The following is a 144,179-nucleotide window of genomic DNA, read 5'->3' as shown; positions in this document are numbered from 1 at the left end:
GTATTTTATTAGTAAATAGCCCTTACATTTTAGTACCAATCTGGGTCCCATTATGGCATTCTTTTACCTTTATTTCCACAGTAGTATTTCTACAAAGATATCAGCATTAAGGAACATTTCATTAGCATAAAGCTACATAGATTTTTCAGATTTGGGATAATGTGTGGGCTGATTGAGTTTAGTGGCTTTTTAACAGTTTGGCTCTGTGATATGTCTTCTATCTAATGGAAACAAAATGACTGTTATGCTCCAGCTCAAAATGCTGGAGGCTGATAACCTTTCCTGGTTGTAATATCATTTAGGGATTCATTAGATACCTCTCAAGACACCCACCAGTTTTTAAGAAGCAGAATGTTAAGACTGTGGAATCAAACTTGCAATTGATTTGAAGAAAGGAAAGTGTTGGCAACTCCCTTGCTACTGCAGACGTCATTGCTAGTCTTCCCTGCATTTCTTTGTAGAGGTTTAAAAAACATAGAAAAAATACCTTCAAATTAAACAGGAGGATTACACTGGGTGTAAAACCAGGTTGGTAACACAGTTTTCAGTAAATTTCTGGCCAGACTGAAAATAATTACGTTATGCCACTGGTTTCCATCGGGAAAACAGAATGAGCACAAATTGAGTAAGATTTTATAGAGAAAATAAATTAATAAAGCTCTTAGGACTCTGTGTACTTTGCATGTACAAAACCAATCTGGATTTTTTTTCTTGGTTGTGTTTATTCATATGTTCATACATTATTTAGTGCTGGGACTAACAAGAATTGATGAATCTTGTCATGCTTTTCAGAGCCTGAATTATGGGAAGTGACACGACTGAGAGTTATACTTGTTTTATGTGGCCTACAGGCTTTATGAAGAATGCCATAATATATTTTACTCACATCTCTGTAATATGACCGTAAACAAACACTAGTTATGAATGTGGTCACTGTGAGGAGAATTTGTATGGAGGCTGTGCATGACGTATTATTGATTGCTGCTAGAGCTAAAAGTGAGTAGCAAGCATGGTAAATAAATCAGGAATCCATTACACCGGTGCATTACTGCCAGAAATGCTTGCTTGAATTTTTTTTTTTTTTAATCATATGATTATTGCCATCAAGATATTCCTCTTATTGCTTATACAGTGTTTTCCACTCTTTCACCCTTGGGAGCAGCTGCAGAATCCCCAGGGCAGAATTTCACCTTCTGACCAGGAACAAGGCAAAGAACAGAGGTCCACGACTAAGCAAATTTTCTAGGTCTGGGGAAGTGGTGATACCAGAAGGAGAAACAGGAATGAATTTCTTCCATCCTTCCAGAGTCTTCCTTTTGCCCTGCTCATTAAAACAGGCAAAACCAAGGCATAAAAAAAGAGGCATTTCTCCCGCTGTCCACATTGCTCTGTCCTTCAAAGAGCTCCTTAGGTCCTGAGTCTGACCTCCTTTCTACTTTTATGCTCTATTTTCTTACAAGTTTTCTCTCAGTCCCGTATTTGTTCTTGTGCTGTAGGATACAAAGTAATAAAAAGGTTTAAGTTGGGAGCTTAAGACTTGCTTTCTCAATTTTTTAGGAGTTATTGCTTTTCTATGTGTAATTCAAAACTCTTGTTCCCAGGTGGTCTTGAAAAGTCTGTGAAGATTGTTTTCCTTCCTTGATGCAGCACTATTTTTTTCTAACCTGTCTCAAACCATGAGGTATAGCCCTTGACTCAGCTCTAGTGAATTTTATTTAGCACCCAGAGCAACTGTCAGCAGCGGTCAACAAAGCTGCTTTGGCATTTCCTATTGGGATCTTCATCCTGTCTCCGGCCTCATACACTTACTAGTTTATACCTACCCTCACACCCTAACCTTCCTCTTTTTCAGCTTTTCACTAAAGATTTTCCTCAGCTTTTTGCTTTTCCACGTACTTCTCTTCCTTCAGGGTCTCTCTGTTTCATGCTACTCCTTCACCCAAAGGACTTGGTGGATTTCTCATCTGATCCTTCAGCCCTTTTTGCTCAGTGAATCAGCCGCCATACTCTTTACGTCTGTTATGTACCAGCTGTCACTCAAATGCTTTTGTGAATAACTCAGTGTTTCCTGCCCAAACGCAGTGGTACAGCCTCAGTTCCTCCTGCTCAACCATTCTGCCCACTGCAAACTCTTCTGGACTCTGCTGAGGAAACCCAAACCCTTCGGCTCTTCTCACTGACAAACCTCAATGGCTTACCCAAACTCTGCTTTTGGAGGCAAAGCACAGCTTCCCACCAAAATCTTCTCAACAATCTGAAAATATTTCTATTTGTGAACATGGCGATAAAGCCTTTGCTCAAGAGCAGGTACACTTGCGTGTTCTCTTCTTTGCAGATTAGACCAGAGGGTGCAGAGTAAAAGCAGAATTGAGTGAACAAGGCAATTGTCTGCCTCATGTCATCTCCAATATTTTGGGGATCATCCTGCATAGGCAGGAGAAGTAACGAAGCCCAGGAGCACTGTTAAAAATGGAGGAAGCAATAAGGGCTAAAGGGATTTTAAACATGTAGCTGAAGAACTGGATGAAATTAATTCTACTGAATCTTATTAAACTACCTCTGGAATAATCATCCACTAATCTGCTTCTAATCAGAGCTGGCCTGTATCAGGATGTGCTTGAACACTCTGAACAACCAGAGCACGTCATGAGCATTCCACCATAGTGGAGCCCAACCGACTGCAACTATGAACATAACGAGCTGTTATTAGAGCCCTAAGAAATGTATGAAACGCAATCATCAGGGCACTTGTCTCATTCACACCAGCTGCGGTCAGTCCGCTGTGTAAGTGGCGTCACCTGAGAGCGGCTGTGTGCTGCGGCATGCTCAGGGGCAGGGCTGCGCTAATTGGGGTCCTGTCAGGTGGCTAATTATGGCTCAGACACTCAGCTGAAGGCGGTAACATCAGGATAAGTCACACCGAGCCGCGGTGAGGGCACGGCGACTTGGTTCTTGGTTCTCTTATTCCCTGTAAAACCTCTTTTCCGCAGGTTTCAGGTTCTGTGCTGATATTTGAAACCTTGATTCTTTGGAAAGTAACCCTTAATCCCTCGAGAAAGCAGAGAAAGCAGTCTCTGCCTTGCTTTTTTAATATATATTTTTATTTAATTTTTTTTCTTTATTGGCCGCGATTTGCGGGCCGTCAGACCGTAGAGGCGAGGCAGTGCCGCTGTGCCGGGGGCTGTGGCGCTCCCTCAGGGACGGGCTCAGCCCATCCTTTTTCTCTACCCCAGGCAGGGCAGCGCTGGCCGGGCCGGGCTAACGGCAGTCCTTAATTGCAGTAATTAATGTCAGGTGAGGGGCAAGCGGGGTTTATATGAGGCAGGAGGGGCCCGGCCTCTCCCCTCAGTCCTACAGCCGGCTCCAGCCACCGCGGCTTCTGTGGGAGCTGCTGCGCTTAAATCCCGAGGGAAAGGTATGGTTCGTGTTCTAGCTCCCGATAAAAAAAGTTTGGTTTGTGTTCCTTGTGTGGGTTTGGGTGTTTTGTCTGTTCGTTGGTTTGTTTTTCTTAGTTTAAGTTCATCACGAGGGCGGCTCGAAGTCCAGCGGTTCTCGCTTTCAGGTGAACCCAGTCCTGTGGAAGGAGTAGGGCCAAAAAGTGATTTACCAATATGGCCATCAACTTTTTATTAAGCATATGGAAAAACTAATAAGTTTTACTCATAATTTTAAGTCTGCCTTGTTTGTTTTCTTTGCCCAGTGCTGTTCATCGCTCCTCACATCTTCGTGGAGGAGCTGCTGGGAGAGCCACAGCCGATGGGAGAAGCCCGTGATGGGAGAAGCCCGTGGAAGCCGCAGGAGCTGCCCGTGCCGTTCTCAGGTCAGGTTTGCAGGGAAATAAGGCTCTCTGAAACACTGCAAATGCCGGGTGCGACTTACGCTGCCCCTTTTCACCGTAACAGACTTTGCTGCTTGTGCTCAGTGGCTCAGCTGATGAGGATAGTAACTAATCAAATTCTTGAATAATTTGGAGTTGTAGCATCTGCTGCATCCTGATAGGAGAGCGAGCAGAACTCTGTGTGGTTGGGAATAAGCTATTAATGAAGTGATTACAGAAAGAATGTTTTTGTTCTGCTTTTTGCCTCATGAAAGCTGTTAGCTTCTCTGAGGCAGGAGGAGGAGGAGAGAGATGTTTTCATTAGTAGCTGCCAGCATCCCGAAGTGCTCCTTGCGTATTGCAAAGCAGAACAGTATGAATTGCAGCAGAGATAAGGGATGGTAGAAGCCACACAAGTCTGCTCTGTGCTTCTCTAGATACCATCATAGTGTGTTATGAATAAATTAGGGTAGCGGCATCTGTTTGCCATCTAAGTAAACTGCTAAGTAAACTCCTTGAAGGTAAGAAAAAGGTTTCTGTTTTGAGTATAAGAACGCCTTTTTGTCTAGGTGTCGATATAATGAAGAAAAAAGAGAAAAATAAGCAATAACCCACATGAATATTTGAACAGTTTAACAGCTTTAAGAGGCCTTTGGGGGTCGTTTCTAGTAAATAAAGTAACTTTTGTGTTCATGAACACAGTGCTACAGCAGTCTGGCCTCAGGCTGGGTTAATGGGAAAGGATAAAGTGAATGAAAATTTCACTTATACCATCAGATGCAATATAAGGGGCAGTTTTATTCCCTACATACTCCTAAAAGACTAGATGTGAATGCTGAGTGTCTTTAGCAGAACTGTGCATTGTATGCAGTTAGTCAATAGAATAGAGTGAAGCATTTATAATTTTCCAAGAGTAGAATTAAAACCATTGGTAGAATATTGATAAGACAAGGTGTTTAAGGCTCAAAATTTTCCTTCCTATGCAGTTTCCAAGGCAGTGCATGAAATTCCCATTCCCTCCAGTCTGCCTATGAAAGTCACTGCTGTTTAAACTGTCTCTTGTTCTTTGTGGTGACTGAAGAACAAATGATTAGATAATGGCAGATTATTTTAGCAGAGTTCTCATGAATCGTGCTGGACAGAGTTGTGAGCCTCGTGGTTGTTCCTTTGTCTTTACCTGTTTTCCCCCTCAATAAAAATACACACAAATTGTTAAACATGGGCTTAAACACTTTTGACCAACCCTGAGGCCTGATTATATGGACTAATCTTTACTTTTGCTCTCCCTTGATGGGGTTTTATTCAGTTAGGATGCCAGTGCTTTGCAGAATTAGATACCAAAGTTGGCCAGACTAACTAAAACACGGATTTATAGAGTACAAAGAAAAACAAGTATGTTTTTTTTGCCGCTATTAGCTAGCTACATTTTTTGTCTTACTTAGAGTTAGTGTTCTTTTTGTGACAGCCTTTTGAGGGCTTTTCAGAGAAAGGGCACATGAGCATTGGAAAGAGTTATTTGTTCACCAGCAGTACGAGCAGTAACATTATTCAACATTATGTTACAGTCAAAGAGTAGAATTTTCTATGCATTTTAGGACATTGCTATGATAATTAATACGATTAATTCAATTTTAGCCTTTCTTTGACTTTTGTGCTGTCCTGCCTTGCCATTAGCAAGTGTAATTTGGGCCAGGAAGTTGTTTCAGAAGAGAGTTCAAACTTCAGCCTGAGATTAACACATTGGATAGGAGTAAAATCTGTCTGGGTTGTAACTTAGTGAATAAATTCCATTTTTTAATTTGGTAAAATTGTTCTGTAGTGAACAGTGCCTATTTTGTTCTGTAAGGACTTAGTGGAGTGGTTTAAGAGGATTCATTGTCAAGCAGCCTCTCCTAGAAATGTGGCATGTTGTTCTTGCAGTTTGGTGTTCCCCCACCTGAGTAATGGGAATTCAACTCCCATGCCATGAATAACATCGTGAGCCAGCGTGAACTTGGCAAAAAAATGGCACAACATTTATATCTCTTAGTTAATAAAGGGTTTTTTTTTTAATAAATTTTTTTGTACCAGCTGAGAGAGATTCCTTGATTGAGCAGCTGACGTCTATAAACAGCCTGTGTGTAGGTAGGGTAGCAGGAGGGCTGGTGGGAGGAGTAGGACTTATTATTTTCAGGTTTTATTGCTGATCATAGTCATGGAGTGACTCTGGAGAATGGGGGTGTGCAGAAAAGGTAGATGATATTTCTGAAAGCACTAAGGGGGGAAAAAGTCTCGAAAAACCACTGAGGTAGTTATTATGCAAGAGGTAACAAGAAGGTGAGAAAGGCAGGTTTGCTGGTCATTTTCCGCTGCAATTGCATTTAAAACAGAGGGGTTTGTTTTTTCAAGAATTTAATAGTGGTAGATGAGGGCTTGCAAATTGAGAATTAGGTGTTAACTAAAGGTAAATGGAGAATTTAGATGTGCTGTGAAATAAGGAAACTGAAAGTGATGCTGCTGGAGCCTAGCCAGAGCAGCAACTCGCTGTCAGGGAAAGGGGAGAGAATCCCTATTCTTTCATCAACTGGCTACGTGATCCTCTCCCTTTTGTCTGAACAAGGCTGTTGATTATCTTTACTTAGTGAGTTGAGTGAGAAGGACAGCAGGGTGGTTGCTGGAAACAGGAAAAATCACGGTGTAGGAGGCTGGGACATGTAGGAGGACGTCTACCTGTTGGAGGCAGAGAGTTTTTTTAGACTGTGATAAACATTTGAGCTGTGAAATGCAGCATCCCCCTAGGAAATATGTATTGCATTGTTAGGACGAGGAAAAGGCAGGTTTTTCCCCAAGGGATGGCAAACCAGGCAAAGTAAGGCGGGCAAGGGAAGTGACAGCCCCACAGTATGAGAGGGAGACAGAAAGAGTAAGAGCTTCCTTCCATTCCTGCTACGAGCAAGCAGGCTCAGAGGACGCTGAAAAAGAAAGTAGTGGATGAAATATCTTGTCTGAGCTGTCTGCAGCAAATATTTGACAAATGACATCACTAGTTCTTTTAGAACATGAAAACCAGCAAGGGTTTTAGATGAAGCTTCAGTGCTGATGGCTCAAATCTGGTTGCAGTTACTATCTTGTTTCCCCTCAGCTTCTCAGATTAACAGCTACGTGTATGCCAGATGTTTTGTTTTTCCACCCTGACCGTATCTGGAAATACAAGATGTAGTCCCCTGTCAGAGACAAGGTACACAGAATGGGCCAAATGAGGAGTTTGGGCATTTCGCTGTCTTTTAGGGTGGATTTGGAACGTGGCTGCCAGCTTATTGCTGAACTGATAGAAGACATTAGTGAGCCAGGTTTCCAGCCTGGCGTGGGATGGTTTGGGTGGGAAGAGAGAGATCACCCAGTGGCCACTCCCCTGCCAAGAGCATCTTTTACCCCATGTGGGTAGGTGTGGCCACACCACCCACCAGGTCATGGTGATTAGTTTACTAAACCTTCAAGTGGAGCAGCCTTGGAGTATGCCTGTTGTAAAATGAACCTGTCAAGTTGGGTTGCAACTCTGAGTCAGTAGCGTTTTAATTTACTTTTTTATGGAATAGTTTTGTCTTAGATTTTCTGATTCTAGAGGCAGCATTGAGCTGCACTCTCAATACACATACACCATTACAAATGCCTGCCTATGGAATGATTGAGCTGTGTCATAGCATTCAGTAGCGCTGTACTTGTACTACTTAAGTTCTGAAGTCCTTTCCCTAACAGCTTGAATCAATCAAAGTGTTGCCAAATAATGCTCCCTTATCTAATCTAATGACTTGTTCATGTTAGCTTAAATACTCCCTGTGTAATCAAACCACCTAATAGAGATTTAATTAAGTATCATTTTAAGCATTAACCACAACGTCTGATTTAGGCTGTCTACCTTTTGCTGGGGGAGATCAAAAGTATTCTTATTCCAAGGAATTCCACTTTCTTGCAGCTTCGTTAAGCAACTTAAATCAGTTTTAGACTCACTTCTATGTTTATAGAAGTTTTCCAAATATCAGAAAACAGGTGCCAAACATTGCTTCTCTTGTTTCTCTAAAGAATTAATTTTCTCTGCTACTACTAATTTGTAATCCAGTTTTTCCTACTTAAATATGTGACCCAAGGTCAGGAAGACATTAGAAAGCAAAACTGAAGACTGCCAGTGCCCTCTAATTCAAAAAGAACTCTGAGGAGAGGTGGATACAAATATAGGTCAGAATTTTCCAAAGGAAATAACTGAGTTGCTCATCCTTTGCAGGCTCATGACATTTTTTCAGTGAGATGGCCTAGACAAAATTGACATTTATTTATATTTTCATTTCAAAACTAGACCTGCAGATAATATCCTTGTATGTCTAGAGCAAGAGTCTGCCTCAGCTGTGAAGCAGCAGCATGGTCCCTGTGGATTTCGCATCCTATTTTCAACCTGTGTGTGCTGCACTGCTTCACTGTAACTTAGTTGTCTTATGCTGCATTTAAAACTCCAAATTAGCTACAAGGAAGCTGGGATGCCTGGAAGATGGTGGAGGGGAAAAAGAAAACATGGATTACATCTTAGTCAAAAGAACATGCTGAGTGAAAGGATGATGTGCATCCTGTGGTGATGTGCTCCTCTACTTCCCATGCAAGCTATTTTTGTTTGTTTGTTTTCTGAAAGTAGCTTAAATTTGCAACTAAATGAATGTGTAAATAAATATCAAAATTTATGCTGCTTTTAGAAATTTTTTCTATTATTTTAGGAACTTAATGTATCAGTCTTATTTTTTTTTCCTCTTGCTGAGAGAAGAATTGAGGGGATACAACCGAGCTTTCTGTGATTTGTGGGTGTTATAATGAACTGAGCTAAAACACTTCTGGGTCTTGCAGTTTATGTTGCAAAATGAGAGGCAGTTTGGTGTTCTGCATGTTTTGACTTGTAACATGGACAGAGATATGTATTCAGGGACTAAATTTCTTAATTTTCATGTTTTATGTGATGTGCATGAACCTTTATTCAAAAACTTTGTAAGCATTTAATGATTTACACAAATTTTTAATGGCACAATTTTTTTTTACTGTGCACTATTTCTATTTTAAAAATTATAGGAATACTAAATTTGTTTCTTTCATTATTGTAACTTCTTTCCTCAAGTGTTGTCTTTTACAAGGCTGAATAGAATTTAGAAATTGTGGAGTGTTAGCTTTACAGGAAATGGCTCAAGCTATGGCTTTTACCATAAACTATGTTAGTAACTGTTAGCACTTCAATTTCTCTATAAAATTATTACGTCTGTTTTAAAACCAGGAAGTATGGATTCATCTGGTGCTGATCATCATGTTGCCACATGTTAATTATGTCTGACAATTTTTTTTTTCTTTTCTGTTATATGTTTATGGAGAGGCCGGTTAGTTCTGCTTCATTTCAAACTGGGCTGATGCCCAGACAACTATTAGTAGCTTCATTGTCATTATTTATACTGAACAGCAAAATTGATGATTATCAGGGTGAACCGTGCAACCTGAAAGGGAAATTCTTGGTGAAACATTTTAATGTTTCTTTTCCTTTATAGTTGTGCCGTGTTCACGACAGCTCCATTTACACAGGCCCTGTTGTTTTCATTGGGTATTTCCAACAATTAAAACATAACCTTGTATTTTACAACTCCAGCCTTGGCTGTAAGGCGTCATGACCACGTGAGGGAAATCTGTTCTGATAAATACCTGAGGAAAGCACTTACGATGCACTCGAATTGTCGTTCAGCTGTGTTTCCCTGAGGTAAATCTACACAACCAGAAGCAAAACCCTTTTTAGAGGGGAGCTCTGCTACGGTTACTTTGTGATGGTGGCTTTTTTTAAAGAACAGTTGTATTTCAGCACCACCTATAGGTATTTAAAGGAAATGTGTTTAGATCCATGACAGGATTCACAAATGGATTCTGTGTTTATTGAAAGTGAGACCATTTGTGACAATTGCATAGCTGCTGTTACACACATTTTTCATCTTTAACCTTGGTTCAAAAATGTAGTAACACGGTATGTAAGATGTATATGATGTATGGTATAACACTAAATTTGTTTTATTGAAGAAATATTTAGTATGAAGGGACATGATCAGAGAGCATGAGGGGAAGCTTCATGAGATGCAGTTTCTACAAATAGTGTAAGTTTTGCAGGGTTTTGCCTTCTACTCGAAGTAAAGGACTGGGAGAAAAATAAAAGTTTTTTAGAAGTGCCAAATTTTCTCTGGATTCATAGGTGGGTTTTCCATACTTTAGGAAGTATTTTTACTGATTAAAAGCACAGAATCTGTCTTCATCCTTAAACTTAACTCAGCCATGGCTGAGATTTATAAGTCCCTGGTGCATTTTTTGATCCAGTGTCTCCTTAATGGAATAATTAATGGTTTTGAACTGGGAAAGAGCAACAAAATTACTGGCCTTTTGAAAGAGCGAGGATCTAAGAACTCAGGTTGCTTGGTTTTCCCAGAGAAAATATTTCAGAAGTCACAAATGCATGAGATCTCTGAATGCAAAATGTCCTATTATGCCAGTGCCCACTGAATTTCATTCTAGTACTCTGTACAGTACCATAAATTTATATATAGCTTAAACAAGGGGCTTTTGTTAGGTTGTATGGGGGGCTTTTTTGTGAGTGGTGGGTGTTTTGTTTTATTGGGAGTGTTTTGGTTTTTTTAATTGTAAGCCAGAACGTTTCAGGTAACCCATATAAAATATATGAAACCTTAAAATATGTTGCGAAGCCTAAGGTAAAAACTGTTCAACAGGAAAAAATGTTGTATTGTCCTGGAAGGGAGAATATCTGATTGGAGAGAAAAGTGACAACATTTTACCCTTCGCTTCAGTGAGTCTTCAGAAATTATTCTGTGCTTCAGTTTTAATCTTTCTACAAAAATTCAGTTACTGTGTATGCTATCCAGGCTCTCTCTTAAGAGTTGTTGATCCTTGCACTGGATTTACTTGAGAGGAAGAAATGTGTTAAGGGCTCTTCTGAGACTGCCTGGCTTTCCCTGCCCAGGAATACTAGTGGATTTATGTTCATCCAGTAATCACTGCTGCAGTGCCAGAGTTTAAACACACCCTGAATATAGAGATAGAATGGATGGCAAATATGGCTCAGTAATGCCTCCTGCACAGCATCTGGAAATCCTGTACTCAGCCCATGGAGACAGGCACTTCCCTGTCTCTCCTGGTATTTACATTTACATGGACAGGAGGCTGAAAAGGGTGTTTTCCTTATTTTTTTGTCAACCGTGTGAGGAAATAAGTGAAGAGCAAGTAGTTCTGCCTAAATGGAGAGTATTTGTTGCATGAGCTGTAATTTTCTCTTTTTTTTTGACAGAGGTGTTACTTGCTGTGTCTGTACATTTTTCTGCATAACTGGCTAATAACAGTGCAGGTGCAATTCCGTTTATAGAGTGAAGGCCTGTGCCTTTGGATTTATTGACAAATGCAGCAGGGCTGGCCTTTGAGTTTACTTTGGGCTTTCCAGCTTGTGTTCCTGAAGGTGGAATTGTTGTTAACCAAATTTTTTACTAATCTGTGTAATGAAAATAGACTGAGCCATTTCCTTGTCATCCCCAGCCTCTTCTATAATTTCATTTTTGGTTTGATCACCCACAAACAATTGAGAAATTTCTTTTTATTTTTAACCCACTCTGGACAGATGTTAGCAGTAGCACAGGTCACCTTAAGGTCAATAGGCCAATATTAAGAAAAACAAGGAAAAAAACCCACCCAAATCCCCCCAAATTAAACTTGACTCTTAAAACAATGAGTTCCATCAAAGGAAATGAAGCCTTTTAGTTTTTCTTTTTGGTTTCTTAACTGAAAAAGCTAAAGGTGAAATTATGTTCACCTCATGGAAATTACTTTTTACACAGAAAAAGTCATGAGCCTGCCGACCTCTGGTAATATATTTCTGTTGTCACTCAAAGATCCAGTGCAACAAGCTGTGTGATTTAAATGACTAAGGGATTTAAACAAAGACCTCAAGGCAGTAAGTGAGGTAATTCAGGTGGGAGAAACACTGTTTATCCTAAACCAATCAGTCAGAAAAAGAAGTTTTGTATGAAGGTGTATGGGAATAAAGGAGGATCAACAGAATTGTGGGTGATCAATCTGGGCACGTATTGTATGTCATATGCTGCTCTGTAAGCTGGATATTATCCCATTCAAGGACACTATTCAGCACACAAACAAAAAAGCAGCTGTTGGATCACTAATACATTTTCATTTCGGGCTTTGGTAGTAGGGCAAAATTGGATTTTATTGAAATCAAAACCAACTTCATGGGAAAAGCACTGCAGGTTATTGTTTTTTCAGTGCCAGCTATTACAAACAGGAGTCAATTTTCACAGGGAAATAGATGCAGCAGAGCTCATACCCAGCTCTTCAAGGAAATGAACCTTCTTGATAGTCTGCTTTTCATGCAGCAAGTTTCTCTGTCCAAGATTTAAGCAGAAATCATATCTGGCTTTTGTATTGGCAGCTATAAATACCTTAATGAAACTTGACAAAGTCTACTTCCTTTGCTACTTTTATTTGTGCTGTTTATTGGTTTGAAATAATTTGTTTTCCTGTGGAGCAGATTTCAGTCTGAACAAAACTGCTTCCAAAATTGAGAGGAGACTTGAGTAGGTGTGAAGCAGCAGCATTTCTCTTACCAGCAGGTGAAACTATTCATAACTCTACAAAAAAAGCCAAGCCAGACTGCAGTGACTTCTTTCTGGGCCATGTAGTTCCAAGCTCTGTGGAAAAAAACCCAAGTTTGTCAAGTCAAGCATTTCCTTCATCTCTCTTATTTTTTTATGGGTGATGGGGATAGCCTTGCTTTAAAAGTCTGTCAGATATTTATAGAAAAGTAGCTTTGCAGGAGTGAAGAGAAAAAATAGAGTGGGTTTGTGTTCTGTGAATGAACTCCACAAAGAGAGAAGGCTGCAAAGGAATTTAAAAGATAGGAAGGGTTATTAGGTCTCCTTTATGCTGAGTGTGTGCATTGGTTTCTTCTGTCCAATGTCTAAGTGTTTTAATCCTTCTTTGCCTGCATCAAGTAAAGAAAAATCTAAAATTAAGTAAATTGTCAGATTCTGTTAGTGCAAGGGCTGGTAGAAGACAGACAGGTTTGTCTTGGAAGAACTTCCAATTACTTTCCAGCTACATTAGTGAATGTTCTTAAGTGAGCAACAGGCTGTCTTCGTGCATTTTTTTTCTACTGTAGTCATTGTTGATTTTTAATAATGTCTATTGCTCCCACCTAAGAAAGTCAATAGATCACCTCTTCATTTATAAATTGCAATGCTATGTTATAATTGATTTATTTTTTTACATTGTATGCTTTGGAGATGCTTAGTATGTAATTGAGGTTAAAAAAATCTGTGTAAATTTTTGGGTATGTTTTCTTGGTAAAAAAAAAATTCTGTGAAGTCTATAAAGTGTTCCCTCAACCCCTCCAAGAATGAACATGTGATAAATATATTAATATTTGAATTAAGGTTTAAAATAGTGTTAGTCAATCCCAAGTAATTTTTCAAGGTTGATTTGTGTGAAAATAAGGTAGAAGGAAACAGCAGTTGTGGCAAAACACTGCTGGGGTCTCCTAGAAGATGTTATCAAGAAAACAGAATGAACACACACAATTATTTTATATTGCAATGATGAAAGAATGTCAGGAAATTAAGTTACAAGGTTTGCTTTGTACTTTCATTAGAGGCATGCATTGCCTTAAATACAGTGCCCAGTTTATTTACTGTCAGAGAGGGTGCAAGGGGAAAATCAATGGGATTAAAGAAGAAATATTTCCTTGAAAAAAGATCAGAAAGATAAGTTCATTCAGTTTAGACAGAGGATACAAAGAGCAGAGCAAATGCATATTGAATGAGTGTGATTTAGAGTAAGTCACTAGAGGATTTTCCTTTGCTGTTTCATGTCAGAGAAAGCTGCAAATACACCCTCAGAGATCAAAAGATGACAAATTTTATTTCCAAGTAAAACAAGGTTATAGAAGTTACTAAGGTCATTAAGAGGAAACACTTTTTTTTTTTTTTTCCACCCACCCCAAAAAGGCAGAGAAGTGCACAGACCACAGTGCACTCTGTATGTGGTTCAGGCATTACCTACAGGTGTCACACTGCCGGCAGAGGTGCTGCTGACAGGGCAGCAATTCTGCTTCTCCTCATCTATATGTGTATCAGAAAAGGAAGGTCTCCAGCACAGCTGCCTTCAAACTGAGCAGAAGCAGTAGCTGGGTCAGTTTTAGAAATGTTCTAAGCGTTGTGTTGTCCAGCAGGAGCAACTCAGATCACGGGAGTTGCAGAGATGGAGTTAAGAGTAAGGACACAAAAACTTGCCAGGCAAATGTGGAATGCTGTGGCAGGAGCTGCCACCTTGAGCTGCAGTGAAGGAAATCGGTGCTGTGAGCCAGTCTCCAGCTGCAGGGGGCTGCCTCATGTTTTTTTGTCCCCATTCCATCGTCACACTAACTCTGCTCTGTTCCTGACAACAATTGTCTCTCCATGTCAGACACCTGCCCAAAGGGCACAGGAGTCGGCTGCACTGCATTTTCTGTGGCAATTCCCATTCTTTTCCATCTTAGAATGATTTTTTTTTCCCTTTTCTCACTTTAGCCTTAGGCCATGGCAGACAATTGATAATTTCCATTTTTATCTCTATAGTCATACCTGGATTTCTACATTTTCGAGTTCTAGCAGTAGATTCAGGCAGAGAGGGAGGCAAAAAGACACCTGATTTTCAGTAGCTTTGTTGTAATTCTCAGTGACTTCTAAAGCCTGCTCATCATCTAATGCTAGAAATCTAAATACTAAAAAAAGCCCCAAATACAGGAAATGTCTCACGTTGTTTTAGTAATATCACAAAATGCTGAAGAATGAGGAAGCCTCAGGTACTTGATACACTTTCTCCTGTTACAGCTTTATGTAAAATAACTATGGCCCATGCTAGAGGCCAGTGATTGTTGCTGGAGACAAATCATCCTTTGAGATAAGGAACTACCTAACTGGAGAAAGCATTTGGAACTTTGGATAAGTTATTATTTTCTGGAGCTGAAGTACAAGTCCATAAGGAGGTTTGAAAGAAGGAAAGAATCTTCTGTGTTGTATAAGCAATAACAGCTTGCAGACTTTTATCTAATTACTGAGATGAGTTTTGTATTTAATGAATTTTCATTTTTTAAACAGTTTCAGAATTTTATTCTGCCGTGACAGGTGAGAGTCTAGACTTCTCATGTTGCAGCCAATGTTATTTTTATAAGTCACCAAATAAAAAGGGCAAAATAAAAGGACACTAGCAAGAGGAGTACTTGTCTGAGACCATTTTCTCTTTTAAGTAATTAACCCTAAATGATACTGGTACTTCTGGCATATGTCTTCAGGCTCTGGCTTTCTGCATAGATTTGATTGTAGCTTTCCATTGGTATATTCCCAGGGAAAATCAAGTTTTATTGGATTGACATTTTGTGACTGAAAGCTGTTTCATGGTAAATCATCACTATTTGTACAGCCTACCCACATTTAAAGGCTGTCTTACTTCCCAAATCCATAGACAGCACTTTAGGTGGTTGTTAATCTGTATATAGGCATGATTTAATAGCCTTGCAGAGAGAGAAGCTTGAGAAAGATCCTATTTTTTATAAAGAAAAGAATTGATAAGATTACAGTGCAGAGCAGCTGTACGAAGCATTCATCTTGATGCATAAAGAAGGCACAAGTTCCTCTTTCATATTTCTTCTTCTAAATTCTTTTAAAGGCTTTATTTCTTTTTGCAGTAAGCCCTTTAACTGTACTTGCATTAAGACATACTGAAGCAGCTGAAATCAAAGTAGGAATGTTTATTGGATACGACATCTTATTCTATAGGAGTTTTATAACTTCAGATTTGTACTGGCAAATCTATTGTCACTATGGAATTTTAATCTTTATAGATTTCCGTTTTTGTGTTTCTATGAGATCTGCACCACAGTGAAAGTTGCAAAAGACATGAATACATTTTTGTCTTCCTTTTGCTGAAGTGCTTAATAACTCGTTATACCTCATTCCAGTCCAGGTGAAATATCTGACAATAAGTTGGTCTGTTCAAATGTGTAGGCTATCAGCTGCATTTTGCCAGCTAACCATGAGGGGAAATACACTCCATCACTGCGTGGCCATTCAGGGGACATTATTTGGGACAGTATTAAATTGAATTAGTCCAAAATCCCTAGTTCAAGCTGTACTGCTGGTTGAGCAGCTGGCCTTTGAGGTACTTCGACTTCAGCACATAGTTATGTTATTCAGGCCTAGTTATTTTATTTTGTAGTTAGCACACTTGTCTGGCTCTGTGATGTATATTTGGTAGATTGACCTGAAACACTATTAGGCTTTAGACAGTGGCTCTCACATTACATCTGGCAAAGTTAATTAGCAACTGGACATTGTCTGGGGAGAAAATAAGTGAATAAAATTTTAATTCTAAATCAAAATTTTGTTGTCTTTGTGCTCCTCCAGTAGCTTGGGAAGAAACTGCTGATGGCTGAATTCATAACAAGGCAGCCCTTTTTGGGGATCAAGAGCAGCCGATTCTTTTTAGGAATAAGATACATGGGGTGAGGATAATCAGGTATCAGGTGTACTTGTGAAAGTGCATTGAGTTATCTTTGTTATCTCAGGTCTTTAAACCAAAGATTTTGCTCAGCAGTGGAATTCTAAGAAAAAGACATCTCCTTTAGTACACAGCCTTCAGTGCTCTTCTGATGTCCCACTTGCAGTTGCTTCCTGGGCTTAGGACTGTCCTTCCTTCCAGGCTGGAAGTGAGGGGGGAGGCAGAAAGTGTGTTCTCAGGGTACTGAGCATGTCTGCTGGACCTTCTCATCTCAAGGGTTAGAATTATTACTTTTGCTTTCAAAATTTATTTTTCCTTTCTGTGCTTAGGTCATTTTGTGCCATTGCCAGATCATGAGACCTATTTGAACAAAGTGGGATCTTCCTGCTAACTTGCCTGAGCAAAAATGAAAAAAGTAACTCAAATGCCTGTTAAAGAAATAACATCCAAAGGTTTTTAGTTGAAAATAAAAGCTCACATTTTTCTCTGGAGTTTAAGTCCAAGTTCCAGTGACAGTGTAGGTAAACACTGAAGTTAGCAGCATTTACATTTTAGTGTGAAAATGACATTGCACACACATAAACTGGAACTTCAAAGGTTAAAACTTTGCATACAGGAACTTTTCAGCTGAACTCCTTAAAATAAAAAGCACAAAAAGCAAATTATCCAAATAGTTCATTGCATCAGTGTGAGTTGGAAGATATTTTCTTGGTTTCTGACCAGGCTTGGCATTTCCTGAAGAACTACCTTAATTCCAGTGCCAAATATTCCAGGTTAATTTACAGGCTTGTTTTTTCTCTCTAAGACATAAATTCTTTATTTGTTTAGACTTTGAGAGCTTTAATTTTTAGTGATTCTGGCACTCTAATGGAAAACTACTGGCTCAACAGTCAGAATTATCATGGTCAAATGCAAAACCCTCCCTCTGTTCTCAAAAAATCCTGGCTATGGTTGCCCAAGAGTTTTCTTGTCCTGTTGGCTTACAGTTGACTTTTCAGCTAGAGTTAAATAATGGTGCTACACTGTTGTCTTCTCTTAGGGAATGTTGGTGTTACTTGCTGAGGAGCTTCAGCCAAACCAATTAAATGCACTGCATGATCCAGTCTGAAATTAAATCTATAGCAGGGATTGGCTTGCCGCTGCCACCAGTTCAAGTATGTGCCATTTTTAAATGTGTTATGCATTTTATTAGAATCTGTGGGGATATTTAACTAAACAGACTTTTAAATTCTGCCTCTAATGGTTGCAAAAGAGGAGAACAGAAGGGTTTGCTCTTCCTAGTCAAGCACTATAGTCAGTACAAAGGGAAATTGTCAACGCCATAGAAGGAATCGTCCTTTTTATGACAGTGACCAAGACTGGTGCCAGATGATAAGAGGAAACATCACTGGCAGAACTTTGTGTTTTGTAGTAAGTGATATTTAGTTATAATAGCTGTTCCTGCAGCTGACTATAACAGACATACTATTTGATTCTGCAGATATCTTTACAATTGTACAGATACTGTTCTTGTTTTGTGCTTTATATTTGCCTTTGGACAAAAGAAATTCTGCTGTAAATATTGCTACATGATCTTTTGGATTGGGAAGGTATTGAGGAGACAATGGAGAAAGGAAGAAACCTAAAAAATGTGAAAAAATCTAAAAGAGGAGTTAGCAGCTCTTGCTTGATGTGTCTTTATTTATTTTTAATAGATGAATACAGTGACAGTGGGAAGCTAAGTGATCTCTCCAGCACTGAGAACAGATTAAAAAGATGTCATTCTCTGAAAGAGTGATACTTTTGCAACCCAGACCAGAAGTGCTCCTTTTCCTCAGACTCTGTTAGTGCCTAGTTAAGAGCAGATGTTGCTGTGGGTGGTGTAGGAAGGGTCCCAGTGAGGAACCTGTGCAGGACCAGACCTAGGTTATAAACCTTGGGCTGCAGTCCAAGACTGAGGACGAGGAAATGTTGGAGTCTTGGGCAGGAAGTATTCTGTTCTGCCCCTGGGTTAATGCCTTGGCATGAGTAAGGCTTGAAAAATGATATTCCTGTTGTGGAGCTCCTCATGGCTTTGGTGCTTCAGGAGCCATAAAGTGTCTAAGATCCCACACTCCCTGTTGGTGAGCTTGAACACTATTTCTGCAGAGTTTGTCAGTGTCTGCCCTTTCCTCAAACCATGGCAAGTAATGGTGTTTCTCTTTGACTCTTTGAGGGTGACTGGGGCTTGTTATCTTTAATGAAATGCCTAACAAATAACACATACACAACCTTAAGGTCAGAGCGAAGTAAGTTGGTTTTCAGCCAACAAAGCTGCTACACCACTGATTAGAGGGGTTTCTCTCATTTGTGGTGACAAGCAAGAACCAGAGAGACTTTGCTTTATAAACGTAATATCTACTGAACTTCCCAGGTTTTTTTATTTAACATTATGTAAAAGGTGCAGCAGCAAGGAGCTAAAGACATTACCTTTTCGTGTGGCTATGGGTAAAGAATGTGGTTCTTGACAGCCAGCCAGCAATGTGAGCACATTGTTCAAAACATGCTTTGTAAGAAAAGTCACTTGAGGAAAGTGGCCCTGCTCCTCTGCTCTGTGTTTCTGGAATAGGATGTATGTTTTATTGCCTTGGGGAGCTTGTGGAAATGAATAACATACTGGTCCAGTGATAAAGAAAATTTCCTGCAGCTCTGCTGCAGTTCTCCAGAACTGTATCACTGTGAGCCGCCTTCTTCCTTGGCTTCAGAGCTCTGGGGCTCAAAGTGGCTTCACTCCTTGGCCATCAAATGACTGTTTCTAATCGAGGATGCTGAAAGCAGTGCAAGGGCTCACCCTCTGCCCAGTAACAGACTTGAGCTGCCTTGCTTTAGGCTTAGCTCTATGTACACCACATTCTGTCTATGAATAAAATTGCTAAATAATGACTGCAATTTGCATATTTTGCACTGAGAGCCTGTAGTCCAGTTCTTACTTTCCAGTCCTGTTCTTGTGGAATAGGTTGTTCTGTACTTTCACAGCAGCAGATACTGCTGAATGGTTAACTCAGTAATTCCCCAGAGGCTGTAATTTCTCCTTACCTTCTTATCAGTGGTTATTTTCTTATTTCCTCTCTCTGATTTGTCTAATAAAACTTTATATTGTATTAACAGACGGGATAACTTGTTCTATAGCGTGTTAAATAACTGTATCTTGCAGAAGTTAATCTTAATTAGGTCTGGTATTCAAAAATCCTAAATGGATGTGTAGTTTCTGAAAGCCCCTGCATTATCCCTGGAAGCATGGAGTGCTTAAACAGCTCGTTTTGAAAATAAGAAGCATCAAGAAATGAAAATGGATTCTAATTAAATTATGTACTTAATTCGCTGCTTCTTAAAATAGACTGCTGCAGACCTGGGATTTTTTTCAGTTACAGCGTTTCTTTTTTGCTAAGTTTCTCTGCAGAGATGTGTCTTTTCTAGAAGTTTACTCTCTGTATAACCTGATTTCCCTCCAGACAAAAGGATTTTATGGCTGTAACTGAGACTTAGAAACCTGAACAAATAAACAAAAGAAAAGCTAGTGAAAAATTACAATGACTGGGCAGGAAGAGGCTGAGCATTTAGCAACTAGGAAAACTTACTCCTTGAACTCTTATGTTTCAGTAGTGAGTTGGAAGTAGCATGAATTGAAGCCATCATTGACCTTCTTTTGTAGCAAATAGGTTGAAATCTTTTAGCTCCTCCTTATTCCAAGAAAATAAGTTATGCCATACATATCCACATACATTTTGGGGTGGGTTTTCTGCCTTTAAACCAGCAGCCATGGATGAGCAGAGCACCTCGTACAAAATAGAAAAGATTTTTTCATTCAGGTATTTGTTTCTCAATCTCCTTTAGATCCAAAGCCATGGGTAGGAACAGTTAGAAAAAAGGTCACTCTACCAAGGTTTTCCTCTCTTTAATTGGAACAATAAAACTTTTGTCAGCTACCAGATGTACGGACAAATTGAGAGGTGACCTGTGGATTGATCCTGCAAGACAAAAAGGGGTTGTATCTCCATTAGCTGCACCATTCATTTAGGGTTTTCTTTCTGTTGTCTTGGATTTAAGTCACCATTTTGGAAAAGGAATTTGACTAAAAACATTCTGGTAAAATCTCTCTTTTATTCTGTACAGTAGGATTCACTCCTTTTAGACTAATAAATTATTTTCTTATTTTGAAATTATTTTATTGATTGAACAGGCCTAGTGGATGTTCCATATGTGGGGGTTTGGGGTGTTGGTGTGGGCTTTAAAGAGCCATGAATTATAACTTGGTGTAGTTTTGTAATCAGTCATGGCACGCTACATGTTTTCTTGTGACAGATTCCAAAGACAAAGTCTTCATAATCAGCAGCATTTGTTCGGATAGGAAACTGCTGTGTAGAAAGCATTAACTGCATTGCAATGACTTTAATAGCAAATAATAATAAAAACAATGTAGAAACAAATTTAGGACTGAGAGAGAATTTTTTATATCACCTTCTGGTGATGTTGACCAGAGGAGTAACCACTGTATTTCTAAAGAGGTACAGAAGTTCCCCTAGGAAGCTTTTTAAAGCAGTCAATCTATTTTTGAGCGCTCCGGAACTCCAAGCAGAGCAAATTTGTGAGTTCTTTACTACTGAGGCCTGCTAAGATATCCCATTTTCAGGTTCTGGGTTTTGTTTTCAAGGCCTAAAAGCTTATACCAACAGCAGTAAGTAAAGTATAGGTTTCTTATCAGGTTGTGTTATTTGTGTCATTCCACAAAAGAAACTAAACAAAAAAACCCTCTGTTGTAAATCTTGGCTAAAGCTTCTGCGTACTTCAGGCTTTGAAATTAATAGGACCCTCTTGTCTCCAGAGAAGCTGAACCTCACAGGTTTCTGTATGGTCCAGCTTAGTGAAACACCTCTGTGATTTAATTAATGTGTAATTCCAAGAAGGTATAGAATAAGCAAATGAAAAAATAGAAATTAATGAGCACATGCTACAAAACTGTAATGCGTCACATTGTGTCCATGCAATGACACGGCTGAACCCTTGGGAATGCTTCCTCCCCCTCCAGTGGTTAAACTGCTCTTCTGAGCAGTGAACTTCCAAAATCTGCCAGAGCCAAACACTTGCAGATGTGCCAGAGGATGTTGGAGTATCTCCAACTCTGAGGTGGTGATTATTCAGCTTTCCACTTTAAACTAAGTCTGCTTATTTTGGAGGAAAAGAGATGTTCTCACAAGTAGCCACTGTAGTACCAGAGAATTGGTGTGGTTCTTTACTATACAAAAATATACTCAGTGCAGGATTGACTTTTTTCCCCACAGTAATTGCCTGGTACCACAACAGGGAATATTTGCTGTATCACCTATAAGTGGGAAAGCAGTTGGCAGTTGGTGTTTTGGGGTTTTTATTTCTTGAGAGATGTTTTTGTGGGTTTGGTTGGTTTGTTTGTTCAAATGCTCATGTTTTAAAAAATCCAAGCATGTGAACAAAAAAAAAAAAAAACAACAACAAAACTTTAACTATCCTACAGTGTGTAAACAAATCACCAATCCTATTTTCACCCAGTAGCATATTGTACTGTTTAACCTCATTGCAGTGGGGCTGATAAAGCTCCACTGGGCAGGCTGTCTGCTTTCAAGGCTGTTTTGAAATAAAAAGTAAAATGATTCCTTGCAGACACATTGCAGGCATTGGCATAAAGCATGAAGGTCCATCAGTGAGCTGAGGGGAGAGCTCCAGGCTCAGTGAGCTCTGCACAGCCCTGCTGGTTATTGCAGAGCTGGAGGTACCTGCGTGGATTTCACAGCCAGGAGTAGTTGGCAGCAACAAAAGAAGAAATATCATCTTCATTCTTTAATAGTAGTAAAAACTACACTTAAGTCACAAATGATCCTGAAAGTAGCCAGTAATCAAGTTGAATATTGTTAAATTTAATCCTTGTCACAAAAGAGCATTAAGAAATCACCAAGAAACTTTTCTCATGTTTGGTGTTTTAAGCAGCTGAGCCTTGATATGCCTTACAGCCAAGCCAGGTTATGACACTAGCTCACTTAATTGATTAATCAGCACTCCTTAATTTCATGAGCAGAAAGAACTGGTAGATCATTATTCCCACAGATATTTGGGTTAAAATATTTTCTGCTGTCTCTCATGAGAAAAGCATTGATAGTAGAGAATATTTTGGTCAGAACAATGAGTATTCTCTTTAAAAACCCTTCTCTTTAAAAAAGGACCTTCTTTCAGTGATATGAATCATCTATGTTTAGCAAAAAGCAGTACAGTTTCAGAAAAAATGCTCTTTACTGAGGGAAGACTTATTTTAGCATGATTTTTTTCTTCCAGAAATACTCATAAAACCTCCACAGGGATTCATCTTCAAATAAGTGTCTCTTGTTCTGAGCAATTAAAAATTCTTTCTCTTCTTTTCTTTTCCTTCTGCCTTCCAGCTGGCCTGTCCACCTGTTTACAATTTGTATCCAAACAGCAAAGTTCAGAAACCCGTAAGATCTTTCTATTTTACGTGGAACAAAACAGCGATGATGCCTGTGTTCTTCACTTATTTCTAAAATGTTGACATAATATGGAAAAAAGCAAACTAAACCATACAACCCAACCAAAACAGCCCAAGTTTATATCCTGATCAATAGCACTAATTTAACCAGTGGTCATTGTGTAAGGAAGAAAATTGTTCAGTCCAAGATGCCTATGTTGAGAATGGTTAATTATAATAGTATATCATCTTGTGACTCAATTTTTTTTTTCTTATGAGCAACTGATAACTCCGAAAAACACTCAACTTGGGTTTCTTGTTATGTTTGAGCCCATCTTCTGTGCTCTGCACTATAGCAATAGAAATGTAGAAACATCCTGAAATATAAAAATCATTTTGACTGTATGCATATCACTTCATATTCTGTGGAACAAGCCCTGAAAATCTTCATTATCTTCATTTTCTTGTATTTTGGTGTATGAACAGTTCCAGTCTAGACTGTGTCTGTAATCTGTTCAAACCTCTCTTGCTTACAAAGCTTCCATACTTCTATTTTTGTCAGTTCAGTAGTAAGGAAACAAAAATAAGAGAGAAGTTTGCCATTTGTCACACTTGTGAAATGATTTACCCTCGAACTTGGCATCCTCTGTCCTGACCAAGTAGGAAATACTCTGCAGGCTATTACAGCTCACTGTAAAATAAATCTGGAAGGAACAACTGAATGAACAGACCCTTCTTAAAGGAAGCTGGTAATCACAATCTGTCTTTCTGCATTTATAGCTCTCTTTTAGTTTCCATTCCTGGCTGGAATCTCTGCCACTGTACTCTGGAACTGCAGGGTGGGAGGGGAAGGATGGACCTATCTATTGTAGCTGTCCCTCAAAATGTTTAAAATTGGGAATATTTAAATCAATCTAAACATGCTTTCTTTTTCATCTAGCATCAAAGTAAGGTGCTGCTTCTCTTTATAATTTTTGTGGTGGTGGTGTTATTATTATTACAAAGCATTTAAAGGAAAAATTAATTTGGTCAAATTATACGTGAAGATCTTGACAGGATGAAAAGCCCCCATGAACAGGTACGTTGTATCTGTATAGCAGCTATTTCTCCAAGAAGCAACAAATTTTAAATTAGAATTGGAGGAATGAAATTTCTTGGGGGGAATATTTAAACCTCTTTAATTGAATATGGTCCAACATAGCACTCTGATCATAAAAAAATCTGTCTTCAGCTTGTGTTTAGCTATTGAGAAGAAACTGCTTCTGTGTTTGATTTACTGCAAGTAGCTTGTATTAAAAGCTTCTTTGAAGCTAAAGTGCCAACAACTAACTTTTTTTTGTGAGGGTTGTTCTGTCAAAGAAATTTATATGTGTCTACTAGAAGAGTTATCTGTGCATTAGAGTGGGGTGTGTGTATTATAGTGTTTTAGCTCTGGGCAAATTTTGTTACCCTGTGGTGTAAGTAAGCAAAAAATATCACCCCAGCTATCTCCCAGGCTGGAAAGAAATCAAGTAAGCTGACAGGCTTCTGCCAGAGTCTAGTGGAGATTTATGTAGTGGTAGAGAGATTGCAGAGGATCAAACAAAAAATAGAGTAATTCTTAATCTTCTGTTACCAATAGCACACAGCCTTTATGAAAAATCCTCCTTCACTGCCTGTTTTCTTATTAAAATGGGCTAATTCAGGAGAAGAGATGCGAATCTTGCAGTGAGAGATTCTTGCCAGTTAAAATTTTGCGACTCAGCAAACTAGGATTTTACTATAATTGTTTGGCTTTTCCCACAAGAGCCACACAGTTTTCCATATGTTGTACATACAACTTTGTTAGTATTCTGAACAGGCCTGTTTAACTCTGCTTTACTGGAGATGTACTTAGCACCCAGGAAACACCTTTAATACTGGGGCTCTTTCTAATGAGTGAAGCAGGATCACTGGATTGTCTCAGTCCTCCACAGACTTCTCCACAGATTCCTTTCTGACTTGTCCTCTGGCAGCACTCCTAGTAAATCTTGCAGGTGAGCCATCATTAACTCATTTCTGTTAAAGAACTGCTGTGGATACAGTTTAAATTGCTTCATTCATCCACCTCCTGAGCAGACCAACGTGTCTGAACTTGCTGCATGAGACAAGAATGTCTCTGCAGCAACCTGTTGTGTTGTTATCCTTTTAAAAGCACTGCCTCATTTCAGAGTTATCACTTATGTGTCTAGAGTGAGGCACACACTTGAGAGACTTGGGCTGGTCAGCATTCCAGATGTTTACTCTTGGCTTTGAAATGTTCAAGCCAGGATGGAAAACTCTTGTTGAAGGCATTATGTTCCATTTTCTGCCTCCTGGGAGAGGAGATCTTGCCAAGGGTCTGTTTTGGTTTGTTGTTGTTTTGTGTGTTTGCCATGAAACAGTTGCACAGAAGAGATGTTTTGAATCCAGCATCTCCCTTGCAGTAATTTTGCATCTGAAGAAAGGAGCAAATGATTTTACCACTGACTTGGTGGTTTTCTGTCATCTGAGGGGGCTCTTGCCTAATGAGTTGAAAAGGGCTTTCCCACCTGGAGCAATCTGGTGGGACCTGTGACGCACAACTTTTACCATGTCATGAGTTTCAGTATTACAGTGTACAGAGAATTCCATGTTTGGCATAGTCTTCTCTTGATTGTTTAGGTTTGAAACAGGCTGGTGCTGGATTTTAAACAAGAGGGTTTTTTTCATTCAGTTCTAATCCAGTACTTCTCTCTGTATTGAAGTGCAGTCTGGTGTTTAGACTTCTTCCACATGTCTAATCTCATTATTTATTACTTACTTTCTACTCCCAGAAAAGTGATATTAAATACTAAAAGAATAAAAATCTTTTTCTCACTGCTAGGCAACATAAGCTTTGCTGAAGATGGATTAGTGCTCTGTCATCTGTGAAACACAAATTGTTTCCAGTTTCTTGGAGGGCAGCAGGAACTTGGTGAAGGGCAGACAATTGTTCTGGGGGCTGTAAGGACTGTGTAAATAAAACTGTCCCCTGTGCACTGCAGGAGCTGTCACAGGAACAGCTGGCTGGGTTCAGCTGGCTAATGACTTCTTCTGAACACACTTGAAATGTTTGTTTTGCTTAGAGATTCTGTCTTAGATACCGGATGGCAACTGATAAGAGCCAAAGTTTAGGCGGTGTTTCCCCAAACGACTTTTGCTGTCTCTGCCATTCCTAGAGAAGCCTTTTCCTCTCCAAATGTCCTCCTGGAAGACTGCAAGTCAGTGAGGTGGGGAGGAAGCAGCTAGCCCCAGGGAGTGCAGGTCTTTATCCCAGTAGTCCTTGGTAACGCTTTATTTTGGTTTCTGGCAGATTGGAAAACAGGTTTCCTGCTTCCTGTGGCTGGGGCAGATATGAGGAGCCAGGAGGTGATGGAGCAGAAATGACAAGTGGGGCAGGGATGCTGGGAGGCCCTCCTGGCACCAGGGTACCCACAGTGGGGCTGGGGGGAGCAGAAGGCAGCAGGTCTGACCCTGTGGGTCCAGCTCTGTCTGCCAGGAAATGGCTCTCACTGCCTGCTCAGGCTCCCCAGAACTGGCAGCACATGGTGGTGTCCTCAGTTGCCACCTTCTTCACTTATTCATGCCCTTGAAATCCTTTCCTGAAAGCGTAGTGGGACTCCTGCTGCTGCTCCGTATGGCACGGCTTGTGCATCTCCTGTACCTGATTTATTCACCAGCCACACACACCACAGAGCAAGGCTCAGCCTGGGAGAAACTGGCACCTTGAAAAACCCAAAATGACACAGAGTGTGGCCTGAGTGCAGTCTGGAGGAGCAACTGTAACTAGTGCCTCCCAGTCGCATTCTCTGAAAAGCAAGTAGATTTCATTTCTAGTCATCCTATGACAAGATAAAGAAAATACAGGCGTGCTCACAGCTGAGAAATTAGTAGAAAGTCCAATGAATGGGAAGTTCTTTTTGTTTTGTGGTTTTCTATCTAAAAAAAAAAAGGAAAAACCACACTCCATTTAATTTCAAATTGTTTCATTTAACCAAGAGTTAGAAACAGCTAAATAATACTGTCAGAGTGTACTACTAATTGACGATTTTGGTGCTGCTAGAATACATTTCAAGGGGGAGTGGAAAAACCCACATAACAAAGTCGCTGACAATGTAAGCTACTTATATGCATGGTTAAATTAGTCAGTTTTCAGCATTCTGAACATGTAGAGTTGCGTTTCTTGCACTACTTAGCCTTGTCTCAGTTTCGTAAAAGCAAGAGGGGTAAGTATGTTAGCTATTGCAAGAGTCAATCCTTTAAATTTACAGCTTACATGAACCTACCAGAAATTACTTTGGAATGATTAAGGAAATACTGTATCAATTTCATATGTGCATATATATTCATAAATAAGTCTATTATTCTGGTATCCTGTGTATATATGTAATGACAGAAATACATACACTGTGCATACATAAAAAGATGTTCAGAAATGAATCTCTTATAATAAGAGTAGTGGAAAACAAAAAAAGGGCACAGTTTTAAATTAAAAAGGAAAGAGTTTTAAATGTTTAATGAAATATTTTCCCCTGAAAGCAGAAATTATCCTCAGGCCTGAATACTTCTAAATATTTAACTTATGCTAAAACTCACACTGACTGCAGCCTGAGCAGGAATGCAAACCAATAATAATAATAATGAAGGGATAAAATACAAGTGTAGTTGCTGACTGTTTCCACATAAAACACCAAAGCTCTCAGCGCTGCAACAGTGACATCCAGTGACTAAGACAGCCAGTCCTGGGCTCGGGCTGCCTTTGGAATGAGCACTAAAGGACATGGATGGAAAGGGATGTCTGTTTGCTAATACAAACAACACTGGACTCATTAAGAGATAATTAGAAATGCCACGGAAGAATGAACATCGTGACAAATAGGTAAACAAGAAAAACTGCGTATTGAGTTAACCCATATCTGTTTCACAAGCCGGCATTTGCTGACCCAAGTAAGGAATATATTATTTTAAACCAAGTGCTTTGTCCAGTGAGGCAGTTTGTTCAATGAGTCTACACACACCCTCCCTTTTTTATTATTTAACAAAAGAGAACTCAGAAGGTAATACTTCTGCTCTATTTTGCTGCTGATATGATCTACCTCAGGTCTAAATGCAGTGGGATGATGGAAAGTTCTTTCAGTATTTCAAATTATTGAAATAAAAAAAACTAAAATAAGAAATGTGCCTTATGTAGGGAAGGAGACAAAATGCTTATTTGTCCTTTTACATAAGACATCCCTTTTTCTGTTTTGGTTGAAGGTATTGTGCATTTTTAAATGAAATTCACACTTCATAAAGCTGCTGGCTCTAAAAATGGCATTTGATTCTGACCTGACCCCCTACTTCCTTAGCTTTCCGATTTTTTTATTGGATATAGTCTTGAAATCTCCAATTATTCCAAATGTCACATGCTATGTCCTGTACTTTGATTCCTGTAATTGTACCATAGAAGTAGCTTATCTCTGGGCTTTTAAAAAAGGTAGCAATGGTAACTAATTTTCTAGGATTTCAACTTCAAAGCGTGCTCCAAGCTGTCTGTGTTTTACTCTTATGAAATTGATGAGTTAAAAAAAAAAAAAAAGGACATGAGTTATGTAAGGTCATAAGCAAAAAGAAATGCACAGAAAAATTAATTAAAAGAATTAAAAGGGAAACAACTGCCCAGATGGAAACAAGAAATGTGAAAGTTTGTCACATCTGTCATTTGGTAAGAGGCAGTAGTTTGATTATGATACAGGAAAAGAACAGAAAAGAAAAATTAAATCTTTAAGGTTGCATTGCTTCTCCCTGCTCATTCTAAACAATATTGAGATTGTTAAATAGGTTGGCTATTTAACCCCTGCTTCATCTGGTACCAACACGGGGAAGGTTATTTCTGGTGGCATGCTAATACTGGCGTTCTATAGGACAGAAGATGACAAAGTGTTCTGCCTAGTAAAAGGAAAGCCTTTTTGTTTTGGGGGTTTTTTTAAGTCCTGGACTTGACGGAGGGAAAATTTTAAAAGCTCAATTTCTCTCAGGAAAAAGAACAACAGCATCAGCTGACTGCAGAACCTCTGTCCTTCTGCTGGGCGAAGCAGAAGTTAAATTTAAGAGAATTGATTGATCACCATCAGATGATTTGGCTTGGAAATCAGAAAAGCAGATGCTGTATGTATCCCTTGCTGCTGCTCAAACAGGCTGAGTGAGTAGTTCAGCTTGGAAAGGTTTTCAACGAGCAAGAAATGGACCTGATAATCGCTTTCTTCTCATTCATCTCTCAATTCCTTTCCTCTTCTCACCCCTGAAGATATACATTAGGATGGTCCAGTTACCCAACTTACCCTCGATACCCCTGTTAAAGGTTTGACTTTCAAAGCACAAAGCCCCAAGACAAAACCCCAGCAAAAATAAATTTAGGTGTTAAGTGTTGAAAATTCTACCTTTTAAAGATGCTCTTGCACTTCTATTAGTAATATCATATCTTTATGTGTTCCTTAGTCATTACCGCTTTGGAGCGAGGACAGAAACAAAGCCTGAATTTTTGGAGTTGTCTCATTGTATTATCTCAGTCTTCTGCTTTCAGAAAAAATAGTCGGCTTCTATGTTGATTTCGGTTTCAGTCTTTAAAAAACGCTTGAGATAGCCGTGGGTTTTAAATAAGATCAGAAAGTTACAGGAAAGAAACAATAAGAGGAGACAGAGGAGCGCATGAGAGAGACAGTTTTTAAATGACGGCTTCTGGATTCTGAGCTTGTTCAAGCGCCAGTGGAAGTTACGATTCAGTTATTAAGTTATGTTAAGTTTGTTAAGTTTTAAGTTTTGTTAAGTTATGATTCAGTTTGTTCAAGGCAGAAGGCAGACAAGCTCTCAGCTCTGAGGAAGTTTGTAGAGCGAAGGAGTGGGAAAATCAGGTGGCATCGCTAGAGGGCAACAAGACATCACAGACCGCGGGTTGTTAAAGACCGAGCAATGTCACGCCCTTACTGAGAGGCACGTGTGAGGAACAGTTTATGTAAGCCATTGTGCTTTCTCAACTCCGTGACATAGTGAATCCTGCTTCAGATAGAGTGTAAAATACTAATTTTATTTTATATGCACAAAGAAAACTTATAATTTTGTGTCGCTTTATCTGTGTTCTGGTACAGTAAAACAATTACAAGACTGGATATTTGTGCATCATTTTAATTTCTGAGCAGCATATACTTAGGGCTGTGGTGAAGTACAACGTATACTCCAAAAAATCCATGCACTATAAACAAATAAAAATGTACAGGTTAGGAAAATTTGAAGTTGTAGTTCACTGTCTTTCCCTCCATCACTTTCCGTCGTCATGAGCATCAACCCAAACTGCTAACAGACATTGCAGCGGACAGTGGCCCTGCCCCAGTCCTCTGAAGCTCTTAGGATAGTTTTTAGCTCTTGCCTTCCATTTCCTGATGTCCTGCTGGCACTAGCAATGCTGCAGCGTAAAACCAGGGTGCCACGCCGTGGTAGAAATGTGGGCTGTGTAGCTGGGTGACAGGGTGGAGTACCTGGCCTGAGGCCACTGCTGTGTCTCAAGAAAGAGTCCGGTGTTTTTAACCCGTGTGTTTGTAAGCATTTTGCAGATGCAATGACATTTACCTTTAGCATCGTTATCCTTGCCTGCCTTCTTCAGGCCAGTAGTAAAGACAACTCCAGGCTTGGGGGTTTCCTGGGACTGCACATTGTCTCCTGTGATGGCTCTTGGAAAAGGTGCGACTGTCACCAGCAGCAGCTTCATGTTGAGAGCTCCCAGCTGCTAACGGGGAGTAAAGGGATGTTTTTCTGTGGTCCGAGGGTGGCTGGCAGTGTGCCTTTTCAAGCAGTGTCTGTTTGTTCATCAGGCTTGTAATGATACTGACCTCTTACGTGGACCTTTCTCTTTTTTTATTAATTCCCCGATCTCCCAGTTTGTTGGGAATAATTCTGTGCACTGTCAGACTAAATTTAAATCATCTCCGCTTTGGAGGACTCTTCAGAGCTAAGTACTGAGTATTGCAAGTATGTACAAATAATTTTTTTTTCATGACATCTCTGTTTTAGTGTACTTTAGTTGTACTATTGTATGTATCTGCTAATTGATACCTCCTCAGGTAGGGACATTCTCCACTGCAGACAGACGAGTTATCAGATAAGCAGGCTTCAGGGAAGGACAGAGATCAGTGGGATAGTCTAGGCAGGTCACAGCTGAATGGAACTCTCTGATCACACTAAAGGTTCAAATCAGTTTTGTTTTCATCTTCAAAGGCTGATTCTAGTTTCAACTGAAGCCTTTTATGTTGTAGTTATAATGCAAACTAAATTAGGAGGACAACTAAATTAATTCCTGGCAACTAAATTAGGAGGACTGCATGTGAGAGCTGGAGAGGCATCAACAGATTAGAAAGCAAAACTGCTTATCTGAAAATGAAATAGTTTTCTTGGAGTTTTTGTTTCGAGTAGGTGTTCCTTGGGCACATGGTTACGTTTTTACTCTCATCCTGTTTTATTATTTACCAAAGATTTCTTAGTTTAATTTTAATCAAAATAAGGGGTTTATTCGCTTATATGTTCTTTAAAGTACTTATCTTTTTATGTTTTTTTTCCCCTTATTTGACAATAAGATGTCAAATGTGTTTTAAACTGTAGCTTTTCCCTTTTATTTTTCCATGTCTATGTGGACTATCTCTTAGAATTCCTTTGAGTTACTTGAGTAAGATCTTGTGAGGAAAAGACTGATGTTAACATTTTTTTGTTAAAAAAATCTCATTAAAAACTAACAAAAAAATCTACTTAAAGTTACGGCCAGGCCCAGTTTCTAGATTTGAAATAAATTTACCTGGACTTGTAATTTCGGATCATTCAGCATCCAGCATAACTAAAACCAAAGCCACTTCGTTGTTAATTGTTTGTAGAGTGGAGCAGATTTTAAACTATCCATACAGATTCTTGTTCATCCATATAGGTGCATTATCAAAGTGGAGAAGGATGTGCATTTTTGGACTCTGAGTTTTGTTTCTACTGTGAATGTACAGACATTACTTGAAGTCATGGTATAATTCTAGTGCATCTGGCTTGGATTGTCGTTCTTGTGACCCTCAAATAAGTTTATGGGTATCACTGATAAATACCAATTCTCATCACAGTGTTTTCCATTTGCTGTGGTGTGACACAGAAGACAGACGGACAATTTCCTTTTCACTGACCCCTGCAGCTGGCTTGTCTGTGGCTTTATCTGAGCTGGTAATTAGTAACCGCACCACAGAACCTCGTTCCCAGCATTTGAACTGTCCCTTTACTTTGGGAGTGCTTCTAGTCCATTCCAGGATGGTTAATCCATTTCATTATTGACTCAGTTGATAGTAAGTAGACTCAGCTGACTACTGACTTTGTAAAAATGTCTGAAATACTTTTCAGAACAGTCAGGAACAACAGCCAGGAGGTCTCAGGAGCTGCCAGAGCCCTTCTGTTTGTGTCAAAGATCGTTAATCCATTAACTGACCAGGATAGATTGCCAGTCTGTTTCAGGATGGTGAGAAACAGCTGAATGTAACCTTCAATGGAAGTGATTTAACTACCTGTTTGTCTTTGCCTAGAAATAATTACCATGAGTTACAGCTACTGAGTGTGGAAGTTATTGTACTTTCGCTGTTATTTCTGTTTAATTCCTTACCTGGGAAATTCCCATCCTGTGTGTCCAAGACTGAGATTCTGGACATGCACGAGTTACAAGGTCTCGGAGGGTCCCCATCCCTACCATCAGCTACGGTACTCTTAATGACCCGGGACTCGAGTTTTAGCACGTTCTGGTGTGATGTTGAAATGGACGGGATGTTGTGGCTGCAGGCAGAATTGCCCCGGTGAGCAGCTCCACCCTGCCGGGTGAGCATCGTGGACTCGTTTAAAAAGACGAAGCACAGCAGTCCATCACACCGCCCTTCCTAAATTGGCAAGGATCAGGGCATCGTCACGAACCTGCCAGGTACAATGAAGAGATTATCCTCCGCTCTCTCACTCTTTAGAGGAGCGTTTCATTTCAGCTCGAGCAGTTCTGAGCACAGCCGCTCCAAGCTGGGGGCAGATGAGACCTTTCCACAGGAAGCGTTCCCGGCGCTGCCGCGGGTCTGGAGGCAGCCGAGCGCTGCGCTGAGCGCCGGGCGGAGGGAGGGAGGGAGTGACCCTGGGGCAGGAGCCGCTCCAGCCAGATCAGGTTGCAGCTCTGCCTTTGTAGCTTTACACCACACCCCTTCAACGTGAAACAGTAGGGGAGAATCGTATCCAGCTCTGATTCAGGAATTCCCTCTCTCTTCAAGAGCTGTTGCTAGGAGTTTGGTGAGTACTTTGCAACAGGGTTTCGGTTTTAACTGAGTGATTCTTTTTCTCCTTTAGCTGCCGAAAGCGGTATGGACTGGTGGCTTCTCTTTAGATGCAGTAGTCAGATGTTTAGATTCAAAGTCCAGCGAAGTGTTGCAAAAGACTTCTTTTTCCTCTGCAACTTTGAAACAGAAGGACAAAGAATATACTTGTATGATTAATACGACTAATATTTGGTTGCCATAATCTCAGTCTGAGGTACTTTAAGCTCCAAGACAGTTCTTGGAAAGGAAGCTGTCCTCAAGCTGAATAAGTTAATTCTGATCAATAGCTCGAGTTTGAAGAAAAGCTCGTGCTTTTTGAAGCTTTTTTTTTTCTCCAGTAGATCCAAGAGAGCCTTGGTTTAAGCAGAGTGGTCTGCCAGGCTGTCTCAAATCAGTCTGAGGCAACTAACATCTAAAACAGTTAATATTTTGAGAAGTACAGGAAGATTTTAGGAGAACCAAATTAGGCTGATAAGGCATAAGCCAATTTCATTCACAGTATATTTGAAATTTACAAGAAACTCTTAATGAGAGTAGTGACTGAGGAATCCAGTAACACACACACACTGCCCCCCAAAAACCAGAATATTTTTGGTGACTTTTGTATTATTTTACTCAGAATAATTGATGTAAACTTCAGTTTTGGTAACTGCAAAACAAAGCAGTGGTACTAGCCTGTATTTTAAAATATTTCTAGAATTGGCTAATATGTTAAAAAAATTGCCATTTAAATGAGGAAAAGGCCCATAACAATGGGAAATTAGGAGTAGGGAGAAAAATAGTAATTTGGATGGGGGCAGAGTGTGTGGATGGTCAGTCTGACTCAGTGCTCCAGGAATTAGCCATGAAAGTTTCATGGGAAACATGCAAAGATATAACCCTTCCTTCCTGAGTGTCTTATGGACAGAGGCAGAGACAGGAAGTGCAGCTGTCAGCGCAGATAGGGGCAGCAAGGGCGTGCTGGAGGAATTGCTAAGGCACCTACTTGGGCAAAGCTGCCAGCCTTTGCCCTTTGGAACCTTCTGCCCATTATTTAATTTCACTACCACACATTTATTACTGTCTCTGAAGGCACCAAGTATCTGTTTCCACAGCAGTTCTCTCTGAATTATTGTTTGAGCTGAATTTGAGAATTATAATCAAGTTTGCTTCATGTGTAGCGTACACAGAGCAATGCTGAGGAGGTAAAGGTGATGAAAGCACATCCTGCTCTGGACTTCTCTCCCATCAAACAATGCCCCATGAGAAATGGTTAATTAAAAAGCAACCATGTGGCAAATTGCTTGATGAATCCATTTATTTGAAAACTTTATGACTTTTATGCCAGAGAGTCACCAAGTGCCCTTTAAATTGCCTTTGAGTAATCTGTGTGTTTGTCCTCACATTTTGCATTGCATTGTTTGTAATTTTGAGTTTTAAAGCATTGCAGCTCTTTGGTGTAGCTATGTGACGTTTAAGGTGCATTTAGCTTTTAAGTGCAGTGCCCACGTTTACCAGTATTGCTCATGAAATCTTAACAGTTAGTCATCCAGTAATATTCTAGATGCAGAATTAGAGTTTTATGTTTCTGACTCAGGACAGATGGAAATTTAATGGCATTGAGTTTATCTGTCTCTAATCTCACTGGAGAGTAACTTTGAAAGCCCAACGGTAAAAATCTGACTCTTTGGTGTCTATTTTAGATCTGAAGGGAAGCGAGGGACAGCATTCAAAAAGGAAGCAGATTTTCTGGGAAGAGGAAATTTTAAGAAATTGGAGGAAAAGAGATCTTGGAAACAAAGCAAGGGTGTAAAAGAAGGAGCATCCTAACAGACTCCCAGAACATGTCCCAACCCACAGGTAGAGAAGAATTACTCAGCTCCAGTTCTCCCTGCAGGGACTGTTTGTTTCCCACGTAACCCTTCCAAGTGCATAAACAGAAGCTGACACTGGTACCCAGGTGTTCTCCAGCGCAGGGGCTCTGGTATCCTTTATGCTATTCTGATTCTGTGCATCTTGGATTACTTTTAGGGCACAGAACACACTTTTCCTACTGGTACAACTGTGAGATTAAGATTGTTTCTGGAAAAAAGAAATAATATCTCTTGTGGACAAAAAAAGACCATTACACAGTTTCTCACATTCTGGAAAGTTGCTTTAATATCTACGTTTACTTTATAAAGGTGATTCTGGCAGAAATTTTAGCTTGTATTGTAAAAATAAGCTAGTATCTGCTTTAAGTGCTTTTTTACTGTCATGATTTTGTTGGTGTGCATTGAGTTCATTCTGAGAATGTCTGCCAGAAGGGCTCAGAGCATGTTTATAGGAAGAAGAAAAGAAATTTAAAAATATTAAAAAGAATATCAGTAAAACTTAGTAGCATCGAGGTGTACATGACTGTCATGTCTCAAATTTGGAGCAAAGTGTTTAAAATCTGTCAAATTCCTGTAGTTCCTGGTGTTGCTGGTTCGGGCTGCACTCTGAAGTCATATTTTCTCTGTAGAGAGTCAGGAAAGTCTGATGGAGTCTTCCTATTTGAAGTTGCTTTTCACAGAGCAACCAGGGAAAATGGCCTTAAACAAAAGGGACAAATCCCCCGCTTCTGTATGCTTCTCTTATGAAACCATTTTAACTTTACAATGAGGACAGAGCACCCCTGGGGACAGAATGAAGCAAAACCATATGGAGAATTGTATAATTCCTTTCCCCTCATAGTTACTTCACAGCAAAACAGACTTGTTTTAATCCTTTTCATTTTCTCTCACAACTCTTTGTTCGGTTTCTTAATTACTTCCTGCGCTGTTAATACAGCTGTTTATTTCCCATCTTTAGCATTGCTGCCGTCTTTCCTGATGAGTGCCTCATAACTGAGTGGAGCTCAGAAGTTAGCCAGGTAATTAGATTTACAGTTTAGTGAGAAATTAAAAGGCTTTTGACGTCCGGGGGTATAAACTGGACCACAAGAAAGTTGAAATTTCTTTCAGAAAATTTAACTTTCCTTCAGAAAATAAAGCATTCCAAGAGAGTAAATTTTAACGTAACCATGTTGAAAAGAGGAGTTTGAGCAAGTAAGCTAGAAATACAAATTTTATGTAAAGGAAATACTCAGTTGGTACTGTTTTTATGAACTTCAAGAAAGGTGTCTCAAACTGTGTTGGCATTTACACTGTGTCCACAGGAGCTGGCACAGCCCTCACAAGGAGAAACATGATCTCTGTTGTGGTGGGAAATGAAGAGAATACAACTCTTCTTTTCTATGGCACTGTTATTTTGTGCTGGTTTGGAGTGGCTGTAGGGTGATAAGCTGAGGCAGTCTGAACCCTGGGTGATTCTCACCAAAGGCAGTTCCAGCATTTCTAACCTGTGTGACAATCACACATCCACTGCAGGGAAAGTGTCTGTGGGGTCTCCAGCTGGGAGGATAGACCAGGTGAGCTCAGCTTGCCTGACAGAGCAAGGAAAATTTGTATTTTGGGCCTCTGTGTGTGTGTGTATGTAAAAATGTGATTGATGGAATGAAGAGGTTACAAGAGATGAATGCGTGTGATCCAAACCAGTCACAAGAGGCTTCATAGTGTCAGGTTGTGCTAAGTTAACTGACATCTAAATACACTTCTGTTTATTGATAAGCACAGTTGAGACTTGAACACATGAACTGCAGTTTTCCAGTCCAAACTGCTAGGAAAAAAACCCAGGTTGGACACTTTATAGTGCTTAGATGTAACTAATATTGCTGCTTGTTTGTCTTGCTAGTGGATTTTGTGCTCTGGAGTGGTTTATGTTGGGATACTGAGAGCATTCCCTGTTTGAAAGTAAGATCAGATGGCAAATATTTTTGCTACCCATAGATAGTTTTTGTCCAAGCAGTACAGGACTGAGTGCAGTGAGTTTGTTTCGTTTATTGAGATTTATGGAATTATGTAAACCAGTTATTTGCTTTGATCCACATGTAAAAATAGTTTGATAGGAGCCAAAGATTTCCCTGTTGCAAGCTATATCAAAATGAAAATTAGCAAGTTATGTGATTTGCTGTAGACAAAGCCAGTGCTCCTGTGAGAAGTGCAGTTATTTTATTAACTCGTACTTAATGTCAGAAGTTATAATTGACTTTGACTCAGGTTGCATCAGGTGTTCTCCACTGCTTGGTCAAGGAGTTAGGAAAATTTTTTGCAGGCTTCTTTAGCCAAGGCTTAATCACTATAGCTCTGCCTACCTGATTACATCCAGTTCTCAGCTCTTGGGTCCTGGATGGCATAGATGGGACACCTGACTGAGCCAGGCAAGGAGGAGAACTCAGTGGAGGAGGAATTTAGAGTCTGGAGCTGTGTCACAAGAGAAGTTGAGTGGAAACAGCATGGCAGAAGTACCCTGTGCCTGATGTGACTGGACCAGCAGAAGGGCAAGAATAGGTCCTGGACCTAAGGTGGGAAAATGGAAAACAGCTTTAAGACAAGAGTGAAAGAAGTTGACATGGAAAATGAAAAGGCAAAAGATCTAGAAATATATATTAAAAAAAGGGACTTCTTGTGCTGAGTTTATTAATTATTTTTCATTTTCATTTCAAAATACAATGAGGTTTTTCTTTTCAATTCTTTCATCAGGTGTGCTTGAAAAGCAGCAGTTACAACCTTCATAAAAGCAGAAAGGAGGTGAGAGTTTAAATCTGAAACAATGACATCTGGTTATACAGATTTTCAGCATAAAAGCTAATAAAAATGTTCGTTTTTCCAAATTTTCTCAGTAGTTCCCAGTTTTCACTTTACAGTTTTCACTAGGTGATTTCGGAGACTGGAATATTGCAGCAGCAAAGCATTTATGGTAAATGGTGGAAGGTAGGTAACCAACCAAAATTCTCTTTCATGCCAAGAAGTTGTTGGAGGAAGCAGAAGGAGCCCCTGATCTCAGGACTGGAACAGACTGTGAGAGCTGCTACAGCAGGGCACAGAAAAAGGGAGGTAATTTGGGGTGGGGAGTGGAATTTCCATAGCTTTTGCTTTCGGTCAGTGATGTTTGCATGCTCATGATTCACAGTGCACTGCCTGAAATTATTAAATTGCTGTGAAAGCGTGAGGCTCTGGTGGAAGTCAGTTTAATTGACAGCTCATCACAGACTTGGGTACCACCATCAGAACAGAGGTGATAGAATTACTGCTCACTTCATTCTTCATATTTTCAGCTGAGGGAATGAGAAAACAGCTCCAAACCAGCACATGTAACAATCATTTTTAAGGGAACACTGACTCTGCCAGCTGGGAGACAATGCTGTAGATAAGAATAATGAAGCCCTTGCCACATATATACTAGTAGGTAGTGCAAGATATCAGAGGGCAAAGATAATGCCTCTGAACTGTAGTGAACTGAAAAAAGTCTACTTTTATATCAGAAGTGTTAAAATCCTGTCTAGTTAGACCTTTTAATCCTTAATTTTATGCTGTGCTGAATTGGACCTCTGGCCATTCACATCCTACCTCCTGCTATTAATTCCTCTACATAATTATATTCTCTGCCTTTTGTGTGTGTGTGTCTATTTCCTGGGCTGTCCGTGTGAATGAGTCACTTTTACTGTCATTGCAATGTCACTTTAGGCCTTTTCCTAAGGATATCTTTTTTTGGCTACTATGGGAAATGCTAGTTTTATTTTTCTTTTTCCAGTTAGCTTGTTAGAGATAAATCCCACACTGAAAAAAAAAGTTTGTGACTAAACATTGAGGGGAAGTTGGTGTTGAAGAGACTGCTAGGTAAAAAAAAAAAAGGTGTGTGTATGTATATATATATATACACACACATGAAAGTCCTGTCTCCAAAGGCTGCAAACTGCATGGACAAGACACTGAGTTTTATACTTTTCTGGCTTTGGCAAAAAAAAAATCTTGATCTTCCTTTAATTTTTGTTTTGGTTCTCAGGATAAAAAGGGTTTGGTTATAAGGCCAGCTAGTAAGGATCTGTTACTGGGAGCTTCCTTGATTGTTTGTGGTCTGCCTTGGCTACCTGTATTTCAGCCTGAGGAAAGCTAATGGCACTAAATGAAAGCATGTAATTAAATCAGTAAATAAATCAGTGCCAATCATTACCCATAGACCTTTGATCTCCTTTGTCAAGTAAAATTTGTGTTGTCTGTTGTAAAATATCTCATTAAAAGGTGGGGAGTTTGGGAGCAGTAGAATGCCAGTTGCTAAGGAATTGTCTGTATGAAATATACATTAATGACACAGTGACGTGGAGTATTAATGCTGGACTGATGCCTGGCTGTCCTAATCTAGAATCCTTTTGGAGGAAAAGGCTTTGTTTGCTCTCAGAAATTTTCAGAATGTGGCTGAAACAATCAGACAGTTAAACATGACTTATTTAAAACTGAAGCATTTCCTGTTTTTGTCATGACAGACAGCTTTTCACCAATCTGAGGATTTGACAGTTTACTGAGCCCAAATATCATAAAGTATTTTAAATTTTGCACTCCATATAAATACAACAACAACAAAAAAATCAGAATGCTTAAAAACATTTATACCAGTATCTTAAGAGACAGAATTTAAAGTTTTGTTATTGGGCAGCTGAACATCCAGTCAGAACACCTGAACTTTTTCTAGAAGGTTTGGGTTTTAATTGAAAATCCAGTACCAAGTACGCTTTGATCTGGGATTTTATTCTTCCTTTAGGAATAACAAGAAATAATTAAACCATGGAAGGATTTAAGCATTTTCTTACCAAAACCTTCACCCCACTCATCCCACCTCCAGCCAAACCAACCTCCTGGGAGGGTTAGGAGGAAGATAAAGGAGGTGGTGTTTGGTCAGGAGACTTTGCAGCAAGGCAGTTGTGCTGCTGCACAGCCTGCAGTGCTCCTGTTGGGAACTGCCCCAAGCTTTGAGATGCCCAGCTTCTGATACACTTTTGACCCTTCCTTTGAAGGGAAATGTAGGAATTGAGTGGAAGAATAGAAGTGCTGTACCCTGGTAAGGTTTGTTCTCTGTACAAATGCAGTAATTTGTCCTCATAATCACACGTGATGATTCTCATGATACACAAAATTCTATTCCCAAATAATTAAAAAAAAAAAATAGAAACTTTTTAAGGATTTCCATTTCTGCCGGATTGCATCTCTTCTGCTTGGGGAAAAGCTTTTGAGAATACGGCAGACCCAACTAAAAAACGATTATGAAATTTTGCAATCTGAATCTATACTCTGTAGATTCCTGGAAGCAGGAACCAAAGCCTCAATTTAAGTGATAGAAAACCAAATTCAAATAGAATTTTGCTGAACTAGTGAGAGTTTTGATGAAGTTTGGGAAAACTTTTTGATGAGAGTTTGGGAAAAAACTCAAACATGGAAAATGAGAGCTCGGGGACAGGCATGGAATTAATCCGTGGGTTACTTGAGGTTGTGGATAATTAGCTAGTTCCTTTATGAAGAGCCCCAGTTGTGCCAATGATTGCTTCAAAGGAAAACAATGTGCTAGAAATTTGTTCTTTCCCATGTAATTTCAAAAACTGTAACTGTATTCTGTAATTTCTTTATTCCAGTGATCTCACTGGATGGACCCGGGCAGTTTGAAAGTTACTACTCTCTATCTAAGTATCAAATATGGTATTTCTGCTCTAAGTACACCTGGATGATGTCAAACCATCACCAGCTTTGTTTATATTGTAATGCTAAGTGTCTGTGCAGTTCTTTGAATTTTTTACTTAATACTTCTCCCCATGCCATTTTTGTTAGTTGTGGATTTATTTTAATTTTAGTTGATGTCAAACTAACATCATAAATCAGATGTCTCTCAAATCACGAGTCTTAGACAACTTCAGGTTACTTTTTAGTAAGTTACCTTCTGTTTAAAAGCATGACTGGACTTTATCAGGGATGAATCAAAAGATTTGTTGTAACTCTTTTTTTATCCTTTGGATGAAAATGCATAATTCCTCTAAGGTCAGGCAGTCCAAAACTTCATATATAAAGAATTGTAAAACTGGAGTTCCAGTTAGAATTATGATAAAAGATATTATCTCTGTTTCTTTGAAAAATACCAGAAAATGAGTAACTTTAGCTCTTGTTCATTTTTTCCATTTACAGAATATTTCAGAACTTGTGCATTAGTTTCTAATCCAAAAGATGTTTTTCCATTTCTGCTAAAAACCAATAATTTCTGAATTTGTTCACAGAATTTAAAGAATGGTCTTCGAGCAAAGATTTTAGAGTTGTTATTAAAAGCACTAAATGAGATCTCTATTTGTTTGCAAAACATTTTGTCAAACTGTATGTGGATAAAGCCTTTTATTTGTTCTGTAGAAGTTAAGCTTAATAATTGAATTTTAAAGGAATCAAAGACATGGAATTTTTTTATTTCTTTTGGCAGGAAGGCATTATGATGTAGAATTTACCACGGTCATGTTTTCTGGCTAAAACAGAAATTCCTTTAAACCCCAAATTTTTGATCCATAATTTAAAAAAGAAATAAGGAAGTCTCAGTGTTTTTCACTACATTATATACTGAAGCCTTCTAAAGGGTATTGTCAAATTTAAAAAATCACCTAAGTAGTTAGTGCTGCTCATGATTTAACCAGGAGTTATTTTCAGGAATTCATTTCCTTTCTGTTATATGCTGCAAGCTGGGAAAACACACTGAGTATGCAAGAGGGGAAAATGGGTAAGTTTTCTAGAGAGAAATGAGAATTGTGGCTCTGATTTGGTGAAGACATACTGTGTTCACGGGCGTGTAAACACAAAACCAAAGACCAAAGACATGTAAACCAAAGACCAAAGAGTGCCTGAAGGCTAGGAACTTCCTAGCCCGTAGATTTTGAGATTTTATTTACTTAATGTTAACTAACATAGCAAAACCATTTAGTATTGTACTTTAAGAGAAGTGGGTAGGGAACTAGGCATTATGAATAGGGAATTGATCTGTTGGTAACAAAGAAGGTTTTGAGTCTATCTAATTAAAACCCAGAGATCCTTCAGGAACTTTTAGTTAGTTGGAAAATATGTATTGCTAAAAAAGTTAAAGCAGAAGTTTTCTGGAGTTAATTTCGTGCGTGCGTAACTTCGTCTTTGGCAACCTGAACATGCCAGCTGCCATGGAATGAAAGTGTTTTTCTTCTGTCAATGATTGCACTAATTCAGAATGAAAAATAATAGCTCTGTTCTTAAGTGAGGTTCTCAGCATTAAAGAGACGTACAAGATAAAAAATCCCACTTACAGCGCTGACACCCATGTTGGAAGAGTTCACTGATTCCTCTGAAATGCAACTGACTCAAGAGTCTGGGAATTTGGTAGCTAGGAATTGATTAAATATTCGTTAAAAATGTTGTGGCAATGAATCTGGGTTCCGCAGGTGGAGTAAACTTACTTGGAATGATTTGACTTGGCAAGCAACACTACATTGTGTAATTAACACCAGGACGTTAAAAGTACTGAGCATTACATTTTGTGCCATGATGCGTCCTGGGTGGTGATTTCAATCGGGGCTTAAAATGAAAGCAGTAACAGTGCCTCTCACCTGTCCTGGAGGTGGGATTGGAGACTTGTAATCTGCTGAGCCCAGCTGCAATCCTTGTCCTGTTTATCGTTGTGCTTACAACATGATTATACTGAAAGAGCTCACATTATCTCCAAAGCTCCCAGTCTGTGTGTCTCCTTCAGGGCTGTGCACTGCCCCTCTATGTTCAAGGAACCTGACTGAATTTGTCAATTGTCATTTTTATGTTATACAGGGAAGATGAAAGGAAGAAAGAAGGGACACTCCTTGCCTTCACCCTTTATCTTGCTGTTCTTCTGTATCGCCGGGCACACAACTGCTGAGCTGGATGACAGCAATGAGGAGCATGTTGTGGGTAAGAGATGCTAGAAAACGCTAAAACTCAACCGGCAAAAACCAAACGCTCAAACAGCAAAGCCCACTATGTTAAAATGTGCTGCAGATGTAATTCTGAACATGAGAACTTTTGTGGGAAAATTTTCAAATTGGGACTAAGCTAAAAATGGTCTCTAACTCGGAGAGAGGTGCTTAGAATTATCCGTTAAGCTTTAGCAAAATTGGCTTCTACTGGGGCTTCTATTTCCCAAGCTTTTTGGTACATCTAATCTTCATCAAACACTGGGTTAGATATCAGGATGATTCCTTTAAATCTCTGCTTTTGGAGCATGAAAGAGTTCAACGTTCAGGCAAGGACACATAGAACTGGTTCATTCAGGCTTTATTTTCTCACACAGAAAAAGCAGAAATACGATGAATAGCATTGTACATCGATGTTGCTCTGTTCCATGCACAGATCTCTGGAGTCACAGTTAATTTGCAAAGTTTGATTTAAAGATTGATGCAGTTACTGTCCTGGTAGTTTTTCTGGGCCTTAACGAAGGTCTTTGTATTGCCCCAAGTGATTTGATATCACTGGATAAATAAAGGAATTGGACTCAATCCTTGTTAATCCCTTCCAGCTCAGGATATTCTACAGTTCTTTGACTGAAACCCCACCTGCTGAAAATTTTTGTTAGAAAAACAGTGTGACTGTTAGAACTGGGGATGTTCTCAGATTTTCACCACGGTAAGATTGTGGTTTACCTCACCAAAATTAAGAGGGATCAGAATTCTAGACTGGATATCCTTGTGAAGGTATTCCAGTTTCTTCCCAAACTATTCTGAGAAAAATGAGGGAAAAATAAACTGCTGGGCCACACTACAGTATTCCTTTTTCCTTTGAGAAAATGACTTGAAACTGTGATCACTTCCGTAAGCTGCAGAGGACTATGAAGGGGATGCTTTTGTTTGACACATCTGATGTTGAAGTGAAAGTGCAGCTAAGAGGGAACCTTTTGTTACGTTTTGTTCTATTTCCATCCAGATTATTTCTCTCTTTTTGACTTTTGCAGCAGTGTGCTTTGAGACAGAAACAGTAATTGTGCACAGTGATGGATATATAAGATCGGACCAGGTCACAATTAGTCGCTACAATTTAAGATATGTGTTGTTCCAGGTTAAGTGTATGCTTGGAATGGCTAAATGTAGTAAAGACTGGTTCAAGCAGAATAATTTGTTTCTTTCTAAGAAGTACAAAAATGCCCTTTTTGTTTGAGGACAAAGTCACGTTTATTTTTGCCCCCCCCAATTCTTAGGGCTGTACAAATTCTTAGTCAAGCTTTCAGGTCATGAAGGCGAAATCAGCTTGCACGCTTTGTCATCATAACAAAAAATATGATGGCTTAATATTTTTCCTCTGTTTACTTTGTTTATAAAAGAAAATAGGTAAATAATCTCAAGGAAATTAAATAGTCATTTTTTTTTTCACTGGTTATTTTGCAACTGGTTACTTAAGATTATGTGACCACTAACTGATTTAGAGTGAGAAACAGTTCTGAACTTCTGGGCTTTAGTTCTCAAGTAAAAACCCATCATATGTGAGACTTAGATATTAAACTAAGAGCCTGTTTTTGTGACTACTGAAGACTCAGTTGCAGTGTTTATAATTAAAAAGCTTTTGCTATACTCTGTTTTCAAAAATATTTAGATTGTTATTAATTAAAATTGTATTTGTGGTTTCTCAAGATTTAACTTCTGGACTCAGAGACTTTAAGTGTTGAAATTTTGTGGGCTGCAACGTCATTGATAACATTTCTTTTTGAACTTAGATGATTATAAAGCAATGGCGTATTTTACCCCTGCATTCCATAAATTTCAGGTGCCAAAGGATAAATTTAGTTGAGTGCATCCGTTATTTTTAATGTCATACTCTTGGATCACATTGAGTACAAGTGCTTTGTGAATTTAAGGGATGGGGTTTTTTGTCTATTTTAATTACAGTAATAATCAAGATTGCAGGGTCAAGTCCAATAGAATGAAAAAGGATTTTTAATTTGTTCTCTTCCAGGGAAATCTGTCATTTTCCCTTCAACAGATAAGTGTAATAATAAAAATGGAAGGTATAAAAATATCCAGGTTATGTATATTGTTCATTAATCGCTTATGTGGTAGGCAGCACTTTAGTTGATGTTCCAAAGCCTGAAGAAAATTACTTACAAATTGAATGTGCTTTTTATTCGTATGTGAAAGCTTGCCAAGAATAAATGTGCCTGCCTAAAGAAAGTGTAGGAAACACAGGCTAGGAGGAGCACTGAACAGTGTGTGGGTGGGGAGCTGTCAAATTGACAAAGATGGAGAGGAAAAAACAGCTATTCATTAGTGACAAGGTGCTTAGTATTGATACTACTTATCAAAGGGAGACATTGCCAAGGAAGGCTGGGAAGATGACAGCATATCTTCATAATTAGGGGTAACCACGGAAATTCATATAAAGTTGAGAACACATAACGTAAGCAAACTAAAACAAATTATTTTTTCCTAAAAATTCAGAAATATTTGTGATCTTTATTCTCCCAATTTATGTCATTCTGTTCTGAGAGGCAACTCCTCCATAATGCTTACCTTTCTTATTTACTGTGCTGCAGGTGTAGCATAGAAATCAGTTCATTTTCTAATTAAAAGGAGGTCTTTTTATCGAGCAGCCCTGCAGATTACCCACAAGAGCCTGAAAGCCAAATTAGAGCCTTTTGTTATGCCAAATCCAGAGGAAAGGTATTGTTTTCACTTGTACTAATGTGAGAGGATTAGAGACATTATTCACCACTTCTGCTTTTGTAATATTACCCTGCTTTCTAGTGAAGTGGTAACAGTGCCTTGCCTGGGTCACCTACAGCCCATGTGCTCAGGGCTGCAGCTTAGCAGAGCTGTCTGGGTGAAATGCCTGCACTGAAACGAGGAGTGGTGTTCATGAGATAAACACAGAATCACACAGGATCATGAGGGTGGAAGAGACCTCGAGGATCATCGAGTCCAACCCAGCCCTAACACCTCAACTAAACCATGGCATAAGTGCCACATCCAGTCTTTCCTTGAACACATCCAGAGATGGTGACTCCACCACCTCCCCAAGTAGACCATTCCAGTCCTTTATCACCCTTTCTGTAAAAAACTTTTTCCTAATATTAAGCCTGTATTTCCCCTTGGTGAAGCTTATGACACTTGCCTTGAGTTACAAAAGCTGCCCTGAGAGTGACAACAAAGGTGAGAATGGCTGTGCTGTGTAGGGACAGTCTCGGCACCTATCTTGTTTGTTTGACAGTTGCAAAAAGCAGGAAGGCTGAAGGACTGGAGTGACAAAAATACCTGCAGTGAGCTCATGCTCACTGTGAGCCATTTCATGGGTAGTACTCTGCTCGGTGGAGTGCAGTGACTGTTAGAGCAGAGCAGTGGGTGTTTAGTGCTCATGGAGCTGATGTAAGGAAATTACTACATTAAAAAGTTGGGGTAAGGAGATTTTGCTGGTTTTTTGCGGTTTTTTAAGTTTTAGTGTGGGAAGTAATAACTTCTGTGTGACAGTGAACATCAGCTACAATCATTAGTTAATGTGTTTATAACAAAATCGTCTTGTCTAGGCTAGACCTACAATTATACAGGAATTCTTAATGTATTTGGACCAGATGTCTAAACAGGATGAGTAATAAATATCCAGCTGAGCCAGATCTAAAATTAAACTAAGCTTTTTTAAATGACAAATGGAATGGACTACTCTTAAGAAGAATTAATGTAATCATACATACATAATGGAAGATTAATGTTGAAGCACCTGCATAACAGGGTTCTATTTGCTGGAAAGTAAATGCAAGTTACAGAGCACTACAAAAGTAATTCAATGTTGTTTTAAAAACAAAAACAAGTGATTTTGTGTTGGATTAAGGAAAAAAACAAAGGATAATTATTCCACTCTATTTGCCACTAGTAATGCCTCAGGTAGGGGATTATATTCAACTCTTAGCAGCACATTTTGCCGGGAATCCAGACCAATAAGAAACATCCAAATAGGAGTTATGAAAGGATTAGAAAGCAAGGCCAATAAAAAGATGGGAAGACAGGACTTTATTTAGTATGGAGATAATTTAAAGGAGACAAAAGTCTTCCAAATAAAAAGAAAGTAGACAGAGGTTTGGGCTACTGGAGTGGTGTGGTGAGTGCCGAGCAACTGCTCCACCACCCAGGCTTCAAGCAGCCAGGGAAGCAGCTGAGCTTGGAGAGCCTAAAATCAAGGGTGAGAGTGCAGGAATCAACTTTCTCTCCTGCAGCAGCCTTGAACTGCCAGACGCCAGTGGTGGGTTGGAAAATCAAACCTGATTTACCAAGTGCATTTGTATGATTTTAAATTATTTTGTCTATGCGTGAAGGAAGTAAAAATTACTTAATGTATAATAAAGACTATCCAGACAGTATATTACCAAAAAAAGGGCTGTCTTACAAGAAGAATATTGAAATCCTAGAACTGACTGCTTCAGATTGCTTGGAATTTTACTTCACTTGGGTGAGAAACTGTTAACATTCCTTCAAATGTTTTCCTCCTCTGTTTCAATTGAAGAATTTTCACTGACCTTTCTGACAGACATCTTCAATAAATATCATATCCTGTGCTTTTCACACAGCACCTAAAATGTAATAACTCTTTGTCCCAGTGTTTAGGAGCAGAGGGTGAGGCCTTACACTACGAATTAGTTTCTCGAGTACAGGCAGATGTGTGTCTATGCACATCTACTGGGCAAACACTCCTGCTTGCTTTCTCATCTGCTGCTCTAATCTGAGAAGGAAAGCTAATTTTATATCATCTGTGTGAATTAAGTGTTCCCAGGTGTAACATAATGGGGAAGAATTCCTTTACTGTTTCCAGACAGAAGAATGATTCAGTTCCGATGAATCCCTTTGAGACCTCTTTCTTCAGAGTCACTTGGTTACTGTTTGGAGCTGGAGGGCTTGGCCCCTGGGGCTTTGACAGGGTACAAATTTTACACAAACTGTGGCAACTTTCTAGCATTCCTAGGACACTGAGCCATGGCCAAGAAGTGTGACACAGTTAGTCATTACGTTTGAGGCAGATGTCAGGACATCTGACACTGGTTAGCAGCATCCCTGTGACTGCAGGGGAAAGGCCTCAGGAGGTAAGCAAAACAATGGTTGTGTTCCCTGGGTCTGATGGGAAGTGGGCTAGGAGTGGAGACCAGAAAGTTCCCAGGATGAGCTCTGCTGAGCCATTTGTTCATCCTCTTTGTGTAGTTTTGCAACTGTGCTTGCATACTCTTTTTGTTTGGATAGCCCACAAGGTTGGGGTGGTGCAATGCAGCAAGAAAATGAGCTGACATAACTCTGTGTCTGAAATTTCAGTAGTGAAGAAACCTGGTAAGTTTTCACAACCTCTTGTGGACTGGACGGGGTCACAGAGGGGATCTCAATTCTCAGGTGCCAAGAAAATAATGTGTTTGTAGACCAGCTGCCAGCCCTCACCCCGACCACATTTCAGTTGGATTGGTTTCTGTGGAGCTCTGAGTGTTTGATTTTAGCATTTTAGCAGTGAGCTCATGCTTACTGAAAACTTTGATATTTTGAAGGCATTTCTTCCCTGGTACTGAGCGGGGGGAATCCAGAGTTTGATTTTGCAATGCAATATCGTCCCAGTTTTTTAAGTTGAGCCATTTTTAATCACTTCCAAAGGATTCCCAAGCCTTTTGGAGAAGTTCAGAACCTTTGAGGTCCAACTTGGCATTTATTGTGACTTCTAAATACTAAATTGTTATGGGCTTGGGAAGACCCCACTAATGAAACTGGAAAAAAGTATTCTGAAATCTTGCTTGGTAAGCTGAGCTTCTTAGCAAGTTTACCAAATCTAACATCTCTTATAATTATTAATCTTATTTCATCAATATTTTCTATATTGTACGGTCTTCAATAATATTTTTAAATCAAATACCCAGCTTCAAAATCTGAAAATGTATTTTCACCAATATGTCATAAGTCACAAACTGTTTTGGGGACTGAATATTTAAGTAGAATTTTGAAATTTGTCCCTTTTCTACTTTTGGAAGATCTGATTGTATGCTACAATTGTTCTGTTGGTAGTAATTGTGTAATGGAGGTAGTTAGTTTTTCAAGGACCTAAATGCTATTCTTTAAAAGATTTAAGTGCTGAAATTTGTTTCTTTTCTGTAGATTTAATAGTTATAAGTGGCTCAAATGGAATACAACTAGTTAACTTCCATGGACCTCAATAATTACGAGGATTTTTCTCAGGTCTTTGAATTTAATTTAAAGATTATATAATATGGTCAATTTTAGATACTAAAATTAGATCTCCACAGAGCAGGTAGATAGTAAGTTCCCTTTTAACCATGTCATAAAGCCTGATTTTTATGGATTCTTTTAATTAAAATTGGAAATTTTACTTAGTAATGGTGACATGATCATGTAAACTCTTCTCTTCCTTTTTTTTTTTTTTTTTTTTTTTTTTCCTGTCTCTTTCCCGGGCCACTGCAAAGAGCACAGATAGTTATATTTGCATATGTGTTCTGAGACATCAATGTTCTAATTAGCTGTAGGAGAATGAATGAAAAACTTCAGGTCTTTTCTTCTGCCTCCTATGGCAAGCACACAAGCTCTGTAGAGCTTTCAAAACGCTCTAGGGTAAAATGCTGCCTTGGAAAATCAAAACAGAAAAATATAGTAAACCATATATTTATAAGGGAACAGTACCAGGAACTGAATTGCTAGTCAGAGTTTCCTTGTAGTCATTGACAAGGTGAAACTTTGTTAGTGTTCTTCCCAAAGCATATGACAGTTTATACACCACATTCCCTGACCTGATATATAGTCTAAGACAGAAATGACACAATTTGAAAACATTCATCTTTGTTTTGCCTTGACTTTGCAGCTGTATGCTGTTGAAAGCTGTAATGCAAGAACGGTGAGATCAAAGGAACATGAGTGGTGCCTGTCAGTGGTCCCAGCAGGGTTTGTGTCCCAGTGAAGTGCCATTTTCAGGGGAGGGATGCCCTCTGCAGGGCTCTGGCCATCCCACGCTGTTCCCTGGCAGATCCTTTATGAGCCAAGTTCACTGGGAGCAGTGCATGGAAAAGAGGCCAAGGAAACCTTTCTGTTCTGGTGGTCATTGTGTCTTTTGGAGCTACCAGGACTTCCTCAGTGTTTTTGTTATTCAGCATTGCACCCCAGCTCGTGTGACTAAGCCACACTCCATAACTGTTTAGAGGTCTGTGATGAGGAGTTGAAGTTTATACTGTGAGCTGTTTCAGTGGAAAATTGAAACCACACACTTGAATTGATCGAATGGAATTTGTGTTCCAATGCAGATGATGTTTTTCTTTTTACATCTGTTTGGAGTGTTCAGAGCTTTGCAGGCAGATGTTGTGCAGTGCCTCTCTAGCAGAACACACAAGCAGTCTCATCTGGGAGTTACACTACGCAATATGCGGCAAACTAACTCAGTTATTCCGCTTCCTCTCTGTCCTGCAGGTGCCGCTTTGCCACCCCTGAAGCTGGTGCACTCGTTCTGTGCCCTGAAAGCAGACGATGGCCCGTGCAAAGCCATCCACATCCGCTATTTCTTCAATATCAAAAGCCGCGAGTGTGAGGTGTTTGAATACGGGGGATGCCATGGCAATGCCAACAACTTCCTGACGCTGGAGGAATGCCAGGAGAAGTGTGTGGTGACAGGCCAGTACCCACTCTCTTACCCTCCTGCCAATTCTTCATTTGCCGCCATTATTTCTCATTCACAAACTGCTGGAATTTGGGAGTAGAAGGCCTCTTTCAGTTCCTATTAATACCGAAATAGAATTCCTCAGATTATGTTCCCAAGCATCCCCGAGTAGGTTGTAGTCATCTGAATTATTTTACATGGTGCAAGCAGACATTCAGAATTTGGAAAGATAGGTAGGTTTTGTAGTGTACCTGTGGAATAGAGATGCCAATGCAAGGAATCTCATTTTCTAGCTAGAGCCCTGTTTTGCATGAGTTCCAAGGTGAAATGGATTTTGAGGCTGAGCTAAGCTGGTGGGGTAGCAAAGATGTTCTTTATTCCTTTCAGAGTGTCTAAACCAAGGGGTTTTTTCTATTTTATCAGTTGGTAAGTATATTTACAACACTGTTCTTTCTTCACACGATACTATTTGTGTCTTTGATTCATCATACTGGAGTTTAAAAAAAAGATTACCAAAGCAAAATAGAATTCAAGTCATAAGTATTAAAGTCTTCCTTACAGACTATTGTATGGGAGCAGATTTCATTTCTGGGCAGAAAATCAAACAAAGAAGGAATTCATTACAGATGATTAATCTGTTTCTAGCTATGACTCCACCAAGTTTAAAGAGCGGAGTTTTTCATGTTAAAAAAAATTGAAAGTTATTGTTTCCTTGAATAGCATTCAGTGTCAGGAAGACCTGGAGTCTAGGATGTGAATTAGCTCTTCCTTGTCTTACATAGGCTGGCTTTTGGTGGTCTCCAGTTAGTATTTAGTTTGGGGGTTCAGCAGGACCCACAGCATCTTCACCGTGCTTGCAGTGCAGTTATTTGCAAGACTGCACCTGCCAGTGTCTCATCCAAAACTTGACACTTCCTGTCACAGGAAATTTGGAGTGTTTGTCCTCAATTTCAATTTAAAAGCTAAGATAGAGAGATAAAAGATAAAAGGCTGCATTGACAGATGCAGAATTTGGAATGAAGTGTCCAAAAGTCATAATCGGGTATCTTGAGTGAAGATTTATCGCTTTATTTCTTCAGTCTGATGTTGCTGTTTTCACAGAATCACAGAAGAAGCTGAGTTGGAAGGGACCCAGAGTTATTTTAATTCTAACACACACTGGATCTGGAACAGATCTTCTAGACCAAATCCTGTACTGGCATATATTTGGCATAACTCTATGGTATAAAACTGAAAGTTATTTAAAATAGGAACTGGCTTAGTGTCTACATCTTGGTACTCAGCCCACAAACACTTTCCTCTGTATGAATAACAGTGATCCAAGACTCTCCAAGAGCTGGATCTGCTTGGAGGAAGAGGACAAACAAAGGCTCATGATCTCTGTATTCTCTGAATGAATAACAGCAGATAAAATATGTTATGTACAGCGTGCTGCAGACCGTCAGGCATAAAGCAAAGTAAACTGTTTAATTAATCCTTTTTGCCATCATAATTAAGCAAAACTTTGTACAATTCTGTGAATTTTTTTTCTTAACTCTAACTCCATCTGTGCAGTCTTGTAGTGTATAGTTGTATTCATCTTATTTACATTTCCAGTATTTATTACTGCGGATGACTACTTAGTGACTGTAGAGATGAGTCTGAAGAGAGACTGAGTGACACAGAAGTGCTTAAAAATAAAGGAAAATCTGAAATACTAAATTATCACTTTGAAGAATGGTTGATAAAATACTGAGAAAAATAAGCTCAAGGGCAGCTATTTATGTAGAAATTCAGAAGAAAATAATATGATCAAAGTTTTTGATTTTCAGTATTCAGCACAAATACAATAATAAATGAGTGAATTTCTTAACCAGCATGAGTGAATTACCAGATCAGGATAACTCATTAACAGTTTGGAATCAATAAGCCACCAGACAGAACTGGTTGATGTCAGTACAAGAGTTCATGGAGCCCAGCTGCAGGCTGGCCACTCTAAGGCTCTCCAAGACAAGGTTCAGATTCAGGATGATTACTCCTGAATCAAGCTTCTTAGAAATCAGCTGTATTTTTTGCTTCTTGACCCCATACTCACAACTTAAGGGAATGAAAAATATTCCTTTTTAAGAGGAATTTGCCTATAGGCTCTGTTGATTACTGGATATGAGTATAATCACAAATGTCATCACTAGCACAGAGACCTTAATTTTCAAGGCAGTGAGTATAAATTTTAGGTTACTGAAGCTTGCTACTATGGTAAAATACCTGATGATAAATGGTTCTGGTCATGATGGCAATTCTAATGTGTTATTTAGAGTGGATCTACAAAGAAATACTCTTCATTTACAAAAGACAAATCAGCTCAGATGTGGATTTGGCTTTTTGACTGAAACCAGAAGCAAAAACAGTGCTGACATGGTAGTAAGATTAAAAGATTCTAGGCCTGTATAAATTCATAATAAAATTTTCCTTTTCTCTGCCAGAAGAGTAGAGATCACATGTCCAAGTCTGATTGCTGATTTTGCCCTGAGGGGGACAGCTGAGTGGGATTAGTGAAATGGCCTGATGTGCGTGTCTGTCCTTTAGGTCATGGGTTTAAATGCTGAGGGCCAAGCCTCCTGCTAATAGGAAAAACTGGAAATCTGTTCAAAGAAATGTTATGTCACTCTGAAGTGCGTGCCACGTCTTTAATATTTTTTAAAGGGTAACAGCTGCATTGTCCCAGAGGTGAAAGGAAAAATGTGTCATGACAGAATTTCTACCCAATAGATCTGCTTTGAAAATATAACATCAGCAGGTTTCCAGAGAAAACTAGGGTAGAATTATGATACAAAAGGGCAGTAAAGTACAAAACAAGAATTATGAAGCAATACAAATAAGTAGACTAAGGCAGAGTCCAGCAGCTGCTGGCCACCTTTCTCTCAGCTGTTGAAATATTGTCAGCCTTTCCCAGGCATTGGATGATCTGCTCTGCCCTCGGACTCCTTTGCAGTTTTATGATAAGACATACACCTCCTACGAGGAGAAGGTGGTTTCTTTTCAAATATCTAAAAATGAATTTGAATTAAGATATCCAGGTTCTTGAGCTGATACAAGAAAACCCAGGCTCCTACCTTAAAAATGACAATAACAACTTCCTTGCTGCGGATTGTGCACAGAGAGAGCCATGCCAAGTTATCATCTACAGCCCCATAGGATATCTGGAGATTTTTGGCCAAAGGGCCTTAAAGTCATTAATTGCATAAGAAAAGCTTCATTCAGGCTCTACGTGGCAGAGCAAAGGGAACTGGATAAGATGAGGGAAGTCTCCCTCAGTCAGCTCCAAGGGTCCGAGCAGTACTGGTAGCTACGGGTTGTTAGTCTGCTAATTACTCCTCTTTTGAGGAGTAAGAGTGAATGATACAGGATCCTGGATCCAGTAGCAAGAGGAGTAATTTTTCTGTTCAATTCAATATTGGCATAGTTTGATTTCAGTACTTCCCATATTGTCAAGTTTCCACTGTAGCAGGTCTTCCTATATGAAGGAAACGACACATCAGTTCTCCAGAAAGAGCTTTTGTGCTGCTTCCCAAATAAAGAGAAAAAGGAAAAGATGCTGTGTTCTTGTTTCTGCTAAACACACTGGTATCACAGGTAAGACTTAACATTTCTGCTTTGGCTAAACGCTTTTATTTTTGTTTATCTTGCAGACTGGTCTCAGAAGACGGCGTTAGCAAAAATTAAGAAAGGTAATTACATTCACATTGTAATCTAAGATTCTTCTACCACAAGAAAGGATTTGTTATCTTCTTTTGTTAGCTCAGAACAATACATATTTCATCTTCTAACAAAAATAGCAGTGTCAGATTAGAGTGAGTTCTTAGTTCAAATCTTCTTCTGTCTTCATCAAAGAATTTGAGGACAGTTGTGGTTGTTGAAGATGGTAGCTGTAATCTCTTCTCCACAAAATAAATACCTTGTGATTCTTTTCTCTTTCTTCAGTAAACAGAGGGACTCAGCAGAGATTGAAGCGTGGTAGAATTAGCCATGATGGAAACTCTTACTGTGTATTTGGAGAACAAGCTAACTGCTCTGTACTAGTGCCTTTTTACTTCTAGAAAAATAGGAAAAAATTGCTCTGCGACAGATCTTTTTAAGGGTTGTCTGTGGGGGAGCTACCAGAGGCAGATGTCCTAACTGCACATCAAACAAGGGAGCAAATTTCCCATTCCTGAAGGGACAGACTTTTAACAGAGCTTTAAATTCCTGATACCCCATACTTCCAAAACAGCCAGTGTTATGAAGTATTGGGAGTGCCTTACTGAAACACTGTTGGTCTGTTGAGAAAGCTGATGTTCCTAATGAGGATATTTCAGTTTGACACTCAGAGCTGAGCTCATGAAGACTTACTCTACCCCTTCCCTTTGCACATCGGAGACTCACCTGTGCCTATGGATGGGGCTCAGTGTGAGCAGCCAGAGCTCCACAAACGCAGACCAAATACACTTTTTCACAAGTCAGCTCCTCTTTTTCTGCTTACTCTCCTTCATCCCTCCTTCCACTCAGGACTTCCTGAATAGGTGTGCATTTAGCAGCTTGCAGAAATGCAAATATCTGCACATACATTTTGAAATAGGCTATAATCAAATCACCTATCTTTACAGAATTGTATTTGGAATATTTGCATATGAGATGATGGTTTTCTTTGCGTGTTTTCTACTGTCTTTTCTATTCTTAATGTGTTTAAAACTCATGATTTTTATATTGTGGAAGGTTGATTTTCCACAGATGCTGCAGATTTTGGCACTACTTCCGTTAAGGGCTGACCCTAGTTCCCTGCTTTTAATGACAAACCAGAACACATCCTGTAAAATTCAGCTCATGGCTATCATCAGCATTATTGCACATGTACTGTTGTTTCCACTAATGTAGTCTTGTATATCAAGTCCCTGGAGAAAGATGTGGCATTTAGAAGTACAGTACTGGTGTGTATGGTTAAGATTATATTTCCTTCATCCACTCTCTCTTCAAAAGTGGCTATAAAAGTTAGACGTGAGCTCAACTAATTTGGACTGAATTTCACTTGCAAGAGCCATTTTAATATAAGAATATTCTAAATTAAGAACATCTGTTTTTAAGAACCAGCCATAATCCTGTAGTCTACTTTGCATACTCTTATTTTTATCTTAATCAGTTAATCTCTCTCTAATAATCTCTTTGTTATTTCACAGTATTGTGCAGTGTTTGTTGAGAGAATTTTTTTCTGTAGCCCCTGTTGTCTGTGAGCTCCTAGCAGATGGAACAGATACTTCAGGGAGTCTTGCTGCTCCCTGTCTATGCACCTGTCTCACCTCTGTTTGCAGCTGAAAATGTGCCTTGCTCATATTTCTCATATTTATTGCTCTGTGTGAGCTCAGCTTTCTAAATCTCTGCACATCAACAGGTGCTGCCTTTACATAGTAATGGAGGTGAAATACCTGAACTGTGCATTACACTTACTGGCAGAGAATGGAATTTGTACTGAAGAATCAAAATTAAGCTATTCAGGAATGCTAAAAACAGTTGATTTGGTTGCTTTATTCAAGAATATTTTAGAGATTTAATTTTGCGTGTGATCTCTGTGAATTAGTTTTTGCTGTTTATGAAGTATTATAAAAACTGAAATGCAATACATTGCCAATTAACTATTAGAAAAAAAACCTAGTTATGAGCTATTATAATTTTTATATAAATTCAACATCTGCATCAGTTGCCTTTAATATTGATCTTGTTCTAGCAATGAATTTCAATATATACCTACCTAAAATATGTGTAATAGGATTAACTTCTTTGCAAGCTGATAATCTACTACTAAAATGTTAGGAACTTCAAACTAATTGTTCTATACCCATCTTTTCAAATGACTGCCCACTGGACACCATTTTAGTCTCAATATTTTGTCAATTTTCACAGCTAAGCTATATGTTACACCTGATAGGATTTTCCTGTATGATGGTTAAATAGACTTTTCTTGGCAGGTAAGCTCAGCCAAGAATCACATTTCAAAATATCTATTAGCAAGAATCTGAGGATTCCTCCACATATATTTCATTATTGCTACCATGAGTTTAAGCACATTAATTTAAGAAAAAACTGAATGTGGTGAGGAGTTGACTTTTGGGGATTGTCATATGGCTCTGTGTTTTTCTTCCCTGCCAGAGGATGTGATATCATGCTGTGATATTCAGTCAAATTATGCAATATTCATATGTTAACTTTTCCTTGCTTGATATTATAGTTACTGATTACAAACTCAGAACTGGAACTGAAATATTGTAGAACAGCTGCTCTGTCTCCCTGTTTCCAATATCCTTTTATAAGGATAAACTGCACTGCTAAATTTTTTTCTTTCTGTTCTATTTTAAAACTCATTCCTTTTGTCTTCTATTTGAACATTGCTTGATGTATAATGCACATTACCATTGACTGAAACATAAATAACAAGGATGTGTGCTTAGGTGAAAGTGATCCAGCTGAGGTTCAGGCCTTCTTTTAAATCAGAATAAAACCCAGTTTTCAACTTAGAGCATCAGTGTTTTGGAACTTGAAAGGACTCATTAGTTAACATTTTTCAAGATGTAATTTAGTAGCTACTTGAACAGAGCAATAAATACCCCTACAATGTTCCAGTGTAATATTGCAGTGTTAAATATAGAACAAAAGCAGCACAATAAAGCAGCAGTTATTTTATAGTTGGCCTTTAGCCCAAAGTCTCAGGTTTGTTTTGTAAACTCCCTCCAGTTCTGTCGTTGCCTTGGGATGCATTTTAGTGGTTTTTTTTGTTTGTTTGTTTGTTTGTTTTTTTTTTTTTTTTTTTCTTCACCCACCCTGTTCATCATTTAGCGTTGTTTCTAGGAAAGCCTGACTTCTGCTTCCATGCCCAAGAGCCGGGGGTCTGCCGAGGTTATTTCACCAGATACTTCTACAACAAAGAGACGAAACTGTGTGAGACATTCAAGTATGGTGGGTGCCTAGGAAACCAGAACAACTTCAGGACTCTGGAGGAGTGCCAGACTACCTGCCAAAATAACTGTAAGTCAATGGTTTTAATCACTCTTGTATAAAAAAAATTGTGTTTTGAAGGTATTTTGAATGGAAAGGTATTTGAAGGTAGTTTACATGGAAAAAAGTCAATTTAGGGTGCCCCAGGGTGGTAATAATTTAGATATGAGATTTACAACGATTATGCGTATTTTTTTAAAAAAAATAACAAATTTAAAGTATGAAGTAAAAAATTGGTAGGTACTATTTAAGGAATATTACAGGACTCCTACATTTTTTTACTTTTCTCATGACAGCAAACCTAAAATCTGCCATCTGTTTGGCTTTATAAAATGCCACAGAACACTAGAGTATGCTTTTAACCCTTATGTCTGCATACACTCCTTTCAAACCAAGTCTGATAGTAACACGGGGTGCATTAACTTGTACATTGCTGGCTCCTCACCAAAGATTCGTGGGAACACCTGTGTGTCCCTTGGGAATGATGTGGCTGTGCAGCTTGGGCTACAAAAGCCATTCAGACTGACCACAGAGCAGCCATTTGCTTCCTTATCCTGCTTCTTCCAAGGAATTGTTCTACATCAGGATACAGTAACCTTCAGAACTCCTCTCCCTTCACCAAGTGCTTCATTTTATTCATGAGGCAAATACATTTTCCCATCGAGAGCCTCCAGACCTTTTTATCTTGCTTGTCTCTAGTGGGCTTTTTTCCAGCACTGTTTCATAAGCTGTCGCTTTGGCAAAAGGAACTTGAGTTTATTCACACTTAAAGAAGAAAAGACCCACTATGCTTCTTTATAAAGTTTTGTTTTTTTTTTTAATTATGAATATAGAGCCATGTGCATTTTCCCTACTTTTGCTGAAGCATTTCTTCCTGGGCTGTGATTCCACTTTTACCTTCTGGACTAAAAGCTGCAGAATATTTTTTATCATGACTTTGCTCTAAAATAACACCTTCATGTAAAATTGCATGAACACCCAAGAAGAGAGGGTTAGGGGCTGTTGCCGTGGCCTAAATAGATCAAATTTTTTGATTTTGACATACTGAATCATCCATACCAATTTTTGTTCGTTTTTTTCTTAGCAGTTTTCACTTCCCTTGTTGGGCTTTTTTTTGTTGTTTGATTGGTTTTTTGGGTGTTGTTGTTGTTCTGGTTTTTCATTTTTTGGTTTGTTTTTTTAATTTAGCAAATTTATTGCCAGCTGTTCCAGCCGGAGAGCATCCCAACAGTGTGAACAGCAGTTTCCCAACAGGAGAGCATCCCAACAGTGGGAACAGCAGTTCCCCAGCAGAAGAACCCAGCCAGTCTCCTGGGATTTTTGGTAAGAATTTGCTTTTGCTGTCTATAGTCAACCCTTTGATGCTCCTTGGTTTGTCCGCTGTTTTTTCCCATTTATTTCAAGACTTGTATGTCAGTGTAAATACCTGAGCACATGGAAGTCATTCACATTAAAACAGCTTCAGAGCTGCTTTCTTGCCAGCAATACATATTTAGAAAAAGGCTTACAATTGCAAGGGTTAGAATGTCTGCTGGTAATACAAAAATAACCTTACCAAGCTGTGTATGATCTAAATTTTACATCAGTAAAATTAAGGAAGAAAAGGGAACGTATTGCCAAGTTTTTTCAGCAACCTGAGAGGCGTTGCTTGGCAACTGGCATCAGCAGTGGATTTGAGCAGGGCCAACAGGTACCAGTCACCGCTGAGTGTCAGAGCTTGGATGTGCCTACACATCCCATCCTTGACTGTTTCCTACCAACTCTCTCTGTTTTTTCTTTTAGTTAATTTGTTGCCAGCTGCTCCAAATAAGAAGTCCAACACCCTAAACAGCAGTTCCCCAAAGGAAGAGCCAAAACAGTTCCCCATTTTTTTTGGTAAGAATTAGCTTTTGCAGTTCTTAGGTCTCAGTCTTTTATATGGATTTAATTTCCATTTCAGCCCATTTTCTGACATGCCACAATCTAAAGAACGGGTTTTCATCTTTGCTAAAGGATTTGATAAGCAGAGAAAGTCAAAGAAATATGTCACAACTTAGAGATCTTTCATAAATACCAGGATGTGGAAGACTGATCACTCTCTTTAAAAAGTGTGCACTTCATTAAGACCTGATTAATACAAAGAGCAAAAGCAATGATGCATAGTTCTTTCAGTCAAAATTAATATTTTTGTGAGGATCTAATAGGAAAGTGATTTAAATTCCTTTTATCCATTAAAAAAGAATGACATTTGGGTTTTAGAATATAACATAATATAATATATTCGATACTATACTGTTTCTGTTTTCATTGTGACCATATTAAACTCGGTTTTGGGTTGAGTATTATCACAGTGGGTATGAATTAATTTAAAATGTTGCTCCAAGGTATTTTTGCATTATTTATTATAATGCAGATGGGACTCTGGACCTTTACTGAAGTTTTAACAGTATCAGCAGCTGGACACTGTCCACTGTAGATGGCTGGTGCTTGCTCGCACTGTACAGGGTGATTGAATTTGAGGCATGTCATTTTTATGATCCACAGTTGTGCAAGAGGAAGAAACAAACAGTTGGAAAGAGCCTGAGCATTCTCACCAAGTATTTATGTTATTTTTTTGCATTTGCACTTGCTTATACTTTTGAGGACTGAGTGATGATGTAGAGACTCATTAAGGTTTCTGCATTTTATATGTTCTGTAAGATAATAGGTGTGTAGGTGGCATTCCTGTGCTCTTTGCTTAGAATGGAGTGTCTAATGAAGCACGAGTGTGTGTTGTATTCTATTTTTGCCTGCACCGTAATCCACCTGCACTGCTGGTTTGATGTAGGTTTCTGTACAGTTGTGTTGTTTGTTCACCACATGCAAAGCATCAGTGCACTCTGTATTTAAATTAATAACTATAAAACAGTAAAGTTTTTGGCAATGTGTTTTACTGAAAAAATTATTTGAATAATATCAAATCTGGTAATAAGTCTAGGGGCATTAAGGGCATGCATGTTCCCTGAAGGCTTTTAGTCATAGTATGAATGCCTGAATCCTCCAAAGAGCCAGCCTACACCAGGAAAGGAGCATGATTCACTGTTTTCTCAGAGGAAATGGAAGGGGGTTTCGTTGTGTCAGCAATAGGGAATTTTCCTGCACAGCAGACTTTGAGAGTGAGAGGTTAGGGTAAAAGAGAGAGAGAATTGAAGACTGATGGAACAGAGGGTCAGTGTAGCAGAATGGGTTGGACAAGAAGCACAGCCATGGAAGGACCAGTGAAATTCAATGAAGAGTCTGAAGACCCACCAGATCCTTCCTTATGGTATGACCTTTGTCTTGCGCTTGTCTGCCTGGTGTAGCCTCCTGTTCCTGTTCTGTTTATTGGCTTGTACTCTTCAGGCTGCTGGAATGGGCTAAAATCATGTGCTTTTGTGCAGCCCCCTAGAGAGGAAGGCGAGGGTATGGCCAAAGCTGAGAGCTGATTTCTCCACAGAGACATGGAGAACATTATCTCCTGTTTCTAGAGGTACAGCTGTACAGTGAAGTTCCAAGGTACAGACGTGTCACAGATGTGCAGGGTAACTCTCTGTTGCCTTTTGTGAGGGACAAGAATTTCATTTCACATATGAGGTGAGGATCAGGGTGAACTGTTTGGGATGGAGTGGCTGATGTCCATCTCCTCAAGTACAGGCTTGTACTGTCTGATCTGCCATTGTAATATCTATTTTATATGTGTATTGACCTGGCTATGTATTGTTTTCATAGATATTTAAAAAATTGAATATAATTTCATTAAATTAAAATGTGAAAAAAGAAATTATAAGGAGTTGTCTCTTAGACAACCTCACCTCACAATTGACATGCTATTTCATTTTGATTCTAAGGAAAAAAAGAAGTGGTTTGGGTATGTTTGTAACAGTATTTACAACATAGTTCTTGATCTTCAGAAGATTAAACTGTCTATGACCAATTAAAGCAAACTGTGGATACAGCCATGAAGTTTCTAGCACCCTCAGCAATGAACTTTCAGCAGAGATGGAAGATTGTTCTGGTCTCACTCTGGTGAAACATCTATAACTTTTATTCTGTGCAAACTAAGAAAAAGTGTGGCTAAGAATCAAAGCTTTCATTTTATGTGATCTATGGTAGAAAATCGTGAGCGCTATACCTATGTTTGATTTGTGAGATTTAAGTGGGGGACAGGATCAAAAGGCAATTTTCAGCTCAGCAAATTTGGAATAGCACACGAATGCAGGTCCTGTCAGTACAGAGTCAGGGTCATCTTTTGCTGATATAAAATTGGCACAGTCCTATTTGCTTTAATGGGTCTGCACCAATTTATATCTGTGGAGTACTGTCAAGTACAGATGACTCATTATTTTTGTAATAGCCTGTCCACTTGAAGATTCTTTTATTTTTGCCTTGCTGCAACCAGAAATGAGGAGCTGAAGTCTGCATGTATCAAAAATCCGGCAGTAAACCTGAAGCTTCATGAAAGTCACACACTCATGTGTGGTGAGAAATAGAGCTCACTGCATTCCCTTTCCTCCCAAGATAATTTCAAACTTGTTTTGTAGTGTGATTAATTAGCAGTCCATTGTCACACAGCCCCTGCAAAGCCTGAGGGATAAGGATTATTGTTGCAATGCAGGGGTTATTTCAGATAAATGTGAGTCTGTACCTGGATGTGCATTTTTCAGAGATTCTGAAGTTATCATCTTACCTCAGGGGGGATGGGATTCAAGAAAGGGCTGTATTATAGGAATTGAATCTTAAACCATACAATGTGTACCTCTTCTTTTTGATGTGGTTTTGCGGCTTGTGGGACTTGTGCTTCTTTCATTTCCTTTTTTTCTTCATAGCAAAAGCAAGAGAGAGACTTGTTCAACAACCGTCAGAAAAATGGGGTTGTAAAATGGAAACATTCGGGAGAGAAACTCAAGGATAGGCATAATAGCCCAACCTTCTGTTCTATCACATCCATAAATGCAGCACTAGGAACTGGAGCTGAACAGAGACAACTCACCTGCTGGAATGTTCTAGTGACATTGTTTACACACAAGCTTTCAGATTGTCTTGCCAATAGACACACTGGGCATGACACAAGGAATATTTTATGCTTACCCGAAGTCAAGTCTTTTAGTGATCAGTGCATTCAAATAGGTTTGTAGTTTTTATGATCTTCAGCAGAGAGGAAATTGTAAGTTACTTAGGTTTTTTTTTGTTTGGGTTTTGTTTTTTTTTTATTTTATAATACTGTTTTGTTGGAAAAAACGGCTCTAGGTGGCAAAAATAAGATGTTTTCTTCATGGGCTGGTTGCTTCTGTGAGTGAAGAACATCAGATATTTTGAAGATAAACAAGGAACAGTGTTTTGTATTTGGAGCATTTGTGTAACAGTGATATAGGCAGTTAGAAGAATATTTGGGAAGAATACAAGAGGGATTCTGAATAGGACCTGGCTTCCCCTCTGGTGCACTGTCCTTGTTTACCTCATTGCTGGCTCCATGGTACCCCCAACTCTTGCAGTCATTGTGAGAACCCCTTCCTGAGGGGACTGTGGACTCACTGGAGAATTCTACATGACAGATAAGTAATTTGCATTGCAAAGTGTATATTTGAATTCTCTGATATAATTAACAAGCCTGTGCTGTTTGGCCCTTTCCTCACTGGCAAGCCTTTCTGCTCTGCTCTTTGTAAATTCAGAAATTAGCAGATTAAAACTGGTAAACTACACTCAATATGCTTTGGAAACTAACATCGTCTCCAGCTAGAGAGAGATGAAAATAGTTCCAGTCTCGAGAGTTGTCAGAGCACTACCAAAAGCATTGCCTTATTTAATTCAACTACCATCTTCATTATTAAAAAACAGTAAGTTTAATATAGATTTTATCACATTGTGGACTTCTACTCTGGACCCAGAGTCAAGCTGAGTCTTGCAATAATGCCACAATTTTCAAAGAAAGTGAAGAGGCTCTCATTTTGTAACTTGAAACTAACTTAGCCTATCTCAAAGAAGCAACTCATTACTTGGTTTTTGAATTTCAGGATTTTTTTTTTAATGGTATGATATTGCCAACACACCATTCTGTTTCTTTCCCAGCAATTTTTCACACTTTTTCACCACACCAGTTCAGCTATTGTACATTTCAGATCAACCTTTTTTTTTAGCAGCTGTACCATGTGTCAGACATCTAAGATGTAGCACCTTTTTTTTTGGATATTTGTCAGCCTCCTGAATATCCCAGATTAATGCATTTAGCTTCTTGCTTTCAGCAGCTCATCTGCTTCCCACTTTTGTGACCACTTCATCTCTGCTGTAACCCAAAAAATTTCCTCAAATTTTTACTTTTGTTTTTCCACTGAGCCCCTGCTGTGTATGTTCAAGAGTTCCATCTGACTGGCTTCACATTTGCATTTATGCACCCAGCTCCCTCAGATCTGCTGCTTCCTGAGGAAAAAAGGGTGATCCTTTGGGTACCACATAACTGATGATGACACAACGGCTCCCATTCAGCTTCTTGCAGCCTTGCAATTTTATCAGTTCACATTTTGCATATTAGTCACTCTGGAGTGATGGAGTTCTTCCAGGTTTGGGAATTCTGGCATGGATTTGCTTCTTGAACTTGTTTCAGTGCCCAGGTCCTTTGGCTACCTCAGGTTCATCCTCCAGTGTTTCAGTTCTCACTTGCAGCAAGGAAGTGAAGGAACAAACCACCAGCCTCTCCTTGGAATGGTAAAATCCTCCCAGCAGCACTAACTCACCAGCATCTCCATTAATTTCTGCACTCATTCAGTACTTTTTTATTCTGAAAGTTACAAGCTCTTGTATTATAACTGTTCAATGGTTGCTGACAGACCCCACTACTTACATCAAGTTTTCTGTTTTGATTCAACAAACTCAGCACTGAGGTATTGAATCTTACATTGGAAATGCTGTGTACTTTTACCTTCTCCTTGATTTCAGAATGTCTAGCAGTGATTTGCTCCATTAGAAATACTTACCCTGCTTTTAAAGGTTAATGCTTAATTTATTTTACCTTTCTACAAATGCTTCACTTGAAATGTCTCAAAATGAATCTGCATTCTCTCTGCTATGGCAGAAATGGCAATTTTATTACTAACAACACAGGTAAAGGCATAGCTTTCAGGTAAGCTTTTGCTGGCAACACAAAGACAATCACATTTTACTCTGGGGTTTTGTTGTTGTTGTGTTTGTTTTTTAATCATAAAAAGATGCTTATGTCTTGCATTTTCAGAAGAGCAGAATTAAATTTGGCAGTGAAAATGTGGAGCAATAGTGACATAAAACTGAAGGTGTTGTCTCACCTTGTTTTTCTTGGTATTTCCAGAACCACCTGCTATCCCTTCTTTGTGCATGACCCCTATGGACAGAGGCCTTTGCAGAGCCAAAGAATTGAGATTTTTCTACAACTACTCAACTGGGAGGTGTCGCCCATTTAGCTACAGTGGCTGTGGTGGGAATGAGAATAATTTCATCTCCAGAAAGTCGTGTTTGAGGATCTGCAGGAAAGGTATGGGAAGTGATACTGCCCTCAGCTATCATGAAGAGGTAAATATTGTGCGGGTCAAAACATTCTCTTGCCACCCTTGGTAGTAAGGATTGGCCTGATGGAATGTGATAGTTGCAAGCCTCAAAAAAGTGAAACTGGAAAGCAGGAGAGATACAGAGCTAGAGAGACAAGGAGGGATAGTAAGTGCAATGTAAAAGAACAGCAATGAGACAACTTGGCATTGGTCAGGCACATGAAGACATTAGGTAAGATAATGTGTTTTTTCTTTTTTTTCTTTTTAATATTTATTGAAACAAGCCTTGTCTCGGATTTCTGGTAATCTTGGATGTCTTCTAATCTTGCTTTGTTAATTTTACCTCTAGGATTCAGTAAGAAAAAAGGTGAAAGAAGATTAATAAAAATCAAGAAAAAAAGAAAGAAAGAGCCAGTAAAGGCTCTGGGCGTGGAAATCATCCCTGAAATAATGCAACTTTGATTTTTATGGAAATGTGAAGTAAACTGCTCTTCACCTGTGAATGAAAATCTTCAGTGTACACCATTGAACCACATTTACTGTACTGATTATTTTGATTATATATTACTAAGCTGCTTTTATTTTTATTATGTATTCCTCAATCACGATAATAAACATTACCTTTTACTTTGCTAAAGGCTTTTAAATTGCAGTTTGGTTGTATATAATTATCAGAGCTGCAGCATGAAAACAAACAGTGTGAGAGAATGGTTAAAATGCAGAGAAAATTCAAATTGAATTTCTTACCCTAATATTCATTTTGAATTCTATTTTTGTACTAAAGAAAGCATAATACTTGTGAAAGAATAATCACTAATCAAGCATGATTGTTTCAACCATTGATTAAAAGATCAGTGTATTGCTATAAAAAGGAAATAGACACTGGATTTGTTTTAATCACATTTATTTTAGGTTATGCAGGCCTAGATTTAACTCCATTGAAGTGCATATAATTATAGTACTGTAAAATGAATATGAGATCAGAATTAACCCGCCAGAATCCATAAAGGGAGTGTTTAAACTGTAAAGGTGTGAAGCAGTGTGGCAAATTTTTTGAAAGATTTAAAAACGTGTGTTAGGATCGCTTTTATCCTTGTTACTGATCTAGACTTACAGCTAAGCTTTACTGCTTAAAATGGAAAAAATTTTGCATTCTAAATACCATAATGAGGGGATAAGTAAAATCAGATTTTTGATACTGAAGTTTAATTTGAATCTATCTTCTGGTGCTTAAGTCCTTTCATGGCTCTTTCAATCTAGGATGTATGAAGTCTGGTTGGAAAGGTTCTCAAGGAACAGGAGTGTACACCAGAGAGCACTTATGTAGAACTATGTCATGTAAAATGTATGAGCACCACGGACTACCACTGCAAAAACCACATAAATCAGACAAGTGCAGTTCTGCCAGGAAACCTATAAACTCCACAGGCCGCTATGCACAGAATTAATTTGGTGCATTTTGTCTCCTCGTTTCAGTTTCAATTTGGTATCTTCCTGTCCTGGTTCATCACCTTGCCCTTTCTCTCCAGGTTTTCCTGTACTTCATGCACCAGGAGTGGAGTCTGTAGGTGTGGGTTACACTGCACAGGAGCAGAGCAGTAGGGTAAATACCTGGACCAGCTGGAATCTGTCCTTGCAGATAAGTGGAGAACCCATGGTTTAAACTGCTCCCAGACCTTTCCTTGTCCCATGGCACCTCCCTGAGTGCAGCAGCTCGTGTGGCATCCCCAAGGCGAGTGGTTTTAGGAAGACTTGGGGTGGGAGGGTCAGGATTTGCACTTGTCCCTGCTTCTGCACTGACACTGCTTGTGTCTGCCTGGCTAGGGATGAAGGTGGAGGCACAAATGTCTGCACCTCCCCTTGTCTGTGTTTTGTGGTCAAGCCAGTAAAAATAGATGATCTCCCATTCTCAGTCATAAAATATTTCCATGGGTTCCCAGTATTAAAACTTACATAATTGCAAGATTAGATGATGTACCTCAAAGGGAGACAGAGCTGAAGTGACTGAATTAAACTAAAACATCTAGGGCTTTCATGGAAAAGACCATGAAACTCATAAAGCTGTCCCACCAAAAACACTGAAAAGGATTCTGTAAACTTTGTAAGATTGATTAGATTACAAACTAGAATGATGAATGTTCTAAGACAGAGTGTTTTTAAATGAGACAATAGATATAGAAGGATAGGAAAGAAAATCCTATCCAAGAGTTTGTATGCAGATTGTCTTATGATTCTTGTCCATTTCATGACAGTGTCTCTCACTCAGACTCCCTCTTGTTACAGCAACTTGTCCCTGGCTGCTTGGATTCAACACCTACAAAACCCACAGGGGAAAATAATCTAGGAAAAAAATCATCCTTTCTGTCCCAGCAGAACCCTGGCTGTGGGGCTGCTCTCCATTCTCGGCAGCTTCCTTCTTGCTGAGCTCTACTGCAAACTAGCAGGGTCTCCTCCCTGGGAGGGATCAGTTGCTCCAGGACTGTGCAGACTCCTGCAGGACTGCTGTAGCTAGGATAGGACTGACAGGTACTCTCCCATCCTCTCCTACCCCACTTACATTGTATTGAAGAAACTTCTTGTGCTGCTGTAGTCCATTTTGTAATAACAGTAATTAAGTGATCCGGTGAGAGCTCTCTTGTGTCATTGTTGAGACAGAAGAGAATTTGTACCATGAGCATCTCAAGAGTACCTCTGTTTCAATTGACTAAGAAAACATTTCATAGTGATTCATCTGCAGTGAGAATCAAGACTGCAGTGTCACAGACTGTAAAAAAACCTAGTGATAATCAAGATTTGATCTGACAGGGCAGGCTCCTCTCAGTTGTGTGTGCACTCAGGTTGGCCACCACACACCAGCTACCCAGCTGTTTTTGTTTAGCTCTACAATACATAGAGCTATTTTTTTCCCATAAAAAAGTCCAAACTGCAATGTGATATCATCTTTAACATAACAAGAAGTTTCTTTTGTGCCCTTCTGCTTCCTTCACCTCTTTTTGCTCCTGTACCTCCTGTAGCTGCAGAACAATCCAAGAATAAGAAGATCTACGTATTTCCCAAAGACAACTAAAGGATGAAGGTAGCAGGAGGATATTTGAGGCACAACACAGGAAAAGAATGGTGAAGCAGTCAGGACATGAAGCAGTGCTAAGGTGTTACAGTGACTGTACAGTTCCACTTGACTGGAGTCCATTTATCCGGTCCTCTCAGTCCAGAATTTGCTCCAGTTGCTTTGGAGGAGAAATGCAGGGTGAGGTGAATTTTCTCCCATGCTGTATGATAACAGCCAGCAGGCTGAAGCAATTTTGCAGAGGTTTGATGAGTTTCCATACATCATTAGACCTGCAACGACTTGGTATGTGCTCTTAACCCGTGCAAATTACGAAACAACATGTTTTTGAGAAAATAGAGTTTCCTTTTGTTATTTTTTTCTCTTCACATTTTTACTGGTATGCCCTTCTTTTCCTCCTTTTTATTTTCTACCCCCTGCTTTAGTTTTATTTCCAGTTCACTTGAGCCAGCATTTCTCCTTGCATCTCCCATCCATTTACTCTCTCAAAGTTGATAGTTTTTAATTTACATTTTGAGCAAGTCTTCATCTTTCCAGCTTCTACCTTTTCAAACCTAGCGGAGGGGACCCAAGGGTTACGTTTCCCAACCGTGGTGTCTCCAAGGAAAGAGCGAGGTTCAGGTAAAGCAGAGCTGTACGCTGTGATTAGGGGGTGCTCACACAGGGTAATTAATTCCTGAATTAATTAAGGAGGTAAATCCTCGTGCGCAGCTTCCCCGCCTGCCTTTGTGCCCCGGGCGGCCGCCAGAGGGCGCCAGCGGCGCGGCGAGCGCCGGGCGGGATCGCTGCGCTGGAAAAGGGGCAAGTCACTGGATTTACCCTCTTTTCTCCCTTTTTTGGTTTCTTTGGTGCCAGCGCAGGTAGGTTTGCACGTTTAGGTCCCCCTGAACTGCTCTCTCCTTCGCTGTCGCGCTCGCAGCCAGGGCACGGGGAGATGCAGCAGTGCCGGGGGACCACTGCCCTCAGCAGCGCCAACTGCACCACCTGAGGGGGCCCGGGTACCTGCAGGGTAGCTGTAAGCAAATTTTAATGTTACATAAACCTGTAGGATATAAAACTTTGTAAAAGTAAATCACAAAACCTCCCAGAGCAACCGACCAAGTAAAAAACCAACCAACCATCCAAACCCAAAAAAGCCCCCGCTAAACTCTACTGGCTTTGATAAGCCAAATCAAACATGGCCTGTGCAGTGTCTGTCTTGGAGGTGTGTGCTTGGCTGGAAGTTACGAATATGTAATGTACCTTGTTGCAATCTACAACCTAGACCTAATTGGTCTGAAGCAATGCCAGCAGGCTCACTCCTGATGAAATTCCTCTACCTGAGATGACATCATTTATTTTAGAGATGTTAATTTCCATCACTGTTCAGAATCAGAGTTAATCCTCAGTTTATACTTGTTTATGTTGCCTAGAGGTTAGAGTGCCAGTCCTTAGTTCTTCACTGATTATGAAACTCAAACATTCTCCTGTTGATGTGAGATCCTAGAAGCACCAGCTCTCACATGTACTAAATAAGTATCCAAGTTAGCTTTTTTTGGTAACCCTGGAGTGGGATTTCACAAACTGTATTGTCTAGGGGCCATTTGGATTTGAAGTATCCCTGGTCTTCTTTTCTTTCTTCCATTTTTCCTGACCCTGGACTGGGGCTGGGTTTTCTTTGAAGTTTTTTATTTATTTTATGGGGGTTTTCCCCTTTAGCTTTGGGTTTCTTGCTGTTTTTCTTTCTTGAGGAAAATGTTTTCAGTGCCCAGATGAAATCCTTTATCCAGTTCATGGTGTATTCCACAAGTGATTCTGCTGGTTTAAAAAAAAAAAAAAAAAGTGGATAAGTGACAGGTAGTGAGAAACAAGCAGAGCATTTTATGTTTTATGACCCAATTCAGTGGTATAATTTTGATAGATCTGTATGACAATGTGGCTTTGGGGAGGTTCTTAGGGTGTTCCCTATGGAGTACTGGTGTTACAGGTGTTCAAATAATTTGAGTTTGATGCTCCATGAACTCCCCATTTGTTCAGCATAGTGTTGTCCTTTGCATGGAGTAACTGGTTATTGATTTAGAGGGCACAGATTCTGTCCATAGCACAGGGAATTGATTGTATAAAAAATGTGACAAATGGTTTCAAGGAAACCTTTTTACTTTCTGGTACAATGTTCTTTGAAGCTAGTAGAAAGACTGCTATTAATTTTGTTTTGTCCTCAGTCGTGGTAGTTTTCAAACCATTCATACTTGTGCTTTCAAATCAATAGTGTTTAGAAAAATATAGCAGAGATCAGCAATAATAATGTTCCTGTTGCCGTTTTTCCTACCCTTGACGGTTCAAAGACTTACTTAAATACGATTTTTTTTTCCTTGGGTACAAAACAAAGTGGCACTGTAAATGATGCACCCGCTTGAAATTGAAAGTTTGAATCTGACCTCGGCAGCTGCTTTACATCTGAGGAATAAAGTATTTCTGTGTGGAGCTTTTCAGCCCTTACGATATGGGGTGTAAATCAGAGGTGAGTCGGGTCGGTCAGAGTGAGGACGAATGCAGCTCTCGCATGTTCTTTGTCTCTGGATAAAGGTCCAAACTCATCTGTTTCTGTGGGTCTAGCGGGAAGAGGAGGCGGAATCCCCCGGGCTCGGTAGGTGAAAGGAGCGGCCCCGTGGTGTCGTCGCTCAGCAGCAGAGCGGTTTCGCGGGCGGTTTCGGTCGCGGCGGGGAGCTGGGGCGGGCCAGCGGGGCCAGGTGCGGATGGCAGCGGCGGCAGCCCCGCTTCCCCGGGACATGCCTCTCCGGAGAGAACGGCAACCCGAGGCCGGCCGCAGGCGGGGTCGGGTGATGTAACAGGAAGCTCTGATGTTTCGCTGCTGCCGCCGCCGCTCCGCGCTGCCATCGGACACGCTCCCGGCGCTCCCGCAGCAGCGCTGCCCCGCCGGGAGAGCCGCGGGCTCTGGATTACAGCCAGCCAGCCGGGCCGCCGAGGGACGGAGCGGGGCTGCTTCCCGCGGCTTTATCTGAAGGCGTTCTCGCAGGAGCTCAGCGCGGTGAGTGCGTTTCATTGTCTGACCCGCGGGCAGCGGCTCCGTGCCGCCGCGGTGCTAAGGCGTGTGTGACACCCTGCTCCGGCATTCGCCTCGGCGGGGGACACGGGACCTGCCGGCACAGGCTGCGGGGAAAACCTCCGCTTATTTCCAGCGAGCGAGGTGTTGGGCTGATTCTATAGCTGGTGGTGGTATCGTCTGTGCTTGGTGGGATAAATAGATAGGAGATGAAATGCCCAAATCAGCGCTTTGGGTGGTTCTTTTCTGCCTGAAACCTCTAACGTTAACTAACCAAATTTCTGTCTTTGCATCTGGAGAGAATTAGAGTCTCATTGGCTTGAAAAGGGTCCTTAAGACTAATTGAATACAACTGCAGCTCTTTCAATAGAGGCTGAATTAAGTGATAAAGTGGTGTCGGTTTGCTTAACCGAGTGTTGCTCTAAACTTATTGTACCAGAAAGAGATCATACTTGAGTTGTTTCATAATTAGGTTTTGTGTTGTAATTACACAACTTAAAAGGTAAAGCTGCGGTTTTGTTTGGGCTTTCTGTTTGCTTGGGGAAAAGTTGGTTTGGTTCGAAGGCTGTACGCGTGCCGGCGTGTTACTGTTTGAGGTTTTTGACCGCAGACACCGAGCTGATTTATTGACAGCCAATTGCCCGCTTTTCCTTTCCTCGAGAAACTATTGAACGGTGGCAAGTGTGCGATTCCGAGCCTTTAGGTACCAGCTGATAGGCAGTTAAAAGTCTTGTCACTCCTCAAGCCTTCCAAAACAGATGTTACACCCCTGGGTTTACAAATGCGGTTGCAGTGCAGAGGTTGTAGTGCAGTAATTCTAGTTATTTGCTCGTGTGTATAAGCAATGGAACCATAGAACCGGGAAAACAAATCTTGTTAGGCTATAAATTGCACTTGGATTTGATCTACAATGAATCCTTCAGTTATCCATGTAGTTTATAAGGGAAGAGAATTAAATAATTATGAAGATAACTGAGGGAGTTTTTTCTGTTTTTTTTTTCCTCTTTGCCATAATAAACTTACGCCAGGTACCTTGGGGATGGACTTTGCTGCTCTTACAATTGCACCAGTGCAAACTTCCCAGTCTCACTGTGCCTGGTGGGGATCTTGTCATTCCCTTGCACTAATAATGCAGCAAACAGCTGAAACTTGTTCAGGGATGTGCTCTGGATCTGAGCTCCTCTCGGTGCATTGGAATGAGACACTCTAGATTTAGATCAGTGTAAGACCACACCTGAAAACAGATGTGTTTTCATTTAAACTACACGTGCTGTGCTGCTGTCTGAAATCCTTAATTAAAAATAGCGATCTGTGTTTGCACAGTATTTTCTTCTCCAGTTTGCTTAAAATCTCATTTCACTGCATATAGGAGCAATTCCAAAGTCTTTATCCAGCTTTGGAAATCTTCCACACAAAAGGCACTTGGTGACACTAAGTCAGTGGAGCTGGCACTTCACAGAAAAGATGTTTCTGTTGTTCTATCAGTGGGAACAACTCTCTTTAGAAGTATGTAAGCTAGATTATTTAGATTCTTATTTTTTGTTCTTCACAAGCAACTGGTGTAGGCTGAAGTGTGTCTGCCCACAGAGGATGTGCCAGGCATGTGCATGTTTGCAGGTTGGATGTCAGAATCCATGTTATTTGCAGGTTAAGCAAAGGCAGGCAGGACATTGATATAGAACAGTGTGACTGCACTTTTTACAGGACAAAACTAGGTACCTGCTTATCTAAAATACATTGCAGGTTCAGGAATTGCTTTATGTGTGCCCTTTCAGCATCAAATGTTACTGCACCCTGAATTTCTGATCAGTCGGAGTCTTTCTCTGCATTAAAAGATGTAGTGCTTGTCCCTTTGAATAGGCTTCTCTTAATACAACACAACTGTTGAAATCCTGCCCCACTGAGAGCCAGTGGGAATTTTTCTACCTACTGTCAAAAGGCAAGACATTTCTAAATGTGGGTATTTCTCTGTTGAAGGAATTATGCATAGATCACTTATCCAGGCACTTACATTCTGCTGTCCATTGGAAGCTGGGTTTTGTTTTGGTAATTTCTGTGATTTTTGAGCACTCCAGTTGGAAAACACAACTCCGTATGTGTCTCACTGGGTGACCAGTGCTTGGTCAGTAAAAGGACTTAGTCCTGGAATACAGGATTGTTCCGTGGACCAGGATATAATCAAGAACAAAATCCAAGGGAAGAAAGCACACTGACAAATTTCCTTTGATACCCATATAATTACTAACTTGCTTCTGTATTGTGTACATTTGAGGTAATCATCTTTCTCCTGGAGCGTTCCTGGCTCTTGCAGGAGCTGGGTAGGATTGGACACACACAGAAGTCCATGAAGTCATGCAATTCCAACTGAGTCATGGGCATTTGGAAGAAACTATCACTATTGATATGTTTTTAATGATAACACGTATACAGTGATATTTAAAAGAGGTATATCTAGTCACTGCTATAGTCAATGTTGAGCATAAGCTATCTACTACAGCCACTGAGGAAATTTCTCCCATCAGAAGTCCAAGTCTGCAGTTAGGAAAACAAAGCAGGACTTCTCCTTAAGAGTTATTCCCATCTGTTGCCAATGTGTTTACAATGTTCTTGATTTGGTACCAAAATCCCTTCAGTGCTTCTGCCCAGCTGCTGCTCCTGTGGCACACACACAATATTTGCCTTGCCTCAGTGCCCTGGCCACCTCTGCTCTGCCAGCCTGGGAAGCTCTGCCACTGACTTTCATGTGCAGCACTTTCCACAGCCAAGCCCTGCACTTATTGAAAACAGTCTTTACTTGCTCATGGACTGCTCTGTCCCTGGGAAGTATTTTAAGTGTTTGGTGTAGCCAACTGTCAGAGCTCTGGAATTAACTATATCCTTGGTATTGTTGTGTCGAGAAAGGAGTGAATACTGCTACTATCCAAACAGATGTGAGTTGGCAAACAAAAAACTTCTAGGCAGTAAAATAAGTGTGTTTTTATATGTGTTTGTGTGTATTAGACATATAATAATATTTTTAGGATATTATTCCTACATACAACATAGGCAGGTCCATTTCATGCTAACTTCCATTGTAGCAACTAAAGAGAGAACATAGGTTTGTAAAGAAACTTTCAAAGTAAATTAACCCTAGACCTCATCCTTTGTTTGGAAAACTGGGAATCACATATGCTAATAGTCTGAATTGAATACATCTGAGTGCTGCAACTTTCTAATGTCTAAACAAAACAGAGAAAGCTTTCTGTATGTGGACACAACCCATTATTTTTACTTTTTGTATTCGTGGTGGCGGTTCTGATGTTTTCAGTGTAAAAAGCTTGCACAAAGAGCAGCAGAAAATTTCTTACCTGTTGCCTTAATGGAGAATTCCACAGCCAGTGTGGTACAATGGAAGATCTACTGGAATTGGGTTCCATTAGACCATTTCTCTTCAGCAACACCACTTCTCTTGTAGAATGTGGGCAGGACTGAAAGGCTGAACTTTCACATTTTCAAAGTTTTGTTTTAACAGTTGTCTCTCATGCTTCAGTCTCCCAAGTTTGTTTATACTGTTTACATTTTCCCAGCAAAGTCATCCTTTTTCTGCCCTAGCTCTGTGCAAACACTTTCAATCGTTTCTGCAGTATATGCTGTCCAAAAGTGATTTATTTTGAGTTGCTTTTCTTTGGAAACATGTATCTGAAATGGACTTAACTCATTGCAATGCACCAAAAAAGACTTTCCATGAGAGAAGCCACATTCTCCCTTCAAGAAAAGAAATCAGACTCTTGTGGTAAATTTGCATGTGTGTCTGAGGCTGTTACCTTTTAGTGTATCCTAGGTGTCACTCAAGCATTTCCTGGCAGTTTTTAGCCATTTTTAAGTTGTAGCTGGCCATTCTAACTGGATTTTAGAAAATCAAACAATGTTGTGTTTCTGGATTTATGTCTGGGTCATGAAGGCTATGTTTGAAAAACTGTCCCCCAGAAATTAGTGATGATTTTGTTTAATGAAGCCTACACTAGTCTGACTTTCCATGTAATACCATGAGCAAGTAGCAAAACAAAGAAATGAGTAAATTTCCTCTTTTGATTACTATGTCCAAAGCACCTACACCTATCTCATACACTGTTGTTTACCATCAGCTGTGTTTAGGCTGAATATTTTATGTTCCTAGAAACTGCATTATGTTTTCCACCTTTTCTTTGATATTCTCTGCTTGAAAGCTGCACAACCTTGAATGTTTATACGGGCATAAAGCATCGCTCTTTGAATTATCATTTAGATTTTCTCCTTACTTTTTTCCTCCATCATTACAGTGGTAAAATCTGGGCAATTAATTTTCATAGATGTTATGTTATCCCAGTACTGACAATTCTGGTAGAACTTTAGAGTTTCATTAAAGCAAAACAAAGGATGTGCTGAGAACATTTTTGTTATAGCCGAACTCATTTGTTTTAGGAATTAAAAGTATTTTTTCCATATTAGTATTTTCAGAAACTAATACAATTTGTCGCCAAATGTTGTGTCCTATAATCCTTCCTAGATAGAAATTTTATATTTTTCACAAATGAGTAAGACCTTTAGACATTATACTTCCTTCTTGTGGTTGCATCTATGTGTTTATTTAGTACCCTAAATGGAGGGAAAGTATTATACTCCACTGTGTTTTATTACTAAAATGACACGTTTTTGCAATTATTTTCCTGAAATATTCTGTAGGATGCCCTTTTGCTTCAGTTAGTGAAATCCAGCAGGTGTCACTCTGGGGATTAAATAAGAAATATTACAAAAACAGAAATAAGTTTTTTAAGGTGAATTTAGAAGTATTTGTTCTAATATTTATTCTAAGTTTTTTCCAGAATCTTTTTTTCACCAGCCATGCCTGCTTAAGTCTGAAATTTGTTGGTTTTTTTAGTTACATGGTTTCATGGGTGTATTCATCTTTCTGTGTGTCCCCTTGAGCATGAAAAAGGACAGTCATTGATATGGGATTATACAGTCAGAACTTGTACTCACAGGTGACGTGACTGAAACATGAAGAGCTGTGACTCAGTTCAATATTGCCTTGATGATATTAAAAAAAATTTTATCATCTTCTTTAGGGACCAAAATTGTTCTCTTTGTTGGTGGGCGTTCTCTTGCACAAATAATATGCTTTCAGTTGTGATGAAGTCAAGGAGATGCTTCTGTAAGTGGTTTATGTATTGAGACAGTCTACAGAGTGTGTTTGGGTTACCTGAAACTGATGAGTGAGCTGGCTGATCATCCAAACTTCTTCAGGAAAACCTTTGGAGAAGAGAAACTTTCCTGCATCTCACGGAGTTTCAAGCAAAAGTCAATGATGAATTCTTTGGTGTGGGGGAAAAAAAGTGTCTAGCTTATTGCTTAGTGTTTCTTTAGGGAATGGTGTCCTGGTGGTGTATTGCGGTGGATTTTTACAGGAGTGTGGTGCTCCATGTTCTGAGAATTTCATATTGTGTGGAACAGGAACGCGATTGTTAAAATTTTGTGATGTTTCTAGAGGGGATTGTTGTTTATTTCCCAGACCATGTTAATGCCACCTTAAACAGAAACAAATACCTCAGCAGGCAGCCTTGGAAGGCAATCCACAAACACAAGTCTCTCTCTTTAAATGGAAAGAAACTTTTTTTCAATAAATACACGCATACATTCATGTATTTTATATATGCGTATGTATTTTTACAGATATATATTTTATATGTTTATTTTAAAAATAATCTCATGCTAGAACTTGTAACCTCAGCCTACTTTGAACAATCCAGTTTCCTTTCTCTCACTTCTTTCTCCTGTTTAAGCCCCCATCCTGTTCCGTTTTTGATTCTATTCAGCTTCCTTTCCTGTGATGACTCTGAGTGAGTCACTTTGCCAGGCATTAAGAATGTGGCTTGACAGTATTTCCAAAAGCTTATCCTATACTGGCTCATGCAGATGAAATTAACCTCTGCCTTATCCTTCCTCGCAGAGAAATGTCTGTCTTCACATGTCCAGTTTCTTGGAAGGGGAAGGTGGGGGTGGGAGCCCTTTCCATAAATGACCGTGTTGAACTTCAGAGCCGCGTTTCTTGCGGAACGTGTGTGCCGTAACAAAGCATCGGGAACCTCTTCAACATTGATTTAGTGTGTTCTGGGGAAAAAGTTACCTCCAGCAAGTCCAGGAAAGCCAAATTAAGGCTCTTTCCTGAGTGCTATTCAAGTTCTCCCTGCGTGGCTGCCACCGCGCATTCTTCATTCTTTATTAAATGCGTTGTTTATTGCATTAAAATGCGTGGAAGGCCACCGGGATTGCGCTGGGTTTGTGTGTGGCTGGCAGCAGTGGGGAGAAAAGCACAGGCTAAGTAGGCACTTAAACACTGAGCTGAGTTGCAGCCTTTCTTGTGGTTACGTTCGTGCCAGCGTAGTGTGGGGCTTGCGGGGGAGGGTTTGGTCTTTTCCTTTGTTTTGTTTTGGGGTTTTGTTGCCTTTTTTTTTTTTTTTCTTTCCAGTTTTAGAAGAAGTGGGTAAAGAGGGATTTTAAAAAAGAAAAGCGTTTCTAATCTGTTAATTTTGTATGTGCATCAGGAAATGAAAGCCTTTCTGCTGAAAATAAACAGGGAAAAATTATAGTCCTAGCAAAGAAGAACTTTAGAAGCCAATATGTAAATAAGAGTAAGAATTCCCGTCAAGTTCAACTCGGTTGATGCACTCTTCTCCTTGTCCTGCAGAACCAGGGGATCTCACCCTCCATTGTTTTTCCTTAGGGAAGGTGTGAAAGATTGTATCAGATGTAATCTTCTGTGTGTTATGTCCTAAGTGCAATTTACATTGTCGCAGATTACACACCAGTGAAAATAGATTTTTTGTTTCATATCTATTTGATATCACAGCATGGGTTTTATCTAAAACAGGAGCAATGCTTATAATTGGAAGCTCAAACAATTCTGTCTGGAGTACAGTTGTGTTCATTTCAAGTTATTTTTAGTTTCTCATTCTGGAAATTCTTAATTTCTGACTAAAGGAGATGATCTTGGTCCATCTTCAACTCTTTAAAGTGCCGTTATTGTGTTGATTATGGAAGTCACAGCACGATTGTTTAAGAGCCCTTTGTTCCCCCAACCCCACGTGCTGGATGTGCTGTATCAGCATTTCGAGAGTACCTCGGAAAATCACTCAGATGTTTTTAACCTTTCAGCATGACCCTCTGAGATAGCTGCTAGGCCTAGATTTTCTTTCCCTTTTTCTCCCTCAATTATTTCAGAAGAGCTTGCACAAGTAGAGCTCTTCCTCTACAGAAGATCCCTCTCTTCTGAAAATTGTTCGTGCAATCCGAGGGAAGAATTCAGACAATGTAGTTTAACTGGACACATTTTATTTAGGGCTGCAGGGATAAAATAGCCTGCTGACATGCTAAGCTTTTCCTAGAGTCACATTACAGACCAGTGAAGGACATGGCAGTAATTCAGGGTTTGTTGGAAGGCTGGCAGAGTTCTTGTGCTGTCTTTGCGGGGGCACTGGGGCACCGGAGCATGGCAGTGGCTGCTGCCACCTCCAGGGTACACAGCTGTGGGGCGGCAGCACCCAAAGAGCCCTGCCTCAAAGCAGATTTTAGGGACCAAAACCCTTTCTAAGTCAGCACAGGCAAGGGGAGAGAAGTTTCTGTGGAAATTTATGTTGTCCAATGAAGACAGACTGGCATGACAGAGTTATTGGTGATGCCTCAGCTTCCTCAGGGAATGCATGTGTGCCAAACCAAAGCGTTCAAAGACAGCATTTTGCCATACAGGAATGTGGAAATTGTTAAACCAGAGAGGTTTGTTTTGTTTTGTTTTTACAGTTTCTTTATCCCTTGTGTTTCGTAGAATTCTGAGCTTTTATATTTTTAAACATTTACAGATTTTAAGTGGGATGCTGTCCAACTCATCCTTCCTTGACTACTAATTAACAATAAAGCGATGAAGCCTGGTAGCAAGGAGTACAAATGCACAAAGGAAAAAGAAATGTCTGAACCTTAAAATATTGTTCCCTTAAAATAGGAAAGTGAACTTAACAGTTCAGTAAAGGGAATGATGTTGACTTCAGCGTGACTCTTATTGCAGAGACAAAGCTCACTCAGGTGTCCTGTGCTCAGTCAGACCTCGATAAACAGATTCCTTTAACTGGTGAGAAACCTCTGCTTGCAGTTATGTCTGTGGCATGAATTCACAGTATAGTTGTGAAATAACTATGAAATAAGTCAGTTGTCTGTTCGGTGTTTTAATTAGATAGCGAAACCAGAGTGGTTTCAGTCTGTGGTCTAGTTAAGGTGTCAGTAACTGCAGGACTAAGTTAGCTCATCTTTCCCCACACAGAGAGCAGGTGAAATACCCAGTTGTCACACACGAAGGATCTTTATTGCCCCCTTTCTCTTGATCTGTGGAACAGAAGGATACCTGCCTATTTCTTCTACTCAGAGACTCCACAGTCTCTAAGAATTTAAGGCTATGGTTTTTCCATTATTCATTCCTGTTGTTCCTGTGATTTGCCCCTTACAGGTAAAAGGATTCTGCTTTCTCGCCAGTTCACAAATCATTAAAGCACTAAATATTTTTATTTGCCTCATTCAAGTTGTGCGGAGAAGTGGGGTTGTTGTGCAGCTCTGCACATGCAGTGAGCAGCCCAGGGGTGCCAGGGCCATCTCCTCACCCCCAGGATGGGGCAGGATTTGTGCACGTGCAGTCCCACGTTGGTTCCTCTGCCGCCACGCATCCGCAATTAAAAAAAAATTGCTGAATGACAGTAATAGCGAGGAACAATGGGCTATTACAGGATGTTCAGACAGGGTCATTACAGTATATTTTCTTGTGCAATGTTGTTATGAACAAGATTCATATTTACCAGCTTGTTTTATTTGTCAGCACCCTGTTATTAATTGGTGTTGTAAGGCTATGAACTGCTCATTTTATAGCAAAGGTCAATTTAATGAAATTACTTTTTTTTTTCTTTTCCTAATAGCTCTGTGGAAAGCTTCTTTTCAATATTTATAATAAATTTATGGGTTTTGTGAGTATTGGGTATTTATTTATCATCATTGGTAATGACACAAAAAAAAGTCAGGAATTTTTTTCACCATTGAACTGCAAATTAGCCTTAATGTACTTAGCAAAATGAAATCACATATTCTTGTGGTGGGGCTGTTGTACTGGAAAGTTTAGGTAGATCATTTAAAAGAAAAGTATATTGCTTTCAGATATTGAAAAGAAAGTAGCTTATTTGCAGTGGTGCTATTTGACCCATAGGGTATTTTCCATAGTTTCCAACACATGAAATCCAAATGTTCAGTTTGATTTAAAAGGCAAAGATGAAAAATAGTGCCTAGTTGAAGCAACTGTGGACAGTTTCTGTGTGTGGTGAAATTAACTCTCTCCCTGAAAGACAGCTAGTAATGGGCACAGTTGCAAACATTTGAGAAGGTTTCCAGCTAATGTGAAATAAGGACTTCAAGCAAGAGAGGATTCAGTCAGATTTGAGAAGGCATGAATTTGGCATTGGGATCCAGGAGTTAGTAAAATAGACCAGAAACCAGTCCACAGGGATTCGAGATGCTGATGAAAACGGCATTTGTTTTTGGCATTGCATGAAAATGTTTCAACTTTTGATCAAGACCCACCATTTTCTTAGGTGTGAGAATGGTTTGTCTTTGTGTTCTTGGAATAAACACGGCCCGTTTTGGGATCCTGGGCTGTATTTGTGTAGGAGAGTCAAAGGAGTGGCAGACTGAGGGTACTGCAGGTCAGGGCTGAGAGGGGAAGTCTGGCAGCCGAGGATCCCCCGGCGTGGCTGCGGCTGCCTCCTCTGCACGCCAGCCAGGGCGGGGATGCTCCTGTCAGCCGTCACTGAGGACGGGACGTGTCCAGGTGACAGTGGGGGACACTGCACTTAATGCTGCTCCTCGGAAGCGTTTGTAAGCTGCATAGCTTTTGTTCGGTTTGACAAATGGCTCATTAGAGACCGATCGTTTTTCCTCAGCTCTCCGACTCCTTTTGGCTTTTCAGTTTTCAATCCTACAGAATCCTTCAAGTTGCAAGCAGCACGCTTACCAAGTCCTCATACTTACTGAGGCTGTATGGGTGACGCTCAGAGCACGAAGCGAGGTCAAAAGTTTGCAAATCCAGCAACAATTTAAAAATGAGGGGTTTAAAAAGCTAGGGATGAGTAGGAAATATTGAAGAGTAAGTATGTGATGCTGAAAAGGTCTTGCACACTGGGTCAACAGCACTCTTACTTTTGAAAGGCAACCCAGAGGGTGCCACAGAGAGTGCTCAGTAGTTATTTACCACATCTAATACTTATTTATACTTGTTTAAAAAAAATTTGTATAGGAAAGGCCGTGTGCACTGCTTAAGTACTGTAAAAATGAAGCAAGTAATTAATGCCAATCAACAGTACTTCTGTCTCAATTAACTGCAGCACGATAGTTAAGGTGTTCCTCCTAAAACACCACATCATCTTATGTAGATGAATGCCAGCAGATTTTTTGAACTTAAAAAGCTCCAAGAAATGTATGTGGATTTCCAGAATCCATTTGTAACTTTTTAAACATTTAACTTCTAACTTTTAACATTTAAATACTCAGAATATTGAACATGACAAAAGGATTACAGGTGAAGATTTTTTACATCAGTTGGGTTTTCCTAGAGGGTGACCATGTCAAAGGGCACTGTATTTTTGGATGAATATCATTCCCCAAAAATAAAATAAAAGGGACCAAAAAGCAGATTAACACAAATTTCTTTTGGATTTCCAGAGGGGGTAGCCTGCAAGTGATTGCTGAAAATGCTTCTTTCCATGAGAGAGATCAAGATTGTAAGTGTACTTTGATAGAAAATAAATTAGTTCTAATCCTATAGAGAGGAAAGAACTCAGTTTGTCACAGACAGATAGTTGTTTCCTGACACTGGGCATTTGTTTAACAGCTTCCAGTGTTTGATGATGTCACGGGTCATATGGATTCTGTGTGTTTGGGGCCCTTTGGGCTTAACAGGAAGGTCACCAAGTTATCGAGCACCTTCTCTGTTTGAAGAGATTCAGCTGCCCTTCCTGCCCCACTTTGCAGAACCTGAGCTTTCAAAGACAAACCAGGGTTTTGCTCCTGGGAATTTGTCACCATCTGGACCTTCATTCCCAGCTGAAAAGGTAACTGCCCCAAGAGATGGAAGTAATTATTTTCAATCTGGTTTGTGTTCCTCAGATCCTATTGACTCTTCATCTACCAGAATCTCTGTGTAATAACCAAAAGTGTCTTCATTCCTTTTCCTGTGCTGCAAGAGTCTTGGACTTGCCAAAGCAGCATTTCCAAAGCTGTCTGTTTCCACAGATGTTTAGATAAAGCATTTACACTTTTCTGCCACCCTCTGGAAGAACTTACTGTTCTCTCCCCATAGAACCAGAGAGTATATGTTGTTATAAAGTATAGAAGCCAACCTATGTCAATAACACAAAAGGTGGTTGAGCCAAGAACCTCCTCCCCCAGAAGACCTTTTAACTTATTTTGTCTTGACTGCTCCAGAGTGTGGTTTTCAGAACACCTGTTTCTAGGTCGCATCTCTTGCAAAGAAGTGCAAAATATATGTACGGAAGTTGTGGTTATCTCATTGTTTTCAGGAGTGAAACTGCCTCTAGTTTTGTTGCCAGCATTAAGGAGTAACAGAAAATCAGTTGTTACATTGGCTTTTTTTTTTTTTTTTTTTCCCTCTTCCAAAATGTAGCAAGCATGTTATTGTTGTTGCTGATGAAAGATCCATTTTCACAGTCTTCAACAACTTCAGTATTTTCCTTGTTTTGTCTAAGGAAGGTAACCTTTGTAACATCCTGTTTTATTTACCAGCCATATCTGTAATCTGCAAGAATCCTTCCTGTTCAGCTCACAACACAGTGCTCAAGACAGTCAGAAATCCTTGATCTTCATTAGAAAACCATTTGGTAACAATCTAAATAGCACTGTGAGTTCTGTCAGGTGTTTGTTTTAAGTAGCACAAATTAATACTTTTTTCAAAACCAGAAAAGGCTGAAGTGAGTCGAATGAAATCAGAGTTCTCTGGGGCCTTCTCCAAAATTCAGGCTGTACCATATAGTGCAGTGGTCAGGAATGGGGAAAGTTTTGTGTCTGATCCTTCTCTGAGTTCACACATCTCTGCAGTTCCTCCTCTTTTGCTGGAGTTGGGATCCAAGTACAAAACTACTGTGGAAAAAGGCCGGTCTTAAATTTTTTTCTGGCAGGCTTATAACCTGGGAGTAGTTAAATAACATCAGAAAGCCTTTCTCATGAGAGTCCTGTCCAGATTTCCAACAATTCTGGAACATTATCCGAGGAAGTGTAGAAACCTACACAATGACACAGTTACAGCGGAGCTTGTGATTGAGTTTTTGATGCGGTGTGGCTTTGTTGGGTGTGTGGTTTTGTTGGTTTTCTTTTTTGGCTTTTGGGTTGATTTTTTTGTTGTTGTTTGGTTGCTATTCTTCTTTTTTCACTTTGTATAAAAAGACTTTTGTGTTATTTTAGCTTGTTTCTTTGTCCCATTCCTTTGTTAATGTTTTGGTGGTTTTTTTTTTAATTCAGAATGATCATTTTCCATTCTCCTAAAAATAAGTGTTACCTATTTATATACAAGAGTCTGTTAGATTGGAGAGTGAAGAGATTTTTGCATAATGAATTATAGAACCAGTTCATACTAATTTTCTAATTAGAACTGGATGGCTAATGAAGAGTCACTCAAATTAATGGGTGGATGTTATTAAATAAAATGGCTTTTATTGCTTAGCTTCAGGTAGATTTAATGCAGAGTTTTATACTAGTGGTATATCAAATTGTCCTGTCCGCAGATCTTTCCTAGATGTCCATATTTCATAGCCTGACATGGTCCACTCCTTAGTTCCGGAATGCTCAGGATGTGCAGTGCCTGCAGAACTGATTGTGGAGAAGCTCTGCGTGGAGGCAGGGAGCACCATGAGCAGAGCAGGCTGTGTGCTGGGCAAGGTGGAGCACCTGTCAGTGCTGTGGCCGTGCTTCTGCTCACCAGTAATTAATGCCATGGCCTGAGCAAGAGCGCCCCGAGACCGTGTTATCATCCCAGCACAGTCCTGCCAAGCAGCTGCTGCTGCTCCTTGCTTTTGGTTTTGTTGTTGTTTCTCAGGGAACTAGCCTTGAGCTCGCTGGAAATGTTTCTTGCCTTTCACTGATACGAATCAGTAAACATAATCATTCGAAGAAAAACACGTTCACCATAGGTTACTTGTGTGGGCAAATACATGTTTTCCAGTGGTGACTCCTGTTCATGGTTCTTGCATTCTGTGACAGGTCTACTGACAAGATATGTGTGGTTTAAATTTTATGAATTTAGTAGCATCCATAGTCTTCTTAAATAAAGTTTGGTAATCTGATTAATTTAATTAGCCTTTTAGGAGGAAAGTATTTATCTGTGTGATGAATGTGAGGCGTGAAAGCATTGGTCCGCATAGCTTGTGGCTACAGAATGGTTTAGGGTGCTCTTTTAGAATTTATCATTATTTCCTTACAGGTGTTTTGCTGGGGGAAAAAGGTACTTTTCTAGTACCTACATACTGTTGCGGCAGCTTACGAAGAAATGTTACTAAGATTCCTGCATTGGGTGAGAGACAGGAAAATATACTCACTTCTGAGGAGGAAAATCCAGCTCTTGGTAGACTGTTGAGTGTTTTTGCACTGAGACCTCTACTAACATCATCTTATCAGCCTTAATTCAGCAAAAATTAGTGAGCTTAGTTTCAAATTGCTCTTATTAGGTGAATTATTGTGCCTCTGTGCACTGTGTTTGTAATGTGAAGGGGTTTGGAAGACCATTAAGTACACAGAAGGCTGCTTGGCTTGTCCAACTATGCAGCTTATTGTTTGAGGAACTGAATTTGTTCATCGATTCCCAGTCTTTGGGCATCAGCCTCAGCACTGTCTCACTCTTCCTGCTCTAAATTTGTACAGAATTTTTATGTCCTAACTTGCAGATCTGCAACAGTAGAAACAACATATGGAAGCCACGTGTCTCCAAAATAAGTCAGGTCATAGAGGACTTGCTACTAATAATCTGGTCTCAAGTCAAAGATGGTTGGATTTGCTGATGAACTTGATTTTGTTTTCCTTTGCTCCTAATTTGTTAGTAGGCCTCTGGCTATTGCACCTAACTGAGTAAGTAGTTTAGCTTTTACAAATTTTAAGTGTTTTTTAGGTAACTTTCGTAACATAAAGACCAGAGATGTTCAGGCTTAAACAGTTCCAAGGAATCTGTGTATGATCATACTGTGTTCATACCATGTCCTGTACATATTCGTACCTTGCAGCTGTAGCTTGAGAACGTTGTAAAACTGACAAATCTGCCAGGTTTGCATTGAACTGAAGAAAATGTGCAAATTTGTTTCCAGATACTGAGATTGAGCTTGTTTCCCCACTGCTACCTTCTGTCCCATCCTGATTTTTTTTTGGGTTTTTTTTAAGTTTTTAAAAGTTTGTCTCCACAACAAATTGCCTTTAAGACCAATTAATGTTGCGGAAAGAGATGTTTTTGATTTGTTAGCAGTGACATGTTGTTTTCAGGGGTCAGGATATTACATTTTTGTAATCCAATTCATGCTTTTCATTTATTTTAGAGTACTGATTGTTCTTTCACAGGTGTAATTGAAATGTAGCCTTTATACTCAGGGCATGGGATTTCCCATCTTGAATCAGATATAGGCCAGTGAGTTTTCATCTCCTCCTTTTGATTTCAGTATATACCTTGTGCATGGTGCTTCATGAAAAAAAAGGAAAAGTATATGTCACCTTAAGAAACTGAATTTATTCTTTCAATGACTTGTCTGCAGAAAAAATAATTTCTCCCTAATGTTCTCTGGCACTGCTTAGTACTCTGAGAGTCACATATCTCTAATCTAATAGTCACATAATAAACACGTTTATCTAACAAAGATAGTATATAATATTATCCAGACTTGACTGAAAGGAGTTGAATGAAATATTTTTAGTGTTTATGAAAGCTATATGCCGCACTATATAAAGTAACACAGTATTTTTATGATTATCAGCCATTAATTGTGTTGACTTCCTTCTCCTCCTAGAATTAGCACAGAAAGGAAGGGACACTTGTGTTTTGTTTGAAGCCTTGATCAACAACAACTCCCTTTCTTTTTGACTTTACTAACTTGTGGCTCAAACAGAGTCAGGTTTTGTCAGAGTGACAAAATTCTCGTTTGCCCGCTAAGCATTTGCTAGGAGTACAACTTCCCTTCTTCCAGGAATGGTGAGGAACTGTGCACAAAGATCATTGGAACATCTGGATTATTGAGGGCAGGATCAATACTCACCACTTACTCGAACTTTGCTTCTTCCTTCAACAAGAAATTGGATTAATAATGTGAGCATCAAGCATTCTGCATTTTGATAATTTTTGATGCCCTCGATAAGTTGGTTGCGTTTCAATGACTGTGTTTTGCCTCCTGATAGTGTAAGGGCCAATGAAGTATGGAGAGAAAAAATGAAATATAATCACAGTTTCTTTAATGAAGAAGCTTTTTGGGGATGAGCCACGATCACACCCAGATTTCTTCTGGGCAGGGAGGGCTGACAAACCACGAGGCACTTCAGGAGAGTGACCCTGCAGAAATGACACAGAGCAGTCAGTTCCCAATGTGAGAAACAGCACAGGGAGAATGATACATGTGTGAAGACTCATATTTGTAGTTGTCTCAACAAGTCTGTCTCTGCAGTTAAATGAAAATTAATTCAAATTAACTGCCAGATGTACCAAAAGATGAGAGAACTTGGAGATTTTCAGTTTGAAGCAATTTGTAGCTCTTTAACTGTTGCATGGGACATTCTTTTGTCTTAAGAGTGTAAAGATCTGCCTTTAGAAAATTTAGAGTTTTATAATTTAGGCAGTCCTGCTTTCTTACTTTTATGAGCTTCAGTACAAATAGGAAGTAATGTGCAATAACACAGAAGTTATTGAAGCATTTCATCTCTTGGACATAAATGCAGCTAATTCTGAAATCCAGAGCTCAGATACTGGCTTTCTGCAGTCATTCCTCAGTCGTCCCTCTGGGCTGTAGATCCAGCTAGGACAAGGAATGCTAACAAACCTTAGGCTGCAGCAGCAAGTACGTCATAACCACTTGTGCCAAGAAACTGATCCAGTCCCACAGTGATCATCTCCACCTATGTCACAGTCCGGCAGGAGAGAGGATGTTGCTGCGAGAAATGAATTTGAGCTATTTGATGGTAGAAAACAGAGGGACGTGCACAGGTTTTCAATGAGAGTTTAATACAAACTGGGTGGGGGCTTTGTCTTGTTTGAATTTTTTTTTTTCCCCCTTTAAGCCTAGAACAGATTGACATACAGAAAACTTCAAGTTACACTGGTCAGAGGTCAAATACACGTGAAAGTGAAGTTAGAAATAGACTTTCCACAGCCTACATTGTGGAAATTGTGAAAATGTTTTTTTCATAATAAATATATTAGTATTACATAGTGTATCTTTCAAAGCTCACTACCTGAATATATTGAGAATTAAAAATTAATTAAAAGTCACAGTTTGGTTTTATAGACTAAAATTGCCTAAAAAGTACTATCTTTTGTAAATAGAACATTTTTATCAGCTAAAGTGGAATTTTAAGGAGACTCCATGAGCACACAGGGCGGTAATGAGTGATGTTCCTAGCACAGTCCACACAGTCCTGGCTGTTGGAAGCTGCATTGTTAGGCTGCTGGCTGGGGCTCAGGATATCCCTTTCTGCTCGCACAGAAATCTCTTGGGCCCTTAATTTCCAGCCGAACAGTCACCAAAGGTCCATGGAAGAGACCTTGAGCAAAACTTAGACCTCACAGAGCAATGCGGATGCACTTTATTTATTTATTTGTGTTTAGTGCTTGTTCTGTTTGGGCTTTTCAGCCCTTTCAGATGTGAAAATACTTGAGAGGGCTTATTAATTGTTCAAGGGAGTATCTAGATTCACAGCCTGGTCTTACTTTAGTGCAGAATAGCACTTCTCCTTGAGTGTATAAATCTCTGTCAAATACTGTCTCTACAAAGATACATTTCTTTTGAGCTCCTTCGGGAAGCAGAGAAGGGTGCTTGTGTACTGCTTTTGTAAGATTGTACCTTCTGACCTGCCATTTTTAGGGCTGTTTGGCAAAGCTCATCAGTGTCAATTACAGCCTCAGTAACAAAAGTCTAAGCTCAACAGAGAATGATATTTAAGTAAAAATGATCTTTGATAGGAAAGCATACCACCCTTTCCTCCACCTCCTCTCTGTACTTCAAGATCACTTGACTCTTTTGGTCCCTTAGACTCTGGGAGGAGCCGTTTCCTGCAAGAAGGGCTGTGTAAACAGGACGAGTTAAAGGCAGAGTGCTCATCTGTCCTGGTCACTGGGACCCTGCAGTCACTGGAAAGCTGCTCAAGTCGTGTTTGCCAGGATGCTGAAAGCCCTGCTGAGTCCAGCTTTCAGCTCTGTCTTGGGGTCTCACCAAAAATTTTCATTGTGCTCTCCTGGCTTCTCTGAAGTTTGACTTAGCAATGTGCCCTTGATTTGCAGTCCTTGGAGGTGGCCCAGTGTGTCACCCCTTTTTCTCAGGATCTTTGTTTCTGAGTTGTTTGATTCTGCTCTGGGCATGTTATGATTCAGTGATTTCGGTGAAACTGAACAGAATGCAAACGTGCTACATTTTTTTTTTATTCTCCTTCAAATTTTAATTTTGATTTTTTTTTTTTTTGGTGTGGATTTGGCTTGGAGGGGCTGTTTTTGTTCTTTTTTTAATTAATATTATTATTCCTGTTCCTTCAACTCAGCTGTTTATAGGGAGGCCACTAACAGGGAGAGGGTTTGTAGTGTTCCACGTTTGGTGTGGGATGGGATGACCCAGCACTCGGGCTCCTGCTGCTTCCTGGGCAGCCCAATTAGCCTGGCTCATTCCATCAGGATACAGCCGATCCATCGGGGCCAGCTTTGGCAAGTGTCCTTGCACCCTCAGGGCATCTCAGAGGGCACAGGGAGCTCTGAGAGGCAGGGAATTTAGCCTTCAGTCTTGGTCTATCTCCTGAGCCACACGGGTGAGGAGCAGCATTGGCAGGATGTGTGCAGTTACAGCTGAGTGCAGCCGTGGTGTCAATGTGCTGCAGGCTGATTGCCCCATCAGCAGTTCGGAGAAGGCAAAATGAGAGACAGAGGTTTATTCCTAATGGTTTTGTGCTTTCTGCAATATCTCTGTGTGTCGTTCACCTTTTGCTGCTGTAAAAGGTCAATTAAAAATAAAAAGGATGATCCTGATTAGCTGGGCAGGTCCATTTCCACTGCACCAGCATGTGTCGTGGGTGTCCCTGGGGTGTGTTTTGGAGAGGAAAATAGTTGATGGTGCTGGTGGTTAAAAAGCTCAAGGTAGCTTCTGAAGTTAACACCCGTTCAGTTCCTTTGTTTTGTTCTGAGTGCAGAGATTTGAGCATTCTTTGGTGTACTTTGAACACTGTGAATAAATCTCCCCGACTAAAAGGACCGTAGAATTGTTCAAAATCACATTTAGTTTTGAGTGTTTCAAAATCTAAATGAAGGCTTGACTGTTATGTCTGCAGATTATTAAATTGATCCTCAGTAATGATAATTATCAGACTTTGAATGTGCTGTGGTGTTAAATGGATACCTAGTGCTAACATATTACACATGTTGTTTTAATGTAAGTTATATTCTATTTTACATTGTAGTATTTTCCACATTTTTTTGTCTAGGAATATGTTCTCTGACAAGTAATTTTCTCATGGTTCCTGTCCTTCCTTGACATCCTTTTCCTCTGTCAGGATGCCTTGCTTAAGAGCTGTGATTGCTTTGTGATTATGTGTAAAAGAGATTTCCAATTCCTCTCTTAGGTCTTTATGGGAGTAATGAAGGGATCAGGGAAATCAAATGTGACTGATTTCCAGGAATCAGACTTTTCAGTCACCTCTATCAATGCCTGTCTATTGTAGGGGACTGTTAATTAGTGGATGTGGCACTGCAGTTCCATTACACCAAGTGGATAATGTCCAGTTTCCAGCTGGGAGTTGCAGGTAGAACGTGACGTGGAGCTGTATCAGTCTGGCTGTCGGGGCAGAGCGTGTAAGTCATCGTTGAGGTGGCTGAGAAAACTGATACCCACAGTGCTGCTAAATGCAGTTCAGTCTGTGGGTGAGCTTGAAATGGGTAGCGAGAGATTGGAAGGAGACAGAGCTGGAGGCAGGAGGTCACATTGGGTAATGGCTCCTTCTCAGCATGGGAAGAGTCTCCTTCATGTTCCTCAGGAGCAAAGAGAACGTTCAGGTAGATTGTAACACTTAGCTCTGGGAATTCCTTGTGGGAGGTGAAAACCTGGTGTCGATGATAAATGACTGATAATTTATTAGCAGAAGTATTGGTTTATATTTTCCTGACCTTTTATTTCTCTGGGTTTTGTCTTAACCCGAGGAATTTTGCTCTCTATTTGAAGCCCTTCTGGTGACAATCCCAGCAGAAGTGAATGATAAATCCATTGCTTATTGCTGGATGGATATTTAAACCTCAGTTGCGACACAACTTGCAAAGTGATGGTGGGTAAATCACTTAAATTCCTTTCTTTATATTTCTGCAGCACGTGAAGGGTTTTATTACTTATGGCCTTCAAAAATTGTCAGGCTTTTTACACTTCTCAAAAACTGTAAATCCAAGTGGGCTGATTGTAAACACTGCACTTTCTCACTGGTATTCACTCCTACAGAGAAGGAAAATTATATCTGTATGAGAAGCTGAAATTTATTTATATTCCACAGACTGTCTGTCAGACATGAAGCTGGTTAAAATACCTCCCACAATAGATATGTCTGCAAGAGCCACGCATGGCTTAAGAATTCTTTCAAGAGCCCTTACTGAATGTATTAACTGACTCTCAACTCTGATTTAGGATTCTTTTTTTTTTTAATTCTCTTCTCTTGTCTTCCCTTTATAGTCATTTTTGGTGCTTCACTGTGACCTTACAGGAAAAATTGCATTGAAGGGCTGCTTTTTATGATTTTCTTGCTAGAACTGAAACCATTTTCTTCAGAGGGCAATGATTCTACATTTGTTAGCTTTATATATTTTCAGTAGCTGACTTGGCTCCCACATTTGGATTAGACTGAACTTCCCATCATCTTGGTAGTCTGATTCCCAACAGATGCTTTAGGGTCATATTTTGTGTCATGTCTGACCCTCGGAGATCACCAGCCAAGTGGGGTTCAGAGTTCAGATCTCTGGATGATGGCCACTTCAGATTTAAAGTTCTCTGTTCCTTAAAAACACTCATCCAAAGTCTCTTTCTGTTCTCCAGAGCTTTGTCAAGTGGTGTAATGAAGCAGCCTGAGGATCAATAATGACTTCAAAGATAGAAGTTGTCTGGTGGCAATGACATGAGGGTGGATTTACTTATTCTGATGGTTGCAAATGTTGCTTTTTGATAGCTCAACACCTTACTGAATTAATATTTGGGAAATCACATCTTTTAGAATAGAAAACCCAAGTACACATGAAGTTGTCTGTCCCTTTTGATCAGGATCTGCATATAATCCATTCTATGCTTGGCTTAGACAAAGCCCCAAGTACTTGGCTTCCTGGTCTATAAAACATTTGTATGATATCTGGAATAACTAAAGCCATCAGTAAAATGCCACTAGTTTTGGAATGATGTACAGGAAGTGTTTAGCACTGCACAGCCAGTGAAGGTTTGGGATATCACAAGGGAACACCAAGAATACATATGATTTGTGTGATTTCTGTGCACTATACTCACCACTGATCAGTAGTAAAATAGACCTGTGCAATGCTTCTTTTCTAATACTCTCTTGAGAAAGGGAAATACATTTACTGGTTGGGGCAGAAACCAACCAGACTTTATTCCTGCAAATTTGTATTTCCTTTGGAATGCTGGAGGAGTTACGGCAATGAGAGGTTACCTCATGAAATGTTACCTGTTCTTTGGGTGGTGTAGGCCTGTATCAATTGCCAGGCATTTCTGCTTTCAAAAAAATCAGTGACAGGGTCAGTAAGATACGTACTTGTTATGGAATTCATCTGCCAGCAAGACCTGCATCCAGTTAGAATTTACTACAGAAGTCCTTAATACAGCTTAATATAGCTCCTTTGGAAAAGCAGCCAGTTGTTCTTTGAGCTTCAGAAGAGAACACAATTCTCTCTCCAGCACATGTGCTGATTAATTCAGAATATCTCGTTCATTTACCTGCTTGCTTCAGCAAATATCCTGCTCTATCAACAGCAGGAGGAAGTCAATGCGGGAGAAATCTGGATTTCACCAAAGGAAGCTTGGCATAAGCTACTACACAATAGAACTAACTGCCAGGAGGGTTTGGGTTTTTTTGGTGTCTGAATGGTTCCCTCTCATGGAGTCACTTGGGTGATGTTGTTTCCGTTGGCTCCAGCATGTCAAGGCCATTGGTGATGAAAGTTCTGTACTGTTTTTCCCCATTGCTTGGAGAATTGTCTCTCCCTCCTCCCTCCCTTCCCTCCCCGTCCAAATCTCTGCCAAGCAAGCAGCTGTGAACAAAATTTCTCAGCAAGATGAATTTGAATTTTCACATGCTCTGTGGAACAGGATACATGAGTACAGCATTGAGGGGTGCAAGTCCCGAACCTCTGCGCAGTTGCATGAAAAGGATGAGCCTTTTGAGGTGTCTTATTAAGTTAAAGGGTATGGGGAAAAAAATTAAAAATGCATGCCAAGTGCATTTCTTAGTGAGTTTTGGTACCTCAGTCTGAGGGAAATAATGCCTGCAAGTTGGATGTCCAAGCTGGGTGTCAAAGCCAAACTAATGCCTCTGAGTTCTGCCCTGGTAACTGAGACACTGACTGAACAAGTGGCAGAATCTGCTCTATACAAACACAAATTATTCTTTTTTAAATTAATTTGGGTAGACATCCTTACAAAAGCTTCCCATCGAATTCTCATGCACTTTGTTCTTGCCAAGGACTTTTTTCTGGAGTGTGAAATCAGTCTGAGGCTTTTGTGAGGTTTATTTTTCTCAAGGAAAATATATGCAGGATGTGAATATGCAGAAAATATGGGCACCTATATTAAAGCCATACACTATTTTCCATGCTTGCAGTGGAAATTTTCATTTGCTTGCAATTTTGATGAGCTTTAAACTGAGATTTTCCACTACATTTCCTGCCTTTATATTATTGTTAATATTGTAGCTGGAGGGGAGAAAATGTGCTTAAATATATCAATTATGTGCAAATAAAATTTGTATGCAATTCATGACCAGAATAGCTGTGCTTCATGCACATTCCTCTGCTGTAGCTGTAGTGCTTGTAATTTTTTATTACGTTTAATATGTAATATTTCATCTTCATTAAGTGTCTTGCCCGAGTGAGACTCCAGATCATCGAGGCAGAGATTTTTGTGTCCAATTTCTGTAATATTTTTAACGTTCATAGTATTTTATTTTGGTTTTCATTCAGGTAAGAGAGGGCGGAATACTGCAAAAGGATATGGAAAAGTCTGTTTGTAATTAAAGGAACACTAATTGGACTTTAGGGACTGAGTGTAAGATACACTGGTCTTTCCCACGGCCACACCCTGAGCATATGATCTTCAACTGAATTCATGGAAACATTCACTCTGCTTCCTACAGATTGCAGCTGGCACTGTCTGTAAAACCTCTGCCTCGCCGGGAGCAGGGGGGCTGGTGTGATGCTGCGCAGCGCCGGGCTCCGCTCTGCAGCTCCCTGGAGCACCACGCTCAGTGCCAGCCAAATTGTCAGCTCCACACCAACTGCTCTTGCTATTCCAAACTCTTCACGTCTCACAGGGGCTCGGCAAGCAGGATTTTTTCAGTGGCGCAGGATCAGTTCTCTGCTAACAGCATGAAAATGTAACAGGGTGTCAGCTGCAGTATAAAGCCAGCTAGACTTGTGCCCGTCCACTTTTCAGCATTGTTACACTCCAGTATTTCAAAATGTGAATTCAGACTTCAAGATGCAATTTCTGGACAATACGAAAATTAGCTTCTTGCTTTCAGGTAAGGATTATATGCAATATCAGGTGGAAGAAATTTTGCCTACCTGGTATTTCAGAAAAGATACAGAAATGTATCTTTTCAGTTAGTGCTAAAGATTTCTATTTAGATACCCTTACTCACCCTGAAAGACTGAGCTGAGGTAAAAGAGAAATTATTATTTTAAAAGTAAGTGGACGTTGACAATGATAGTTCATAAAGATCAACACTCAAATATGTTCTAGGTGGTTGAAAATGGCATTGCCTGTCCAAACAGTCACAAGTCCCCTTCGAGGGATTGTGTGTAACAAAACAAGTTGAGACTCTCCAGTTTATACTGGTGCCAGTTAATTTTTGCCCTCTGTGTCCAGAATAAGGAATGCACTGGGGAACACTGTGAGAGGTTACTGCAGCCACTGGGCAGCAGTTTGCCTCTGTTCCAAGGATCTCATTTTGTTAAGCTGATTAGTTAATTGCTTTGATCCTGTAATTGACTTTTATCTGACAACATCTCTACCAAAATGTTTCCTTCTCCTAGATGATTCCACCCCTGTCAGTTTTGCTTATGTCCCTGTTATTGTGGGTGTGGCAGGGTGTGGATGAAGCTGAAGGTAATTCCCATTTAGAAGACTTGGAAACAACCATGGGCAATACTTTCCTCAGTCTGGCAAAAGTGATGTTAACTCAGATTGACAGAAAATAACATTAATGCAAAATACCATTGGCTTCAGCAGTATCTTGGTGGATATCATGTGAAGGAAATGTGGGCAGAGGATGGGAAAACCTTCTATCACTGCCTACTTTATGGCTGCCTTAAGATGATTTCTGCAGCTAATCTGTGAGGAGAAAGAGAGAGAGATCTCCCTATATATATGATAAAAAGGAAGGCTCTGGTTATCACTGTAAACAGAAAAGCTTTGATTGTGTTGTTCCCTTCGAGTGTGTGCATCCTTGATTTTCTTCCATTCGAGGTCATTCCCAAGCCTTTGCCCTCCTCCCCTGTTGTGAGCACAGGCCCTGTGTCTGTGTGGGCCTCCACGGGTGCATATGCCAATATGCAGGTATAGACTAGAAAAAGATATAGAAGGTCATTTCCTTCCATACTCTTGAGATTAAATACCTCTGGTTTAATTTTCATGAGTCTCACAGACTCCTTTACAGCCCAGCTTAAAGCATTTGCTGTTAAAGTGCCATTTTTTTAATGCTGCAGATGCAAAAACATAGGAAAGATGGGGGATATCTGTAGCTAATTAGGAGACAAGCTGCAGACCAATTCAAAAGGTTGGTTTTGGTTGCTGCTTGTTCTTGCTTTTCTACAGGATGGATTAGTAGTTTTAATAATTTAGCACAGTATAATGTGAATTGTCTAATATTCGAAGGGTGAAATATTCCAGAGCTTGCACTTTTGACTTCTGGCATGTGAAATTTTAAATGTAAGAGGAAATGTTCTGTACTGTGGTGACTTAGGTTGACCTGGTAAAGGCTTTGATGTAGCTGGATTATTACTGTATTTTGAATAAGTATACCAAGCTGAATTTTTTCAAGTTGCCTTAAATTTACCTGGAGTATTTGGACCAGTAAATGCATCAGAAATAACTCATGAGAGAAAATGTTAATATATGACATGAACTTTCCATCTGAAATTTCGCCCTTAGCCAGTGAAAGCTGCCTTGGGAATATTTTAGTTCTCTGTACTGCATTTTGGGGATTTGTTTGGGGTGCTTTTTAAGGTAAAAAAAAAAGAAAAATCAACACAAAGTCAGAAACTAGAGTGCTTCTGCCATGTCCATGGAGAGTTTACATCTACACTTTGTTCATCAGTTCTGGTCAAGTCATTGACCAAAGGTGAACCCAAAGTTGGGACACCGGTTCTGATGCAGTGGCTGCACCAGCACTTTGTTTTTCCTGGCAAAAGCAGTTCCCTTTCCTGGCCACCTGCTGCCTCCCCATCCTGCTCTGAGCTACGGCTGTGCCATGGACCACCTGAAAATTAACAGTTTTATTTAAAAAATCGTATTTAGAAACTTTATCGCTTTATTTATAACTGACTGGGAATATATTTCTGCATAAATATTCGCACTTCTAAATGTGAATCTAAAGAAACTGGTGTAAAGCCTGTAAGTTTTGTAGGATATGCTCAGCTGCCAAACTGGGCTGGGGCCAATGAGAAAAAGCCTGAGTGGTAAACTCTGAAAAAAATCCAAATGTCCTGGTCCATTTTGCTTAACCCATTTTCCCATTGCCTTGTTCTGACCTTGAGAAAAGTCTTTGAACTGTGGAAATACTGTTCTTGTAAAATTAGCATGTGTCGGTGAAGAAATAATGAAAAAAACTTTTAAAACTCAGCCAGTTGAGAAAATGACTTCATGTCGTAAACATTTTCACAAAGAAACCTTTGGATCTCTTTTGGGTCATTACTTGGTAAACAGCATCAGACAGAGTCATTCATATAAAAAACACTGCCTGAAAGGGGCACACAGTGCACTCCGCAGCTTCTGAACAACAGTGGCTGGGAAAAAATGCCTCTTCAGCACCTCAACGAGGGGCATTAGACAAGTCCTAAGGTTACTTGATGAATTAATAAATTCATACTGGCTTTGCTTTAATTCAAAACAGAAATAATTTTGCTTGAAGGTGGAGCAGTTTTCTTTGGAGGACTACACTGTATTTTTCACATCTATCATAGGATTTCTGAAGTTGAAAGGGACCATGAGGCTCATTGAGTGCCTCTCTCTGCTCCTGGCAGGACTGCCTAAAATTAAACCCTCTGGCTATGAGTATCATGCATATATAAATGTATCTAGGCAACTATACTTACATACCTAGGAACACTGTGGGAGCTCTCCAACTTGTTAATGGGACAAAATCCATGGAAAAGAACGAATGTCATGAGCTATTATTCCCTTTTATTTAAAATAGCATGTTAATCGGAGTATCCTTGCCACATCACAGCAGTTGTTTTGGAAGAAGTAAAATTTCAGGGAAGTTTACTGGATATATGTCAACCCATTTTTAATGTTAGTATAACAGGAATATAATAAAGTTAAAACAAAATTTAAAAGGGAAGTACCGTAACGAAATCATCTTGATCCATCAGCTATTAGAATTTATTTATTCACTAGTCTGCCATCATCTTCCTTTCTGTTAACAGTTGTATCTAGGGTGTTGGATGGTGGATTTGTACAGATAACTTGGTTCAGCAGAGCAGCCTCCCTTGGAAGTTGCTCTGTGCCTGAGTGGTCGCTCTGGAATTTCAGTGCCGTGGCTTGCAGAACTTTGAACTGAACGTGGTGAGTTCTGCCTGGCAGCATGTGTGGCTATGCTGATGGATTTTAGGCATCAAGGTACAGCTGGGTTAGGGCTACAGGGTGAAAAAGGGTTAAGCTTATAAAATAAACATAACAATGTGCTTACACAATAGCAGTCAAATAGCTCTCACTGGACACTCCGGAGGCATTTAGAACTATAAACTCTTGGAAATCATGGCTACATCTCTTGAGAGTAAACCCCCGGCAGTCTCTTGGTAAAGATTTTATTTTGCCAGAATCTCTGTTGCCTTCCTTTAACAACTAGTTCCTCAGGAGAGACAAATAATTTTACTTCAATATTTTTAAAATCGCTATGCTGCATTTCTTTGGCCGGGTTAGCTCTCCTAACCTGTAACTGCAACCCTCACTGAGTTCTTGCCATTCTTCCACATGGCATTGCATGATCTGGACTGCTGGCTTCATATGTCCTGAAGTCAGTAGCAAGTTCATCATATTGGACAAGGAGAGGCAGATTCTTCATAATTTATAGGGAAAGCATGGAAAGTACAAGGGCCAAGAGAAGACTTTCCAATGTAAAATCAAGGAGGAAATATTCTTACCATTTTTATCAGTGGAAATCCTGTTTTAAAGAGCCAAAATTGGTAGTGATGGACAAAACCACAAAAAACCTGCGCTGCAGTCTGCTGTGTGGAGAGGAGCAATGTTGACCAAGGGCAGAAATTGTAGAATATGCCAGGGGAAGAACCTTGTAGACATTCCCTCCTCCAAAATCTTATTTGGAGAGCTTTGTTGTGGCGGCATTTTTTGCTCAGTTTTTTTGGTTGGTTTGGATTTTAACTGGACCCTCTCAGAACAACTTGCAGTGTCATCCATACCTGTGAACTGATCAAAAGAAGTGTTGGAAAGTAGGGGAAAACTACCACCACCACTCTCACTCTGTCATAGATTCTTATAACTTGTAGGTGTTATTGGAACTGGCCACGAGCATTGCCAATTACTGCTAGTAATTTCTCTTGGGTGCAGGTGACAGAACTCATCTGAATGGTTGCCAGAAGCTATTCATGGGAAGAAGCACCCAGGAGTAATTTAATCTGTGTAATCTCATATGCAGATGGTTCTGCAATCTCCGTGAGGCTTCTGACACGCAGCCAGAATGATGCAAAAACAAAAGCAAAAAGCGTGCTAATAAGGAGAGTGCAAGATGTGAAACATCTTGGTGAGCCAGTCCTAATTTCCTCCTTGCACTGACCAGTACCATGAGACCAGCACAGCACATGGCCCAGGAGGACTTTCTCTTGCTGAGCTGAGCTACCACCTGCACAAGGAAGGTGCTGTAGAATAACTCCGGGATAAATTGAGATACGCTGCTGTTTCTTTGTTTCTTTTAGTCCTCAAGAAGACAGTAAATGCCATTGTGGCACAGCTTCTTCCTAGGAGAAACTCCTGGAAAGAAAAGTAGAGAGAGAATGGTTGTTGGCATTGTTTTATTTACCTTTACTTTCAAGCTCCATAATCATTAGGAGGCTGGAGTAATTCCCACACAAACAGCTGTGAGCTGTTTACTATGGGATACCACTCAGCAGTTTGTTCATATCCTGGCAGAAGTGATTCCCTCAGAAAAAAAAAAAAAAAAAAAAAAAAAAAAAAAAAAAAAAAAAGGCAGATTACCCAAATAGGAAGATTTCCAAACTGCCTTGCCTTGTTCTCTGTTATAAGTGTTGAGATTTTGCTGTCCATGTTCAGGACTCACTGAAGCTGCTGTGTGTTATTGTTTGGCTGGTGCTGCCCATTTGCAAAGCCCTTTTAGTCAGAGAAGTGTTTCCCAGAAAGTCGATGTGAGTGAAGATGGAAGTGGAGTCTCTATCTGTAATTCCATTTGAGACTACTGGGTTTGTTGGCTTGGGGGAGTGTTTTATCAGCAGTGCAATTTGAACAGCAATTCAAATTTGGGACACTTTGAAAAGTATTGAGCGTTTTCCAACTTTTTGCCTTCATTTTGAGCTGAAACAAGCAAACGTTGCCTGAGGTTTTGACTCCTTCAAGTTGTATGCCTCCCTCCAAAAAGAACCAGAAGTAACAAAGTGTCAAGAACACACCCTTTCTGAAGCCGTTTTCAGATGAGGGGTATGTATCTCTATGCAAACATGTTTAAGTTCAGTGTTACGAGGTTACAGAACACTGCAAGGTATGTAATTTACACTGCGCAAGTTTTGTGGCTTTCTCTTTGTTGTAACTGGGAGTGGTTGTTTTGTTGGCTTCTGGGCAAATCAAAGATTACCAATTAGTGGAAAATGTCTGGCCATTTATGGATGGGCCTGCAGTGCTGTAAGTAGGCTCTCCCTCCTGTCTCACTCCCACAGAGTTGCATTCTCATTTGAAGTCAGATTTGAGAACTGCTTGAGGTGGAAGGCTACCTGTGTTTTTTGTTTTGTACTAAATGGTTTTCAAGTTCAAAAATTTTCTTTCTTTTTCAATGACTGGTTTTTTTAACCCTTTTACTGTGTGGTTGAAACGGGAAGTGTCTGGAGCTCAGCAAGGGTGCCACTTATTCCTGGGAGGATGGGGAAAAGTTAAAAGTAGAAACAGCTGATGAGGCAGGATGGCTCTGTAGAGAAAGCAGGAGGAAGAGAAATGGGAACATCTGTTAAAGCTATACCAGTGACTATTTTGGCTAAGTCCAGCTTGCAGTTCCTTTTTAATTCCTCGTTCTTCAGTAGGTGTCACTGCTATCAGTGACAAATACAACGTAGGCCTTGGGAGTATTGTTAATGGCAGCACCTTTTTTGTTGTGGTTTTGTTTTGTTTCAGTTATCCCAGTCTTCACTGAATGCACAAACATGCACCAGAAATAAAAATGACATTTCAAGGGTCTGGAAGATGTGATCTGCTGTTACAATTCCCCATTATTTTCTCACTGATGTTTCCTTTTATTGGGAAGATACTTCAGCCAAGGACTGCCATGGTAGCTGTGGTGTTGTCCACACCACCTCATTTCAGTCAATACCTGCCATGTAAATGTAAATCCCTGCCCTACTGACTTCTGTGCGGATTGCCACTGTCAGAGTGGAGTCAAGGGGTTCATTCAAGACACTCGGGTTTATCTCAATCCAATACAGTTCTTTTCTCTGCCTTTTTGGACTTACAATACCAGAACAACTTGAGAAGCATCAATATTTAAGGAAACCTAAGAGCAGTCTCTTTTCACTATTAATTTCTTGTGTGCCTAATACCTCCCAGCTTTGAGAGGGAAAGAACTTTCAGAGAATCAGGTTTGGTTTGTATCTCGTCACAGCAGAGGATTAATAAAAGCAGCCTGACTTTCGTAGCAGCACTGGCTTGCTGCCTCAGTCAATGGAATATATTGCTGTCCATCCTTAAGAAAGTTCTTAATTTTCCTTGGAAAGATCCTTTCCGGAATAACTGGAATAAATGTTGAGTGAATGAGTCCATGTAGTGATGCAAGAAATGCTTTCCTGCAGTCCAGACAGACATCTGAATGACCTTCATCCTGTGTTTTGTAATTAAGTCCATAAGTAGTGATGTTTAGAAAAAGGTGGTGGTTGGGGGGTTTTTTCTCTCTATATGCTAGCAACTGAGAGAAATGAGTGGAAAGCACAAAGTGCATTAATAGGCTTGACTTAACATTTTATCTCCTGGGAAGACTTAATAATTTAGCAGCAGATACTGGAGCAGTGGATAGGACATGTCTACAAAACCACTTGGTTTGACAAGACTTGGCCCATTAAAGGAACTGAGCTAAGGGATGACTTTTGATATTGTGAAACAGAAATAAACTTGGACTCTGAATCAAAGCAGATAATTTCTGCCTTTGTTTATATGATGTTGTATCTTTTAGATAAATTAAAATAAGCAAGGCAAAGTGAGAGCAATATAAAAGCATGCAGTTTAAGATTTTCATCTAACATTTATTTTAGCATAAAGATTTTTGGAACTGTTGCAGAGAAAATTATTTTGAGCTCTTGTATACATGTATAGAAAAACATACACTAAATTATGGTTGCTATTTTCTACTTGGTTCATATCTTGGCTTGCCCTGTGCACATCATTTGTGGATTTTAACCCCGCACAGATATGCTTTGTCATACTTGGGAGAGAAAATACTATTGACTTGCTTTACAGTAAGTTATTAATTCCAATTTCCTTAGAAAGGCAGAGGGTTTTCCACCTAGGAAAACAGACACATCTGTAAATGAATGAAACGTGATAGGTTTCAGTTATTCACACTTGCCCCCAGTTGTCATGCAGAATTGAGCTCATATTGCCCTTCAAATATTCAGATAATTCAGATATATTTTAGATATCTGGTTTTTGTCAAGTCTTAGTCACTGCACAAAGATATTTAGATTTTTCTATAGTTAACAAATCAGAGTCTTTAAAGTTATCTATTCTTTAGTTCTAACTTTAGTTCTTATCATGTGGATTTTCCAGGGAATTAGTAGTTCAAACCAAGGATATATTTCATGTATGCTAATTGGTCTTCCTGTAAGTGTTTTCAGATGTGAATTTCAGAGCCTCACCTGAAATTTGCAGTGTAATTTGCAGCAATCAATGTTCAGGATTGCATGCCACTGGTCAAAACAGAAGGGAGATTGTGGATACGACTTTAGTCTGGGTTAAACAGGCACAGCTGATTTTACAACACATTTCTTGTCTTTGCATCAGGCTGTGCAGTAAACAGTGATTTCATATTCAGTAGTTAATACGTCCTACAAGATGCTGTTTATTGTACTAGAGTTGTATTGGGAGGACGCAGTCCCAGTGTAGAAGCAGAAAAGTAGCAATGTTGAATGTTTGCTTTTCGTGACTGAGGCAGGGGTGGGGGGTTTTTTGAATTAGCTTTTTGTGTCATTCTCTCTGCTGGCCAACGTACGCCAAATTGTTTGTCATAGCCCATTCTCTCATAGCTCATCACTGCTGGGTAGGAAAAACTTCCGAAGATGAGAGCAGCTGTGATGTGAGGGGGAATGTGGCTTGGGTCAGGACACAGTTTGTGTGTGGGCACAGCACCCACAGCCCTCTGGATTCGCTGGCAGTGGGGTCTCTGAGCTGGATGAGCTGTGTGAGGGACTTTGGGTCTTAAATGACAGTGTGAGAGTTGGAGTGAATTCGTCTGTACCAGGGAGCTGAACTCATGCACATGTTACTGCTTTTAATTTAGCTGACAATAACTTCATTGACGTTGCTGCAGTGAGATAGCTGGATTTTTGAAATGTGGTTGTAATAACTAAACTGAGTATGCAGAGGTGTTTTTCCATGATGAAATCAGAAGAAAAGCTCTTATCTCAGTTCAAGCCTCAGCTTTGTGATCTTCTCAGGATACTTCAGGACACTTAAATATGAAAAGACAAAACTCTTGAAGATTTCCCTTCCTTTTGAGGCAGTCGTCACAGCAGGATTACATTAGATAGATGGTCTAGGTGCTTCATAAATAATTGTGTATATTTTATGCTTTGGGTGAATTTTTCACTTCAAGAATCAATTTGGTTTGGTTCAGAAGTAAAATATGAAAGTCTTTTATCAGTTTTGGCATCCATTAATTGCTAATTTTTTTTTTCTTCTGTTGCAGTTTGAGTTGATTCAGCTACAACATAAGATCGATTGCACCAGATATAAAAATGAATAAAATCTGGATCACATTTTTGCTGCTCTCCTTATTGGTTACTATGGTGAGTCTTATGAATTTTTAAAATCACTTCCAGTTTTAACAACCCTGTACAGAGTACCATAGAAATTATTAATATGAAAGCTCAGAAGGAGCTGATCTTGTGTTCAAATGCAGCTTCTGCACATCAGGATCTTTATCTACTTTCTGTTGTCCATTAAATTCCTTTGCCAAAGGAGCAGAAATACTATTTATCTCTGCTGAATCCAGTCTATTCTCTGCTGGCTCAGAACAGTAGCAGTGGACACAGAGGCAGTACCCTGCAGACCCCAAGAAGAAGAGGAGACAGCTAACTGAGATTCAGAGACATCCTCAGAAATTTTAATTTCATACCTTGTAAAACAGTGCTACAGTGTTTAAATCTGCAGGTTTGTTTTTCTGGAAAGCTTAGTAGCTTCCCATGAAATATTTAATTACTATTAAAAATGCACTTAAAAAGTTCAGGGTTTGGTCAAGATCAACTTTCCTGAGATTTTTTAATTTTAATAACTGTCAAAGTGGTTGCCTGGTCTTTTGAATAACATTCTCTATTCTGAGGGTTGACTTTATGGTTCACCAGACTACAGAGAAACTAAATAGCTCTAGACAAGATAAATGCTTCAGTGCATAAAATGTATGGAAGGTGTTTTTCCATAAAGGATAATTTTGGGCCTGACTGAAATGTCTTTTAGACTAAACTTCATTATATTTCACTGGGTTTTACAAAAGCTGTTCATATGCTTCTGGCTGTGTCAGTGCTTTCTATGCACGTTGCCATTCTTATTTACAAATCTTGTCATTGCTCCTACCCCCATGCTCATTCAGGAGACATTTATCAAGATTCAGTAGTAAGAATTGCTAAATTACCCAGAAAAAACCATAAAATCATATTGTTGGTAATAAGATTTGAAGATCATTCCCTTTCAGTAAAATAATATTTGAAGTACAATATTTGAAAGGATTGATGTTGAAGAAGTTTGTGTTGGAGCTTGTATGTGGCTTGCTCAAAGAAGTGTTTTTCCTCTCAGTTCTTTGCCAGTGCCACTCCAGCTGAGGGACACCAGAACGCCACAATGGACTTTGCCCAGCTGAGTGTCACGCGGAATAAAATCATGACAGCACAGTATGAATGCTACCAGAAGATAATGCAAGACCCTATTCACAAGAAAGAAGGTAGAGATTGTTTTCTCATGAGGTTTTACTAATGCAAGTGGTCAACAGATACTATGACAGTAATTCAGGGTTCTTTAGTTCTATTAATTTCTTACCTTGCTAGCAATTATTTATCAAGCTGTAACAGTATTTTCCCAATCTTTTATAAACATCACTTCGGGATGCATGAAGCAATATGTTATACTATCTGCCCATAGCACCACTTCTGATAAATTACAAAGCTTTTTCTTTATGATGAAATAAGAAAATGTTAATTTAAATAGATGTCTGTATTAAAAAATCATGACTAATTGTTCTTGACACCTTATTTCATTTCATGCTCCTATTAAACCTCTGTCTGCCTTTAAAAGTTGTAAGTATCTTAACCCACAGTTTCCCTGCTCTGAGGGTTGTGCTGGTGTCATTATTGCTTTTCATGGTTCAGTCACTCAGAGCTGACCTCAGTGACTCTCTACCTGTTGCTGTATTCCCTTGGTAGCTTCTGGAAATACTGAGGGGCTTTGGAGGTAAGGAAAGGCGATTGTGTTCTTTTACAAAGAGGTTTTTCTCCTCTGAAATGATTCTTTGGAGGAACTGAGTGCCTGGAGGTCAGAAATGGATACCAATATGGCACTGTAAGTTTATGCCCACACCATAAGGGGCTTCACAGCTTCAGAAGGATCTGCACAAACTGGAAAACCTTCAGATGAGGAGGAATTACACAACGTTTGAGAACTGCAGCCTTTGAGATGGGGACATTATTAAGTCTTTGAAAGAAAACTGAAGCGAGATAATGAAAACATCTTGAAATTTGTAGAGAGGCACACAGTCATTCTGTGTGCCTTCTGGGAAAGAAGCTGTTTATAAAATGCCAGCTCATTCTGAAGGGAGATTTATTTTAGATGTTGAAATGTGTGTGAGCAATGAGGCATTGGAACAGGCTCTTGAGGGACACTGGATTGCCTGTTCTTGGGGCACTTAGGGAAGTGTTTGTCCACAGTGTCCGCTGCAGGCTCAGCCCAGCCTGAGGCAGAGCAGCTGTGGCTGCCTCCCAGCCAGGCTTTCTCATGGCTTCTGGGATACCACTGTGTTTCTATGAACGAGCAAACATATGTACAGGCTTGGTGTGCATCCAAAATAGAAATAAATTCAGTAAAACCATCTTTAAGAGAGTGAGGCCCTTTGCTAAGATACATTACTGAGTATGAATCAGTTTAGGGGGTTTTTGGCCACCTTGTTCTTAGATCTGTGGTTTGCAAATTGTAGGCCATTTCAAGGTGAATGACAAAAGATTTTAAAACGTCTTTGAAGAAATATAAGGAACTATCTCTGTTAAGTGAAGTCTTAATCAACCACTGCTAAATCTTTCCTTTTTTTACCACATTGCTGCAAACTTACCTTACCCAGTCATCCATCTTAGCCTTAAAAGTCTGTTCTGGAGCAAGAGTTATTTTATTCCCAGGTCTCTATCTGTTTGCAGGTCCTTACTGCAACAGGACCTGGGATGGCTGGTTGTGCTGGAGTGATGTTGCTGCTGGAACTGTGTCGGTGCAGCGTTGTCCTGACTACTTTCAGGATTTCAACCCGTCAGGTATGAGTGCATTGACTTCACCATCAGTGTCTCTCTCACTGAAATGAGAGTCTGGGGGCTTGATGTCTCTTGTTTGCCTCACTCAAGTGATTTATGCTCCAGGATTTCAGGAACTCAGACTGTTATTTGCGTTTTCCTTCTATCACATAGAAAACTGACAAGTTACTTATTTTATCTGAACTGTGTCCCTGATAAGGGAGTAAGAATTGAAGTTAGATCATGTTTTTTTCCTCTCAGAGATGAGCTTTTCTGACAGACAAGCAGAAGTATGACTTAGTTCTTTACCTCAGTTTCACAGTTGAAGCTGAAAAATAATTTCTGCCACTTTGAATTATTTCCTGTTTCTGTGGGCTAAGCTTTGGGACCATGTGAAAAATGTCGTGGATTTCTTTGTATTTCCCAGGGTCTCTTCATGCCTCTGTTCGATGATAGAAATCATTGTGTTTCCAGCAATTTTCCAGTTTGGTTCTTGAGCAGTTTTGCTATTTATGTTTTCCTGCCTGTCCAATACTAATTTATAGTGGTAGGATGTTAGACTTCAGTTTCCATCTTGGGTGTTAAGCAAGCCATTTAAATATTCTTGTCACTTCATCTGGTAGTTCTCTAACAGTTAGTTCAACGTGTTTTGATACTTAATGGATTGGAGAGGGAAAATCTATTTGTTTTCTTAAGGAAAATCACATCACCAGTTCCCTTTGCCAAGCAAAAGCAACGGCCTTAAGTTTCTCAGAATTCATAGTAACAAGCAAATCTCTCTAGTCATATTAATAAAGCTGTCACTTGTTTGCCAATCTTTATTAAATACTTGGCATCAGGAAAGAGAATGTCAGTGCTGCTGACTATTGTGGTTTTCTTTCACTTTTCTTCTTTTGCTCTTCATTCCATTAACTTTTGATTGCAGAAAAAGTTACGAAGATCTGTGATCCAAATGGGAATTGGTTTAGACACCCAGAAAGCAACAGGACATGGACGAACTACACCCAGTGCAACATCTATACCCATGAAAAAGTGAAGGTAGGAGAGGAGTGAGTGCATGGTACCCGTGTCAAGAAACTGAGCTGAGAATCTTAACAAGTTTCCAAACTCAAAAGGCAGCAGAGTTAATGCATCAGTGCTTTGAGCAGTTTTCTGTATGTCAAAAGTAGGCTCTGTACTTCTGTGGGTCTATGTATAGATGCGATTTTTATAGACTTCAGTTTATCTTGAACATGACCATCCATTAAAAGATTTAGAAAAAGAAAAACAAAATCTCCAAATGACCACTTAGAGTTACTGTGTGATATGTGAGGATACAATGGGCATTACCCCATTCCCCAACTCTGTGTCCACTAATACTCCTCTATGTTTATGAAACGTTCAGTCATGGGAAGAAGCAATAAATTGAAACTGTAAACTCCCAAGAAGCAGGAATACAACCCACAGACCAGGACAGGCTGTAAATTAATTTGCACCTCGTGTTAAAGGGTTCAGTAGTAGCAGACTGTGTCAAGAAATCTGACCTATAATAGAGTTTCTATCTCCCTGCACCATTGCTGTTGAATGCCTTAGGGTACTTAACTAAACACCATATCAGGCAAAAGATGGTTATAGATGATAAAGCAGTTTATTACTACTTTTCCTCAAATCATGGGACTTTGACTTTGCTAATGGCAGTTTAATTCTATTAGCAGAATTGCCATAGTTCATTGATCCTTGGTAATATTTGGCTGGGAGTGGGGGATATATTCAGAAAGGAGCAGATCTATGACCATCCCTCCTTATGAATGAGGGAGTTTCCCCTCAGGCAGTTTTGCCAGCATATTTCAACTCTGTCACAAATCTGAAGCCATTGTGTAGAGTGACAGCTCCAAAGAAAGGCTTGCTGCAGTTGTGTGTTGTTAGCTCAGCAGCATTTTCTCCTTGCTGTGCTTGGAAGGTCGTGAGACACTGACAGTAGCTGTGCCTGCTGTGCATTGTGAACTCCCACGGTTACTGCCCTCAGCAGTGCTTCCTGCTGTACATTGCTTTGGTGCCCTTTCTAAATTGTGGGGCAGTCTCTAGATCCTTACACTGCACCTCTGCTCACTGAATGAGGGGGTGATACAGGACAGGGACCTGTCATACAATGGCTGTTGTCATTTATACATCTCACATTGTAGCATTTTGGGGTAATGCTTGATTTTTCTCACTCAGAAATTTTTTCACTTTCCAAATGTCACAACAAGTTCCACTTATACCTATTGCATTGCTGTTTGGGTTTGGTTTTTTTAAATTCAGTAATTTAAAAATAATTGTAATTTGAAAATTTCTAGTACACATCAAGAGTTACCCTTGTGTCATCTTACAATCTACTTAAAGCTTTACCTGTTATCTTTCTTATGTTCTCTCAAAAGTCGGTATATGTAGCAAGCTGCAATTACCCTGTCCTAACTTGGAATGATAAGTTCAGGGGGTACATAGAGTTTGCAGTATGTGAGCATTTGGATGTGTGCTCCAAGTCCTCCCTATGGAGCCCAAATAGTTGTGGTTTATTGGAGAGTATAAAGTTCAACCTGAAAATCTTCATTTTCTTATGTGCCAGATGATAACCTTACATTTAATACGGCAAGTGTTTTCTGCAAGACAGATTCCATGACTGAAAGCAAAGGTTTGTTACTGTCTGATAAAACTACTTAGTTAATGAATATATTAGCTACAAGAATTAATGATAACGTGAACATATTCCAAATATTACATCACCAGTTCCTTTTTTTTATCTTTTGTATCTCTGCAGATTTTCATAATTCCATAATTGGCATTAGGCTTATTTAACATAATATTGAAACATAGTTATGACTTTAACATAATAGTCTTCACTATTTTTGAGTCACTGTTAATTTTTTCATGCCCTTCCTGAAATGCTCAATAAAAACTGAATTTCCAGTATCATAATCATATCTCACTTTGAAGGAAGTGTCTTTAAATACTGAGAAAAAAATCTGTGGAGAAAAAAATTAAATAAATTCATACAGCAAGCACGTGCTTTACTTAGGAGTTGTGTTGAGGGAGGAATCAAGCCTCAGACAGCAACGCACCCAGGAACTTAAACAGACAAATTTATATAAATACTCAGAAAAAAACCATAGCACTGTATATTGGAAACTTGGTATTTTAACTGGTAAGAGGCAAATTTTAGTGATTACTTCAGTTAACCTGCTGTGTTCCCTACAGAGAGAGATTTTAGTAGGGTGGGTTTCGGCAGCATTGTGGGCTTGTTCCATCGTTACCTGAAATGGTTTGAGGTTTTTTTTCTTACCAGTATTATAGCCACTTTAACTGCAAGAAGAGATGTATAAATATGTGCTTTATCAGCAGTAGCTCTGTCTGAATCACTTGGTTTCGTTTTTGTGTTGCAGACTGCTCTGAACTTGTATTACTTGGCCATCATCGGACACGGTCTTTCAATTGCATCACTTCTGATTTCTCTTGGCATATTCTTTTACTTTAAGTAAGTATATTTAAAATCCTTCATCAAATCCCAGTGGTTGCCACAGTCCTGGTTTCAGTGCTTTGGAATAGCAGCCATCCAAGTGAAATTAGATGGAGCAGGAAGGTGAAGAAAACCAGTATATAGGTTTGCCATTGGACTTCAGGTTGTAACAAAAATGGAGGTTTCTTTTCTCAGAAATCTGCAACCCAAAAACTGTAGAATATATTGAAAATAGGAAATTGGAAAATGTTTGTTCACTTGGGGTTTGTGATGTCTGGATTTTTTTAGTGATAAATTACAGTGTGGATACTAGGAATTGGACTCAGTGATCCTTGTGGATCTCTTCCAAGTCCGGATGTTCTGTGTTATGCCAAGCATCAACTGAACTAAAGAGCAAGTGGCAACCAAAATAGTGATGACATTTGATAGGTACAGTAACATTCCAATGTGGTACTCACAAAATATGACAACTGTAAGGGAAGTAAGGCTAAGAGCTACGGTAGAAATGGAAATAATAAAAATAATCCCATTTTTTGATTCACAGTATTGTGTATGACAGGCTTGTCATCTGCTAACTAACACTTATTATGCCACCTTCTTGAAAGGAAGTTTGACCAGTGTATCACCACTGACCCAACAAACAATGAAATGCACAGGCCTTTTAAAATTAGTCTTATTACTTCATATTTGGTGACTTTTTCCCTTCCCCGTGAAAGACTCCTTTTCTATTTCTTTTTCTTTAAGAAGCTGCTGAAGGCTGGTGGAAAGGTGAACCCAGGAGTGTTGCCACATGAGCAGAGCTGAGAGAGACAAGTTGTTCCCTGTGCCAGCTGCTGCTGTGCCCAGTGTGGGCTGCCCCAGTCAGCCTGGTTTAATCATTTCATAAACACCTTCTCCTTGGCAAGGCACAGCTGCCTCTCCACACTCACCTCCTCCTGCCCCACTCCAGCTTCCATTTCCTCCTGACATTTAAATAGGAATAGCAGGTACACTGGCAGTTGATGCTGCTTTTCTCATGCTCTAGGCTTTGATTAGGTGGAGGCAGCTGATAGCTGATTAAAAAAAAAAATAGTTCTTTTTAGTAGTGCTTCCACTTTAGCCAAGCACTGTTTCCCCAGGCTTCCCTGCATTTCTACAAACCCCAGCAAACAGGAGTGTTTCAACTTTGTAGCCTTTCTTTTGAAATCCAGTATTCGAGATGACATTTCAGCTTTTTCTGTTCTCCTTTCGTCAGGAAAACACATAGAATTGTTTTTCAATCGATTTATTTTTGTACGATCTGTAAAAACATTGCTTCTCCTTTCCAAATCCACTTTCCTTCCACAAACTCCATGTGTGGAATGGCTCTCAGTCCTTTTAAGAACTTTGATTCTGCATAAAAAGGTCGGTACTGTTGGAATAAACATGACAAAGTTTAGCAGACTAAATATCTAATGTGACAGGAAAAATGCTTTAACAGGGGGGAGAAGAAAAAGCTTTGGAGTAGGATATGATTTCATACGTTCACAGAGAGTCGAGCATGATTTTTCTATACCATAACATGAAAATCAATGTAACTTCATCTTTGCTTGTGGCACTTGCTGCAAAAGCAGGTGCTCTGCTGTGCTGCCATCCTGTGTCAGGTTTGTCTAACCATCCAGGGATTTTCTTCTCTGGGAGCAGGATCATCCTTCCTCAGAGAACCGCGTGGAATGAATCCAGACCCACAAACCACATTTTCTAGACTGTGGTTATGTTGGGATATAAAAGGAAATTACTAAATTCAAAGGAAGCTAAAGAAAGTCCTCTGCAAGCTGTTCTCCTGGGATGTACAGTTCCTCTAAAGTATTTTTAGTAGCAGGAGGGTATTTAAGGACCTAGATTAATACCAGGATGTATTATGTATCGGCTAAGGCTTGGATAATTATTCATAGCTTTAACAGGTGGACTTTTTTTTCTATTGTGGGGGGTGTCTTTGAATTTGTCATTTCCAAAATACTTATTCTGTAAGTCAACTGAGAGTTTCCAGACAACTTTGCTGGATTTCTTATCATTAGGATGTCTTTAGAATTGGAACTTTTCCCCAAAGGAAATATCAACTGTTTGGGATTTGAATTTTAGGACTAAAATTTTTTGGTTTATGTTTGTATTTTAAATTTGGTTTCTTCTTCAGAAATTTTTTTCCTTGTGACATGTCCATCTTGTGACATGTGTTCCCCAAGTGCATTGGAGTTCTTGGTTTAACAGAATGAAATGGGTCCTAAACTTGGAACTCTGAAGGTCTCTGAAAACTCATCTGTGAGACATAAAAGTAACTTCTTGCAGTGTCTCTGCTTTCTCATTCTGTTACATCCTTGAGATCGTGCACATGTTGTAAATGTTAAAATAATTGTATGGTTTTCATAAAGAATGAAAAACGAGGCAAGAGAACACTTTAAAAAGCAGTGATGTAGCATAAAGGTGTCAGTTTCAAAGATGCCCCCACCCCTCCCAAAAAAAACCCCACAGGAGCTAAAAAACCAAAAACAACCCAACAAACCCATCTGAAGTAAAGAAGTTGTTGATCAGGTGTCTTGTCAACTCCCATGACAGCATTTTCAGAGGAGAGCAGCACTGTGTTAAAAAGAGAGTGGGCAAAGCACTGAGTATTGGATTGTTACGGAGACAGGAGCTGCCTAAGTCACTCAGTGTCACCTGAACAGATAATTCCCCTTAGGTCCATATGTGGATCTCACTGGCAGAGTTTTGCAGTACTGAAATGACTTAAAATTTTAGATCTCAAACTCACTTAGGGGCTTTTGAAAATGTCACTCTTTTTTCTTTTGGGGAAATTAAATTTTCCTTAATTCCCAAGATACACAGGAGTTGAAAAAAGAAGGGAAATAGGTAATTTAGTAGGAAGTCTGTTTCTGTTTTACTACACATAGTTTAATTGAGGGGTTGGTCATTCAAATGTACTTAGATCATAAATATGAGAATTAAGTGATAAAGGATATTATGTCATTAAGAAAAACAGTCTGAAAAAAAGGATATAGGAAGGATAATAGAAAAGGGAGGAGGGTGGGGAAGCTTAGGAAAAATCTTTTTATTCCAGAAAACAGTCTTAGTTTTTAAATGTCATCAGGCTTGCTTTCTGTTTCTTGTCCGGTGATCCTTTCAATCCTTTCATGCATGGGTGGAGGTGGGTGTGGATGGGTGTGTTTGAATATTCAACAGGAACAGCTGCGGGATGACCCGGGGAGATGGCCCCATTAGCTGTACGTGCTCTTCCTTCACTGAGCCTTGAGGCTTAACAATAAGCAGACAGAATTCCAGAGTTTTCCAGGACTTGTTTACACAAAGCCCTTTGCTGGAATATGGTATTGTCTCTCTTTACATATATAAACCATACAGGGAAAAAATACACAAATACATTTTTCAAAGAATGTAAGACCTTGCAAGTTATAAGTTTTGTCCTGATTTAGGGCAAGTCTTTGAGAATTTGAATGGGGTCCTTCTGAGAAGCAAACCCAAATGGCCCCATCCCCCAACTGGAAAATGTTCTTTCCTTGGAGAAAAGTAGAAAAAACTGTTTATTTAACAAAGTGCCCACAAGCATAAAGAATGAATGATACAAAGCAATAAAACCTCTCTCTGCTCAGGAGTGAGATGGTAAATTCAGAAAGTCCTCGCTGTGAGTAGCTCTGTCCCTTATGAGTCCCTCTGGAGGTCCAGGCCCTGGTGGGCCACAGGTGGGAACTCCTGCTGCTCCTCTGGGTTCTCCAGTCCAGGACAGGTTTAAACAGTCCTGAGAAAAAGAAAAACCAGCCCAGAGATCTTCTGTGCCTCAGGCAGCTAAAGCTCACCAAGAGCCAAGCAGGTCTCTGTGCCACTGCTTGTGCCTCAGCCCAGGAGCAGGAACACAGAGGAGTGAACACTGCTCTCAGAACAAACTCTGTGCCTCTTCTTTGTCCCCCTTCGCCTCAGAGCTGGCCTCACAGCAGTGAGTGTCTCTCTCCAGGATCCTGCTCCATGAGGCTCTGCTTCATGCTCCTCAAGGTTGCTCCTCCATGGTGACCCTCCCCTCACCAGCTCACCCCCTTTTATCCCACTCATCCTTATTGGCTGGAGCTGTTTCTCATCAGGGGCAAGGCTGTATTGGGTAATTAACACAGCTGTTACTTAGCGGGGTTACTGAGTCTTGGTGGTACAGAACTTAACATACAGCCTAAACAGGACAGACAGTTGGGAATACAGGCATCAAAAAGTTGCCCCAGAACAAGTTTATCCATTTGGGGCATTAAAACAATATTCAAATTCTTAAAGAGCCTAATGAAATTGATTTTTTCCTCAAATTCATACACAACCCTGTTTTCCATATTTTGGAAACTTTTCTTTTTGTTGTTTCTTCAGGCAAATGGCACACGGCAACCAAAGTTTCCTGTAGGTCCCTGTTAAATGGCAGCACTGGTTTCTAGAGGGGTTTACTTCCCCTGTTTTGAGTGCCATGGGCTTTGACTGTCTCAGGGCTTGCACAGTGTGCACTGTGAGCTCAGTCCAGCGATCTGTGGGTGCTCTGTACACTGCCCTTGTGAGAGCTGCAAAGGATGCAGCCAAGATCTGCCCTGTAGTCAGGCTTATGGGGCTGTCCTTTTTTTTTCTTAATTGTTGATTCATCTATCAGCAGTTTTCAATATAATCCTTCAGTCTTTATGAAGATTTCATATCTGCATTTCTCTGAAAAAATGGAAAGGTTTCCCTTCTATTCTCTCAGAAATGAATCACTGATGTCCCTCCTTTATCTTTTCTTCCAGGCATGCTATTTGAAGAGGCCAGAAAACACAATTTATTTTTTTTCTCCTTGGATGACAGTTTAGACATGTCCCCTGGTGCGCTTTTGAATGTGTTTCTGATTTCTCTCAGTGGTGTGTGTGTAAGAGGTAGATTTTCTGCCCCAGCTGGTTATTCCAAAGTGTCAATCAGCTGCTCTCCATTTCTCTGGCCATTAACTGGAGACAGGCAGGTCTGGGTATAGAGCACAGGCTCTGCAGCAGAGGCTTCAGTCGATCCTGTCTCCAAAGCAACCCAGGAGTTCACTGGAAAAACTTGAATGAGAAGCTGTCCCTCCTCTTGGAATACACTGAGTTATTCCTGCTTCCTCTAGAATGGCAGAAAAACAGAAATTTGCTGCACCTATGTTCAACATTTTTTGATATAGTTGAATCTCTGGGTATTAAAAAAAAAAAAAAAAGCCCTTCCAAAGATATTATCTCTTTAATTTTATTGCAGGATTAAAGCAAACCTTAGAATTAACACAATAAAATGCAGTTCTTTAAGGATTTTATAATTATGTCCTAGAAATTGTTTATAACTTAAACAGACAGATTTGCATTATTTTGCTTATTTAGATGATTCTCTAGCTTTAGGCTGAAGGAAGAAAAATGACAAGGATATGAGTAACAGGAATTACCCTCAAAAGATCTGAACAGATTCGGGTAGATGGAAACAGGGTAAGACAGCTTCATCAAACACAGGTGTGATAGGAAATTGGGAAATTCTTCATGTACTGACCAAAAAATCACAGATCTTCTGAAAATTATTATCAGCATTTAAATAATCTTCAGCCGGCCACTACAAAGAGGGTCCTTCACTATAAACATATTGGATCTAAATGTACTTGCTGTCTTCCTTTTGGTGTATTAAATGTGCTCCGGATCTGAAGAAAGGGTTGATGTAAGACTTGTTAGTAAAATCAAGAGCCCTAGCATTTCAAAATGTCAAGAGTTGTCCCCAAGTACACATACTTGTCCTCCCATGTACTCATTTGTTCTTGTTTCTGTTTTCTAGGAGCTTGAGTTGCCAAAGGATTACCCTGCATAAAAATCTGTTTTTCTCTTTTGTTTGCAACTCTGTTGTAACAATAATTTCACTGACAGCGATTGCCAACAACCAGGAATTAGTTGCAACTAACCCAGTAAGTGAAAGTCTGTTTGCCAGCCTTGTCTGTTTGTGGGTGAGTGTCTGGAGGAGCGCAGCAGAGGTGGGAGCTGCACAGCTGCTGCAATGCTGCACAATGCAATGCTGTACAATGCAGTGCTGAATGCAGCGAGGCTCCAGCAGATGTGTGCCGTAGCACAGCAGATGTCTCACAGTGCCTGGGACATTGCACATTCGAGGTTGTGAAATAGCGAAAGTGCTTTAAGGGACTGAGCCTCTCCCCAGCTCCACAGGGTCACTTTTGCCCTGAAACAACTGCAGGAAAGCCTGTTCTAGATGATGTCAGGGAGGCTGACAGCTGAATTCACCAAGGAAGGGCAGGGAAAAAGGTTTTGTAAGGTATTTTGGATCTGTCTGCTTGTTTCTTATGGCTTTAACTTGGCCATCTCCAGTTAAAATAAGAACTTTTTTTTAATGCAACACAAGAGTCTAAAGATGAAGTTTGTAAACAAATCCATAGCTCTGGCATTATTGTTATTTAGACATGGAAGATAAATCTCAATTCTGTTTGGCTGAAATTCCAGAAGCTGAATCAAGTAAAAAGATAATTTCCTTTTCTCCTGTAGAAGCAGTCATCAATGTGCTGGAAAACATTCGTGAGATAGCTGCTAATAATCATCATCAAGTGAGTTAGGTAGCAGAAAAGGGTAGAACAGTATTGGGTTTTGGTTTGTTTTAAGCCAAGTAGAGAGAACAATCAAACAGGCAACAATATTTGATTTAACGTGACCAAACCAAAGTCAGCTGTTGCTCCTTGTTCTGAGCCCCACATGTTAGACTTCCCAATAATTTGTATTCTAGCATTTGAACTGTAGAATATATTTGAATGAAGCTAAATACAAATAAATGCCAGGCTCCTCCAGATCCCACTGCAAGCTCTTGGTCCCTAGGTGCAGTTGTGAGTAGGTTAGAACTGGAAGTATTGTAAGCATTTTGAAAACATGAATTGTTTTCTGGGGTAGTTATACGTTGTGATGGGTAAAACTGAGAGGGGATTACCCACATCAAAGTACATTTCTGGTGGGATTACTATCAGATGATTTAAGGATTTGGAATGGTTAAGTGTGGCAAGGTTTGCAATAAGGCAAAATATCATAACAGCATTCTGCAACGCTTGAGGACCTCAGTGTCCTCATGTGTGAATAATAAAAATCCAGACTCAGTTATTACTTATATGTTACCATAAAGTATGGGATTGTAATGCCTTAAAAAATCTATTTTAAAAAGTAAATAAATACGTAATTGCAGTGGAAACAGAATAAACATTACCTCCAGTGGTTTTTTTGGGGTTTTTTTTCCACTTTGCAAATAAAGCTCTGAGATTTCTGCAAATTAAAAATTTAAATTATACTCTGCTTTTTTTTTTTTTTTTCTGTGCAGGTTAGCTGCAAAGTGTCACAGTTCATCTACCTGTACCTGATGGGTTGCAACTACTTTTGGATGCTGTGTGAAGGCATTTACTTGCACACTCTGATTGTGGTGGCTGTTTTTGCTGAGAAGCAGCACCTGATGTGGTATTACCTTCTTGGCTGGGGTATGTGATTTCACCTTGTGTATTTTCATGTTAGTGCAGCCTTTTCCTCCTTCTAACATCTCTGCCTTTGCCTCTCTGAGCTTTGAGTGATGATGGCAGACTCCAGTTCTTTGTCTGTAGTGTTTTAACAAGCTTAGAAATATTCATGTAGGAAGTTGTGTGTACCTCTGCCGAGAGAGAGATTATGCTTTTCTGGAGTCAGGAAGTGACTCCTCCTTTGTACAGAGAAAATAGCCTCCTATTATAAAAAAGACCTTAAGAAGTAATTATTCATTATTCCTCACCTCGAAGATGTTTATTCAGGAATGGAAGTTTGTTTTCAGAGAAGTCTCGCCGTGCCTAGGGTGGAGGGTCAGAACCGAGTTAGAGATGGCTGAGGATTTATTTTTCCAGCGGTTCCATTTGACCTGTATTGTTCTCTAAGCAAACACAGAATGGCTGTAACTGAAGATCTCAAGTAGTATCGGTATCAAAACTAACAAGGCAAGCCTGCTCCCCTCAGATAATGCACAAGGGCTTATTCACAGAGTGAAGGTGAAGGCTCTGGCAGCCTTGCTGTATTGGCCCACTCAGCTCCAGTGTGTTGGTACCTGGGTCACTGTCCCACTGCAGGCACAGCTGAGGTGTGGCTGGAAGGTCACAGGTGCTCAGCAGCTCCTGAAGATAAGGTACCACCAAAGTGTCAAGGGCCCCAGATTAATAATTTGCTTATTCTTTCTAAATTTTTTCATTTGGCTTGATTTCCTGAGTCTAATTTCAAAGTTGTTTTCTAAAGACAGCAGGTGTTGATACTTTGTGCTCACGCCAGTGAGAACATGCTCACCACTGGTCATGCTGTTAAAGCTGTGCTCATGAATGCAATCACCATTTTAATATTATCTTCCTGTTTGGTGGTACTGCAGAATGCAGCCAGAAAACCATTTGTGTTAATGAAGATCACTTGTTATGTTCTGAAAAGTGAAAAGTTGATTTGCTTTTCCTGTGTGTTGCTGTGGATTTCTTGGCAAGTCAGTGGGAATAAGGTTTCACACAGCCCTCAGAAAGAAATCTAAGAAAAGAAACTTTAAATTGGTCTGTGTTAGTTTATTTTCTCTGCAGGTATATAGTTTGGGTGAGGTGAAAATACAGAAGATTCATGCAAGATATGCAAGTTTACTTTATGATTAACCAGATTTTACTAATGAAGAAAATACTTGTTTTCTCTCCACAGGTTTTCCACTGATCCCTGCCTGCATACATGCTGTTGCAAGAAGTTTATATTACAATGACAAGTAAGTAGCTTCAGCTTGCAAAACTTCTGTGTTTTCTTTAAGGTGGAAAATAAACCAAAGCTAATAAATGGTTTTTTTTTCTTTTTCCTGTTTGTTTTCTGTAGTTGTTGGATCAGCTCTGATACTCATCTGCTTTACATCATCCATGGCCCTATTTGTGCTGCTCTCTTGGTAAGCATTTTTCAAATAATATTTTGTTTTCTTGTTTAATTTCTGGCTGCTCTTGAAGGGCTTATAATGGTAAGAGCTTTAATCTACCATTTAGAGGTCAGTATCACTTGTGAGTCTGCTGCTTAACCCAGCAGGTGCCTCAGGCACACAAGATACAAGAACTTGGCCTTATTAAGGATGTGTGCCTCTGGTCCTTTGGGTAACTCAGGGTGTGCAGTGTTGATTATTACTGCACTCAAATGCTAGAGACAAGGAAGGACTGAACCTTAGCTGGAGCACTGGAGGGAAATCTGAAATCCTTCCTTGGACTGAGAATGCCTCTCATGCCCAGCCTAATTGCCAGGTGGACCCTGCTAGAAGCCTCACTGTGTCCCTGTGCTGTGGCCAAGCAGCCACCAGAGTGAGATTCAGGGAGAGGGAGTTTGTGCCCCAAGACTGAGTGCGGGTGGGAATATGAGATGGAGAGAAGCTACAGCAGGCACATGGTGAGAGAGCCAGTGCAAATGGTTCTGCCAGTACCTGTGACTGCCCCTGTTCTGATACTGCTGCAGCACTGTCTGCTTTGGCCGCTGGGGTGTTGCAGCTCCTCTGTTTCTGGAGCGCTCCTGAAATCTTAGAGCACGGTGTTCTGTCTGACACCTCAAGTTCATGCCAGCTCTATTCAGTGTTCACTACTAAATGAAGTTCTAGGTGAGTAACAGAGGACATGACTGCATAAAATCAGTCTTGTATGTCCACTGCACTACGACTGGATTTACCCTATGAAATTCAGACAGTAGATTGTTGCTAAGTAGAAATAAACAAAATAATGAACATAATTAGCATACAGGCATTCCATATGTGATTAGCCCCCAACTGTGAATGACAGTCATTTGTTTTATTGTAACAGAAATCTCGAGCTGATCTGGCCAAATTGCTGGGTCCATGGCTGCTGACTTTCTCCCTGCTTTTCAGTTCACAAAAGGAAGTTGATTAACAGTGAAAACCTTCAGGAACTTTATGGAAATAATTTCACTTTCTGATCTACAATTTCCTCTTCTGCTAACTTGTTAATGAGTACCTGTGGAGAGCATTCCATGGGTAGAGTATTCTCTCAGAAGACCTTTGTGTAAATCCTGGGATTCTTGTGACTCCCTTTTTCATTCACAGTGAAATTAACTAGTGAAGTTAAACTTTGAGGACTGCAATGACACACCTGAGCCCCTCTGTGTGGGCAGCCAGAGCAATGCCCATGAATTTATTGAGAGCTGTGACCCTTGGGGTGTGAATTATCACTGGTAATCTCTTGTCCTGTCAGTCAGGTCTGCTGTATCTGTTTTATGTAAGGATCTGCTGTGCTCTGATCTGTGAACTTAAACCCAATTCTACATCCTTTCAATTTTTATTCTCTCTGCTTTACACAAAAGATAAAACCCTGTTTTCACAGAAAAGTATAAGGGGTTTTTTTGTGGGTTGTTACTTCCATTGTTCTGGTGTCTCCACAGATATATCACTTAAGTAAAAGCTCTTTCAAGCTGAGCGGTAATTTGTATTAGAATTTTCTTTAAATAGCAATGTCAAAATTTGTGTAAAAGCTACAAGACTCTATTATCTTCCATGAAGTGACCTCATTTTAGGATGCAAGGTCATTTTTTCTCCTTCTAAGCAGTGGCCTCCACAAAAATCACACTGCAAGTGGCCAATCCTGTGGGATTCAAAGGCACTGGATCCATCCCAAATGATCAGGCCTTGTTTCTATTCAAGGCCACATTCAGAATGTCATTTGGTTTTACTGGAGGGATAGTAATCATCTCTGTGGGGTTGATCTGGGCAGAATCTTTGTCCATCCTCTTTTCAATTTACAACTTCGTTCACTTTTGGTATCCCTATATTTTTCATGACCCAACTGAAAGTGTTTCTCTTGTACTTTTCTTGCCTCAGTACAATCAGTAAATTTATTTGAAAATCATTCAGGAATAACAGATTAAACTGTACATCTTGCCTGTGGTGTGAAGGTACTTTAAAGGAGTTGCTTTCCTTTCTGGAAGCAATAAAAGAAGTGGGTTATTTTTTTCAATTCAGAAAAGACAAGGCAGGACTAAACATGTTAGGGCAAATGCATGTGTTTAGGCTTTGTGAACAGAACCCTCATTTGCTTAAGCAGCTTGCTTGCCAGATACAATTTCCACACTTTACTAAGCATGACCTGCTTTAGTAGACATTTAAGCAACAATATTAGACTGCAAATTAGATAGCGAGGGAGAAGACACTGTTTCTATTTGCAGGAGCAGATCTCAAAGAAAGTGAAGGGGACTGTCAAGTGGTGCCAGGGAGAATTGGCAGAAACCACTGGGAATTTAACTCTTGTACATCACTGAAAATCCTACAATTACATAAAGTTAAAAACAACGCTGCTTTTATGGTCCCTGTTGTTACATAACTGTGGTCAGTTCTTCTGCCAAAGAAACAGGAGCAGACATAGGTTGGACTTTGATTGGAATTGTCTTCAGTTGACCATTTAATTACAACTATCTGCCTAAGCAATCACAATTAAAGAAACAGGATGGGAATGGGACAGTAGAGGGTGATGTTAGGTTTCATGCTAGACAAATAATTGATCAAAATTGAAGGGGGAAGAGAAAAGGAATTGGCTTGCACTTCAGTGAAAGCAGTAGTGATTTCTGTATAGACTTCAGATGTGCCAGTGCTCTTGTGATTTTGTTTATTTGGATGCCATGCATTATTTAGGTATGGCATTGTTTATATAAATATTGATACAGGGATGTTCCTTTCTCCCTGTAATATCATGTGTTAGTGTTACCATTACAGATACAAGTTCTGAGGGAAGGTGTGCTAGAGAGAAGCTCAGGTGCTCCCCACTTTTTATTTCATGTACTTGTGTTTAATGGCTTTAAGCTGAACTCGGTGCCAGTTTAGAAGTTCAATGCTCAGTTTTGTCCAAGCAGGCAAAGATATGCAGCTGCACAACTCCACTAAAAGCCAAGCAATGGCTACCAACTCATATCTAAGAATACCTGAGTGCCTTGAGTGAGAATGGTCTGTTTATATCATCCTAAGGAGGACCTGGAACAGAATTTAAACCTACAAGGATTACTATACTACTTACTGCAAACTCAGCATGGAGAAAAACAGAAATATCAGGGACATGAGGAGAGTTTAATTCAAAACCTGCAACCCCTATCGACTTAGGAACTTGACTTCAGTTCACTGCCACTCTCGAGCCAGAACCTAAACGCTCCTGAGTTTCCAGTATAGGCACCAATTTTTTTTTTTTTTTCTTTTGTCTAAGATTGCCTTCTCTGCCTTTGTTTCTATTTTTGCTCAGTCTTCCTGCTCAATTTTCAGGTCACTGGGGTGCTGTTGCTATGTCACTCTGTGTTCATTGTGCAGATAGCACAACAGAGCTCCTTTGGGCTTTTCCAAACCATCACAGTCAATTTGATGATAATGTGTGAGGAGTTCCACTGCCCTACTTTGGCTCAAATGTAAAAATCTACTCAGCACCTTACTTAAAACCAGGACCTGGTTTTATCACTTTAATTAAAAATTCAGTTCATCCCAATCTCGCTCTTATTTTCTGACAGAAGTGATACTCATCAAAAATTGGTGCTACATACTTGTACTGACACTCACCCTGTTCTACTCAACTCTGCCCTCTGCTTTCCCTCCTCCAGCTTTCTAGTTGCCCTTTTAGCTATTTGCAAACTCCTCACATGCTTAATTTTGTGCATTTTGGTTTTGGTGGGTGAAACAAATAGAAAAGCTCTGTGCATATTGTAAAAGAAACAGCTCATTGGGTGCTGCTATTTATGCCTGGCTGCTGCAACTTTCGTCTTCAGCTAGCACTTAAGGACAGTGTTACAGGAATTGGCCGTACTACCAAAACATGAAAGGGCAGAAAACTCAAGTGTTTGAGACATGTTAATGTTGAACAAGTAGATTTGAGAAGGATTAAATTTAGAAATGGAGGAAAGACTCATTGTCTGCATGTACTATAGGAAGTTGGATAGGGATCTTGGGCTACATAAAATCTAAATAAATCCCTCGAGAAAGACTCAGAAGACCTTGGCTGTTTAAACAAAGCTTGAAGGTAGCTGGAGGCTTCCAGGAGAAATTCATGCGGTAGTTTCCTATGTAAAACAACTTCCTGTTAGAATAATTTAAATAGCATGTAAGTAGAATATAAATAACATCCCATATCTCTAAAGGGCCATGTTGCTATCATAGCACACAGCTATTTATCCTGAAAGCCTGAACTGACAGCAAGAATTCTGCCAGGGCTGTGGAGGCAGCGGGACACCCCCGGTCTGAAATGCCTCCCCTGCTTGCACTCGTGCGATAGCAAGACAGAGCCTCCTCCGAGACCAGGAATTCTGAGGCCTTTTAGAAGGGGGTTGTCTGTCTGTCTGTCTGCCAGCCTCTTCCCCTATCCCCTTTTGTCTCTGGCTGTTGGCAAGGGCAGACAATCGTGTGGAAGCTGAGATGGGAGCAGAGCCGGTGTCTCTCCCTCCCACAGCGGCTCCCCAGAGCACCTCTGTCCTGTCTCTGTGCCTTGGATAAGGGGATGGAGTGGCTGAGCTCTCAGGGTCCCACCTACCTGCAGCTTCCACCAGGTGCTGCACGGGAGATGTGGGTGAGGTGGGATCATCCCTGAGGCTGCTGTTGCTCTGGTTGCTCATCCTTGGCGGATGTGTGTGTGTATCCATGCACATACCTGTGTGTGTGCATCAGTTTTGTGCTTGCTCATAATGACAGATTGGGGTTTTTTTTCTGGTCAAACTGAAGGAACAGAACCATTTCTAACAAAAAAGTGCCTTAGTAACTATGGAAATAAATAAGTTCAGTAGTTGTTCAGTCTTGAATAACTTGTAGACAAGTTCAGGCACAAGCAAGGGAGTGACATAGAGCATCATCTCATTGCTTGCCCCATTGGAAGCTCTGCTGAAAGACTGAAAGATCCAACCATTGGCCACTCTGAGAATGCCAAATCCACTGCTTGTCTAGAGGAATATACTTGTTGCAGCATTTTGCCTTTTTTATTATTATTATTTCTTCTCTATAAATTTACTGAATTCATGTTTAAAAAATAAAAAGTAGCTTTTTGAAGAACCATATTTAAATGCAAGGAAGGAAAAGCATCATCCTCTCTCCTGACCAACCTGAAAAGAATCAATCCTTCACCCATGCACTGTTACTGACGGCAGAGAGAAAGATCTGTGAGTTGTTACCACTTGCTTAGAGAATTTGAGGAATGGCTGTGGATATTGGAAGTTAGAGCCACATGTCAGTTACTTAAAAGTGTTTTCAAAAATGCTTATCTGATATCTCTTGTACAATCACAGTGTTAGCCAGGCAGTGTGAGTTTGTGCTGTCTGGTTCCCAGTCTCACAAATCAGTGTGTGGGATCATTTTCCAGACCTCCTCATCATTTTCTTTTCCGACAGGTGAACCTTTTCTTCCTGCTGAATATCGTCCGTGTTCTCATAACCAAGCTGAAAGACACCCACAAGGCTGAGTCCAACCTGTACATGAAAGCAGTGAGAGCCACCCTGATCCTGGTCCCCCTCCTTGGCATCGAGTTTGTGCTGTTCCCATGGCGACCCGAGGGCCGGATCGCTGAGGAGGTGTACGACTACGTGATGCACATCCTCATGCACTACCAGGTGGGAAGCAGCACGCAGCCTGAGCTCACCTGAGCTCAGAGCAGTTGGCATGGCAATCAGAGAAAAGAGAAATGACTGTGGGGTTTCAGTTCTTAAAGATCTTCATCCAGTAGTCTTTGACTTCTCAGTATGCTGAATTTTCATTTAATTGCCTTTCAATTTGCAAAGGAAAGAAACACCATGGCAGAAAGCTGGTCCCATATTGTTAGTGATCTGTCCTGCATTTTCTCTGCTATCTATATCTGAATTTTACCAGAAACCTTTAATTATCTCACACCTGAAACAGCCCATATGCATATGAATTAAAGCAGAACCTTTGTTTTGATTTTACAGGGTCTGCTGGTGGCTACGATTTTCTGCTTCTTTAATGGCGAGGTAGAGTAACAATTTTTGCTATATTTTTAACAGTTTTTCTTTTTATATGGTTTTGTTCCAGCAATTAAGGAGGTAATTTTTTTTCTTAAATTTTATGTCTAAATTTGTCTAAATTAAAAGAAGAAAACAAAGTATCAGGATATCAAGAGCAGAGCTTGGAAAGGACTATGCCATCATTCGTGGCACCATTAAGTGTGTTAGGACTGATTTTTGGGTGCTAAGCTGTACACATTTGTCTTGATTAAGAAACTGAATAGAGTTGTCACTTTGCTATGAAGTCCATGTAAATATCATAACACTGAAATGTTCTGCCCAGAAGGTTTATTTGTCTGTGTTGGAAGGTGTACAGGATGTTATCCTGGAGAATCCCTGTCCTTCTGCAGCAGGAACAGGGCACAGTGCAGACGTGTTGCTGGGCTGGGTGTGGCTGTACCCCAGACAGGGGCTGGAATTAGATGGTCACTAAGACTTCTTCCAACCAAACTGCTTCTATGAGTCTGGGATTGTTTTATGACACTCTCTGGGAAAATTTTAGGCTGAGATTTGGAGAAGTGTTTTTTAGCACAAGTGAAAAGCACCATTCCAACAGTCAGACCCTCACGGCTTGGTGTGCTTAGGGCAGGAGTTTGTGTGGGTTAGAAGTGCATGTTTAAGGTACCATGATCAGCCAGTTCCAAGCACAAACCTTACTCTGACATTAGAGGATTGTGCCAGGTTTCAGCAATAAATGGTATTGATCCTGTTGAAGCTAACAAGCTTGGCTGTTACCCTGGATAGGTCAAGTACCTGGAGTGCACAGGGTGACTTTCATGTAGAAACTCTTGCCCCAGGCTGTAGAGAGTACATGTCCAGAGAATACACATCTTAATGTCAGAGATCAAAATAGTGGGAAGGCTAAAAAAAAAATACATTGTTAATGTTGCTCTTGCTTGCAAAATAAAATCCCAGCAACTCCAAAACAAATGAACCAAACTACCCCCACCAAAAAACTTAACTGGTAATTTGCCAACACTTCTGGCAGAGGAACAATTACAATGTTATACTTACTCCTACACATCTGTTTGCTCATTTGGTCTACATTTAGTGTGGTTACAGTATAGGCTGTAAGTAGAAATGTGGGAGTAACCAGATGTTCTTTTAAGACTGAACCCTTAGGGTTTTTTATCAGATGTTTTAAAATTGTGTCAGTGTGTTTCTGTAGTGTTATTGGGCAGTATTTTTTAGTCACAGGTAAATATTTGGCTGATGATAAAATTGATTCATGTAGATTGCCTTTCCTTCTCTTCCCAAGTCCAAAGCTGACAGATTTGCAATCAAACTACCATGAGTTTTGAAGGTTTATTTATGTGTCTTTGTTGTGTATCCCCCCCATGCAAATGCATGAGTCTCACTGATTTTTTGCCAAGGAGCCAGAAAAGATGAAGATAGTCTTTCTCTGAGTTCAGGGCAGGGGCCTTCGAGTAGATGCAGGTTCAAGTACCTGCATACATTTGCTTCAAAGCAAGAACATCTTTAAATGTTAAGGATGGGATCTGACCACTTGCCCTCCCTCTGCATTGACATTTCACACACTCTTTCCCTTCTACAGCACAGAAAGCTCAGGTTGCCTTCAGAATGCCATAGTATAGTTCAGAATGCCTTCTAAAAACAGGTGTTTGGAAAAAATCAGTTTGTTCCTCTCCAGTGGAAAATTAGGGAGGAGAGGTGGAAAACCTTGAGATTTCTGCAGTTTTTATAAAACAACATGTCCACTGCTCAGTTCTGTTTTCATCCTTGTGCCTCTTCCAAGGCTGCTTTTAATTCTAAATTATGAATGATTTTGACATCTATTCCTGTATCTGTTAATATTTCATTGTTACAAACTCATATTTTTTAACATGTCCTCTTCTGCTGTGTAAGGAAAACCAAATTTGAGTCGTCCTGTAAATTCACCATGGTCTCATCAGGGGTAAACGATGAGTTCTTCCACAACTCCTACAAATGCTTATAAGTGAATCACTCCTTGAGTATCTGCTGGCAGAATAGTGTTTAAAGGAGGATTTAGGTATTTTAACATTTATTAATTTAGGAATTCAATTTTTAGACCATAGCCCTCAGTTAAACATACATGTTTGTATTTGCTCTCTAGAGAGTGGAAATTTATGCTTTTTAAACCACTTTTGGGTTCAGTGTTTCAGTGACCACTATTTGGGTTGGGTTTTTTTTTAATAATTTTCAGTACACCTTGTTCAAGAAGGGATTTAGTGCTTTATAAACAACTGTGTCAGTAAGGAAATCCAGGGGGAGAATGTAGGTAGGAAAAATATCAGCACAGAGAAAATGTGTTTCCTTTGTCTGCTAAAAGGTTCTGGCCCTGGCAAGTGGGGCTGCAGGCACTCGTCTGCTCCCCTGCAGTCACACCTGAAAGCTGCAGCGTAGCTGGGCTGCACAGGGGCTGCTTCTCATGCCCCTTCACAGCAGCTCCTCCTGAGGGATTGCAGGAGGGGCAGCACCAGGCACTGCTGCCAGCACTTGGCTGCACTGAGTCTGTGTTTTAAAGGTGATGCTGATGTTGGGATTGACACTTGGAGTGACAGTGGGGCAGGGATTCCTAGTGGGATATTAGCAATTAAAAAATGATAAAAAGTACTAATTTCTCTCTAAGTCTTAGCCTTTCCCAGCTGTTACTATACATGTTAGTGTATTCTGCATCAAATAGCAGGAGTCAAATCCTGTTCAAGCGAGACACTTCTGGCCAAAGAGTGAACAGAAGTGATCTGCTAGGATAGAACTTCTATGAAGACAAAATAAGAAATGTAAGAAAAATAGTTGGTATGTGATGCAGACTGTAGCCAAGGAACATCTCCAGCTCACTGAGCAGAGCAGCCAGGGGTGGCCTGTCAGATCCAGTTCTTACAGGCCCTGCAGCTGTTGGTCACAAACCTCCTCCAGACAGGGCGGATGTGCAAGCTTGGATCTTCTGTGGCAGGGCTTCCCCAAGGACACTCACATTCTGCTCATGGGCCAGCAGCCCACAGAGCAAGATGCTCTCAACACATCACGTTTTCCAGCTTCAGATGGCCTAGCTTGGCTTTTGGCGTCATAGAGGCTGTGGTCAGAGGAGAAGCTTGTCCCAGGTCTCTGATAAATCAGAAGATTCCTGTTAAAATTTCAGTCACAGGTGCTATAATGACCTACATGATCTGTGTAAGACTGGGGTTTGTTTGCCTTTTTTCTTTCGTTTCACTGCTCCACAGAAAGGATGCCATGAAGATCATAGTCTCAGGTTTGCAAGGTTATACAATCTGTTGTACAATAGATGAGATAGATGAGGCTGTGTTGTGGTTTGGTTTGTTTGCTTTTTTCCTGGGTGGCTACTGAGCTGTTTAATTTGTCTGATATCCAACATCAAGCTAGCAGTGTTTAAAGGGCTGACTGGAAGGAGTCTTTGGTGCAAACTCATCAAATCCAGCCATTATTAAGTTATAAGGTGAGAAAAAGAAAGAAAGACTCTTCCACTGGGACCAGCTTCTCTTAATGACTGAGAAACACAATTATATTACTGCGGTATTTTTCATTCAATGCTTTCCTTAATATCCTTTCTTGTAACAAAGTTCTACCCCTCCTGAGCTGAATTTACAGCTCTGTGCCACTGCTCAAAGCTGAGGAGAAAGTGGTAAAAGTTCTATTTTCACTTTGTGGGCAGACACACACATTGTTAAACACAGTGTAATTGAATTTTCCCATGTTCTCCTATAAATGATTGGAAGGTTAGAGAAGACTGAAAGACATTCACAATAGATGAAAGGATACAAGACCCCACAAGAACAGACAGACAGCAGGACAGAGGTTGCAGTCCTGACCCAGCAGTAACAGAGAGGCTTTGGGAAGAATGCCAGGAATACATGGCTCAGTTAGAAATGCACGGAGAGAGTGTGATGGGCATGGGGGCAGGCAGAGAGGAAATGCTGTTTGCCCCTACAGGAAACCCTTTTTACAGCTCCCTGTCCTTGGCTTGGAGCAGCTGGACTGCTTTTCCCTGGCAGCAGCCCCCAGACACCTGTACACTTGCCTTACAGGGATGCTGGTGGTTCTCAGGAGTTATGGAATCCTTTGGGTATCCTTTAGGACCGGTTAACAAATGTTATTAAGCAAAAGTAAGATGAACAATTGTTACTGAAGGAACCAGGAGAAGTGTGGGAGAGGACTGGAGTGTGTAACTTGGCAAGCCTAGTTTATCTCCCTGCTCTGCCAAGAGACTTCTTTGACCTTGTTAAGCCATTTAGTTCCAGTTGCTGGCATTTTCCCCACCTCCAGCCTGTCTTTTCTGAAGTGAAAGTTGCTCAATGTGTAATTTTTTGCATGTGTGTCTACATTCAAACTCTGAGCTTATTGAAGTAACTGACTGTGAAAGGAGAATGAATAGAACATAGCTTAGTGATGAACACAGACTGATTGATTCCAAACTAAATTCCAAGCTTCCCTCTTTGGAAAAGCTGGAATTTTGAATATGCTTCTTATCTCAGCTTTATGATAGATTACAGGAGATGGATTCAACCTGTGCAAAGACTTATGGTTCTGTGTTGGCTCAGTTCTAAGGTTCTATGCAATGCATATATTAATTAATCAAAAACTTCCCATGCTGAAACAAGAACTCTGCCTTTAGACTCTGAAGAAATACAGAATTTTTAAATGAAAAGCAATAAGACCTGAAACTCAAAAGCGTTAAGATAGTTTTCTCAGTGTTTGAAGATTTGTGTTTAGATGTTCAGAGTGGATTAGAAAGTTTTTTTATGAACAGTAAGAGAGCCCTTCCTTTGCCCTGAAATGCTAATTTTTATGTTAATTAGTTGATACTTCTTTCCTCACTCTCTGCCGATTCCTTGTAAAGGATTTGAGAAATATGAGGTTCTCCTTTAAACAGAAGTTTCTGATACCAGACTGCAGGAAGTCTAAAAATTACATCCCTTTTCTTGTATTTATTTTTATTTTTCATGATTAAAGCCAGAGTAAAATTAGACAAAAGGAGCCATTGTGTGAGGGAAATGGAAATGGAAAGCAAACATAAACCCTAAAGACCTATGGAAAATCCTAAAAATATTTACTCACAATATAAACAATTAACTGGGACAGTCACTTTTCCACTGGTAATAGCTGGGACTGCTTTCTGTACAAAGTTTGGCTGAAAAGGGAATTAAATATTCATGACCTGTAGGCAGTATTTTTTAACATAGAAAAATGTTTGAAAAAACAACAACAGGAGCTATTACCATTGTTAGCATTCCACTTGGCACCTGCCCTGAAAGACTAATTCCATGTGAATTTCATGAATGTGACACTTCATCACTCCACTCTGCACAGGTGTTTAACCATATTGAGGGGAGGAAGGCCATGACAAACACCACATCCTTTCAGTGGAGGCATGTAAACCAATGGGCCTTCAGCTATTTTATCAGCTTTATTTTTAGCTCTGGTAGAAATGTGGAGTTCAGGAAATTGTCCTCCTAGTCATTTGCTTAAGGTATGGTCAGAAATTGGCAAAGACTGACCCAATATGCCAAAAACCATAGCAAATGTAAATTATGGTTTGTTGAGAGTAAATGAATTTACAGCTGCTGAGGATGTGGCCTTTTGAAAATAAGTCTGAACAGAAATTAAAGAAACAGAAGTTTTTCACCTCTGTTTCTGATCTGTCTACGCGGGACTGCAGTCCACAGGGGAGGAAGCAGAAAATTGTGTGGCTGCTGTTCCTCCCGTAACCTGGGCTTTTGCTGAGCAGCCAGTACACTACAATTGTAAAATACCATTACATCACTCCAAATTTGCTGGAAAAGAACGTTTGCCTTAGTGGTGAATAATTCAGAATGTCTCAAGTGCTAACTGCCGTGTAGGTAGGTATCCTTGTCCAGGACTTCTGAACCATCCCCCAGTGGTTTACACACTTTGCTCTTTGTATGGGCACAGGTGCAGGCCGTGCTGAGGAGGCACTGGAACCAGTACAAGATCCAGTTTGAGCACAGCTTCAGCCACTCGGACGCCCTGCGCACGGCCTCCTACACCGTGTCCACCATCAGCGACGTGCAGGGCTACGGCTACAGCCACGACTGCACCAGCGAGCACCTCAACGGCAAGGGCTACCACGACATGGACAGCGTGGCACTAAAGACTGACAAGCTCTACGGCTGAGGGCTGCCCTGCTGCCACCCTGTGACTTCATGGCCAGAGGATCTCACCCACCTGGGGGTGTGCTGTTCTCCTGAACGATGCAAACTAAAGCAGCGTGTTTCTCGTACGTGTGTATGCGCACACGCGTAGGTATGGTTGTGTTTCTGTGTATCTATACAGTATGGACATCTGTACATATATATCTATATATGTATGTGCATTTATATAAGGATACAAACTTTGCCTCTTCAGTTTCTACTGTGTAGACAAAGTTGGCAAATTTTTGTACAAAGGGAATCAATGAAGGATTTCTTATTTTCTTGGAAGTTTGTATAAAACTGTGCTGTGTTGAAGCCACTTCATTTGCCTATAGAATCTTAGAGTGTAAATACCGTACTCTGTTGTCTTAATTCAACCTAAAATAGAGTAAAGCAAAATGGTTTAAGTAGGTGCAATAATTACAATAAGTTTTCCAGGTTCTTTTTTTGGTCCAGCATTTGTTTGGCTGTCAAAAAAGCCTGACAGGTATTCTGAGGTAAGAGATTCAAAGCTAGATACTGCTGTTTTTGTTAAAGAGATTAATGTTTTGCTTTGGTTTGGCCAGTTTTTCTTCCCACTGTTTTACACCAAGCACAGAGACACCAGTTCCAGTGTGAACCTTGATGTACTGCAGTGTAATATGTTGCACCAAGATCTGGGCAATTTTATTTAAGCTATTTCAGGATGTTCAGAAGTGTCTCCTTCTCCTGAATTGTCTGGAAGTTTCTTCTGGATTTAACAAAGACAAGACTGATGAGGCCTCACTGCCGGAGAGCAAAGGAGTAACCTGAGTCACTGTAAGTCCCTCCAGACCCTCGTAACAACTGCAGCTGGGGGAACTTCACTGTGTGCTTGAGGAATGTAATCAACTGGAGAAGATCATGTACAGAATTTGTTGTAGCATTGTTCTGATTTTAGTTTTACAGATTTCCCTGACCATATGCTTGAAAACTTATTCTTTCATTCTTGGGGCAAAGGTTTGGTTAATTTTGTGGCTGTTTTTGTTGTCTGAGATGAGCATGCAAAACTGAACACAGTGCACATGATACACTACCTTCAAAGCCAGTATATGAGACTCAGACTAATCAAGCAAATTAATATTAGTAATTCTCATTATTTGGAAAATCCAGTATTAATATTGTATTATAAAAGTTCAAAACTTACTGGATTGAGAATTTCAATATTATTTTGGATTGGTTGATTCTGAATCTCTGTCTCGATTAATTTGCTAAGAACAATACCTTATATGTTGTTTCTTTGGTTCTGCTGGTGCATAAAGGTCTCACTGAAAACTAAGAGGTTGTCAGGAAGGTCTTGAGAAAATGTCTTCATAGAAATTTATATTTCTGTTAAATTTTTACGCTTTAAAGAAATAGTAGTTTTGTTAAGTGAAATGACAAAGTGCTCCAGAATGAGGGCATGAGTTGAGGTGAGTTCACTGAAAATTAAAAATGTGAGAAAAAATTGTATACATTTTATTTGCAGATAAGTCTACTTGAAGTGGGGAAAAAATCAAAATTTGACAGAAGCAAAAGTAGATGCCAGAACAGTGACAGACTGTTTTGCTAATGACGTATTTCTGGTGCATGTAGTCCAGTCAAAAAATTGGAAGACAGCTCTTTCTGAGACCAGTTTGAAATAATTTAGCGTACAAAATTCTTGTATACAAAACACCTTGACTTTGACATTTAAACATTTTTGGCAGTAGCTTTTCTCTGTGCTTTACTAGTGTCTAGGTAATTTTTCTTGTTTATTACTTTGTGACTTCATAAGGCGTTAAATGCTTTGTACTTAGAAAGAAAACAGGAGGATGTGGCGAGTTCATGCCACTTGCACTTTTCTTTACTTTTTTTTTTTACAGTTCTTGTGCCTGGAGTTTGAATACAGGAAGTGTTTTAGTAATGATTTAGTGTCACAATATAGAATCTCAGCTAGGATGCACAAATAAAGCTTTCTCCTTTTCTCTAGAGCTGTCTGGTCAGTTGAGGGGAGTGATTTGAAGAACCTGTTGGATTGTGTAGTGTACACTACATTGTGAGAACTGGCACTCACATGTCACAGTCTGAAATTTTAAGAGTGACAGTATCTGCTACAACATGACTAGAGGTTACTTAGAACTCTCTTTGCAGATCTGTGTAGTGTTACTTACCTTCAGAACAGATTTTATCAGTGGTGCAGAAAATCCCTGCTCCAGGTGTAGCAGCTCTATATTTGTGGGACCAGATCATCAGCTGGTATCGATCTGTCTTGAGTTCCTTTTGCAGAATGTGCAGGTACCACTGAGACTCAAAGCCCAGGCAGGTGTCTGTCCACTTTAATGTGCTGGAAGCCATTTATGCCATATTATTAGACAATTATTTCATGGTACCTGGTGGATTGTTGCTGTGATTAACACTTAGGTGTTGGTTTAGAGTGCAATACGGTATTAGACTTTAATTAGGCTTCACTCTCTGGGAGGCTGTTGAAATTAAACAGACTGTAGATTCTGTCAGTTAATACGTATTTCTGAATGCACTCTGTCCTCTTGTCATGGTAACTTAGGAGGGAAAATTGTTTTTATACAGAAATACCCTACTTCTAGGTGGTCAATCACAGATTCCTTCTAGGAACACACACCTCCCATCTTCACTTTGGAAAAGAAACACATCCAGCTTGATGTGCAAGGAAATCTTTCTGGCTGTGAAGTGTGGTATAGCACAGCTCTATTTCCCTTCTCCTGCTGAGGTTAGATAACCTGTTTTCTAATTTGCATTGGAAAATACCAATTCCTTATTTTATCTTCCTACCTCACCTTTTTTCAGTTTCTGCATAGCTCAGAGAAGGGTCTGCTGCTTAAAATGTTTTCCTGTCATCATAAGTTAAAATGAAATCGTTGTGCTGATTTTTCATGGCTCCCTTCTGCTTTACAGAATGTTATAGTCCATAGCTGTATTCTCTGGGATGGAAGTAAACTCTCTTTCGGTGGGGCTGTGAGATTCCTTTGAACATGCAGATTATTATTTGTTTATTACCTGCTATTATTTGCTGTTTCTTTTTAATTTTTTAAATTTTATTTAGTGAGGATTTATTGTATCAATCTACAGGGGCTACAGCAATAGTTGTCTTATATTTGTTATCTGTAACACCAGCATGTTATGATTCAGTGAGAGAAAATGTCTATTTTTAATGCTACTGTCTTCAATTAATAAATGGCTGCATTGCAGGGTCCCTCGGTTGTTTAATGTTGGCATTTATGCTATGCAGGTTTTCATGGTGGTGATCTACAAGAGTATTTGGCTGTAGAAATGCTGCAACATATACTCCTTTTGATGTCAAGAAACATTTGGGCTGGCAACCAGGCAACATTCATTTATTGTACTATGTAAATAAGATTAATAGAAGCTATGGCATTGTATTTATTGCTTACACTAAGAACAAAATGGAAAAAATGTGAAGCTATTTTTTTAGTTGTTCATTTTCACCTTGTTCATATGAATAATGCATTTTAATTGCTGAGAGAAGTATTGCTTCTGATCAATAAAATATTACTCCATTTATTCATCTCTCTTGTGCTGTAATATAACAAAACTGATGTAAATTGGCTTTCACAGATGTCTTAATTCTGTGCTAATTAAATATTAACCCAGGGTGAAAGTAATTACCTAGAGTTACTAACAATTATTTCTTGTTTTAAGTGTTTTTCAAAACTTTTATTTAATACTAGAGTGCTGAATTTCTGGCATAAGTTTGTACATATAAGATAATATAAGATGACTGGACATAAAATTATTTACCTGAAAGTTTCAGATTCCTATTTCTTGTTTTCTGAATCCACCTGGTAATAAAAAGCTATTAATACTTACATACATTAAGCCAAAATGTCTGTTTCATCAGGAGCTAACAGCAGAGTAGAGACTAAATCGAGTGTATCTTTCTTCTTCATCCCATCAGTGGAGGTGGAGGTAGAGAAGCAAACCTGAGCTCAAATAAAAAACCCAAGCAGTATTTAACCACCCCAGGGGATTCTTAATACTGTTAATACTACTGTTATCCCTATTTATATCTCCTGTTGCCTCTATTTAAAGTGTGCAATATCCATCCAAAAAATGCACCATCCCCTCCTGCCTCTCTTCATCACTTCTAAGCAGGAGCCTGTAATTCCAGGTAGGTTTTTTTGATCTTCAGTTGCTAGGACCAAATGTCAGGCAATGGAAATTGTTACAGACTCTACTCACACTAGGTTAGGTCTATCCCTTCAGTTCCCTACCAATACTCCCACTTAGTGATTCTCTGTATGGAGAAAGTTAAAACTGTTGCATTTAACAAATATTCTATACTGCTATACAACTATGGAGAAGTAAATCCGATCCCCCAAATCCAAAAGCTGCTCCTTACAACATGTTACTGTAATGCTCGCCCAGCAGCAGCAAAGGAACACAAGTGATAACTACAGAAACATTTTGCAATGCAGTATAGATGCCCAAAAGCAACTAAACAGCAAAATGAAACAGCATCCTAATCTACTCCCCCTAAAAAGTGATCCTTACACTTACTACATAATTTTAAAAGAGAAAATTTTCTTACAGCACAAGTACCCTCACAATAATTGAACCAAACTTACCAATATCCCATCAGTATTGTGATACACACAATCCCATTCCACTCTCAGTGAGATACAGAGGTTACTGCCTTTGAAAGTTTCCCAATTACTCCAATAGTGTATCATGCACATTCCTGTCATGGCAGCCACCATTGAAATCAAAGTTCTAAACCAAAGTTTTAGCTTTTGATAATGATCTATGTGACAATGTGTGACTATGTGACAACAAAATACAAACTTCATTTTGTACTAGACAAAATCCATTCCAAAGTGAGTCTGACTACAAGTGCAGAGGTGACAGACCCCTCTTTCTAATCACAATTATCTATCAATCACCCTACAGCTGCAGCTCTTTAACACCTTTTAAACCATACTTCCTAAATGAACAATTCCAATTCATCCACATGGAGTTCAAGCTTCATTTGAGGCAAATGACTTACAGGATTCTTTTTTAATTAAACTCAGTTTTATTACTGCTCCCTAAATTTTAAAGATATTTTCAGCTACTACTTCTAATGACTAATTCAACGTTTTCTTCCTCTCAACAAGAGTTATCCCTCTAAATGAAAACTCATACAAAGGGAAAATATATGATTATAGCTAATTCCTTTGAAGTTTATAAATTGTTCAATGTGAATTTAACAAAATACAACCATAACAAAATCAAATCCTGTTTTCTGCAAAGTGCTTACATGCTATTGTTAACTCCTGACTTCAGATGAACAAGCTTTCCTGGAAATTCAGATTTCGCAATCAGCTCCAAAATGAAAAATTGCCACAAAGGAAAATGTGCCCAGAGGTGTTGGGCTCCCTGGTGCTGTCTGGTGAACCCAAGTTTTATTGGTGGATGCAGGCAATGTAAACCGAGCTCCTCCCTGTGAGGCAGCCAGGAGCAAACCCATCCATGCAGAGAACTGGTTTGGAGCAGGTGTTTGGGGCAGAGCCCAGCAAGGAATCCCAAAATTGTACAGCAAATACATAATCATAAGCCAGGCACAAACTATCAAAGGAGAAAGAAAACAGGCTTGAACACAAGTATTCATGTATTTGCTTAGCTCCTTACCTTGATATTTGCGAATGAGAGGTGACAAATGTTTGCCTGTGGCAGAAAAACTCCTTCCAAAGGTTCTCCCTGCCTTGGGCAGGGATCACTGTCAACTGATGGTGTCTGACACAGTGAAGGCCCGAAGCAGCTGTTCCATATTGTGACAGTCCATGGTATCTCCAGTGGCTTTGCATATAAATAGTTAAGAAAACAAAATACTGAATTAGTAGGGAACAACAATATTCAGATTTTACAAAAAGTAGATTGCACTAACCAGAAATAGCTATCAGAGAGTTAGCACAATAAACATGATGATAAAAAACCATTGCTGGATATGAGGGAATTAGAGCAAAGGGGACAAAGAGCAAAAAGTAGAATGAACTGTTCTGTGCCTATTTTTTAAAATGTGCTACAAAAAGTCTTCAAATCAAGAGTATTGCTATCCTTCGAACCACGTATTTATAGACTTAGAGAAATTATAATGACTTTGTCCCTTACGCTCCCCTGGATGTAAACCTGAAACATCAGAGAAGAGCTAGGAACACAAATACTTCATCACATTTTCCTTAGCTAACCTTGACTAGGAGCCAAATACGTGCACTGAGTAGAGAGCTCCACAGTGCATTTGGCTGGGGCTCGTGCAGGGATCTGCAGCCATGAGCTCCACAGAGCAGTGTCCACACCTGTCCTGTTCCTGTTACTCACAAGGAACTTCCATCCTGTGATGCCAAATGGACTCCAGGAGTCATCCTCAAGCGCTGCCTCCTCCTGTCATAGTTTGGGCAGATGATGACAGCAGCAGTTTCCTTACTCCAGGGTTTGCTTCCAGAGCCTGCAGGCATTCAGCCACCAGAGATACTTCAGAATATGCAACAAGAACCAAATTCACAGCAAGAGCTCTCAGACTGAGATGACTTGAAGCTTCCTAAAGTTTATTACTATTCCCTGGGTTATAGCAGAGTGCAGTGTTGTTTTTCATATTCCTATATGCCTTGTTTTTCATATTCCCAACTCTCTTACACAAAACATCTCCCTTTACCATAACTGGGATACTCTTTATCCAGATGATACAATGGACTTGGTACAAGAATTTAGAAAGTAAGAATATCAATGCCTTCAAAATCTTCGTAGCAAATACCTGTGGTAAAATGAGTTAAATTTCAGGTAATTTCAAGGTATGGACTCTGAGCCAAACAGTCCTTTCCAGTCCAAGTCTGTATTTGCTAGGAAGTGGAGAAATTGTTTCCCTTTCCGTTTGTCAGTGGAAAATGACAGTAGCTATTTTTCATTTAAAGCTAATTACCTCTTATTTTTCTCCACATGGACTCATTTCTAACAGTCAGGAGTGCTCTAAATAGCCTTCTCTAGCTGCAATTAAAAAGCTAACTAGAATGGTATGTAATTCATGTGTAAAAAATACTTGAAGAAGGTGGTTCAATCAGGAAGCTTTCACAGAAAAAAATGAAAATATTGAAAGCAAAAATAGAAACATGCTAGTAGCAAAACTCTCTAAATGTGTTTTTGTTGCAGACAACGAGCACTACTTATAATTACATTTTCATTATATAATGGAAAAAGATTTTTCTCTTTTAAGCCATTTAAAGTGAGGGGTTTTTAGAAGCACAAGGACTTGAAGTGGTAAAATACACTTTCTATTTAAGTTTCAGCAAAATATTTTGAGTTATACACCTTCCTGTCTGTCCCACCACCTCAGATCTCAGTATTTCTCCAGCACTGGCATGGTTTTCTAGTATTTCAAATGAAATCTTTCTCCCATTTCTTAGTATTCACTGAAATCCAGGCCTCAGCAGCTATCTGTGTCTTTCAAGATGCTCTCCTTCCCACCATCTATCTCCAAAGGCCTTGGAACCTGGAGGGGATACTGCTCCAGCCTAGCATCTTTTCCCAGCTGTGGCAGGAGCAGCGCAGGAGGGCACAGCAGCCCTCCCTGAGTTTCATGGCACAGGGATGAAGGATGTGCAGCCTCAGAGAGGCTTTACCTCACCCATTCCCCAGGCAGAGTTGTTCTGGCACTGGGGAATAACTGGCACTGCTCCTTCCCGCAAGGAAGGATGCACAGAGCTGGTTCCTGGCGGGGCTCCCCTTGCTGAGCTGTGGAACCTCTGACTTCCTCCTCAGTCACTCTTTGTTTTACACATTTTAGTGCTGTTGAAACAACTAATGGGAGCAGGAATCTCCATCAGTTCCTGCATGCAGTGGTGGCTGCAAATTGAAAGCCAGACAAATCTAAGAATTTATCCTATTCCAAATCCAGTAGAAGCATAAAATAAATAAAGCATAGAATAACTAAACATACAGAGACAGAAAGAGCACACTGTGAGCAAATAACACCGAGGTCATGCTTCAATCCCCGGACAGGCCATTCCCTTTGGAGCTGGACCCCGTGGTCCTTGTGGGTCCCTTCCAGCTCAGAACATTCTGTGATTATGACCAGAGACAACATTAGCATGCAAAGCTTATGGAGCAGTGGTACAAAAACAAAAACCAAACAAACTGTGTAAAAAAAAAAAAAAAAAAAAAAAAAAAAAGAAAGAGAGAGAGAAATTGAATAAAAAAAATGCTTCTACAGATATGGACTGTCTCTGATTTAAGAATTCCAAAAACAGTCTCTCTTCTGTCCTTGCAAAAGAATTGTACTTTAGAATGAATAAAAATTACACATCCAACTATTTGCAGACATTTCCCACTGGTTTTCCAGACAGAGACAGGCTGATGAGAGGAAAAATTAGGAGAGGGCCTGGGGCTTCCTGCATAAGCATCAGTGGGCACAGCCCATACACTTAGCAGAAAGGAAGGGGTAGCAACTCCTCTCATCTCTTTTGCCTTTTCTTTCCCTGATTTCCCTTCTTTTATGCACAACACAATATCATCTGGCCTTATCTACAGGGATTCTACACAATGAATTCCTCAGCCATCCAGCCCAGTTCCCAACAATGAGTGCCAAGACGAAGAAATTATTCTTATTTCTGTTGAAGCAATACTTACTGCCAAAGGTATTTATTGAAGAATTAAATACTATCTCCTTGGTCTAGGCTAGATAGGAAAGTTCCCATAGACTTAAATGAAGCAGTTTGGATAAGACATCCAGACCATCCTATCAGTAATGAAGCATGCGTGACCTTTTTAAAGGTTGAAAATACTTTCTGAATAATGTCTTTCTTGTTTGCATTTGAAAGCAAAAATCTATAGAGTGATTAACCTAGTAGTGGTTCCTTCTGAACTGTAACTAACTAAACTGTAGAGGACTGGTGTGAGTTTGGGTTAAATACAGGTGGATGTGTAGCATTAGATAAATGAAACAAGCAGCAGGTTTTCCCTGCTTGCTTCCACCTTCTCCTTGGACTGGCACTATTATCATATTCACAAAGCAGCAGCATCCATGCAGTCTGCCCATGGAACACCTTTTTGCCATGCTCCATTCACCAACTTCTTAACAACCACTGGGAGACCACAATTCCAACTCATTTTGCATTTGACCAGCTGACTCTATCTTCATTCTAACTCTCCAATACAGGCTCTGTGCTATCCTTGTTGAAGTCTTATTAATTTTTTTTACTGCACTTACTTGAAGCAGCCTCTGAAAGTGCCTTATCACCTACAGGCAGGAAAAAACAGGTTTTTAAAACTCTTTGATAGGGCTGTGTCCTCTAATCAAGGGCAAGGTAGCTGTGCATTCTGATGGACATGCCGTGTGTTTAGCAAGGTACACTTAGAGAATCAACATTTTCTTCAAGTCACAAATAATTGGCATCTACTGGAGAACATGAGATACCACAAAGGGAGAAAATATGCTCTGAAGTACATTAAAATACACACTGAAAAAATGAAGTTAATGATGCCTTCAGAAAACTGACACTGAAATTATTACCTTTTCCTGGCATTTTGTGTTATGTTTTTAGGCCCATAATGAACTGAAAAATGTGATGGACTGAAATCACTATATATGTATCTGACTTCAGGGCACAATAGGAAAGAATAGAGGGGTACCTGGCAAAAATGGGTCCCCTGGATGCTAAGATTAGAGGGGTTTTATCACTGCTGCCTAATTGTCATCATCATCAGGGTACTGCAGTGAATCTCCTTTTCTAGATTTTGACAGTGCAGATAATGCACTGGCTTGGTAATTACAGGTCCGAAATTGCACTTCCTTGCACAAGAGAGATGTTTAAATTTAAAGGAGGATGCTGGCAGGTATTTCTGTGTCACCATTTTCATATTTCATTTTCCAAACAATGCAGCTCAAGGGACATACTAAAGATACATGAAATATGATCTAATCTGTTCTTTTGAATGCAGAGAAACAGACTTTTCCTCATGCAAAGGAAAATAACTGTGTAAATAACTGTGTAAAAATTGAGAACAGGAGATCACCATCTCACTAACAAACACCTGGTGAGAGCAACATGTTCCCATTTTAGTGATGACAGAAAATTCAGCAAAAAAAGAATTTTGCTTCTCCCCATTTGCTTTGAACTTGTCACTATATTTTTGCCTGCTCCCTTCCTCATCTGTAAATACTCAGCATGGCCATGTGATAGGAAATTACAATATTTTAGCCTCTCCAATTATATGTCATTAAAATCATTGCACCCTGCTTTGAGGCTCAGAGTGAATTCATGTGCAGATGAGTCTGAGTGTCTCTGAAGGCTGCAGTCCCCAGGAGCTGTGAGCCCCAGAGCTACCCAGCCTTGCAGAGGTGCATCTGCCCTGCCAGAGCTCAGAGAGCCGTGGGCAGCACCTGAACCCTCAGACATAAACAGACATGACAAGAGCCATTTTTACCTGTCAGTTCAGTGAAAGTCCCTGACCATTCAGCCATCCTGGGAGCAAACCTTGTTCAGGGATCCTTTCTTAGCTGACACTGGATTCTTCTCTTTTTTCCTGTTAGCCACACAGGAACATCTGCAAGAGAAAAGCTCCTTTAGACTATTATCTCTCCTGTGAATTTGAACAAGGCCAAACATATTCTGATCTTTTATTGTTTAAATATTTAGTTTATTTAGCTATCTTGCCTCCTTCAAGTCTATCTTGGCTCTGTTCTAAGAGCCAAGATGTCCTTTTCAACAGCTAATATAATTTTTAATGTTTGGTTTGGTTTTTTTTTTAATCTGTTGCAGTACCCATCAGCAAGTGCTCCCTTCATACACTGGCAGTTTATCACTATATCTATTCCAGATTAGCTATTCCAGAGCTCCCATTGTGAACACTATTCCTCCAGAAAAAAAAGTAGGTTTGTGGAGGTTTTTATTAACTTGTTTTATTTATGTTGGAAGAAAACACTTTAAACTATGAAGTACTTTTTCTGGAATATCTACTCTGGCAGATATCCAAGCACACTTGTCCCATCAGTAGCAAACAGGGAAGTAAAGCAGAGTTCTCCAGCAGTTCAGTGCATGTTCTGAACCTGTAAATCAGCATCTTCTAGTATTAGGTCCTTGTTTAATAATTTTGTGGTAAAAATTACTGGGTTTGTCCACTCGCCTCCATATCTGGTATGGCCCACCATCCAGCAAAGAGTCACAAATATAATTTTTCTAAGCAAAGAAAGTGACAATATCTGGGTTGCTTGAAGGAATGAAAAAATAAAAGTGCTACAGAAAGTTTATAAGACTTCAAGAACTGTGTCACTCGAAATCTGTGTGTGGGTGAATGTGTATTTTACAAATGCACAAAAGCACAGACATTGACAATAAAACCAGTGTTACAGACTAAACTCCATTTCCACCATGAAATACAGTAAACAAACACCCCTCTAAGAAAAAATCAAACAACTACTTTTCCTGAAGTTATTTCCTGAATTATAGTTTCCAAATATTAAGGAAATAGTGAAGGAAATAATTGTTTACTTTTAGAACAAGTTGAAGTTATTCATTAAAAAAATATTTTTGTAAGGAAAAATCTCATTACTTTGAAAAGGTTATGACAAAATACAGAACATATAATCAAAACATTTTACACATCAAAAATATGGAATATAAAAAGCACAACTCTGAAATGCTAAAATTTATCATATTCTTTTCTCTCTAGTCTTTTGCCATTTACACCAATATACCTTGGATTTATTCATACATTTTCCTTTTGTCAACACTCAACATCATTCCAAAGCCAGTGGATTAAATCTATTCTCATCACCAATTGCTGGTGCAGATCCCAGCATTTCCAGCTCTGCCTTGCAGTGTTTCCCACACAACCAACAGGTAGCACTCAGATCTGCTCTGAACACAAACTCCAGCTGCCTCCTCCAGCTTGCAGAGGCTCTGCCTGGAGCTGTTCCCTGAACTCCCTTCCAACACCCTGTGGGGCTTTATGAACACTGGAACAGCAGTGTTGAGTCAACTGAAGAGATGTGCTCCAGTAGCTCCTGTACTGCCCAAAAGGATGGGGCAGCCACAGCTTCTCTGGGCAATCTGTTCCTGTGCCTCAGCATCCACACGGTGCAGGATTTCTTCCTAATATCTAATCCAAACTTGCCCTCTCTCAGCTTAAATACCCTTCAAGAGATAACAGCACATTGCCTTATTATCTTTAATGTTACTTTGTATCTTCTTACCTTCAATAATAATCCTAGATTTTTAAAAATCTCATGAATATGGCATTCATATTTGGGGCAAACTAAGAAAGCTGTGGGGCTTTTTCATGTTTTCTGATGTCACTCAAAGCAAAGAGATGCTTTGGGCCTTGTCCTTTTAGCCAGTACATTCAAATCCCTAAAACATTCCAGGTTTATATTCAATTTGTGAGTTATGCTTTATATCTAAAACACTCATCTGTCTACTCTTGGAAATGAGAAGAATTTGCCAAGATAATTGTTGCAAAAGATTTTTTTTTCTTTTCAGACAGTTTCAAACAATGTGGCCTGTCCATGACTCCAGACTTCCCTTCCCCCAGACCAACCCAATTAGATTACAAATCTTTTTCCTCATCTGATCAAAACAGCACTAAGATTTGTTCGTGTCTGTGATGCACAAGCTGCATGAGTCTAGTTTTGCTCGCAGCTAGACTGTGCCAGTATTCTCCTTGGACAGGTCTCCACACAGCTGAAGTTTACCCCTGTTGTCCCAGTAACAAAACCACTCAGCCTGCCCCGCAGGAGCGCAGCCCAGCTCTCATCCCTCGCAGAACAGCAGTGGCAGACTGCTGATTCATGCAGCTCCCTCAGGCAGAACGTGTCCACGAGGGCTCCCTTCCAAGGGAAAGGATCCACACCAGCAGCTGAGGCAGCAGGACACTCGCTGAGCCCACTCAGAAATCTGCATTCTCATCTCTTCCCCAAGATCCTTAGAGTCACTATCACCAATTACATTATCCTTTAGCTGGGCTGACATTCCTGGTTCTTCCCAATGTTGCCCTGAGCCTCTGCCATGACCTGTTTCTTCTTTTAGGTTCCTAAATAAATCCCTACACTGTCACGGTGCTGAAGGCTGGGCAAATGTATCCGAAGTGGTGAGAAGTTGACAAACCATAGCCTGCTGCAAGAGAGAGCCCAAAAGGCCACAAGCTGGTATTCTGCCTGTTTCTTTAAGTACAGAAAAACACCAACTGTTGGAATGATATCTGACATAAAATCTTTCAAATTGTATTTTTAAAGAAGTGAAAATATTCCCTTTCTTACTTATTTGAGTCTGTTCATGTAACACAGCCCTTTGGATGAATTTGATCTCTCTTACAGCTAAGTGCCCGTTCTTGTTTCCCTCTATTTCTCCCCAGAATGATAAATGCCCAGCTGAGGACACAGGAGTTCTAGGCTCAGCTTACAGCTTTCTTCCTCTTACCTGCAGCATGGCTACTTCATAGCATCTCATGGCTACTTCATAGATCAGCTGGCCCATTTCTGAGCACACATGAAAAGCACATTGGACAAGTTACGTATTCCTAGCCACAAAAACCACTA

The 144,179-nt window shown here is 39.9% G+C and overlaps 2 protein-coding genes across 2 annotated transcripts; both read left to right on the top strand.

Annotated features, from left to right (window-relative positions):
* The first annotated feature begins 41,826 nt into the window (after positions 1–41,826).
* TFPI (tissue factor pathway inhibitor) lies at positions 41,827–65,868 on the top strand. The gene is made up of 9 exons (XM_066322505.1): positions 41,827–41,848; positions 42,916–43,035; positions 50,538–50,738; positions 54,393–54,431; positions 57,565–57,753; positions 58,912–59,046; positions 59,506–59,598; positions 65,036–65,218; positions 65,581–65,868. The coding sequence occupies exons 1-9, from the start codon at positions 41,830–41,832 to the stop codon at positions 65,691–65,693; spliced, it is 1,092 nt and encodes a 363-aa protein (XP_066178602.1). The 5' UTR covers positions 41,827–41,829; the 3' UTR covers positions 65,694–65,868.
* Positions 65,869–71,215: 5,347 nt separating this feature from the next.
* On the top strand, positions 71,216–134,486 carry CALCRL (calcitonin receptor like receptor). The gene is made up of 13 exons (XM_066322504.1): positions 71,216–71,326; positions 103,226–103,325; positions 104,329–104,473; positions 105,933–106,043; positions 106,945–107,057; positions 109,418–109,509; positions 115,297–115,423; positions 116,827–116,980; positions 118,191–118,251; positions 118,356–118,422; positions 123,867–124,085; positions 124,419–124,460; positions 130,404–134,486. The coding sequence occupies exons 2-13, from the start codon at positions 103,275–103,277 to the stop codon at positions 130,623–130,625; spliced, it is 1,404 nt and encodes a 467-aa protein (XP_066178601.1). The 5' UTR covers positions 71,216–71,326; positions 103,226–103,274; the 3' UTR covers positions 130,626–134,486.
* Positions 134,487–144,179: the final 9,693 nt, after the last annotated feature.

Source organism: Sylvia atricapilla, chromosome 7, assembly GCF_009819655.1.
Source record: "Sylvia atricapilla isolate bSylAtr1 chromosome 7, bSylAtr1.pri, whole genome shotgun sequence".
NCBI classification, from domain to species: Eukaryota; Metazoa; Chordata; class Aves; order Passeriformes; family Sylviidae; genus Sylvia; species Sylvia atricapilla.
The sequence above is the reverse complement of the archived record's forward strand: the minus strand, read 5'-3'. Positions and strand labels throughout refer to the sequence as shown.

Excerpts from the sequence above, each read along its gene's own strand:
- TFPI (XM_066322505.1), top strand. Across the intron at positions 50,739-54,392 it reads GGAGAAGTGTGTGGTGACAG|ACTGGTCTCAGAAGACGGCG; the intron begins GCCAGTACCCAC and ends TTTATCTTGCAG. Across the intron at positions 59,599-65,035 it reads ACAGTTCCCCATTTTTTTTG|AACCACCTGCTATCCCTTCT; the intron begins GTAAGAATTAGC and ends TGGTATTTCCAG.
- CALCRL (XM_066322504.1), top strand. The coding sequence starts at position 103,275 with ATGAATAAAATCTGGATCACATTTTTGCTGCTCTCCTTATTGGTTACT. Across the intron at positions 118,252-118,355 it reads AGTTTATATTACAATGACAA|TTGTTGGATCAGCTCTGATA; the intron begins GTAAGTAGCTTC and ends TGTTTTCTGTAG. Across the intron at positions 124,086-124,418 it reads ACATCCTCATGCACTACCAG|GGTCTGCTGGTGGCTACGAT; the intron begins GTGGGAAGCAGC and ends TTGATTTTACAG.